Source organism: Corylus avellana, chromosome 5, assembly GCF_965113065.1.
Source record: "Corylus avellana chromosome 5, dhCorAvel1.hap1.2, whole genome shotgun sequence".
Taxonomy (NCBI): Eukaryota; Viridiplantae; Streptophyta; class Magnoliopsida; order Fagales; family Betulaceae; genus Corylus; species Corylus avellana.
Genome location: NC_142494.1, coordinates 21939182 through 22079398, shown reverse-complemented (window position 1 = coordinate 22079398; position 140217 = coordinate 21939182). Strand labels below are relative to the sequence as shown.

At 34.8% G+C, this 140217-nt stretch overlaps 16 protein-coding genes and 5 pseudogenes across 22 annotated transcripts; 9 read left to right on the top strand and 12 right to left on the bottom strand.

The window, feature by feature from the left end:
* Positions 1-6737: 6737 nt before the first annotated feature.
* Positions 6738-11194, bottom strand: LOC132182828 (12-oxophytodienoate reductase 2). Its single transcript, XM_059596178.2, has 5 exons — positions 10888-11194; positions 9905-10045; positions 9644-9774; positions 8915-9073; positions 6738-7525 (listed from the first exon to the last, which is right to left on the bottom strand). Exons 1-5 carry the CDS (start codon positions 10956-10958, stop codon positions 6933-6935), a joined length of 1095 nt encoding a protein of 364 aa, XP_059452161.2. The 5' UTR covers positions 10959-11194; the 3' UTR covers positions 6738-6932.
* A 3451-nt stretch (positions 11195-14645) lies between these two features.
* LOC148585930 (uncharacterized) lies at positions 14646-16043 on the top strand. Its single transcript, XM_088516833.1, has 3 exons — positions 14646-15185; positions 15456-15738; positions 15826-16043. Exons 1-3 carry the CDS (start codon positions 14646-14648, stop codon positions 16041-16043), a joined length of 1041 nt encoding a protein of 346 aa, XP_088372959.1.
* Positions 16044-26694: 10651 nt separating this feature from the next.
* Positions 26695-31449, top strand: LOC132182903 (uncharacterized; annotated as a pseudogene). The gene is made up of 4 exons (XR_015912073.1): positions 26695-27115; positions 28481-29094; positions 29465-29980; positions 31248-31449. The product of XR_015912073.1 is annotated as an uncharacterized LOC132182903 (transcript).
* Positions 31450-31861: 412 nt separating this feature from the next.
* Positions 31862-33903, bottom strand: LOC132182613 (12-oxophytodienoate reductase 1-like). Its single transcript, XM_088516273.1, has 5 exons — positions 33836-33903; positions 33180-33323; positions 32893-33023; positions 32564-32728; positions 31862-32454 (listed from the first exon to the last, which is right to left on the bottom strand). The coding sequence occupies exons 1-5, from the start codon at positions 33901-33903 to the stop codon at positions 31862-31864; spliced, it is 1101 nt and encodes a 366-aa protein (XP_088372399.1).
* A 2208-nt stretch (positions 33904-36111) lies between these two features.
* Positions 36112-38802, bottom strand: LOC132182804 (putative 12-oxophytodienoate reductase 11). Of its 2 annotated transcripts, XM_059596149.2 has the most exons (6): positions 38793-38802; positions 38039-38120; positions 37450-37590; positions 37080-37210; positions 36811-36975; positions 36112-36704 (listed from the first exon to the last, which is right to left on the bottom strand). In XM_059596149.2, the coding sequence occupies exons 1-6, from the start codon at positions 38800-38802 to the stop codon at positions 36112-36114; spliced, it is 1122 nt and encodes a 373-aa protein (XP_059452132.2). The 2 variants fall into 2 exon arrangements, with proteins under 2 accessions (XP_059452132.2, XP_088372417.1); XM_088516291.1 differs by lacking the exon at positions 38793-38802 and having other exon boundaries at positions 36811-36954; positions 38039-38109.
* A 1928-nt stretch (positions 38803-40730) lies between these two features.
* Positions 40731-46947, bottom strand: LOC132182803 (12-oxophytodienoate reductase 2-like). 2 transcript variants are annotated; one of them, XM_059596148.2, is made up of 6 exons: positions 46895-46947; positions 46594-46787; positions 45600-45740; positions 45339-45469; positions 44605-44763; positions 40731-41525 (listed from the first exon to the last, which is right to left on the bottom strand). In XM_059596148.2, the coding sequence occupies exons 2-6, from the start codon at positions 46662-46664 to the stop codon at positions 40933-40935; spliced, it is 1095 nt and encodes a 364-aa protein (XP_059452131.1). In that variant the 5' UTR covers positions 46665-46787; positions 46895-46947; the 3' UTR covers positions 40731-40932. The 2 variants fall into 2 exon arrangements, with proteins under 2 accessions (XP_059452131.1, XP_088372353.1); XM_088516227.1 differs by lacking the exon at positions 46895-46947 and having other exon boundaries at positions 46594-46816.
* Positions 46948-58569: 11622 nt separating this feature from the next.
* Positions 58570-63227, top strand: LOC132182562 (uncharacterized). Its single transcript, XM_059595845.2, has 4 exons — positions 58570-59091; positions 60461-61077; positions 61450-61965; positions 63025-63227. The coding sequence occupies exons 1-4, from the start codon at positions 58839-58841 to the stop codon at positions 63181-63183; spliced, it is 1545 nt and encodes a 514-aa protein (XP_059451828.2). The 5' UTR covers positions 58570-58838; the 3' UTR covers positions 63184-63227.
* Positions 63228-63605: 378 nt separating this feature from the next.
* Positions 63606-65615, bottom strand: LOC132182502 (12-oxophytodienoate reductase 1-like). The gene is made up of 5 exons (XM_088516279.1): positions 65533-65615; positions 64869-65012; positions 64580-64710; positions 64339-64503; positions 63606-64231 (listed from the first exon to the last, which is right to left on the bottom strand). Exons 1-5 carry the CDS (start codon positions 65598-65600, stop codon positions 63639-63641), a joined length of 1101 nt encoding a protein of 366 aa, XP_088372405.1. The 5' UTR covers positions 65601-65615; the 3' UTR covers positions 63606-63638.
* A 2553-nt stretch (positions 65616-68168) lies between these two features.
* On the bottom strand, positions 68169-70473 carry LOC132176287 (12-oxophytodienoate reductase 1-like; annotated as a pseudogene). The gene is made up of 5 exons (XR_015912072.1): positions 70241-70473; positions 69576-69716; positions 69206-69336; positions 68937-69101; positions 68169-68830 (listed from the first exon to the last, which is right to left on the bottom strand). The product of XR_015912072.1 is annotated as a 12-oxophytodienoate reductase 1-like (transcript).
* LOC132174559 (uncharacterized) lies at positions 70278-73376 on the top strand. Its single transcript, XM_059586196.2, has 2 exons — positions 70278-70337; positions 72762-73376. Exons 1-2 carry the CDS (start codon positions 70278-70280, stop codon positions 73374-73376), a joined length of 675 nt encoding a protein of 224 aa, XP_059442179.2.
* Positions 73377-73593: 217 nt separating this feature from the next.
* On the top strand, positions 73594-74919 carry LOC132174558 (uncharacterized; annotated as a pseudogene).
* A 4277-nt stretch (positions 74920-79196) lies between these two features.
* On the bottom strand, positions 79197-81003 carry LOC132182597 (putative 12-oxophytodienoate reductase 11). 2 transcript variants are annotated; one of them, XM_088516546.1, is made up of 5 exons: positions 80920-81003; positions 80395-80535; positions 80138-80268; positions 79897-80061; positions 79197-79789 (listed from the first exon to the last, which is right to left on the bottom strand). In XM_088516546.1, exons 1-5 carry the CDS (start codon positions 80991-80993, stop codon positions 79197-79199), a joined length of 1104 nt encoding a protein of 367 aa, XP_088372672.1. In that variant the 5' UTR covers positions 80994-81003. The 2 variants fall into 2 exon arrangements, with proteins under 2 accessions (XP_088372672.1, XP_088372673.1); XM_088516547.1 differs by having other exon boundaries at positions 79897-80040.
* Positions 81004-84660: 3657 nt separating this feature from the next.
* LOC148585929 (uncharacterized) lies at positions 84661-85152 on the top strand. The gene has a single exon (XM_088516832.1). It carries the CDS (start codon positions 84661-84663, stop codon positions 85150-85152), a length of 492 nt encoding a protein of 163 aa, XP_088372958.1.
* Positions 85153-87769: 2617 nt separating this feature from the next.
* Positions 87770-89577, bottom strand: LOC132182591 (putative 12-oxophytodienoate reductase 11). Of its 2 annotated transcripts, none has more exons than XM_059595880.2 (5): positions 89504-89577; positions 88968-89108; positions 88711-88841; positions 88470-88634; positions 87770-88362 (listed from the first exon to the last, which is right to left on the bottom strand). In XM_059595880.2, exons 1-5 carry the CDS (start codon positions 89575-89577, stop codon positions 87770-87772), a joined length of 1104 nt encoding a protein of 367 aa, XP_059451863.2. The 2 variants fall into 2 exon arrangements, with proteins under 2 accessions (XP_059451863.2, XP_088372675.1); XM_088516549.1 differs by having other exon boundaries at positions 88470-88613.
* Positions 89578-92266: 2689 nt separating this feature from the next.
* On the bottom strand, positions 92267-92829 carry LOC132183259 (12-oxophytodienoate reductase 1 pseudogene; annotated as a pseudogene).
* A 4539-nt stretch (positions 92830-97368) lies between these two features.
* LOC148585928 (12-oxophytodienoate reductase 2-like) lies at positions 97369-99149 on the bottom strand. The gene is made up of 5 exons (XM_088516286.1): positions 99064-99149; positions 98582-98722; positions 98313-98443; positions 98072-98236; positions 97369-97961 (listed from the first exon to the last, which is right to left on the bottom strand). Exons 1-5 carry the CDS (start codon positions 99132-99134, stop codon positions 97369-97371), a joined length of 1101 nt encoding a protein of 366 aa, XP_088372412.1. The 5' UTR covers positions 99135-99149.
* A 6605-nt stretch (positions 99150-105754) lies between these two features.
* Positions 105755-110018, bottom strand: LOC132180753 (12-oxophytodienoate reductase 2). Its single transcript, XM_059593685.2, has 5 exons — positions 109686-110018; positions 108859-108999; positions 108601-108731; positions 106945-107121; positions 105755-106595 (listed from the first exon to the last, which is right to left on the bottom strand). The coding sequence occupies exons 1-5, from the start codon at positions 109754-109756 to the stop codon at positions 106003-106005; spliced, it is 1113 nt and encodes a 370-aa protein (XP_059449668.1). The 5' UTR covers positions 109757-110018; the 3' UTR covers positions 105755-106002.
* Positions 110019-112968: 2950 nt separating this feature from the next.
* LOC148585927 (elongation factor 1-gamma-like) lies at positions 112969-117294 on the top strand. The gene is made up of 7 exons (XM_088517058.1): positions 112969-113118; positions 113951-114100; positions 114189-114249; positions 114336-114388; positions 114902-115003; positions 115128-115644; positions 116668-117294. Exons 1-7 carry the CDS (start codon positions 113110-113112, stop codon positions 117045-117047), a joined length of 1272 nt encoding a protein of 423 aa, XP_088373184.1. The 5' UTR covers positions 112969-113109; the 3' UTR covers positions 117048-117294.
* Positions 117295-117799: 505 nt separating this feature from the next.
* On the top strand, positions 117800-119163 carry LOC148585926 (uncharacterized). Its single transcript, XM_088517059.1, has 2 exons — positions 117800-118005; positions 118695-119163. The coding sequence occupies exons 1-2, from the start codon at positions 117930-117932 to the stop codon at positions 118934-118936; spliced, it is 318 nt and encodes a 105-aa protein (XP_088373185.1). The 5' UTR covers positions 117800-117929; the 3' UTR covers positions 118937-119163.
* Positions 119164-126412: 7249 nt separating this feature from the next.
* Positions 126413-135275, top strand: LOC132180283 (agamous-like MADS-box protein AGL11). The gene is made up of 8 exons (XM_088516274.1): positions 126413-126512; positions 127159-127368; positions 131862-131943; positions 132224-132285; positions 132743-132842; positions 134520-134561; positions 134679-134720; positions 135114-135275. The coding sequence occupies exons 2-8, from the start codon at positions 127187-127189 to the stop codon at positions 135273-135275; spliced, it is 672 nt and encodes a 223-aa protein (XP_088372400.1). The 5' UTR covers positions 126413-126512; positions 127159-127186.
* Positions 135276-136112: 837 nt separating this feature from the next.
* Positions 136113-137648, bottom strand: LOC132180244 (immune-associated nucleotide-binding protein 9-like; annotated as a pseudogene).
* Between the last annotated feature and the right edge of the window lie 2569 nt (positions 137649-140217).

Genomic DNA, 140217 nt, shown 5'->3' with positions numbered 1-140217 from the left:
AAGTAAGACGTACAGTGTTTTAAGGTTTTTATCTTAGGAGTTATCATATTGATGGGACCCAAACAGAAAGTAATTGTCTAATTGAAATGATTATCTTTAATTATGTTTATCTGGGAGAGAATGATCTTCTCTGGTTCGTTTGGACTGGAGGGGATCCGGCCAGTTCCTATATTACCAGAGATAATTTGTATTATCAAAGACATTATTGTCCCTGATAATATAGGAACTGGATCCCCTCTTATCCAAACAGACTGGAGAGGATCCATGTCCTATCCAGAGACCCTACAAAACGACATGACGTGAAATAGTTGCGGAGATGGTAGAAGATTACAACTCCAAAGTATTCCTCTTTATCATTCTATGGTTAACTAAAGTATTTGTTTTTTATTCGTTTTCTCATATAATTTATGTTAAAAAGTTTAAGTTGAAATTAAATATTTAATTATATTCTAACACCCTCTTTCAAGTGTGAAATTGGTCAAATAAAAAAAAAAATAATAATAATAATAATAATAATTAAAATAAGTGGTGATCAGGTGATTGAGACAAAGTTCAAACTCAAGACCTTTGATTATAATAAACGCTTATTATTATTTTTTTTCAAATTTATTTAAAAAAATGCTGTCCATCACTATATCAAAAAGGAAGTAAACGTGGGAGCAGTTAAAAAAAGAAAAGGAAGAAAAAGAAGAGTCTAGTCAGCATGCAGTTTGCATTTTCATGTGCAACCCATCGATTTAATTTGATCTTGGGAGCCAATGAGCTGCCCATGCTGGGTTGCTTTTTGGAACAACCTTTTCCTAATTTCTTGGCCTTCATGTGTAGCCATTAATTTGTATTTATATTTTAGGGTTTAGGCCTCTGAAGCTAATTAAGAACAAAATTCAAGCTTACTAATGACTTGCAGCTTTCTGAGCTTAATTAGTGCATTAAAAAAGCCCTGAAAGGTCAGGTGAGCCACCACCACTCTCCCATTTCTTCTTTCTTTTTGTTATTTTTTCCCACTTCTCTTCTCTCATCTTAACTTTGAAGGCAATTAGAATCTTGTCAAATCACTTATAGTACTCAACAAAAGTCCTAAAACATATCTTCTCTTTAATTAACATGTAAAGATGATAGGCTGCATGGACGAGCTAGGCTTAAACAGTTGCCACGTGGATATTCTCTATAGAGGATGCCACGTGGACTCAAGGTATAAAGCTTAATTAGATTCCATAATCTTTTGCCAAAATATAATTGAATACAGCTTGATCAGGGTAAAAGTTAACTTCATTGGCTTTGGAATATAAGAGCGTTTTCTTAATTAAATCAGTTTTTTATTTGTGTTGCTAAGCATACAATTTGGTGGTGGACACTACTGTTCTTAGTGGTGTCATTCATATGCAGTTGAACATCATAATTCATATATATGCGCATATATATATATATAAATGTTGGATATCAGGGGAAAATTATGAGGAATGCTTACAATCTCTTCTGCATGATACTCTTCCAGTCCCTTCTGAATGATATATTCTGGTGTGCCCTCTAGAGAACTTGACGGAAAAAGAGAAAAGAAAGATAAAGCAGATATAGTAGATCTCCCACATTCATGATCAGTTGCAGTACTGTGAAAGAATCATAGATTAAGATATATATAGGCAATAAATAAATATATGTTAGATCGAATATTTGACAATTTTATCTGGGAATTAATTGGTGTTTAATGAGGGGAATTAAAGGTATCCCCGTAAAGCACGCTCTAAGCCGTCCATGTAAATAGATCAGCGGCATTGTTGCACCTTAACAATCATTCTCTTAACGTGACACCGATTCCTTTGACTCAATTTCATGACCTTGACTCTAACCATTTCATTTGAAAATCAATTAGTGTCGGTAAAAGAAACCAAAGTCTTTTATATGAGTAAAGTGACATTGTTAAACAATATGTAGAAGCACTAGGCACCTGAATCCTGAAAAACGGGTTGTGTGTGATAGACAAGACATATATATAAAAGACAGCAAGTTGGTACACTACGGCCTTAATTTGTAATTAATCTAAGTGTACAGGCTGTTTTGTGAAGGAAATGTGATGGGAGAATATTAGACTAGGATTTATATGTTGAATGAACTGGTTCCTGATGTCGGCTTTGTTCAAATGATCATCAACTGTGGTGGGCACGGGCAGAAAATTTTAGAATAAGGGGCACAAAAAAAATTGAGAATACCTTTTATATATAAATGTGTAAAAAACTTGAGCATCACACACACACACACATATATATATATATATATAGAGAGAGAGAGAGAGAGAGAGACTACAAAGTTGAAGAAAATCAAAATAAATAATTTTAGTTATTTATTTTAAATAAATCTAACAAAAGTAAAGAGTGAAAATCATTGCACCAATTTTTGAGAGCATGGTACAAGGTGAGGTCAAGAGTTAATTAATTAGATTTAGGATCCTTGTTAATTTTTTTTTAAGAAAAAAAAGTAATAATAAAAAGGAAAAAGGAAAGAAAGAAAGCAATCGTATTGTATTATAATAAGCTAGCAAGCAAGTGACAAAGTCTCTGATGGCAAAGATGAATGGATCATATAATTAATTAATTAGAGATGGCATGATATGCAAGTAAATTGTTGTTTATGAGAGAGAGAATGCCTCATACACACCACTAGCAAAGCTTAATTCTAGTTTGCACTTTGCACCAACCTAGAACAATATATTTAAGCAGAAGATACATATTCTGATATTCAAGTACATATATCTATATATATATACATAGTCAATTCCAATTTATTGATATATATAGCATTCTTAGCAAATTGTTTTCCAGATTGGTAAAGTAGAACATAATTTCAATAATAAGAGAATTTTCTTTTTTTTCTTTTTATTCTCTTTTGATTCCTAGTTTGACAATTAAAAAAAGAAAAAGAAAAACCTTAGCTAGCTAGCTAGCTAGCTAGCTAATAATTCATCACTTCCTCTCTTAATTACATCTTGGCTTTCACAAAATCAAGGCTTAATTGGTCTTTCATGGCACCAACTATTGGGAATACAACATTTTGGTGATCCTGGCTACAGCAGCCCAGAGTATGCTTATCATGTTTATAATTAATCACTTGATTCGTTATTGATGACCCATTGAATTAGTAGCTAGCACCCACAAAAAATGAAGCCCCTTTAATGACCTTGACCAAGAAAAAACAGATGGCGCTTTGCTTTTCCCTCCATTTAGTCAAAAGCTTGGGAATGGGGGCACAAATGTGGCGCGTGGCATGATGTTGATGTTGATGGATGCAAAGTGCACACATTGAGAAAAAGGCCGGCAAAAGGCTTCCTTGACCATGAGCCTCATTTCAAATATAATGCCACTCCCCAATGATTTCATTTCAACTCTTATATATATATATATATATATATATATATATATATATTATGCATTGAAAACAGCTTCTCTTCTTTTCTCTTAAGATTATCCGTGCAATTTAAACAAGGTATTTGCACTAAGAATATGTTTAGAATTGCTTTTGAAAAATAAAGCTTTTAAATTAAAAAATGTTTCTTGGCAAAAGTTTTATTTTTAAACTTTTACTCAAAGTGCGTTTTGATCATTTTTTGATTTTTTTGGACTCTTAAAAGCGCTTTCAATTCCTTTTGCCAAACGTGTATTTTTTTTTTTAAACGAAATTTTTAAATGTTAAACGCACTTTTAGATCCTTTAAACGCACACCCAAACAAACCCTAAATGCATTGAAGAGTAATTATTACATATAAATCAAGAAAAGAAAATAATAGTGGAAGGCAGGGTTGTTCTGAAGATCACTTTCTTTGTGCTGATAAACATTAATCTAACTTTTATATATGCATATATATATTGTCCAATTGCAGCTTTTCTAATGGCCAAGATGCCCTAATTAATGCATGTCTCAGATTTTGTTAAGGATTTGCTAATTATTACAGAAATGCAACTATGCAAATCAAAGATGATCTTTACATTTTTCTCTCCCTCTTAATTTGTGGAGTTAATTAATATAGCAATAGCAAATGATGCGAAAGTATATATATATATATATATATATATATATATATAATAAAGAATTAATGTTAGAGAATATTCCCATAACTGTTCCCACATGTTCTTGTGGGAACAAACTATAAACCCAATATTGTTCTATCAAAGATTCGAAGAAGACACTGTTCACTGTAAAGTGGAGGGATGCATGCAACAACCTTGCTGTTGTCAAATCAAATATATATATAACATCCATTCCACAGTTCCACTACATCCTAGATACTCTTCCATCGAAATATGTGGAAGGAAAGAAAAGGCCTCCTTTTTTCTTTTTCTTTTTTAATTTTATTTTAAGCTAATGAACAAATGCACTTACTCCTAGAAATGCAACATACAGCATATTAAGTTATTAACCGAGACAATCACCTACCCTTTTGTACTTTTGTTTTTCCTCGCCTCTTCCGGCGGAATTCCAGTTTCTAATGAAAATCATTAACCTTGAAACAGTTGAGTGAGATGATATGACACATAATTAAGACAAAACTCAAACTGTACGTTCAATATAAAAGTACAGAATTTGATTGAAAAAATAAAAAAGAAACTAAAACCCTCGCAATTAATATATATAGCATGCAACTTGCATATAGCCCTTGAAGAATTACTCATAAAGTCGAGACAATATATAGGCATCGTACATCTAGCTTTGACAGTCTCAAGCCACCTTTGTCTCTCACGGACTTTTTGTTAATGCTAATTAAAGTGGATGATAGGCCTTCAAGACTTCAAGCTCTTGCATGCATAGGTGATTGCTGTGGACTGATCAAACCGATCGATTGTGTGAAGATGATGGAAACTAATGGCACCTCCAAATGAGAACAACAACAAAAAAGAAATAGAAAAAGAAAAAAACCCTTCAAATGAGCTCCTGCTTTTCTTTTTATCTTAATTACTAAACCCAAAAAAAAAAAAAAAAAAAAACAGCATCCAAATGAATGATATTTTCCGTCAGATCAGTCATTCATGAAAAGCATTGATCATGATTTTGGTATCCATATATATTTACGAGTGACTTTCTATACATATATGGTGTTATAGTAAGAATAATTCCAAAAAACAGAAAAAAAGAATAATTCAAGTACGAGAGTGGTGTTGATTTTGGTATCCATATTTACTACTTACAATGATGCATAATCAGGTCCAATTAATTATTATAATTTTTCTGTTGCTATTGGGTAAATACTAAATATAATTTATAACATGAACAGTACTCAGATTCCCAAATGGACAGAGAATACAGGAAAAATGAGAGCCAATCAAATATGAGAGATTCTCTAAGCTACTTTTAGGCTCTTGTGATAAATTAATTAATGAACTAATCAGCATATATATATCACACTCCGACAAAAACGATCGAGGGCATCCAATTAAATTAAATAAATAAAGCTTCCTCATTTTTATGCTTAATTATCATCCCTTGGTATCCCCTTATGCCTCTTCTTTTATTTCTAGGGCTAAGAAAAGAATTTTGTTTCGTAATTTATGTTGCTCAAAAGGGTTTTCATGCAATATGTGTACGGGTTAACTAACTCTAATTGAAGTTATGCTGGAATCCAAGTAGTATTCAGGATTAGAAACCTTAATGCTTTTTAGTACGATTGTGTATTCTCTTTGGATTATGATCACCCATATCCTTTCTCTATTGTGAATTATAGTTTTCTTAAGAGAGGGTTATTTTTGCCTATGAATAAAGCCCATGTTAATGAGCTTAATTATATATATATACCCTCATTGTACTCCAAAGCTAGTTTGAGGTTTCATAAGAAGTAGGGACCTATACAATATTCTAAGAAATATTAAATAGAGTTCTTGTAAATTTTGGGATATAAATAAGGAGACACCCAAAACTTAATTATGTGCACAAGATTTCACAATGCTATATGTGATCACTCAACGAACTGAGAATTTTGACCGCAGTAAAGGTCTCACTTATAAATGCATCAAAGTGATCTCCACTTCACATTTGAGTTTACGATCCTTATAAGATTTAGAATCAAGGTAAAAAAGAGTATTGGAGTTTCACATCATTCCTTTTAACAATGTACGTTTTAAAGGAATGACAACTCTAGTGGTTATTTCAGTGCAATGTATCCACAACCAACATACCAATCAAAAGTCACCACTTCACATGATTAAGATAGATCATCATTATTAATCTATTATTGGTTCCTGTTAGTGATTTTGATGTATATATTGGTTCCTGTTATGATTTTGCATCTTACTTCAAAAACTTCTCTGTTATTCCTCTAGGTTAAAATTGAGGTAAATGTATAAAATAAATATTATTGTAGTTTTACTTCTTGACAAGTCATGCTTTCAATAGACGCCTTTTCATCATAGAACCATTGGGTCATGCCAATTTATAGGAGAAGGTAGTGCTTAAGTAATTTTGCTGAGTCGAGTTTTCCCTGCCATCCATTGATTGCACATAAACATCATTCATAGGTTGGACATAGTTTTTCTCTAAACTACATTGAAAGGACTTTCTGTCACTTTTTTAATTGAATAGATACAATTTGAAGAAATTTTATTAAAAAAACATATACATCTTACATGGTATTAAAAAAAAATTATGTGTTTCTTACATGCTAAATGACATGTCATTTTTATAGATACTTCTTCCACCTCAGTTTGAGAGAAATCTTTATTGTATAATAATTTAACCAAGTGTTCTTGTGCTCAATATGTAATAGCCAAATGGCATTTCAAATTATTACTCAGGCATATCAGCTCCACCAAATGTGCAACTCTTGCGCTGTGAAGTTATTAAGAGTTTTTCTTGCTCTTGTACAATACAAGACAATACACACTAAAAATACATTGGATTTAAAAGAGGGGTAAATTTAGACAATTTAAATTCCCCTAGGCTCCTTTGCAAACCTATGCAGTGTCTTCAAGAAATGGATAATCAGTATAACCAATAACAGGATCAAATGTATAGAATGTTTCTTCGTTGTGCTTGTTGAGAGGAGCATTGAGCTCAAATCTCCTAGGCAAATCTGGATTGGCTAAAAACGGACGACCATAAACAACAAGATCTGCACGGTTTTCAGCGATAGCGTTGTTCCCATCTTCCCTGTTATAACCCCCAACAACAAGGAAAGTACCCCTAAACGCCTTTCTCATTGGCAGAAGACTATGTGGGGATTCAACTATTTCATCAACTGACTTCATTTTTGGCTCAACCATATGGCAATAAAGAATCCCATATTTGTTTAAAGACTCCGCCATGTAAAGTCCCAATGCTTTTGGATTAGAATCTCCAAATTCCATATAGTCTGCAAAAGGAGATAACTTTATTCCAACTTTGTCCGCTCCTATCTCATTAGCAACAGATTCGACTACTTCCAAAGCAAACCGACAACGATTTTCAAGAGATCCACCATATTGGTCTGTTCGATCATTCACTCCATCTTTCATAAACTGGTCAACCAGGTAACCATTAGCCCCATGGATCTCAACTCCATCAAAACCTATGTATAAGACAAAAACAATATTATTTTACACAACAAATAAGTAAAATGGTAAATCTCATGTTTGATATTAAAAAAACAAGAAAATTAAAAAACAATGGTGCAATAAACTCATTTCAATCATTTCATGTACCCATATACTCTTGTCTTGTTCATGTAACAGTAAGATTATGGACCTCGGACGACATAGGCAAATATTTTTTAAAACTAAGAGCATATTTAGTATGCAGAATGATTATTCTATTAGAAAAATGAATAACTATTATTGATAATGAGAAAATGTGGAATAGAATAACTCTTTTCATTAAACTAAGGACACATGATTAACTCATTGCAATTGATAAAAATTCATAAAATACCTAAAATTTATTTATAAACAAAAATAGTAATAATAAAAACAGAGTTAGATGAATATTAGCCTTTTCTCATCATCCTGAACCTTCAATAAAAAATACGAACAAAAATCAGATTTAGATGATTTTCACATATAATTTATTCAATTTTCTGTTTGGTTGCAGAGAAAGCGTAAGAGAAGAAATCAGAACACAAAATGAAAATTTTTTCCTTCAAATTTCTCCGTTTTTGCAGTAACCAAAGGGTCAGCTAATGGAAAAAGGTTTCGGATGAAAAAACAGAACCCACCCGTCTAAGATCAGATCTTTAAGATCAAAAGGGCGAAGAAGATAGTGCTGTATGAATACCGTCTCTGTTTTTTTTTTTTTTTTTTTTTTTTTTAATTTTTTTTTTATTATTATTATTTTAGGTGTAATAAAAAAAAAAAACGAAGGATTTCTTCTAGAAAACCAATTTTATTCTTCAAGGAGTAACTATTCCTCTCTTCTTCTTCTTTTTTTTTTTTTTTCTTTTTAATATAGAAATGGCTATTCCTCAATTTAAGGAATCATCATTCTCATAAAAAAGACTATTCCAAGGCCTAAGAGCCTATTTGAAATTGCATTTAAGAGGTTTAAAAGTGTTTTTAATACTCAAAAAGTCCGTTTGAAGAAAAAAGTATTCGAATAAAAAAATACTCGTTTGGTAAAAAAATTAAAAGCACTTTTAAAGGTATAAAAAACCTAAATATGACCAAAAAAATACTTTTGGCAAAAGCTATTTTTGACTTAAAAACTCTATTTATCAAACGAAATCCTAAACAAGGACCTAATGTACAACCAAACAGCCATTCCATTCTAAAGAGCTATTCCACCTAGTAAACTTGGAATTTTTCCTTGAGACGGAGCCTTAATAACAATAGGAGGTAGTATGATCTGTGAAACTAATTCAAAATGGTAGATTGGAGTGATCAGATAAAAATTTATCTTGCTAAAACTCAAGAGCAATTTTGACTGCTCACAAAATTCATATTTATTTTATGAAATGAAAACTTACCAGCTTCAATAGCATTCCTTGCGGCAACTCTAAAATCATTAACAATTTGAGGAATTTCATCTATCCTTAGCCGCCGCGGAGGAGTCGGCTGTGAGCCATCGATTGGGGTCATAGGCTTGTCTGTAGAAGAAATTGGAGCTTGCCCATTTGGCTGAAAATCTGCATACAACAATATGAAAGAAAAAGAAATATCCAAATTAAAATTAGTCTGAATTTTTTTATTGTAGACAATGTAGAGTGTCCATCGCATGCATTTGGAAAGAAATCATTAACCACCACTTAAAAAAATAGAAAAACAAGAATTTAGATCCGTTCTAATTAAGTACTTAGAACAGGATGTTTCCTCACAAAGCTCCCAGAAAAAGAAGATTTCCTTGAAGAACTAAATTTGCAACAAATACAAAAGTTCAAATTGTCAAGCCAATGCAGTAGTCCTCCTCGAAAAATATGTTCCATTTCAAATATGACACTAATTACGAACAGAGGGAGTAGGATTCTACAAACCAACACAAGGATATTCCAGCAGTCAATCAAAACTTCCATCTAATATGAATCCTTACTAAATATGTTCACATGCAATGCTTTCTTCTGGATCATCCTTAGCAATTAATAGTTTGGAGCCACAATTTGTAGCCCAAAGCCACTCATTTGCTTAATTATCATGAATTCTTTAATACTAATTTTTTGCCATGAATAGAAAAAAAAGGAGGTGTTTAGTCAAAGACAAACCTTGATTTGAAACCCTCCCCACATGCCAAATCTGACAAAAGAAGATTCCACCTTTGGCATGAACAGCATCTACGATGGGTTTCCATGCTTCAACTTGCTCTTTTGTCCATATACCAGGTGTATTAGGATACCTTTACAATATCAAAGAAACCTAAGAGTTCATCAAATTTTCAAGGCAAGAAAGGGAACACTCAAAATGGAGATTGTCTCTCAAGTGTGGAACATAGAAAGAACTTGCCAAACTACTATAATTAAACCTACCCCTGAGCAGTGTCAGAAACTCCAGTCGCTTCAGCTATTAAAAAACCGCCTTTAGAGGTTCTTTGAGAATAATATAAAATAGCATGAGGCTGAGGAACGTTGGCATAAGATCCCAATCTGGTCATTGGTGCCAAAACTACTCTAAAAATATAAAGCAAATGATAAATTAACTAAATCAAGCAAAAAATCTCTCTTCTGAAGAAAATAAAATTATCCAAATCACATATGTATTTTCCGTAGCAAGCTGGAGAAGAATAAACAAACAATTCATTTATGAAATGATTAAGGCAGAAATAAGGACAGCTTCACAATTTCAGCCGTGGACCACTCAATTATAAAAATTAGATGAGATTTGACAAATTGAAGAACAAACAAAAAATTAAGCATCACCTAATAGAATTGGGAACAAAAGTTTTTGTGTAATATAATGCTTTTTCCGTGTGAGTAATACAATAACTAACTCTCAGAGACACAGAAAGTAATTGATATAATCTACAGTAACTTTTTCTTCGGTTCGTTTATGATTAAAGGATAACCAGATTACAGTGTAAAACAGATAGATTTCAAAGAAATGCAGCATCGGAGTAGGGGAGAGGAAGCTAAAGATCCTCTAGGCCCTCTTTCTAATAAAGTACTGATTTACTTGTAAAAGGAAATAAATACAAAAGAAAGAGATTTTTCACAAACACCTTTCCTCTCACACTTATGAAACACATTGATCTTCATGTTATGACAAATCCACAGAGACACACACCAATCAAAAGAGCTCATACACTAGAACAGGTACAGTCATTATACCAACTGGGATTTTTCACGAACACCTGCTCCTTACAAAACCAAAGTAGACAGAATAATACCCATAACATGATTGCAACCAAAAAACGAGCAAAACCCATCACATATAATGATAATTCAGACCATTAGCACAAAAAAGAAAAAAAAAAAAAAAAAAAAAAAAAGAGAAGACTTTGCAAGGTGCACACCTATGAGACAGGTTGTACTTCCCCAGTTTGTAAGGAGTAAGCAGAGGAATTGTTGGAACTTCAGCTGCCATTTCTAAAATGATTCTATTCCTTTTCCTGTTCTTCTACTTTGCGCTCGTACTTTGCCTGCCAAGAGAAGTGGAACTGAAAAGCGCGCAATACCCAATTGGGTATTTATGCAAACGCAAAAGGATCTGCAAAAAGATGAAAAATTTTAACCAAGCCCCCCCCAAAATCCAATAAGAAAGCAGGATGAATCCAATTGACAATATCACGTCCTTTTCAAATCCTTTTCATTACATTGTTACCCGTCGGTGATGTCTGTAAGATGTATTATAATATTGAGAGAGAGAGAGAATTGTGAATCCATATAACACCAAAAATAAAGATGGAAAATTGACTTTTAACAACCTTATCACAAGAAGGAGTCATTTTCAAATGGCAAGTGCGCCTTCAATTTACAAAAAACAAGAAATATAATTAAGCCCTCGTCCCACAAAAATTGCATGGCTACCGCAACCACAAGGCCCAATCGTTCACACACAATTAGCTAAGCACCCAATATATCACAATCTAGCTATACCCCCAAAAAAAATTTGGTTTGAAATCATCCCTGATTATGTGTAATCACTAATCACGGCCATCGAAATTTTGATACCATTTATTACGGTAGGTTGCAATCCAACTGAATCCGCCACCATTTACTTCTTTTCATAAATGGCTTTGCCTAATAACATGACCTACATTCAACCGGTTCCATTCAACAGTGGATCCCACTCACAAAATTATTTATTTATTTTTTTGCCCCCTTTTGAAGCTCAAAATTTTTCTTTTGCACAATTATGAAAACGGAATTTGTCAAACTACTCTAGTCGCGATCACGGTAGGCCCCCGTTACGCCACACGGTAGAGTACCACAGTCCAACCCAACAAGTTGAAAAATCGATCGGAGCCTTCAAAATTTCTAACCCAGGGGTAGTGTGGGTATTTCGTTAAAAAAAAAAGAACAAAAGATCGGAAACGGAATCGACGTAATAAAATATAAATCTCTGATTAGCTTTTAATGATTAAAGGTCAATGGTATCCTGGTTAGAAGGGAGGGAAGGGGGCAATGGTTTCCAGGAGGTAGTTCAATCGGCTGGGACTACACATAATGAAGTGGAGGTTCAACTTCTCCTCTTGTGCCGACATATCAAAAAAAAAAAAAAAAAAAGGGGGAGGGAAGGGGGTAATGCAGTCATTTCATGTCCAATGTGGACAACCACAACCCACTCCAAATTCCAAAATTTAGCCGGACGGACAAAAAACAACTTGTTATCATGATCGTCTATATGTGCAGATGTTCAAAAATTTCTGCATTGCTTGTTTTATCTTTTTCTGTAAATAAACATGGTTTATTTATTTATTATGTATCTTTCTGTGCCACTTTTTATTATTACTGAGACAGAGCGGATTTGGCTTACATGCTGTTATTAAGATAACAGCATGTATACTGTAGTTTAATAAACGGTCAAGATTGAATTTTTCAAAATATCTCTTTATTTTCTCTTTCCTATTAAATGCTTCTAAAAATGAGTCAACTTTAAGATTCAATCTTAACCGTTGATTAAACTACAGCATACATGCTATTATTAAAATAACAGCATGTAAGCCAAATTCGAGACAGAGAGGCCCGGGTGAGGTGATTCCTCTTCCTCCCATCCAACTGTCTTAAAAAAAAAAAAGGGAAATAAGAAAAAAAAAAAAAAAAAAAAGGAAAAAAGAATGAAGATTCCATGTGTAAATAAAAAGAAAAGATTAATTAAAAAAAAAAAAAAAAGAAAAAAAAAAAGAGTACATTTTTTTTTTTTCTTGAGATTGACAAGCAGATCCCGACCATGTATTCAACGTTTAACCACCAGTAGTGACCGTTGACCCATAAAAATTGGGTTCTGTTGCTGAATAATTTTTTAAAAGCTAATTTTCTTGTCCTTATCGTTAATCACGACAGAATAAAAGCTAACAACTATTAGAATTATTAATTATATCAAATTTACAAGCCGTATATAAGATTTTCCGCTGACAAATTGAAACAGCCAAGAGTCAGACTTTTTTTTTTTTTTTTTTTTTAATTTTTTAAATTGAAGAAGAGAAATATTAAAAGAAAATTTAAATTTAAGGTATTAGCATTAAATTTGAGGTATTAGTATTAAATTTGAGGCATTAACACCAAATTTAGGATAATAAAATCAATTTTTGGTGATACTATCCCTAAAGGATTAACCTTCCACCCAGTGACGGAGAGAAAGTAGGGCGACCCAGGGGCGGGCGCCCTCGGTAAAAGAAAAAAAAAATTAAGTAATTTTACGTCTAAAGTTGGAAGACGCCCCTGGTAAAAAAATTTCAAAATCCTTACTACCCCTGCAAAATATTTTTACCACCTTAAAAAAAAAATCTCAAAGTCTCAACTCCTCAGCATAGTAAGGCAATACTTATACACTAAACAAAAGAAAAAAAAAATTAACCTTACCCTAAATCCCTAACCCCTCTTCCCGACTCCAACTTGTCCTGCACTCCTGCGGCTCAAGAGCGTTTCGTTTTCAGACTTACCGACCGTCGAAACTAATCACTAGCTTGGAGAAATCCAATTCCGTTGAAGTGTGGGGATTATTATTCCCTCCAAAATCAAACACAAAACCTCTGCTCTTGCACTGTAATAGGCTAATAGTCGTGGATTGTGCAGCACTCCCATTGAACTTGACTTGCTCAGCCGCACCATCGGCATTTTCACCTCCACGGTGCCACCCCCGGCTTTCTCCGACCCAACAAACACCGATTAGCGACAAATAACCAGTCCGGCAGTCCTGGCTGTGGCTGTCCAGATTTGAGAGACTAAGACCGAGAGTGGGAGAGTGACCGACTCTGTAGTCTTTGTGAGTATCTACTCTTAACAGTTGCTTAGCTTGCTTTACTGTTTGTAAATTGTGAATATATTCGGTTCCTAGGGGATATCAATATAATTGGTTGGTAGTGCTTAGAAAAGTGAAAAATAATGAAGAAAGTGGAAGAATATATTATTTTTTTAGCTTGTTTGTTGCTTGTTGCAGAGGATGTGCACAAAAGTCCAAGACCCACGGCCCCACAGCCTTCATTGTGCTTGTTCTTTGTACATGGTCATTAGTCAAATTTGTCATAACTCATAACTCATAACCAAGAATGGTCAAAGATTCAAAATCCTGCTTGTTTTTTTCTTTCCCCAATTCAAGAACTTTATTATTTATTTATTCATTTTGTAGATTGTAGTGCGGCGCTCCCATTATAGATGCATATTTCTTTTTTAATTGGGCAATTTGCAAACTCTAATATGATTGACCGAAATTTATGGAGCTTTTTAATTGTGATATATCTCTTATTTTCATCATTTTGTTTATCTTATTCTAATAAAAACAATATTGTTATTTTTTTTGTAAGGTGTGTTTTATATATTTTGGAATTTTGTCAAGCATCAACGAGTTTCAGAAGATTATTGCCAATCTCAGGTTTGCTCTTTTTATTAATTCATTTTAGGCTAATAGCTATCGGAATATGCTAATAATTTTATTATAATATCATTAGAGACTTAGAGTATGTTTCATTAGACATGAATTATTTAGTATGAGAATTAAAACTAATAGATAAATAATTTTTTAGGTTTCTGAAAATTCTTAGATTACATTATGAGCAAGCCAAAAACGATTGATGCATTTTTTAAGAAAAAAGATGCTGACTCAAATTCTACAATGTCTTCCTCAACATCCAATCCTCAAACTTTAGCTCCTGAGCAACGCCTTTCTAAGATGCCAAGAATTGAATCTCAAGTAGTTAAGTCATTTGACATTTCTACTCTACAACATGATCCAGGATTACGTCCTCAAATATGGGAATATCCTGTTAATCAACGGGATGAAATTGGATGTGCTTATCTTAAAGTTGGTCCGCATAGGTTCATTCATTCTAGTAGTTCTGGATATCCGTTTTCAGGAACTGAAAAAAACCGCCGAAGATTTCAATCATCTTGGTATAAGATGTTTGATTGGTTAGAATATTCTGATAACAAAGATGCTGCTTATTGTTTACCCTGCTTTCTTTTTGCTAAAAAGCCTACGGGGCGATTTGGAGGTTGTGCATTTACAATTGAAGGATTTCGTAATTGGAAGAAAGTCAATGATGGTACACATTGTTCTTTTTTGGCCTACATGGGAAATGGGCCATGTTCACCTCATAATAATGCTGTTAAGTGTTGTGATAATTTGAAGAATCAATCTCAACATATTGATAAGGTGATAGATAAGCAAACTTCGGAAGAAAAATTGAACAATCGATTGCGATTGAAGACTTCAATTGATTCTATTCGGTATTTGGCATATTAAGGATGTCCTTATAGAGGTCACGATGAAGGTCCCGATTCTAAAAATTGTGGCAATTTTCTTGAGTTGATAAAACTTGTGTCTAATTACAACGAGGATGTTGCCAAGGTTGTTTTAGAAAATGCTCCACAAAATGCAAAATATACTTCACATCATGTCCAAAAAGATATTTTACATGTTTAGGCAAAAAGGGTGCGAGATGCAATTCGTGAAGAAATTGGTGATTCAAAATTTTGTATTATTGTTGATGAGGCACGAGATGAGTCTAAAAGAGAACAAATGGCTATTGTTTTGAGATTTGTTAACAAAGATGGTTTTATACAAGAACGCTTCTTTGATATTGTCCAAGTTAAAGATACATCGGCATTGACTTTAAAGGATAAAATATCTGACGTTCTTTCTCAAAATTGTCTTGATATTCAAAGTATTTGTGGGCAAGGATATGATGGCGCTAGCAATATGCGTGGTGAATGGAAAGGATTATAGGCATTATTTCTCAATGAATGTTTTTGTGCATACTATGTTCATTGTTTTGCGCATCGATTACAATTAGCATTAGTTGCTGCATCTCGAGAGGTAATTGTTGTTCATGATTTCTTCTCAAATTTGAATTTCATTATCAATGTGGTTAGTGCTTCATGTAAACGTCATCGTGATTTGCAAGATGCTCAAGAAGAAGATATCGCACATTTGATAGCTATTGATGAACTTGAAACTGGAAAAGGGGCTAACCAAATTAGCACTTTGAAACGAGCTGGTGATTCTCGTTGAGGTTCTCATTTTTATTCTATTTGTAGCCTACTAAGGCTGTTTAATCCTGCTTGTTCAGTGCTTGAAAAGATTATAAATGAAGGATCTACTTACTCTCAACGTGGGGATGCCGGTGCTGCTTATGAAATGATTACATCATTCAAATTCATATTCAGTTTACATATGATGCGGGAAATTATGGGTACTACTGATTGTCTTTGTCAACATTAGCAACAAAAATCTCAAGATATCTTGAATGCTATGCAATTAGTTTCTAATACAAAAGCACTCCTCCAAAAATTGAGAAATGAAGATTGAGATAATTTTCTTGAGAAAGTAGTCTCTTTCTCCAAAAAATTTGAAATAGACATTTCAGATTTGGGTGCTCGTTATGTTAAAAAGCCAAGGTCGTCTTCAACGGGATAACATTACGGTGGAACATTATTATCATTTTGATGTATTCAATGCTATTATAGACTTTTAATTGCAAGAGCTTGATTGTAGATTTGGTGAAAGAGCAATGGAACTCTTGACACTTAGTTCAGGTTTGGATCCAAATGATGCTTATAAATCATTTAATATTGATGATATATGTAATCTTGCAGAGAAGTACTATTCTCTGGATTTTTCTGAGCAGGAAAAAATTATTTTGAGATTTCAATTGAAGCATTTTGAAGTTGATATGCTTAATCATCTGAAACTACAAAAATTGTCTTCCATTGCGGAATTATGTCGAGGATTGATAGAGGCCAGAAAATCAGATACATATTATCTTATTGATAGATTGATTCGTCTTGTTTTGACTCTTCCGGTGTCTACAGCAACTACTGAACGAGCATTTTCAGCAATGAAAATTGTTAAAACAAGACTTCGTAATAAAATGGAAAATGAGTTTCTTAGAGATAGTTTACTTGTCTACATTGAAAGGAAAATTGCTAAAAGCTTCGATTCAGATTTGATACTTGATGATTTTGTTGCTCTAAGGCCGCGTAGAATGCAATTTTAGGCCCTTTGTATTTTGTATTTTCCTTTACTTTTGTACTAGTGCTTACATGGTAACTGATATATCAATTTAGCATATATTTATGAAGTTGGATAAATATACTTTTTGTGATACATATATTGTGATATAATTTCTCTTCTTTTCTTTTTCCTTTTTGATTGTATTTACTATATTATAATAAAAATATAATATATAAAGAGAAAAAAAAATTATTTTATCATTATATTTTATTGACGCCCCCCGGTAGAATGAATTTCTGGATCCGCCACTGCTTCCACCCCTAAGTTTTAGTTTTGAATCCAAAAATAAGTTTTGAGATATTAGAAACTAAATATTAACTTATAGAAATTTAACTAACAAATTTTTTTTTTTTTTTTTTTCGAGATATGTCCGATGTTGGCAGCCGTATAGCAGGACTCATATAAACATATTCAAGTCTAGTCAACTTTATCACAAATATAAAAACACAAACTCAACGGATGAGAGGTTTTTTTAAAAAAATAAAAAGTGAAGAAGTGGTAGGGGATAAAGAAGTGTTTGTTGGGGTGGGGGCGGTGAGGAGGCGGGAGAGAGACGGGAGAAAGGAAGTGAGGATTCATCAAAGAGAACATGCCGAAAAATATAGATGCGTTTAGATGGAAGATGGAGACATTGATAGCTACGATGAGATGGACTGTAACCGAGAAAAACACATTCGGTGGATCGAAAATCTAGTTTGTTCCTATTGTAAGGCCGTAAGTGAGGCCAACAACCACATCCAAAGACGCGTAAGAAGGTATTGTTAGGTCGTAAGTTGAAAAGTTTTTGGAATGGTGATTCGTGGTTGAGGATGGAGGTGGGGAGCCGGTTAATGAGGTAACAGGTCGTTTGGAAAGCCTCGGCCCAATAATGAAGAAGAGCAGAAGAATGAGCTAGGAGAGTGAGGCCCATTTCAACGATGTGGCAGTGTTTGCATTCCATAGATCCATTTTGCTCATGAGTGTGGGGGCACGTGATGCGATGATGGATGCCGTGGGTGGTAAAGGAGTGGCGTAAATTTTGATATTCACCACCACCATCGGTTTGAATGGATTTTATTTTACGGTCAAAAAGGCGTTCAAGGTATGCCTGAAACTTGGGAAAAATGGTGAAAACGTCATATTTGCAATGAATTGGATAAAACCATGTAAATTTACAAAAATGATCAACGAAAATAACATGGTAGAATGCACTATTATTAGATAAAATAGGGGAAGGACCCTAAACATCAAAGAAAATTAATTCAAGGGAAACATTGGATTGATGGTGGGATAAAAAAAATGGAAGTTGATGAGTCTTGCCACGTCGACAGGCAGAGCAAACCGACAGCTTTTTATTTGACTCAACATGCAGATTAAAATGAGACATGACATGACGAAGTATGCGATCTACAGGACAACCGAGACGTGCGTGGCAATCCATAGAAGAGACACGTTCACTTGAGAAGGCTCTTGGAGATGCAACTGATGAAGAAGGAAACCAGTGGTACAATCCATTTTTACTCAGATTGCGGTGGAGGATTCTTCCGGACTTGCGATCCTTGACAAAAAAATAAGAAGGGTGAAATTTCAGAAAAATATTATTATCATAAGTAAACTTTTGAACAAATAATAAATTTTTCGTAATTTGAGGAACATGCAAAACATTGCATAAAATAAAATTAGAGGGAGAGAGTTTAGAAGCACCAATATTTTTGATGGCGAGGCAGGTACCATTGCCCACTTGGATTTGATGAGGGCCATCATACGACTCCAAATGAAGGTTCAAGTTATTGAGATCGGAGGTTATGTGATGAGTGGCACCGGTGTCAGGATACCAATTGATATCCAGAGAGTAAGATGAGAAGGCAGCATAAGCTGTAAGGCTTGGACCAGCAGATTGGTAGGTTTGATCAAACCGATGATAGCATGCTAGAGCCGTATGGCCCATTTTACCACAAACTTAACATGTGGGCCATGAACCCATGGTGGGGTTATTTTTGGGTGAGCCTAAAAGCCCACTGGAATTGCTGGAGCCAAATGCAGAGAATTGGAAATTTTGACCACACCCCCGTGATTGAAAATTGCTGTTGGAGCGGGAGAAGCCACTATGACCACCACGACCATGGTGGAGATGGGTCCTGCGGGCAGCGACATTGGCAGCAGGAAAGAGAGTCGGATTGACTGTGATGTTCAAGCCGTGTTTCATGAGCAAGCAAATGACCAAGCAGATCGTCCATGGTGAGGGGTTCAACTCGAATGGTTACAGAGGTCACTAGAGGGTCGTATTCTGGGCCCAGACTCGCGAGAAGATAGGTGGTGAATTCGTAGTCGTTGAGGGGTTGGCCGGCCATAGCTAGTGTGGCAACGGAATGCTTGAGGCGATGGAAGTAATCAACAATGGAAGAATTACCCTTTTTTGTAGTGGCCAGTCGATAGTTAAGAGTCATGGTGCTGGCTCTGGAGGCGGATGTGAATGTCCGTTCAACAGCATTCCAAAGCTCTTGGGCTGTGTGGCAACCAAGGGCTTGCGGCAGCAACTCGTCGGAGATGGTGGACATGAGCATACTCAAGATTAATTGGTCCTGGTGAACCATTGAATGGTTTTTGGATCGGTGGAGATGGTGATGGAACCGTTGGGGGAGGTGGAAGTGTATGGGTGAAGGGGTGTTTTGGTGCCATCAATAAATCCATAGAGATTGTGGCCTTGAAGGAATGGCTCAAGAAGACTACGCCAGACCAAGAAGCTGGTCCTAATGAGCTTTGTGACAGATTGGGCAAAGTGAGAAAGTGAAGCCGCATGGATATTTTGAGGTGGGGTAGGTGGGTTGTTGACAGGGGGGTTACTGTAATGCCCCGATATTTGAGTTAGCAAATATCAAAGTCGTGACACTGCAACTTTAGAAAATACAATTTTACAGCGGAGTATGTATATATATATATATATTTTCTTTTTCTTTTTCTATGACCTAGGAATAACTTACACAACACAATTGAGCTGCTTGAAATACCTCGAAGTGATATAAAATAAAAACATGGTTTTCATTACAACATATGTACACACTACGTGTACCAAATATATGCCATAGATGACACCTAAATTAATATAGTAATATTTATTAAGTTCACACACATCACCATACGTAATAAAAGCGATTAACATAAATGAGTCTTGCTCCATAGAGTAAGCATCAATCCTGCAGTAGATGGTTTATCAACCATCAAAACCAGTAAAAGGACCATCGTTCTCACTTTCTATTCCTGCATCAAGATCTATGTAAAGATGACATTATGATATTTACATAGGCAAACAAGTGAGTAATCTATTTTCCTAGAGATAAAGACTAAAAGGACTAGTTTGAACAAGTAAGATTAAAGACTAAAATATATAATAATGAATGAGTTGTGAATGCAGCGTAATGACAGATTAGTTTGTGTTTTATGATAATCTTTCTTCAAACCTCTTGTCATGAGCTCTCAGCCCGCTTACGTTCATTATGTCCCTCACACTTTAGAGGTTTACCTGATTGGTGTTGGCAACTACACCGCTCCAGCTTAGTTATATATTAGGCCTGTTGAATGGTTATATACCCCCATCCACTGAGATACCGACAGTTCCTAGCGGCAATCCACCTAGCTTATTCTTAAGGTGGCTATCTTATCAGCCCATTTTATTAGACACATTATGCAGCAATTGTATTGCAAAATTATATTCATAAGACAAAATAAGAATTCCTATAACAATAAAACAAAGCTAGTACTTAGTAAGTATATCCATACTTACTCTCCTTAGTATAGTATTCTGCTCTACTTCTGCATATAAATACATACATACAAACAATACTTAGTTCATTCTCCAATAATATCATTGTTTAAAGACCCTCATCTTTTTATATTTATTTATTATTCGTCACTTCATCTTTACTTACTCATTTTATTATATTAATCTAAGATAGTTACTTACAACTTGCTTCATGCCTGAATTCATTTTTGGTGACGAGGCTAATGGCCAGTATCACTAAATACAAACTAGTATTATAAATAATATATATAAAGCATGACTCATATTTCAGAGATGAGACCAATGGTCCGTACCTACCAAAGTATGAATCAAAATTTAAATGACAATAAAAGAAATGACTGAATTCATATTTCGGGGATGACCGTCAAAAATATGAATTAAAATTTAAATGACAATAAAAGAAATGACTAAATGTAAATACTGAATTCATATTCTGGGGATAACTGCCAAAAATATGAATTAAAATTTAAATGACAATGAAAGAAATGACTAAATGTAAATACTGAATTCATATTCCGGGGATGACCGCCAAAAAGATGAATTAAAATTTAAATGACAATAAAAGAAATGACTGAATGTAAAAAGCTGTAAAGTAAATAATATATAGATAATATCATAAGCCCTAAATTGATTTTGTCTACTAACTCATTATTATTAATTCACTTGTATCTATTACGCTATTTTACATTATACGCTTATTGAGTCTTTAAACAATTAAATGAGAACAAGTGATATAAACAATAAATCATGATATTTATACAAGAAACACTTACCCAATAATCCTTAGAAGTAAAACTCTACCAAATCTTCTCTAGGTAGCTAGTTTAGAAAAATAAGAACACTTGAACACTACAAGAAATATCTAAGCTATATGGTATTTGATTAGAACTAAAAAATAAAATGAAAAGAGGAACAAACAATTTTACTTGTTCTAAGATTGTAAAAACTCAAGTGAAAGTGACTTTAGCTAAGGCTCTATTTATACGAGAATGAATGGTTATGATTTATTTTTACACATTTGATATAAGGGTTGAGATGTATTTAACCAAAAGAATGAACCTAGTCCATATTTCATGCTCTATACCAATTAGTATTTTCGTCCAAAATGAGGGCGGTGTATCCCGATCCATTTTTCAATGTTCAAACGTACTCCGATTGACATGAAATTTTGAGAGTAGATAGAGGACTCCGAGACAAACATTTTATATTTTGGTTTGACTTCATCCGAGTTCGTTTGAGTCTATTTTTGGCTTGTACAAAGTTTCCAATTCAACTTAGGCTTTAATTATTTGCATTCCCACTTGGCTACTTGCCTCATTAAATTATTATTATTATGATATTTTCCATAACCGTCATTACTAGAAGACTTTAAGCTTTCAACAAAGGTGGCTAGCTTTGGTATCTTTCTTTAGCAGTTTTAATCTTATTTAGACAGTATGAAAATTAAGACACTGTTTCTCAGACTAAAAACTGAAAAGCTTCAAATTAATTTATGACTTCACTAAATGCCAATATAAATAATTTATTTACTAAATTGAGTTTAATTATGCCCATAAACATATTAGTGAAGCTAAATTTTTAGAATTGAAGTAATATACATACGAGGTCAAAGATCAATGTAATATACCTTTAACACTAAATAGTTATTTAATATCATTAATTCACATATCATTGTTCTAATTCATCGATTACATTTTTAATCTATTTAATATTATTTAAATAAGAGTTTTAAAACTTAGGTTGTTACAGTTACAGGGGTGACAGGGATGTTGGTAGTGGCATTTTCGGTGGTGTTTGTGTTTGAGGTTGAAGAAGCCATTTGAGGGTGTGGCTAGGGTGTTTGATAAAAGGATTTAAAGAGGCAGCAAAGCTAAGGACGACGTGAGTCGGTTTTCTTACTGCTCTGATACCATAAAGAATTGAGAATAAGGCTAAACTTGCTGCTTGTATATCTTATTCATTCAAAGGGTATTTATACAAGTGGTTTGAATATACAAAATAGAAAATAATAATACATATTTAAATATAGTTGATTTGTTCCCTTAGTGAGAGTAATAGTCGTTGGGTAGATGTGCAAGCCGTTTCTTGTGATTGAGTTTTCTTGTGGAGTTCGTTGCCTTGTTGAGTGGGTAGCCGTTACTGGAGTTTCTTTGTGTGGATTATTGCCTTGTGGAGTGGTATTGCATGGTTGACTTTGCAATGGTTCATTAAAAAACATATTGAAGAGTTCTTCTATATGAATCACTTCTTTCATAACTATGAGTGTACTTTTTGCAAGTTTATGAGCTGCTTCATTCGCTTCTCATCGAACATGAGAGACTCTCAACTGTATAAGAGAGTGCAGCACAATTCGAGGATCGTCTATTACTTGGCCATATATCATTGTATTTAAGATGGCTAAGTAAAATGGATCAAAGGACATGAATGATTAATAAAATTTTATTTCCACTTTAGTCTTATTTACTATAAACGAAATTCCTTTTATTTATTTATGTATTATTTTCTTTCTATGATGTGATTTTCGGAAGCCTCAATTGAAGCTAAGCTAAAGGATGACACCTTATTATTTTATTTTATTGGCTTTAAATTCCTACAACATATGCCTTTGGACCTTATTAGCTAAAGGATAGTAAAAAGGAAGTTTTTGATCTCTTGCTTGCTTGTTTGTTTGTTTTTGTTTTTTTCTCAAGAAAAAGATCAAAACGCCCATCAAACACATTTTCTTTCGCAGGTCTCTCCCTTGGAAACACCAAGTGTTTGGCAATGGAATGAAAAAAAGAGTGGAATGGTACTGTAGTAAATTTGATTGATATGAGAGAAAAAATTAAGAATGTTTTGTATAAAAAACTAAAAAAATTTGTTTTGTAGTGATTTTTTTATTTGAATAGCAATAAAAAGTGATTGATGTGATGTAAAAAGTAAAAATGTTGGGGTTGATTTTGAGAAAATTTTTTTTTGATTTTTGGATCCGGTCTGGTCCGGCTCTTTGCCAAACACAGCCTTAAACATCTTACTTTTTCTCAAATTCTCTCCATAGCAAGCCAATCATACTTTTACAGCATCACCTTCTCACTGCCATTAATTTTACCATTGTAAATAAATTAATGTTCATTCCTTTATCAAAATTCATTCATTATTACTATTTTATGTTCTGAGAGCCATGACCGAATGCATATATAAATTATGCACTACTTTAATGATCATATTGTTTTGTAATCGCCAAGCACATGTAGTGGTGAGCATGTTTAGGATTATGTTTGAGAAATAAAGCTTTTTAAGTTAAAAAGTATTTTTTTGGCAAAAATTTTATTTTTAAGTTTTTGTCAAAAATGCGTTTTGACAAATTTTAGAATAAAAAATTCAAAAAAAAACTTTTGAATTTTTTTACCAAATATGTCAACTTTTAGTTTGGCACAATCTCATTCAATCACATGTTGTTCAACGCATATCATATATGAAGTGATTGTAATATTTTGCTTTAAAGAAAATCATGTTGCTATAATGGTACTGTGATGTTTTGAAAGTTTATATTTTTGGTAAATAAGAGTTTTAACAAAATAATATTAGTAGTTAATCTTAACCTAAGTTTCAATAATCATAATTTTATGTAAAAGTAATTTTAAAAAGGGAAAAGTCCACATAACCCCCTCAAACTACCACCCAATTGACAATGTTCCCCCCAAACTTTTAATTGTGACAATGTCTCCCTCAAACTACCAAAAATTGTCAATGTTCCTCCCAATGACAAAACTACCCTTAATAAAATAAAAGCAAAAAATAATAAAACTTCTAGAAAAAACCTAAAACTAATTAAAAAAAAAAAATCCAAAGGGTAGAAAATTAAAAATTAAAAATTTTCGATTTTTTTTTTGGTTATAAAAATTTCGTTTTTTATTTTGTTTTATAAATTTTTTAAAATAAAAATTTCCGTTTTAAAAAAAATATTCGTTTTTTTTTTAAAAAAATATTCTTATAAAAAAATTAAAAAATTTCATTTAAAAATTAATTAATTTTTTTTAAAAAAAAATTGTTCTTTTGAAATTAAAATTTTTTGTTTTGTTTTTTTAATTTTTTTAATTTATAAGGGTATTTTTGTCTTATTAAGAAATATATAAGGGCATTTTGATCTTTTTGTTAGTCTTGGGGTGGACATTGACAATGTTTTGGTAGTTTAGGGGGGACATTGTCACAATTGAAAGTTTGGGGGGACATTGTCAATTGGATGGTAGTTTGAGGAGGTTACGTGGACTTTACTTTTTTAAAAATCAGATTATAAGACCAGAGGAATTAGGCCTAACTCGCGAGGCCAAAATTTTCACCTAGTAACTCACAAGACTCAACACAATGTTTTGAAGCAAGGATTAATAATTGTTGTGACTGTCGAAGATGTCGACACAACCAAAACAGGACGACATGGAGAGAGAAAATGGCAAAGGACTCTCATAGTATGATGAAAAGACGATAAATGTCCTGGACACCACTCAAACATTGGAGACTGTGGCAAGTCTACTAGTGGAGTCTGGAGACGTTGGTCAATGTTTGAGGAGAAGGGACTTGGAGTGAAAATATAGGTTTTCCATTTAATGAATTTGATGAGTATTACTTCCCTAAGTTTGATGAGAACCTAAGACCCAAGGGATTAGAGAGTTGGCTTATATAATTGGAGGAGACGCTTTGAGTTAGGAACATTATCCTTTGAACTAGGAGGACATTTTTATCTTTTCACTTTTTGAAGGGACAAAAATATTTTTTTACTATAACTAATTAAATATTCTTCAGTTCAAATATTGAACTAGAGAGAATTCTAATTCTTCGAGTTATGGACGGCATAGAGGAGCACACTGCCTACAAGTTCTCTTGAGAACCAATGAGATAGTTGTGTGGCAAAAGGGACTTGCTAGTTATGGAGTTGGGGAGCGAGAAGGCCATCACGTGGGCCCATTCGAAGAAGAATTCTGTAAGAAATATTTACCGAGCCCAAGAAAGAGGATGTTATCCCAAGAGTCAGCATACCATAAAGAAGGGGAGGCCTTTTTGATGTGGGTGTGGCAAGAAAACTGGGGTTCGGAGATGAGTTTGTGCCATCAATGCGGCAAGGTTGGCCACTTTATGTGAAACTGCAACCAACCAACCAACTAGAAACAAAACTAGTCTATACCTGGACGGAAATAATTGAGGAGCACAAGATAAGCGTTACGAGAATGTCCCCTTTCCCCTCTCCTTACATTGAGTAGAAAAAAAAGAGTTACGAGAATGAAGTTTTATATGGAACAGTTATTAATATTATAATATATGTAATGGTAGGATATTTTATTTATGTTAGAATATAACCCTTTTAGGTAAATGATTGTAATGGATGGTAATCAAATTATGTGTCCTATACTTACTAAAAAATACGGGCTTCTCAAATGTCACTCTATTAGATTGGTTTGTGTAAGTATGAAATAACTATAAACCAGTTTGTAGTTAATTTTTACTGATGAAAAATGTTATTTAGCATTATCCAAAATATTATTCTAACATTCTCAACTAACGTAATGTGCTCAATTCATTATTGATTTTATTTAATTAAGATTAATTTAAGAATAAATTGACTGTACTATGTCAGCTGAGACTGCTAAAAAAATATTGGAAGAATATTAAATAGCATAGCTCAGTATAATATATTCATTATCATAGTGTTTATAATTTTTGCCAGTTTGTTAGTATTTCATAGCAAATTAAAAGGGATTCATTAAGATTAGAAAAACATTAAGAGAAAAAAAAAAAAAAAAAAAAAACCGTAGCATTTCTCAAAAGCATGATCTAACGAAATTTCTGTTGTTGTCGTGTGGGGTTTACCCGCGCAACGTTGCTTCGGTAATTCCCCACGTCAACGTTACTTCAAAGCAATCTTTCTCTCCGTCTCTCTCACTCTCTCAATTTCCCATGGTGGACTGTACAAAACCAAACCCAATCCACTTCTTAAATCCCCCACCTCACGTGCACCCACGCGAGTGCACAACACGGAAGCTACCATTCCCTCCCATCAACCTCGTAGAAGGCCTCACACAGAACTCTGATTCTCGAATTCCCCTTCAACGCAGAAGGTCATGGGTTCTACATCCTCCTGGCCTAGCCCTCGCCTCAGAGAAGTACATGTCGGCCATAGGAGACCCCGGAATGAAGAACCCAAATGTGAGAGTTGGATTGGAAGCGTGGAACTTTTGCAACGAAGTTGGAGCGGAAGCTCCCAAAATGGGCAGCCCCAGGCTGGCTGATTGTGCTGACTTGTACTGCCCTTTGATCGTTGGTATGCCACTTTCTCAGCCCCACTGCTCATTCCTCTTCTTTAATATTTGTATATGTAGCTACTTAATTTAAATTTCACAATTAATGCTCATTTCATATTCCTGAATGTGTGTGGATGGAAACCCATGTAGCTAGTGGAGTAGTATGATCTGTGCCAAATTTTCTTTATGTGAACTTATGCTGATTTGCTGTTGTTGTTGATAGGTGTTTTATTTTATTTTATTTTATTTTTTATAAATTAGGATTGTTCGTTCCATCATATTTTGTACTTTCGGAAGACTTTCATGGCTTGTTTTGCCGATTGGAACTGTAATCAAGTTCTTGAATTGGTTTTGACTTCACCAGAACAAACTCCAGATATAATATGTGCATGCGAATTTGCTTAATTATATTTCTGATATACTGTACATGGTGAATGATTCACTAATCAGTACCAAATTTATTTGATTAGCCCGAATATTGGAATTACATGGATCTTCTTAGCTTTTACATCTCAGTTTTATCTCTAGTCTTTCTCTGCTAATTATTCTCAATCATTTCTAGTGTGGCTCCTGGGTTAGGAAATTTCTGTTGAGTGATGCTTGATGCCCAAATTCATTGCTGGTTTTGATTGTTTAAGGTGATAATGGAGTAAAATGCAACCAAACCAATCTTACTTTGAATTAAGTTTGAATGAAGAAATAAAGGGTATAAATTGCACTTTATTTCCATAAACTACCACTCATTTGCACTTACAGCTCAAAACTACGAATCAATGCAATTGAACCTATAAATTATCAAAATGTTTTGAGTCGCCCCAAGTCAAATTTAACTGTTATTTTAGATAGAAAATGTCATACATGTGTAGCACACGTGTCTAAGTTATTTTGAAGTTATTAATTTATCCTCAACTTGAAAATTTAGAAGAAAAAAATTAATGCAATGAGTAGCAGATACGGATGGTCGCGCGGCCATCCCCATCTATGGCCCATAAATCATTGACCTACTTTATAGTTTGTATAAACTTCTTAATATTGATGTTTCCGTGATTCTTCTCACTGTTTATGCATCTAAAATTCCCATCACTTCCCGCTACCTTAAGTGTCCTTTCTCCATGGTTTTATTTCAAGGAAGGTACATGGCCTAGCTTCTATGGATCTGTAAAATTCACATTATCTTGCCTTGCTTATTTTATAGTTTTTAAATTCCTTTAATCTGTCTAGTTTTTTCCCATATGTTTTTATCAAATGAACTCTTTAAAGATACTATATCTAATTTAGCTAAATTAGGGCCGCAGTGAGTGAGCTGATATATAATTGAATGTAATCATCTACTTTTATTCTTTACATCTTCACAGTCCTTTTCAGTTTCATTTTTCAATAATCAGATTCCTTGGGCTGCACCGCAAAGTGTGAAGTACATCACAAAGTGAATGAGTCAGATAACAGCTTGGGGGCTGGTAATGAGTTTCCTGTAACGGGATTCAAGTCATACACAGACCCTGACCTGTTTGCTGTGGAAAAGGAACTGTATCTTGGTTCTCTATGTGAGGTGCAGGATTCCTCAAATCCATGGCACTTCTGGATGATTATGCTCAAGAGTGGTAACTTTGACAAGAACACTACTCTTTGTCCCGAGAATGGCAACAATGTCAGTAAAATCATAACAGGCAGGAATTTTCTGTGTTTTGGTGAAGGATGTATGAATCAGCCACTTGTATACCATAATTACTCTACATTGGTTTCTTCTGAGGATCAAACAGTGTCTTTAGCAGGAGGGTTTTATGGAACATATGACCTTGATGCTGATTTGAGCAAAGGTACAGGGAAGAACTCCTACTTCTCCGTCTCATGGAAGAAGAATTTGAGCACATGAAGTTGGATTTTCTCGCAACGATTAACATCTTCAAAGTATCCTTGGCTCATGTTGTATCTACGTGCAGATGCAACAGAAGGATTCAATGGCGGTTATCACTATGCTAGTCGTGGAATCATAAGAAAGGTTTCTTCCTTGGCTCTACTTCTTGCTAGAAATATAAATTTGTTGTCCGAACACATTCTACACATGAATGCTCACTGATCACACTGCCCTTGACAGAAATTAGAATGGTGTTTGAGTTGAATTTTTTTTTGAGTATTTTGTATTTATGTACCTCAATGTTACACCAAGTATTTATGAAATTAGAGAATAAATTCATGCAATCGAGATCCCTCTCTTATACTCAACGAAGCCCTAATCCAATTAATTGGGGTTGCAAAGATGCTCTCTTTTTTGTAGATCAAAATTTCCAGTCTGGTTTAGTTTTAGTTTTTAGAAGTTCGTCTTATTTTTGTGGTTCATGAGTTTTGTCTTTTGAGATTTGTTTTGCCAGCTTCCGGAATCTCCCCACTTTAAGGTCAAGTTGACACTTGACGTTATACAAGGAGGAGGAGCCAACAGTCAATTTTATCTCCTTGACATAGGAAGCTGTTGGAAGAACAATGCAGAACCCTGTGATGGTAATGTTCTGACAGATGTGACAAGATACAGTGAAATGATAATAAATCCAGCAACTACAAGCTGGTGCCGCCCAGATAATCTGGTCTCCTGCCCGCCTTATCATGTTAGTCCTACTGGCAAGAAAATATATAGAAATGAGACGTCTCAGTTTCCCTATTCTGCATATCATCTCTACTGCAGCCCAGGAAATGCCAAATATCGGGAGGAACCGTATGATATCTGTGACCGATATAGCAATCCACAGGCACAGGAACTGGTGCAAATTCTTCCACATCCTGAATGGGCTGTACATGGCTATCCCGAAAAGAAAGGAGATGGGTGGATTGGAGACCCTAGGACTTGGGTGCTTGATGTGGGGGCTCTCTCTAGTCGGTTATACTTCTACCAGGTAATCATGTTGTTTCTATTGACTTTTGCCATTACTAATTTTGTTATATAATCCTGATTGAAAACACCAAAAAAAAAAGAAAAAAGAAAAAAGAATGTTACACAAAAGTTGATGCATAAAGTTTGCCCACATGTTTAGTTCATGCTTGTAGTTAAAAACTGATGTTTGTGTGCTATGCATCCACACAAGCGCTCAAAACTTTTTATCATCTATTTTGCAGAGACAATTTGACTAATTTTAATTCCTTGCAACTAATGGTAGTTTGTATTAGTTATCTTTGAAGTGAGAGTCCTTGAAGGCCTTGTTGAGAGTTCAAAGTTTTCCATTCTTCCTCTATCTCTCCTATCTGTTCTTCTCTTTGTTTCTTATGCTTAATTTCTACACTACTGTGTAAACTTGTCATCAATAATTAAACTGTCCTTGGACCCCATACACATCCTTTAAAGTTTAAATACTACCACTTTCTCCAAAAATCTTAACCCTATCTGTGTACAGCTTTCAAACATCAGATTGTCTATTATAGGTTTGCATTGGGTTGATCTTGACCTTCTCCCGGCATCCTGAACCCAAGCAGTAATTCTAGGATTTTACATTTTCCTTTTAATGTAAAAGAAGAAAAAAAAAGAAAAAGAAAAAGAAAAAGAAAAAAGGTATTTCAGATGACTTTCAGAATCTGAAATCCGTTAATTTTTATATGACTTGTCACCTGAATTTCTAAAACTAGTTATATTCTGAATTGTTTTGGGGTCACTGATTTCGAATTCTGTTTTGGCAATCTTATCTTTAATTTTTATGATTGGAAACGATCTTATACCATCTTTGTTGGCCATGTTAGCCCGTAAGCAAAATGAGTTTACTTGCTTAATTATTGGAATTGAGCTTGGCTGGCAGTATAGACAAATTTGAAACATTTTTATGACTAGAAAATTCATTTTTACCTTACTGTATTGGTTGGAATGATAAAGTATTAGTGATATGCTATAGCCCATACTTAACAAAGAATAATTGTAATTTCTCTTCAAAAACAAATTATTTAGACTTGTAAAATGTTACTTATCTTCACAATACTATTGCTCTTGAGTTTTGTCACTATACTTCAAGGTGGACCGTATAAGTTATATGGCACTAATGGGAGCCATATTACACTTATTTTGCACAGTATTAAACCATCACTTATCTTAAAAGTTTAAACTAATAGAAATACTTAAAAGTTTAAACTAATAGAAATAGATGAATTTAATCATTTAATTAATACATTAATATGCAGGATCCAGGGACAAAACCAGCATTGCGTGTATGGTCTTCACTTAATGTTGGCACAAAAATATATGTTAGCCCCGCAGGGGGACTGCAGAATGGACTGTTAGTGATTTTGATGTATTGGTTCCTGAACATGTTACTACCAGTTGTGATGGTTTTTATTGATCTGCAATATTCAATTATAAAGAACAGAGCTTACTTTATGATGTCATTTTTCTATCATAATTTTAAAAACTTCTCTGTTACTCATCTGGGTTAAAACTGAGGTAAATATATAAAATGCATGCTATTGTAGATTTACTTCTTGACAATTCATGGTTTCAATAGATGCCTTTTCATCAGAGAGCCATTGGATCATGCCAGTTTGTAGTAGAGACGGTGGTGCGGTTGCCAACTTGCCAAGAAAGAGAGAGAAGAAGTTGGGAAGAGAAAGGGAGAGAAGAGGCAAGAAGAGAAAGAGAGAATTACTTTTATAATTTAGGGTAACGTCCATTTGTTAAATTGCCTAAAATACTCAAGGACAATCACCTATTTATTGAATTACAAAAAAACAATATCATTAGCACTTAAAAAAATTAAATAAAACATAAAATGAAATTCTAAAAATCCCATAAATTTTCATCATGAAGTGTCTTCAAGAAATGGATAATCAGTGTAACCAACAACAGGATCAGATGTGTAGAATGTATCTCTATTGTACTTGTTGAGAGGCGCATTGAGCTCAAATCTCTTAGGCAAATCTGGATTGGCTAAAAATAAACGACCATAAACAACAAGATCTGTATGGTTTTCAGCAATGGCATTGTTCCCATCTTCCCTTTCATAACCTCCAGCAACAAGGAAAGTACCCTTAAAAGCCTTTCTCATTGGCAAAAGGCTGTATGGGGATTCACTTTTTTCTCCAGTCATCTTCCATCTTGGCTCAACCATGTGGCAATAAAGAATACCATATTTGTTTAAGGACTCTGCCATATAAAGCCCCAATGCTTTTGGATTAGAGTCTTTAGATTCATTATAGTCCGCAAAAGGAGATAATCTTATTCCAACTTTGTCAGCACCTATCTCATTAGCAACAGCTTCGACTACTTCCAAAGCAAATCGACAACGATTCTCAACTGATCCACCATATTGGTCTGTTCGATCATTCACTCCATCTTTCAAAAATTGGTCAATTAAGAAACCATGAGCCCCGTGGATCTCAATTCCATCAAAACCTATGTATAAAGATAAAAAAAATTATTATTTTACAAAGCGAATAAGTATAATGTTAAAGATCATGCTTGATAATTAAAAATGAGAAAAGCTTATGAAATAAAAACTCGCCAGCTTCAATAGCATTCCTTGCGGCAATTCTAAAATCATTGACAATTTGAGGAATTTCATCTGTCCTTAGCCGCCGTGGAGGAGTGAAATGTGCACCATCAATTCCCTCAACGGTCAAAGGCTTGTCGGTAGAAGAAATTGGAGCTTGCCCATTTGGCTGAAAATCTGTAGACAACAATATGAAAGATAATGAAAATTCCTAACTAAATTAGTCTCAATTTTTTATTGTAGAGCATCCATCGCAAGTTTTTGCCATTGAAATTTAAAAGCATATATCTTAGAAAACATTCAACTCTCTCCATTCACAACAAAATAGTCAAAAGACAAACCTTGATTTGAAACCCTCCCCGCATGCCAAATCTGACAAAAGAAGACTCCACCTTTGGCATGGACAGCATCTACGATGGGTTTCCATGCTTCAACTTGCTCTTTTGTCCATATACCAGGTTCATTAGGATGCCTTTACAATATCAAAGATACCTAACAATCATAAAGTCTTCGAAGCAAGATTGGCTAAAATTTATTTGAACAGGTGGGTCTCATTCATACTCTTTCACAATTTTATTTTTATTTTTTTAAAAAAAAAAACTTGCCAAACTTGTATAGTTAAAATTACCCCAGAGCGGTACTATCAGAAATTGCAGTTGCTTCCGCTATTAAAAGACCACCTTTAGAAGTTCTCTGAGAATAATATAAGATAGCATGTGGCTGAGGAACATTACCATAAGATCTCAATCTGGCTAGTGGTGCCAATACTACTCTGAAAATAGAAAGTAAATGATAAATTAACTAAGCCAAGGAAGACATTTTTTATTCCGAAGAAAATAAAACTATCTGAATCACATATTGGAAGAATAAACAAACAATCCACCTATGAAATAATTATGGCAGAAATAGGGGGACAGCTTCATTTTTTCAGCCGTGGACTGCTCATATATATATAAAAAATGAGGTTTGGTTTAGCATATATCACATTTCAACTCTTCTGGTATTCAAATCGACCTTATGATTAATCTATAATAAGATATCATTGGTTCAATCCTAGTAGAGTCAAAACAATTTGTTTTTAATTATAAATTTAAAACCTTTTTTTTTTTTTTTGTGGAGGGCAAACACACCCACCCCCCCCCCCCCCCCAATTTATATCATATACGCCTTGAAATGATAGTTTTGGGAGAAAACAAAAATATTTTATCTACAAGAAAAAAAAATTATAATAATTAAAAAAAAAAAAAAAAAAAAAAAAAAAAAAAAAAGGTGGAAGGTGCAAACCTATGACATAGATTGAAGTTCCCCATTTTGTAAGGAGAAAGAAGAGGAATGGTGGGAGCTTGAGCCATTTTCACTGGTTCTTTTCTGTTTTCTTTCACTAGTTTTGTGTTTGTAGTTTTGCTTAATTGGGGAATGAAAACAATGCAACACCCAATTGAGTATTTATACTTTTGGGAGGGTGAATCCAATTTGACTAGAACACCATATTTGTTGTGAATGATGTCTGTTATGACGTTTCATTTGTTGTAGGTGATGTCTGTTATGACGCCTCAACATAAAAATAACGTCTGCCATGACGTTTGGAGTACGATACCCCCAGTGTTATAAACCGTTTTAACCAATGGAAAAGTCATCATCATGTGACTAGCACGTGATCACTTATTAGAGCTTTCTTTCCCAAAATTCCCTTCTGGTTTATCCGTGATTCCTCCCTTCTTGCTTCTTCTCCGCCACAGAGACGTGCTGCCCAGACATTTGAAGACGACGATGAGTTGACACGAGAATAGTGTCTGTTGAAAAAGCTTAAGAAGGGGGCTATCGATGAAAGTGAATTTGCTAGGTTGAAGTGCATAATTTATAAGTTGTGATTCCTCAGATTCAGATCTGGACATGGTAACACTCATGGGTCATGATGTTGGGTTGTTTTCATTTCTTTCTTGCAAGAGATCGTAGGAGGGCCCTCTCTGGCTGTGTCCGTACTTTTTTCGCCCTTTTCCAAGCATCTACGTGTCCGTACACTTTCCGTTTGGTTTCTTCCCAGGAATGGGAATCGGAACCTATTGGATCTTGTAATCTGTAATATAATGGGTTTCTGCTCTGGGATTTACAACTTCTATAAAAATACCTGCTAGCAATTCTCCCGGGTCTACAGTAGTGTTACTGAATAACAATGATAAAGTGAAACTCAGTGAATTATTGGACTCAGAATCCGTGAAAAAGTACTGAATTCGTAGATTTCATGAACTGTGAACCCACTTAGCGAATCAAGAAGAAATTCAAAAGCTTAAGGTTTGCGCATCATAAATCATTGCCGCAAAAAAAATAATGGTGTTTCAGAAGACTTTCAGAATCTGAAATCCGTTAATTTTTATACACTTGTCACCTGAATTTCTAAAAATACTTATATACTGATTTGTCTTGGGGTCACTGATTTCAAATTCTGTTTTGGCAATCTTCTTATCTTTAATTTTTATGATTGGAAACGATCTTATACCATCTTTGTTGGCCATGTTAGACCATAAGCAAAATGAGTATACTTGCTTAATTACTGGAATTGAGCTTGCCTGGCAGTATAGACAAATTTGAAACAATTTTATGAGTAGAAAATTCATTTTTGCCGTACTGTATTCGTTGGAATGATAAAGTATTAATGATATGGTATAGCCCATACTTAAAAAGGAATAATTGTAATTTCTCTTCAAAAACAAATTATTTAGATTTGTAAGATGTTACCTATCTTCACAAATACTATTGCTCGAGTTTTGTCACTATACTTCAAGGTGGACCTTATAAGTTATATGGCACTAATGGGAGCCATATTACAATTATCTTGCGCACTATTAAACCACCACTTATTTTAAAATTTTAAATTAATAGAAATAGATGAATTTAATCATTTAATCAATACATTAATATGCAGAATCCAAGTGGGACAAAACCAGCATGGCGTGTGTGGTCTTCACTTAATGTTGGTACAAAAATATATGTTAGCTCTGCTGGGGTGACTGCAGAATGGACTGTTAGTGATTTTGATGTATTGGTTCCTAAACATGTTGCTACCAGTTGTGATGGTTTTTATTGATCCGCAATATTCAATTATAAAGGAAAGAACTTTATTTATGATGTCATTTTTCTATCATACTTTAAAAACTTCTCTGTTACTCCCCTGGGTTAAAACTGAGGTAAATGTATAAAATACATATTATTGTAGATTTACTTCTTGACAATTCATGGTTTCAATAGATGCCTTTTCATCATAGAGCCATTAGATCATGCCAGTTTGTAGTAGAGAACGTGGTGCGGTTGCCAAGAAAGAGAAAGAAAGAGAAGAAGTTGGGAAGAGAAAGGGAGAGAAGAGGCAAGAAGAGAAAGAGAGAATTACTTCGTTATAATTTTATTCCATCAAAATCTCCCTTCATTGTAGTATAAGAATGCATAAATAAGCTTATAGACTACACTTTAGGGCAACGCCCATTTATTAAATTGCATACCATTGACTCTTAAAATTAAATAATTATAACTCTTATAAACTAATATTTGGAGTTTTTCTTTTTGCATCATGCAATGCCTTCAAGAAATGGAAAGTCGGTGTAACCAACAACAGGATCAGAGATGTAGAATGTATCTCTATTGTACTTGTTGAGATGAGCATTGAGCTCAAATCTTTTGGGCAAATTTGGATTGGCTAAAAACAGATGACCATAACCAATAAGATTTGTACGGTTTTCAGCAATGGCATTGTTTCCATCTTCCCTGTTATAACCCCCAGCAACAATGAAAGTACCGGTAAACGCCTTTCTCATTGGCAAAAGACTGTATGAGGATTCAATTTTTTCTTCAACTGTTTTCATTCTCGGCTCAACCACGTGGCAATAAAGAATCCCATATTTGTTTAAGGACTCTGCCATGTAAAGCCCCAATGCTTTTGGATTGGAGTCTCTGGATTCCTTATAGTCTATAAAAGGAGATAGCCTTATTCTAACTTTGTCTACTCCTATCTCATTAACAACAGCTTCGACTACTTCCGAAGCAAATCGACAACAATTTTCAACTGATCCCCCATATCGATCTGTTTGATCATTCACTCCATCTTTCAGAAACTGGTCAATTAAGAAACCATGAGCCCCATGGATCTCAATTCCATCAAAACCTATGTATAAAGATGCAAAATATTATTTTACAAAGCGAATAAGTATAATGTTAAAGATCATTCTTGATATAAAAAAACAAGAAAAGCTTATGAAATAAAAACTTACCAGCTTCAATAGCATTCCTTGCTGCAATTCTAAAATCATTGACAATTTGAGGAATTTCATCTGTCCTTAGCCGCCGTGGAGGACTGAACTGTGCACCATCAACTCCCTTAATGGTCAATGGCTTGTCAGTGGAAGAAACTGGAGCTTGCCCATTTGGCTGAAAATCTGTAGACAACAATATGATAGACAAAGAAAAATCCTAATTAAAATTAGTCTTAAATTTTTTTGGATCATGAAGGCATAACAAAGAGCATAAGTACAAAACAAACCTCGATTTGAAGCCCTTCCCACATGCCAAAGCTGACAAAAGAAGATTCCACCTTTGGCATGAACAGCATCAACGACGGGTTTCCATACTTGAACTTGCTCTTTTGTCCATATTCCGGGTGCATAACGATGTCTTTACAATAACAAAGAAACATAACAATCATTAAGTTTTCTAGGCAAAATAGGGGATGAGGATAATTGTAATTAGTTGTCTACAATATTGTTGGCAATTTGAGTAGTTAATCCGAGAGAGTGTAAATAAGACCTATTTGACGAAGTGGGTCTCATTTATGCTCTACTATACAATAAGCAACTAATTGTTGTGAATCCCAATTAAAATAGAACTTGCGAAATTATTGTAGTTAAAATTACCCTTGAGCGATTTCAGAAACTTCAGTCACCTCAGCTATTAAGAGACCACCTTTATAGGTTCTCTGAGAATAATATAAGACAACATGCGGCTGAGGACCATCGCCATGAAATCTCATTCTGGTTAGTGGTGCCAAAACCACTCTGAAAATAGAAAATACATGATAAATTAACTCAATCAAGAAAAAAATCTTTCCATACTGAAGAAAATAAAATTATCTAAATCACATATATATTTCCCATAGCAAACAATCCATTTATGAAATGATTATGGCATAAACAAAGACAGCTTCATTTTTTCAGCCATAGATCTTCCCATAGCAAGTTTTGGTTTAGCATGGACATCAAAAGTGATGTGGCATGACATTTCAACTCTTCTAGTATTCAAATCGGGCTCAGTCTTAATCTATAATAAGGTACTATTGGTTCAATTTTAGGAGAGCCGGCCTCTATTAAAATTATTTCAGAGGCTAAAGTGTATTAAAATAAACATTTAAAAAAAAAAAAAAGTGATATTGAAATGATAGTTTTAGGAGGAAAAAATATATTTTATCTAAAAAAAAAAAAAAAATAGAAATTGGAAGGTGCAAACCTATGGCATAGATTGAAGTTCCCCATTTTGTAAGGAGTAAGAAGAGGAATGGTGGGAGCTTGAAGAGCCATTTTCAATGATTCTTTTCGGTTTTCTTCCACAGCTTGTGTGTTTGTAGTTTGCTTGGTGAATTAATAAAAAAATGCAAGACCCAATTGGGTATTTATACATTGAATCGCAAAAAGAGGAAAAGTAAGGAAAGGAGGGTGAATCCAACATATTTGTCGCCTCATTTGTTGTTGCTCATGTCTATTACGACGACTCATTTGTTGTTGGTTATGTCTGTTATGACGCCTCAACATAAAAAGAACATGTCCGCCATGACGTTTGGAGCGTGCATGATAGACCATCCTCCACGGCTCCACAGAATTAATGTTTAACGACCGGTATTTCATGTTTGGACGGAGTGTTCATCGTCTAACATGGTTTAAATTGCCATCCTTTTATATATATAAATGTACTCTTGGTAAAACTTTCAAACCATTTATCTCCCCCAACAATTAGTAAAGCCCTCGGTTGGCTTCTGTTGCTACTGATATGATTGTCTTGGTTTGACGTGTTTGACTCGACTCCCGGTAAAAAAAAGTGTCATTTTTTTTGGATTACACGTGACATTCTTGTGTGAGAGTGAGTTTGGTCAATGTGAAAGAGACTTATAAGTGATGGAAGATTTGTTGTGTATGCACTTGTGAGGCTTTGATGAGAACACTGAGAAAATATAAAGAAAAGTAGTGGTTAATATACAAAAGTGAACCTAAGCCCATTAACTTAGTCTTTTGGGCTAGAGTGATATTTAAATATGTATATTAATGTACTTTTAGTAAAACTCTCAAACTATTTATCTCCCCCAACAAAAATATTTCAACTTTTCCTCTATTTTTGTCTTACTCTGTGTCCCATACTAAAAAGCTATGAGAATTTCTTGTGCTTTATAAGGGTTTGTCTTTCTTTTATTCTAGAATGACTTTTAGGTAGACACATGCTAGCTGTGTCACCATTGGCCACGCGCGCGTTGGATTGACACACTTAGCACTCACGCATCATTGCACACATTCTATTCTAACAAACATATTTTTTTTATTCAAATTTTTACATCAATAACTATTTTCAACATTCATATTTTTTAACAGTCAAAAAATGCAATTTTAATATTTTTCTCATCTTTTTTCCATCTCATTTTACAAATTCAATATATCAACAATTAGATCTGTAAACTTATGTGGACCCCACAAAAAAACCAATGATAGATTTATCCATTCACTATGAAGATGATTAAAAAAAAAATGAATTTTATCATTTCTTTATTTTTAAGCAGTTAGGAAGTAATTTCAACAATAATAAACTGCTTATGTAATTCTATATAGAAAAGAACATTCAGAAAATTGATACATACTTTATTTATTTATTTATTTTTATCTTTTCTCTCTTGTTTTTCTCTACTACTGTTAGAGAATTTCTTATTTACAGTAGTATTCAGAATTTGCAATCTGCACACTACATCCGGTCAGTATTGTATCTTAATAACAAAATTGATGTATTTCCATTTGCAAAACTTATCATATAAGTGGAAGGAAATATTTGTCTAAGAGACAAACTCATATTCACCTTATTGACCAAGAATTTAGTCATTTCATACAAATTTGACTTTCCTTCTAATACAACTTTATGAAATCCCAACTCCGTACAAAAAAACAACAGCCGCCAAGCACAAATAGTTGCATAACCTCTCCATCATGGCCTCTTAACAATTTACTATGCATTGTAATTGTCTATTTAAAGACATCAAGCTCATTAATAAAAAGGATCAAAAAATTAATCCCAAACCTTGAGTTTGAAAAGAGTTTTTTAGGTTTCTTCAAAATCTAAAAGGTCTAGGTTCCCTTTGAATCTAAGATTTAGGTTCCCTCAGAACTTATAATCTATCCCCGTTACGTATTTACGTAACATTTGGTATTAGAGCCGCAATCTAAAATACCTCTATTATTATACTCCTAACATTAGTCTTGGGGTTTCGCATTATTCCTTTTAACAATGTAGGTTTTAAAGGAATGACAACTCTAGTGGTTATTTTCAGTGCAATGTATCCATAACCAACATATCAATCAATAGTCACCACTTTACATGATCAAGATAGATCATTATTAATCTATTATTGATTCCTGTTAGTGATTTTCATGTATATATTGGTTCCTGTTATGATTTTGCATCTTACTTCAAAAACTTCTCTGCTATTCCTCTGGGTTAAAACTGAGGTAAATGTATAAAATAAATATTATTGTAGTTTTACTTCTTGACAAGTCTTGGTTTCAATAGATGCCTTTTCATCATAGAACCATTGGGTCATGCCAATTTATAGGAGAAGGTAGTGCTTAAGTAATTTTGCTGAGTCCAGTTTTCCCTGCCATCCATTGATTGCACACAAACATCATTCATAGGTTGGACATTGTTTTTCTCTAAACTACATTGAAAGAACCTTCTCTAATATTATTTATAATTAAGAATGATATGTGTCACTTTTTTAATTAAATAGATACAATTTGAAGAAATTTTATTAAAAAAACATGAACATCTTACATGGTATTAAAAAAAATTATGTTACATGCTAAATGACATGTCAATTTTATAGATACTTCTTCCACCTCAATTTGAAAGAAATCTTTATTGTATAATAATTTAACCAAGTGTTCTTGTACTCAATATGTAATGGCCAAATGGCATTTCAAATTATTACTCAGGCATATCAGCTCCACCAAATGTGCAACTCTTGCGCTGTGAAGTTATTAAGAGTTTTTCTTGCTCTTGTACAATACAAGAGAATACACACTAAAAATACATTGGATTTAAAAGAGGAGTAAATTTAGACAATTTAAATTCCCATAGGCTCCTTTGCAAACCTATGCAGTGTCTTCAAGAAATGGATAATCAGTATAACCAATAACAGGATCAAATGTGTAGAATGTTTCTCTGTTGTGCTTGTTGAGCGGAGCATTGAGCTCAAATCTCCTAGGCAAATCTGGATTGGCTAAAAACGGACGACCATAAACAACAAGATCTGCACGGTTTTCAGCGATAGCGTTGTTCCCATCTTCCCTGTTATAACCCCCAACAACAAGGAAAGTACCCCTAAATGCCTTTCTCATTGGCAGAAGACTATGTGGGGATTCAACTATTTCATCAACTGACTTCATTCTTGGCTCAACCATATGGCAATAAAGAATCCCATATTTGTTTAAAGACTCCGCCATGTAAAGTCCCAATGCTTTTGGATTAGAGTCTCCAGATTCCATATAGTCTGCAAAAGGAGATAGCCTTATTCCAACTCTGTCCGCTCCTATCTCATTAGCAACAGATTCGACTACTTCCAAAGCAAACCGGCAACGATTTTCAAGAGATCCACCATATTGGTCTGTTCGATCATTCACTCCATCTTTCATAAATTGGTCAACGAGGTAACCATGAGCCCCATGGATCTCAACTCCATCAAAACCTATATATAAGACAAAAACAATATTATTTTACACAACAAATAAGTAAAATGGTAAATCTCCTGTCTGATATTAAAAAACAATGGTGCAATAAACTCATTTCAATCATTTCATGTACCCATATACTCTTATCTTGTTCATGTAACAGTAAGATTATGGACCTCGGACAACATAGGCAAATATTTTTTAAAACTAAGAGCATATTTAGCATGCAGAATGATTATTCTAATAGAAAAATGAAAAACTATTAACGAGAATGAGAAAATGTGGAATAGAATAACTCTTTTCATTAAACTAAGGACACATGATTCACTCATTGCAATTGATAAAAATTCCTAAAATATCTAAAATTTATTTATAAACAAAAATAGTAAAAATAAAAACAGAGTTAGATGATTTTATCATCATCCTGAACCTTAATCCAGATACATATTAGCCTTTTCTCATCATCCTGAACCTTCAATAAAAAATACGGACAAAAATCAGATTTAGATGATTTTCGCATATAATTTATTCAATTTTCTGTTTGGTTGCAGAGAAAGCGTAAGAGAAGAAATCAGAACACAAAATGAAAATTTTTTCCTTCAAATTTCTCCGTTTTTGCAGTAACCAAAGGGTAGGCTAATGGAAAAAGGTTTCGGATGAAAAAACAGAACCCACCCGTCTAAGATCAGATCTTTAAAGATCAAAAGGGCGAAGATGATAGTGCTGTATGAATACCGTCTCTGTTTTTTAATTTTTAATTTTTAATTTTATTTTTTTAAAAAATTTTTTTTAATTTTTTAAATTATTATTATTATTTTAGGTTTAATGAAAAAAAAGAAAGAAAAGGATTTCTTCTAGAAAACCAATTTTATTCCACAAGGAGTAACTATTCCTCTTTTTTTTTTTTTTTTTTTTTTTTTTTTTTTTTTTTAATAAAGAAATGGCTATTCCTCAATTTAAGGAATCATCATCCTCATAAAAAAGACTATTCCAAGGCCTAGGGCCTGTTTGAGATTGCATTTAAAGGGTTTAAAAAGACTTTTAACACTCAAAAAGTCCGTTTAAAAAAAAAGGTATTCGAGAAAATAAAAAATAATCGTTTGGTAAAAAAATTAAAAGCACTTTTAAAGGTATAAAAAATCTAAAAATGATCATAAAAATACTTTTGGCAAAAGCTTAAAAATAAAGTTTTTGTCTAAAAGCTCTTTTTGACTTAAAAATTCTATTTGTCAAACGAAATCCCAAACAAGCACCTAGTGTACAACCAAACAGCCATTCCATTCTAAAGAGCTATTCCACCTACTATACCAAACTTGGAATTTTTCCTCGTCTTTTCTCATTGTCTTTCTTTTGTATTTTTTAAAGAGCTATTCCACCTACCAAACTTGGAATTTTTCCTCAAGACTTTTCTCATTTTTTTTTAAATTTTTAAATTTTTTTTTTTTTATTAAAAAAAAAGAAAATTCTTTGCACAAGTAAAGTAATGACATTGTTAACGTGGAGGCTATTAAGGATATAAATCCTTTAGAATAAATGTTGTATTTCATAAATCAAAGATTTAGATAATATTTATTAATCTTGATTTAAGGGATATTTTTGTATTTCCTAATTTTAAGGTTATTCAAATATACTCTAACATAGGCCAACATAGTATCTATTTTTCATTTTCTATAAAGAAAGTAGTAAATTTGTAATTTTATTTTTTCAAAAGAAAAGCTTACTTACCGTTTACTTCGACTTAAAATGATTTCCAGAAAATGATTTCCGTATTTTACGGCGTTTATTTCGACGTAAAATAGTGGTCAACGAAAAATATTTTCCTTTTAATCGAAAATTCTTCTTTAATTTTCGGAAAATGGTTTATGGTTTTGAAAACCGTAAAACATTTTCCGGCTATGAGCATCTCATTCTTAAATCGAAGGACCTTGCCAAAACCCGCCCAAAACCTCGCTGAGACTTCACCGGGACCCGTTCGGGACCTAATCGGGACTCGCTCGGGAGCCGCGCAGGACCTCGGCGGGACCAGCTCGGGACTTGCCCGGGTCCTGATCGGGACCCTCCCGGGACTTGACCGGGACCTGCCCAGGACCCTCCCGGGACATGCCCGAGACTTGACCGGGATCCGCCCGAGATCTGCTCGGGACCCCGGCGAAACCAGTTCGGGACCCGCCCGGGACTTGCCCTGGACCCCGTCGGGACCTAACCGGGACTTGCCCGGGACCCCGGCGGGACTTGCCAGGAACCCGCTCGGGACCTAATCGGAACTTGACCAGGACCCGGCAAGACCTGACTTGGACCCGCTCGGGACTTGCCCGGGACCCCGGCGAGACCTGGACGGGACTTGATCGGGACCTGACTGAGACTTGCATGGGACCTAACCGGGACTTGACCGGGACCTGATCCGGACCTGCCCGAGACTTGCCCGGAACCCGCTCGGGACCTAACCGGGACCCGCCTGGAACCCTCTCGGGACTTGCTCGGTTGGGTCCCGGTCAAGTCCCAGGCAGGTCCCGAGGAAGTCCTGAGCAGGTCCTGGTTAAGTCCCGACGGGTCCCGGGTAGGTTCCGGTCAAGTCCCGACGGGGTTCCGGATAAGTCCCGGGAGGGTCTAGGCAAGTCTCGGGCGGGTCCCGGTCAAGTCACTGGTAGGTTCTGGGCGGGTCTTGGTCAAGTCTCGGGCAGGTCCCGGGCGGGTCCCGGGCAAGTCCCTGCTAGCTCCCGGGCAAGTCCCAGGCGGGTCCTGGTCAAGTCCTGGGTGGGTTCCAGCGGGGTCCCGGGCAGGTCCCTGTGGGGTCTCGAACATGTCCCGTGTAGGTCCCGACGGGGACCTTATTGAAAAAATATATATATATGAAAAGATATTTAAAAAAAGTTATTTTCCATGTGCAAGGTAAACGCCGTAAAATATTTTCAACAAAAAATATTTTCAGAGAAAATGGTTTTCTTGAAAATATTTTACGAAGGAAACCATTTTACTTGTGAAACTAATTCAAAATGGTAGATTGGAGTGATCAGATAAAAATTTATCGCGCTAAAACCCAAGAGCAATTTTGACTGCTCACAAAATTCATATTTATTTTATGAAATGAAAACTTACCAGCTTCAATAGCATTCATTGCGGCAACTCTAAAATCATTGACAATTTGAGGAATTTCATCTGTCCTTAGCCGCCGCGGAGGAGTCGGCTGTGAGCCATCGAATGGGGTCATAGGCTTGTCTGTAGAAGAAATTGGAGCTTGCCTATTTGGCTGAAAATCTGCATACAACAATATGAAAGAAAAAGAAATATCCAAATTAAAATTAGTCTGAATTTTTTTATTGTAGACAATGTAGAGTGTCCATCGCATGCATTTGGAAAGAAATCATTAACCACCACTTAAAGAAATAGAAAAACAAGAATTTAGATCCGTTCTAATTAAGTACTTAGAACAGGATGTTTCCTCACAAAGCTCCCAGAAAAAGAAGATTTCCTTGAAGAACTAAATTTGCAACAAATACAAAAGTTCAAATTGTCAAGCCAATGCAGTAGTCCTCCTCGAAAAATATGTTCCATTTCAAATATGACACTAATTACGACCTGAGGGAGTAGGATTCTACAAACCAACACAAGGATGTTCCAGCAGTCAATCAAAACTTCCATCTAATATGAATCCTTACTAAATATGTTCACATGCAATGCTTTCTTCTCTTCTGGATCATCGTTAGCAATTAATAGTTTGGAGCCACAATTTGTAGCCCAAAGCCACTCATTTGCTTAATTATCATGAATTCTTTAATACTAATTTTTTGCCATGAATAGAAAAAAAAGGAGGTGTTTAGTCAAAGACAAACCTTGATTTGAAACCCTCCCCACATGCCAAATCTGACAAAAGAAGATTCCACCTTTGGCATGAACAGCATCTACGATGGGTTTCCATGCTTCAACTTGCTCTTTTGTCCATATACCAGGTGTATTAGGATACCTTTACAATATCAAAGAAACCTAAGAGTTCATCAAATTTTCAAGGCAAGAAAGGGAACACTCAAAATGGAGATTGTCTCTCAAGTGTGGAACATAGAAAGAACTTGCCAAACTACTATAATTAAACCTACCCCTGAGCAGTGTCAGAAACTCCAGTCGCTTCAGCTATTAGAAAACCGCCTTTAGAGGTTCTCTGAGAATAATATAAAATAGCATGAGGCTGAGGAACGTTGCCATAAGATCCCAATCTGGTCATTGGTGCCAAAACTACTCTGAAAATATAAAGCAAATGATAAATTAACTAAATCAACCAAAAAATCTTTCTCTTCCGAAGAAAATAAAATTATCCAAATCACATATGTATTTCCCGTAGCAAGCTGGAGAAGAATAAACAAACAATTCATTTATGAAATGATTAAGGCAGAAATAAGGACAGCCTCACAATTTCAGCCGTGGACCACTCAATTATAAAAATTAGATGAGATTTGACAAATTGAAGAACAAACAAAAAATTAAGCATCACCTAATAGAATTGGGAAGAAAAGTTTGTGTGTAATATAATTCTTTTTCCGTGTGAGTAATACAATAACTAACTGTCAGAGACACAGAAAGTAATTGATATAATCTACAGTAACTTTTTCTTCGGTTAGTTTATGATTAAAGGATAACCAGATTACAGTGTAAAACAGATAGATTTCAAAGAAATGCAGCATCGGAGTAGGGGAGAGGAAGCTAAAGATCCTCTAGGCCCTCTTTCTAATAAAGTACTGATTTACTTGTAAAAGGAAATAAATACAAAAGAAAGAGATTTTTCACAAACACCTTTCCTCTCACACTTATGAAACACATTGATCTTCATGTTATGACAAATCCACAGAGACACACACCAATCAAAAGAGCTCATACACTAGAACAGATACAGTCATTATACCAACTGGGATTTTTCACGAACACCTGTTCCTTACAAAACCAAAGTAGACAGAATAATACCCATAACATGATTGCAACCAAAAAACGAACAAAACCCATCACATATAATGATAATTCAGACCATTACCACAAAAAAAGAAAAAAAAAAAAAAAAAAAAAAAAAAGAGAAGACTTTGCAAGGTGCACAGTGCACACCTATGAGACAGGTTGAACTTCCCCAGTTTGTAAGGAGTAAGCAGAGGAATTGTTGGAACTTCAGCTGCCATTTCTAAAATGATTCTATTCCTTTTCCTGTTCTTCTACTTTGCGCTCGTACTTTGCCTTCCAAGAGAAGTGGAACTGAAAAGCGCGCAATACCCAATTGGGTATTTATGCAAACGCAAAAGGATCTGCAAAACGTTGAAAAATTTTAACCAAGCCCCCCCCCAAAATCCAATAAGAAAGCAGGATGAATCCAATTGACAATATCACGTCCTTTTCAAATCCTTTTCATTACCTTGTTACCCGTCGGTGATGTCTGTGAGATGTATGCAATGAGGCTTGGGGGTTGGTAGCCGAGGATGGACCTGTTCGATGGACCACCCACCATATATACAACGTTGAACCGCCAGTATTGACCGTTGACCCATAAAAATTAGGTTCTGTTGCTGAATAATTTTTTAAAAGCTAATTTTCTTGTCCTTATCGTTAATCACGACAGAATAAAAGCTAACAACTATTAGAATTATTAATTATATCAAATTTACAAGCTGAATATAAACAGAATAGAGATATCCGGCTGCCAAATTGAGGCAGCAGACTTTTTTTTTAAATTTATTTTTAAATTGAAGAAGAGAAATATTAAAAGAAAATCTAAATTTAAAGTATTAGCACTAAATTTGAGGTATTAGTACTAAATTTGAGGCATTAGCACCAAATTTAGAATAATAGAATCTCTTTTAGGTGATACCATCCCTAAAGGATTAACCTTCTATCCCTAGGTTTTAATTTTGAATCCAAAAATAAATTTTAAAGCATTAAAAACTAAATATTAACTTATAAAAATTTAACTAACAAAAAAAAAAAAAAAAACTTACTATTATTTTTTAATATATGTCTGATGCTTGGCGGCCGCAAAGCAGGACTCATGTAAACATATTCAAGTCTAATCAACTTTATCACAAATATAAAAACACAAACTCAAGGGATGAGAGGTTTTTTAAATAAATAAAAAATAAAAGTGTTCTAAAATAATATAAAAGTAAACTATTTTGTGCTGTTTTATATTTAAATTATTTGTTAATATTTTTGTTCTTAGCTTGTTTAGCTTATTCAAATAGTTAACTTCTTTTGTGATTTATAAAAGTGAAATGTCGTCCTTTTTTTTTTTTTTTTAACTATTCAATCATTACATATATTATTGGTGAATACTTTAAACAATATGTTCCATCATTACAATGTCTAAAGAATTGAGAATAAGGTTAAACTTGCCCCTTGTGTATCGTATTCATTTATAGGGTATTTATACTAGTGGTTTGAATATACAAAATGGAAAATAATAATCCATATTTAAATGTAGTTGATTTGTTCCCTTAGTGAGAGTAATAGCCGTTAGGTAGATGTGCTAGCCATTTCCTGTGATTGAGTTTCCTTGTGGAGTTTGTTGCCTTGTTGAGTAGGTAGCCGTTACTGGAGTTTCCTTGTGTGGATTATTGCCTTGTGGAGTGGTGTTGCATGGATGACTCTGCAATGGTTCATTACGCCCCCGCAAGCGAAAAGGTGGGTACATAACGATGAGCTTGGTGCACATGAGAGAGAAGTTACAAAAGGCAATAGGTTTGGTGAAGATGTCAGCTAGATTGTCTTTGGTGGAGATGAAGTGGACAATCAGAGTTTTGGATGCGATCCTATCACGGACGAAGTGGAAATCAATTTCGATATGCTTGGTGCAGGCATGGAAGGCAGGATTGGCTGTCAAATAGGTTGTGCCAATGTTGTCACACCATAGAGTAGGTGGAGTGGGAAGAGAAATGCAGAGATCACGAATGAGAGATTGAAGCAAGATAAGTTCAGCTGCAGTGATGGCAAGGGTGCAGTATTCAGATTCTGTGCTAGAGCATGTGACAATTCGTTGTTTACGAGAGGACCAAGAGATGAGGTTGGGGCTAAGAAAAATGCAAAATCCCCCGGTTGATTTTCTGTCATCTGGACAACCGATCCAATCAGCTTCAGAGAAGGCTTGGAGGTGGCGAGATGGAGAGCGGCGAATGAGTAAACCGTAAGAGATGGTAGACTTGAGGTAGTGCAAGATACGCTTGGCAGCTTGAAGATGGAGGGAGGTGGACCAGTGCATAAATTGAGAGACCTTGTTGACGGTAAAGAAGATGTTGAGGCGAGTGAGAGAGAGATACTGGAGGCCTCCGACAAGACTGTGATAAGCGGAGGGGTCATTAAGTGGATCACTAGAGAAGAGGGAAAGCGAGTGAGCGGTGGGCATTGGAGTCTTGATCGGCTTAGCATCAAACATGTTGCTTTTGAGCAGGAGATCAAGGATGTAACGTTGTTGGGAGAGAATGAGTGCTTCGGATGTAGGGATAGTTTCCATGCCGAGAAAGAAATGAAGAGGAACTAAGTCCTTGATTGCAAATTCTGCTTGGAGAGACTGGAGAAGAGTTGTTGTCCCGTGAGGGAGTGAGCTGGTAATGAGGATATCATCCACGTAGATAAGGACATAAGTGATGTGTTGACGTGTGTGACGAATGAACAAAGAGGAGTCGGAACGAGAACTGACAAAACCAAGCTCAAGAAGACGGTCACTGAGATGAGAGTACCAAGCACGAGGGGCTTGTTTTAAGCCATACAAGGCCTTGTGTAACTTGTAGATATGGTTGGGAAATTAAGGATGGAGAAAACCGGGTAGGCTGAGCCATGTAGACATCTTCTGAGAGCCAACCATGTAAAAATGCATTCCGAACATCAATATGGCGAACGGGCCATCCAGAAGAGATGGCAAGGGACAAGACAAGACGAATTATAGTAGGTTTGACGCTGGACTGTAAGTGTCACCGAAGTCAACTCCAAGCTGTTGATGAAATCCTTTAGCAACAAGACGAGCTTTGTAGTAGTCGATGGTGCCATCAGCTTTTCGTTTGAGACGAAAAACCCATTTACAGCCAACTATGTTCATGTCGAAGGTAGCAGGGACAAGGGTCCAAGTGCCATTGTTGAGGAATGCATCATATTCAGTGTTCATGGCAACACACCAGGCAAGATGTTGGGCAGCTGTTGAGTACGATGTGGGTTCAACTTCGTCGGAACATGCAGCAGTGAGAAGAGCCTTGGGAAGTGGATAACGGATGAGCCCTTGGGGGAGCGTCTTGGGCTTGAAGATGTTATTTCTGGAGCGAGTCTGCATGGCATGTCTGGGAGGAGGTGGATCCTTGTTGGTAGGGACCGTGAGTTCAACCTGTGGAGAAGAAAAAGAAATAGTGTTAGTTGGCGAAGATGCTAAAGATTGAGTGGAGGAAGATGGCACAATCAGTTGATCATTGGGGATTTCCGTGGTAGCAAGCACTGCGTTGGGAGTAGGGGGCGTGGGGAGGGGTTTAGTGGTAAGGGATAAAGAAGTGTTTGTTGGGGTGGGGGCGGTGAAGAGGCGGGAGAAGGGAAATGAGGATTCATCAAAGAGAACATGCCGAGAGATATAGATGCGTTTAGATGGAAGATGGAGACATTGATAGCCACGATGAGATGGACTGTAGCCGAGAAAAACAAATTCGGTGGATCAAAAATCTAGTTTGTGCCTATTGTAAGGCCGTAAATGAGGCCAACAAGCACATCCAAAGACGCGTAAGAAGGTATAGTTAGGTTGTCAGTTGAAAAGTTTTTGGAAAGGTGATTCGTGGTTGAGGACGGGGGTGGGGAGTCGGTTAATGAGGTAATAGGCCGTTTGGAAAGCCTCGGACCAATAATGAAGAGGAGCGGAAGAATGGGCTAGGAGAGTGAGGCCCATTTCAACGATGTGCCGGTATTTGCGTTCCACAGATCCATTTTGTTCATGAGTGTGGGGGCACGTGATGCGGTGATGGATGCTGTGGATGGTAAAGAAATGGCGTAACTTTTGATATTCACCACCACCATCGGTTTGAATGGATTTTATTTTACGATCAAAAAGGCGTTCAACGTATGCCTAAAACTTGGGAAAAATGGTGAAAACATCAGATTTGCAATGAATTGGATAAAACCATGTAAATTTACTAAAATGATCAATGAAAATAACATAGTAGCGTGCACTATTATTAGATAAAATAGGGGAGGGACCCCAAACATCAGAGAAAATTAATTCAAGGGGAACATTGGATTGATGGTGGGATAAAGAAAACGGAAGTTGATGACTCTTGCCACATCGACAAGCATAGCAAACCGACAGCTTTTTATTGGACTCAACATGAAGATTAAAATGAGACATGACATGACGAAGTATGCGATCTACAGGATGACCGAGACGCGCGTGCCAATCCATAGAAGAGACACGTTCACTTGAGAAGGCTCTTGGAGGTGCAACTTATGAAGAAGGAAACCAGTGGTACAATCCATTTTTACTCAGACTGCGGTGGAGGATTCTTCCGGACTTGCGATCCTTGACAAAAAAATAAGAATGGTGAAATTCCAGAAAAACATTATTATCATAAGTAAACTTTTGAACAGATAATAAAATTTTCATAATTTGAGGAAGATGCAAAACATTGCATAAAATAAAATTAGAGGGAGAGAGTTTAGAAGCGCCAATATTTTTGATGGCGAGGCAGGTACCATTGCCCACTTGGATTTGATCAGGGCCATCATACGACTCCAAATGAAGGTTCAAGTTATTGAGATCGGAGGTTATGTGGTGAGTGGCACCGATGTCAGTAGACCAATTGATATCCAAAGAGTAGGATGAGGAGGCAGAAATAAGCTGAAAGGCTTGGACCAGCAGATTGGTAGGCTTGATCGAACCGATGATAGCATGCTAGAGCCATATGGCCCATTTTACCACAAACTTGACATGTGGGCCATGAACCCATGGTGGGGTTATTTTTGGGTGAGCCTAAAAGCCCACTGGAATTGCTAGAACTAGATGCAGAGAATTGGGAATTTTGACCATTCCCCTGTGATTGAAAATTTCTGTTGGAGCGAGAGAAGCCACGATGACCACCACGACCATGGTGGAGATGGGTGCTGCAGGCAGCGACATTGGCAGCAGGAAAGAGAGTCAGATTGACTGTGATGTTCAAGCCGTGTTTCATGAGCAAGTAAATGAGCAAGCAAATTGTCTATGATGAGGGATTCAACTCGAGTGGTTACAGAGGTCACCAGAGGGTCGTATTGTGGGCCCAGACCCGCGAGAAGATAGGTGGTGAATTCATAGTCATTGAGGGGTTGGTCGGCGGTAGCTAGTGTGGTAACGGTATGCTTGAGACGATGGAAGTAATCAACAATGGAAGAACTGCCCTTTTTTGCAGTGGCCAGTTGATAGTGAAGAGTCATGGTGCTGGCTCTGGAGGCGGATGTGAATGTCCGTTCAACAGCATTTCAAAGCTCTTGGGCTGTGCGGCAACCAAGGGCTTGCGGCAGCAACTCGTCGGAGATGGTGGACATGAGCATACTCAGGATTAATTGGTCCTGGTGAAACCATTGAATGGTTTCTGGATCGATGGAGATGGTGATTTAACCGTCGAGGGAGGTGGAAGTGTATGGGTGAGGGGTGTTTTGGTGCAATCAACAAATCCATAGAGGTTGTGGCTTTGGAGGAATGTCTCAAGGAGACCATGCAAGACCAAGAAGCTGGTCCTAGTAAGCTTTGGGATAGATTGGGCAAGGTGAGAAAGTGATGCCGTAGGGATATTTTGAGGTGGGGCAGGTGGGTTGTTGATAGGGGGGTTACAGGGGTGACAGGGATGTTGGTAGTGAGATTTTCGGTAGTGTTTGTGTTTGAGGTTGAAGAAGCCATTTGAGGGTGCGGCTAGGGTGTTTGATAAAAGGATTCAAAGAGGCAGCGAAGCTAAAGACAACATGAGTCGTTTTCTTACTACTTTGATACCATAAAGAATTGAGAATAAGGTTAAACTTGCTGCTTGTGTATCTTATTCATTCATAGGGTATTTATACAAGTGGCTTGAATATACAAAATGGAAAATAATAATATATATTAAATGTAGTTGATTTGTTCCCCTAGTGAGAGTAATAGTCGTTGGGTAGATGTGCTAGCCGTTTCTTGTGATTGAGTTTCCTTTGGAGTTTGTTGCCTTGTTGAGTGGGTAGCTGTTACTGGAGTTTCTTTGTGTGGATTATTGCCTTGTGGAGTGGTGTTGCATGGTTGACTCTGCAATGGTTCATTAAAAAACATATTGAAGAGGTCTTCTATATGAATCACTTCTTTCATAACTATGAGTGTACTTTTTGCAAGCTTATGAACTGCTTTATTCGCTTCTCATCGAACATGAGAGACTCTCCACTGTATAAGAGATTGCAGCACAATTCGAGCATTGTCTATTACTTGGCCATATATCATTATATTTAAGATGGCTAAGTAAAATGGATCAAAGAACATGAATGATTAATAAAATTTTATTTCCACTTTAGTCTTATTTACTATAAACGAAATTCCTTTTATTTATTTATGTATTATTTTATTTCTATGATGTGATTTTCGGAAGCCTCAATTGAAGCTAAGCTAAAGGATGACACCTTATTATTTTATTTTATTGGCTTTAAATTCCTACAACATATACCTTTGGACCTTATTAGCTAAAGGATAGTAAAAAGGAAGTTTTTGATCTCTTTCTTTCTTGTTTGTTTGTTTTTTTTTTTTTCTCAAGAAAAAGATCAAAATGACCATCAAACACATTTTCTTTCGCAGGTCTCCCCCTTGGAAACACTAAGTGTTTGGCAATGGAATGAAAAAAGAGAGTGGAATGGTATTGTAGTAGATTTGATTGATATGAAAGAAAAAAGTCAGAACGTTTTGTATTAAAAAGTGAAAAAATTCGTTTTGTAGTGATTTTTTTATTTGAATAGTAATAAAAAGTGATTGATGTGATGTAACAAGTAAAAATGTTAGAGTTGATTTTGAAATTTTTTTTTTTGAGTTTTTGGGTCCGGTCTGGTCTGGCTCTGTGCCAAACACAGCCTTAGCTTCTTATTTTTTCTCAAACTCTCTCCATAGCAAGCCAATCAGACTTTTACAGCATCACCTTCTCACTGCCATTAATTTTACCATTGTAAATACATTAATGTTCATTCCTTTATCAAAATTCATTCATTATTACTATTTTATGTTCTGAGAGTCATGACCGAATGCATATATAAATTATGCACTACTTTAATGATCATATTGTTTTGTAATGGCCAAGCACATGCAGTGGTGAGCATGTTTAGGATTATGCTTGAGAAATAAAACTTTTTAAGTTAAAAAGTATTTTTTTTTTTGGCAAAAACTTTATTTTTAAGTTTTTATCAAAAATACGTTTTGACAAATTTCGAATAAAAAATTCAAAAAAATACTTTTGAATTTTTTTACCAAACATGTCAACTTTTAGTTTGGCACAATCTCATTCAATCACATGTTGTTCAACGCATATCCTATATGAAGTGATTGTAATATTTTGCTTTAAAGAAAATCATGTTGCTATAATGGTACTGTGATGTTTTGAAAGTTTATATTTTTGGTAAATATGAGTTTTAACAAAATAATATTAGTTGTTAATCTTAACCTAAGTTTCAATAATCATAATTTTATGTAAAAGTAATTTTAAAAATCAAATTAAGACCATAGGAATTAGGCCAGGACAGTAACTCGCGAGGCCAAAATTTTCACCTAGTAACTCACAAGACTCGACACAATGTTTTGAAGCAAGGATTAATGATTGTTGTGACTGTCGAAGATGTCGACACAACCAAAACAGGACGACATGGAGAGAGAAAATGGCAAAGAACTCCCATAGTATGATGAAAAGACGAGAAATGTCATGGACACCACTCAAATATTGGAGACTGTGGCAAGTCTACTGATGGAGTTTGGAGACATTGGTCAATGTTTGAGGAGAAGGGACTTGGAGTGAAAATATAGGTTTTCCATTTAATGAATTTGATGAGTATTACTTCCCTACGTTTGATGAGAACCTAAGACCCAAGGGATTAGAGAGTTGGCTTATATAATTGGAGGAGATGCTTCGAGTTAAGAACATGATCCTTTGAACTGGGAGGGTATTTTTATCTTTTTACTTTTTAAAGGAATAAAAATATTTTTTCACTATAACTAACTCAATATTCTTCAGTTCAAATGTTGAACTAGAGAGAATCCTAATTCTTCGAGTTATGGACGGCATAGAGCAGCACGCTCTTGAGAACCAAGGAGATAGTTGTGTGCAAAAGGGACTTGCTAGTTATGGAGTTGGGGAGCGAGGAGGCCATCACGTGAAACCATTCTTACAGAAGAATTCTGTAAGAAATATTTACCGAGCCCAAGAAAGAGGATGTTATCCCAAGAGTTACCATAAAGAAGGGGAGGCCCTTGTGATGTGGGTGTGGCAAGAAAAATGGGGGTCGGAGATGAATTTGTGCTATCAATGCGGCAAGGTTGGCCACTTTATGTGAAACTGCAACCAACCAACCAACTAGAAACAAAACTAGTCTATACCTGGACGGAAATAATTGAGGAGCACAAGATAAGTGTTACGAGAATGTCCCCTTTCCCCTCTCCTTACATTGAGTAGAAAAAAAAAAAGTGTTACGAGAATGAAGTTTTATATAGAACAGTTATTAATATTATAATGGGTTAAATACTCTAAACCTCCCAGGGGTTTTCCAACTTTATTTTTTTTTCTTGGGGTTTCATTTTTATCACAGGAGGTCCATGTGGTTTTGATAATAGATTAAGTTAGTCCTCCGTCAGTTGACTGTTAGTTGACTTAACAGAATGCTACGTGGACCAATCACATGTTGACACGTGGCACTTACTTAATTTTTTTTTAAAATTAAAAAAAAGGTATTTTCTAAAAAGAATTAAAAAAAATAAAAAAAGAAAAAAGATTGGGGCCACTCCCTTCTGGCCAAGGGGGTGGCTCGGCCACCCCCATCTGGCCGAATGAGGGTGGCTGAAACCACCCCCAGTACCCACTGGGGGTGGCTCGGTCACCCCCATGGAGCCTTGGGGGTAGGGCTGGCAAAACGGGTAAACGGGTAGACCCGATTACGACCCGTTAAGACCCGCGACCCGATTACCCTAAACACGAACACGACCCGTTTAACTAAACGGGTTAGCGGGTCTAACACGATTATAACACGAAAAATATCCGGGTAATCCGACACGACCCGCTTAACCCGTTTAAAATTACCGGGTCATATCGGGTAGACACGATCCAACACGACCCGACACGACCCGTGTCTAAATAGGTCACCCGACCCGGCACGGCCTGACCCGTTTAAAAAAAACTTGATGAAAAATGGAAAAAATAATGTAATATTAATAATAAATTAATAATATACCAAATTACCAATGTCATTGGCCTCTGATGAGAGAGAGAGAGAGAGCCGAGAGGGAGAGAGAGTGGCGTTGGCCCGCTGGGGGGCTGCTGCCAGCCTGCGAAGCTGCGACAGAGGGAGAGAGAGAGCTGAGAGGGGGACTGGAAGAGAGAGGCGCTGGGAGAGAGAGCCGAGAGGGAGAGAGAGAGAGGCACTGGGGGGTACTGCCTGGTGCGGCGGTGCTGGCTGCCTGCGATTCTGCGCAGTTGCGATAGAGGGAGAGAGAGAGCCGCGAGGGAGAGGGAGGCGCTGGGGCCTGGGGGGGCTGCTGCCTAGCCTGCTTGGTGCCTGCGAAGCTCCGAATCTGCGATAGAGGGAGAGAGAGAGCCGAGAGGGAGAGAGAGGCGCTGGGGAGGGGGGGGTTTGCTGCAGCTCTAATTTGTCGTGTTTAGACATTTTGATTTTAGGTTTCACTTATTCAGTTATTTTAAGTTTTAACCGGGTTGGGTTACTTATGTTTGGGGTTTTTTTTAAAAAAAAAAAATTTAAATAAGTTAACGGGTCTGGCGGGTCACCCGAGACCCGTCTGACCCGCCAGACCCGTTAACTTAAACGTGTCAGGCGGGTCGACCCGCGGACCCGCCGGGTTGACCCGCCAGACACGAATTTAGCCGGGTCTTAATCGGGTAGACCCGATTAAGACCCGAACCCGATAAGCCAAAACCCAATACCTGCTAACTTCGTGTCGGGTTCGCGTGTCGTGTCAAAATTGCCGGCCCTACTTGGGGGTGGCCGAAACCACCCCCAATGGTGGTTGGGGGTGGTTTCGGCTAGGGCTGGGCAAAAACCCGCCCAACCCGAAGACCCGCCCCGCCCCGTGCGGGTTCAGTGTATATTTTCGCGGGTTCGGGTTGAAAACATCAAACTCGGTCGGGGCGGGGCGGGTTTCGGGTTTACTAAAAAAATTTATGCGGGTACCCGCCCCGCCCCGCTCCTAAAACACCCAAAAAAACAAATTTTGGAAACCCTAGACACTTAACTCCGTATCCCATTCACTCATTCAGGATTCAGCCTCTCTTTCTCCCTTTCGGCGACTTCACGGTGGTTCACCCAAGCTACCCAGACTTGAGACTTGATTAAATCATACGCATGCATGTCCCACTCCCCCTCTCTTTAAATCTTTGCAGTACTGAGTGGGCTCTTCTGCAACTCTGCACTATTTTATATATATATATTGTTTTTCTTCCTATTTCCTTTCTAGTCACCTCTTCTTTTCTGTTCCCACCTCTCGATCTGCCATTGGATCGGACCCATCTCACTGAGTCACTCTCGAATCTCGCCTCTCGATCTCAGATCAGAAGGGTTCTCTCTCTCTCTCTCTTTTCTGTTTGGTACTTGGGAAAGATGAAATTATATGAAGAAAGAATTGTTTATATTTTTTTCTTTTCTTTCTTTTTGGTCAGAGTAAATGGGGTTAGAACTTAGATTTTCAAGAATCTGCTATATGTATTTCAGTATTTCTATCATATTTTTAGTACTTCTCTGTGCTAGAAAACTCTGATATGAGCTGTGAAATAAGTTCTGCAAACTTGCAAAGGTCTGATTATGCTGGGTTTCTCTCCCTCTCTCTTTTCTGTTTGGTACTTGGGAAAAGATGAAATTATACGAAGAAAGAATTGATTACAAAAATGCCATGTGAATAAACCCAACCCGACCCGTAAACCCGCAAGACCCGCAGTTATTAAACCCGCACCGCAAATACCCGACCCGCGCGGATCTTGGTCATTGGGCTCGGGTGGCGGGTTGAAAAAATCCAAACCCGCAAGTTGCGGGTCGGGTGGAAAAAAAAAAAGCCCATTCCCCGCCCCGCCCCGACCCGTGCCCAGCCCTAGTTTCGGCCACCCCCTAGGCACCATGGGGGTGGCCCAGCCACCCCCGGTACCCACTGGGGGCGGTTTCGGCCACCCCCTTAGCACCAACATGTGATTGGTCCACGTGGCCGTTAAGTCAACTAACGGTCAACTGACGGAGGACTAATTTGGTCTATTATTAAAACCACAGGGACCTTCTGTGATAAAAATGAAACCCCAAGGAAAAAAAATAAAGTTGGGAAATCTCAGGGGGGTTTGGAGTATTTAACCCTATTATAATATATGTAATGGTAGGATATTTTATTTACGTTAGAATATAACGCTTTTAGAGAAACGATTGTAATTGATGGTAATCAAATTATGTGTCCTATACTTATTAAAAAAATATGTGTTTTTCAATGTCACTCTATTAGATTGGTTTGTATGAGTATGAAATAGCTACAAATTAATTTATAGCTAATTTTAACTCATATGAGAAATGTTATTTAGCATTATCCGAAGTATTATTCTAACATTCTCAACTAACGTAATGTGCTCAATTCATCATTGATTTTATTTAGTTAAGATTAATTTAAGAATAAATTGACTGTACTATGTCAGCTGAGACTGCTAAAAAAATATTGGAAGAATATTAAATAGCATAGCTCAGTATAATATATTCATTGTCATAGTGTTTATAATTTTTGTCCGTTTGTTAGTATTTCATAGCAAATTAAAAGGGATTCATTAAGATTAGAAAAACATTAAGAGAACCAAAAAAACAAAAGAAAAAACCGTAGCATTTCTCGAAAGCATGATCCAACGAAATTTTTGATGTTGTCGTGTGGGGTTTACCAGCGCAACGTTGCTTCGGTAATTCCCCACGTCAACTTTACTTCAAAGCAATCTTTCTCTCCGTCTCTCTCACTCTCTCAATTTCCCATGGTGGACTGTACAAAACCAAACCCAATCCACTTCTTAAACCCCCCACCTCACGTGCACCCACGGCGAGTGTACTACACGGAAGCTCCCATTCCCTCCCATCAACCTCGTAGAAGGCCTCACACAGAACTCTGATTCTCGAATTCCCCTTCAACGCAGAAGGTCATGGGTTCTACATCCTCCTGGCCTGGCTGGCCACCTCTTTCTAAAATACTATTTCTTTTGAATTTAGGTTATCATTTAGCCCACGCCTCAGAGAAGTACATATCAGCCATAGGAGACCCCGGAATGAAGAACCCAAATGTGAGAGTTGGATTGGAAGCGTGGAACTTTTGCAACGAAGTTGGAGCGGAAGCTCCCAAAATGGGCAGCCCCAGGCTGGCTGATTGTGCTGACTTGTACTGCCCTTTGATCGTTGGTATGCCACTTTCTCAGCCCCACTGCTCATTCCTCTTCTTTAATATTTGTATATGTAGCCACTTAATTTAAATTTCACAATTAATGCTCATTTCATATTCCTGAATTTGTGTGTATGGAAACCCATGTAGCTAGTGGAGTAGTATGATCTGTGCCAAATTTTCTTTATGTGAACTTATGCTGATTTGCTGTTGTTGTTGTTGTTGTTTTTTTTTTTTAAAAAAAAAAAAAAAATTAGGATTGTTCGTTCCATCATATTTTGTACTTTCGGAAGACTTTCATGGCTTGTTTTGCCGATTGGAACTGTAATCAAGGTTCTTGAATTGGTTTTGACTTCACCAGAACAAACTCCAGATATAATATGTGCATGCGAATTTGCTTAATTATATTTCTGATATACTGTACATGGTGAATGATTCACTAATCAGTACCAAATTTATTTAATTGGCCCGAATATTGGAATTACAGGGATCTTCTTAGTTTTTACATCTCAATTTTATCCCTAGTCTTTCTCTGCTAATTATTCTCAATCATTTCTAGTGTGGCTCCTGGGTTAGGAAATTTCTGTTGAGTGATGCTTGATGCCCAAATTCATTGCTGGTTTTGATTGTTTAAGTTGATAATGGAGTAAAATGCAACCAAACCAATCTTACTTTGAATTAAGTTTGAATGAAGAAATATAGGGTATAAATTGCACTTTATTTCCATAAACTACCACTCATTTGCACTTACAGCTCAAAACTACGAATCAATGCAATCGGACCTATAAATTATCAAAATGTTTTGAGTCGCCCCAAGTCAAATTTAGCTGTTATTTTAGATAGAAAATGTCATACATGTGTAGCACACGTGTCTAAGTTATTTTGAAGTTATTAATTTATCCTCAACTTGAAAATTTAGAAGAAAAAAATTAATGCAATGAGTAGCAGATACGGATGGTCGCGTGGCCATCCCCATCTATGGCCCATAAATCATTGACCTACTTTATAGTTTGTATAAACTTCTTAATATTGATGTTTCCGTGATTCTTCTCACTGTTTATGCATCTAAAATTCCCATCACTTCCCGCTACCTTAAGTGTCCTTTCTCCATGGTTTTATTTCAAGGAAGGTACATGGCCTAGCTTCTATAGATCTGTAAAATCCACATTATCTTGCCTTCGGTAATGCTTATTTTATAGTTTTTAAATTCCTTTAATCTGTCTAGTTTTTTCCCATATGTTTTTATCAAATGAACTCTTTAAAGATACTATATCTAATTTAGCTAAATTAGGGCCGCAGTGAGTGAGCTGATATATAATTGAATGTAATCATCTACTTTTATTCTTTACATCTTCACAGTCCTTTTGAGTTTCATTTTTCAATAATCAGATTCCTTGGGCTGCACTGCAAAGTGTGAAGTACATCACAAAGTGAATGAGTCAGATAACAGCTTGGGGGCTGGTAATGAGTTTCCTGTAACGGGATTCAAGTCATACACAGACCCTGACCTGTTTGCTGTGGAAAAGGAACTGTATCTTGGTTCTCTGTGTGAGGTGCAGGATTCCTCAAATCCATGGCACTTCTGGATGATTATGCTCAAGAATGGTAACTTTGACAAGAACACTACTCTTTGTCCTGAGAATGGCAACAATGTCAGTAAAATCATAACAAGCAGGAATTTTCCGTGTTTCGGTGAAGGATGTATGAATCAGCCACTTGTATACCATAATTACTCTACATTAGTTTCTTCTGAGGATCAAACAGTGTCTTTAGCAGGAGGGTTTTATGGAACATATGACCTTGATGCTGATTTGAGCAAAGGTACAGGGAAGAACTCCTACTTCTCTGTCTCATGGAAGAAGAATTTGAGCACAGGAAGTTGGATTTTCTCGCAACGATTAACAACATCTTTAAAGTATCCTTGGCTCATGTTGTATCTACGTGCAGATGCAACAGAAGGATTTAATGGTGGTTATCACTATAGTAGTCGTGGAATCATAAAAAAGGTTTCTTCCTTGGCTTTACTTCTTGCTAGAAATATAAATTTGTTGTCCGAACACATTCTACACATGAATGCTCACTGATCACACTGCCCTTGACAGAAATTAGGATGGTGTTTGAGTTGAAATTTTTTGAGTTTTTTGTATTTATGTACCTCAATGTTATACAAAGTATTTATGAAATTAGAGAATAAATTCATACAATCTAGTTCCCTCTCTTATACTCAACAAAGCCCTAATCCAATTAATTGGGGTTGCCTAGATGCTCTCTCTTTTTTGTAGATCAAAATTTCCATAGTCTGGCTTAGTTTTATTTTTTACAAGTTCGTCATATTTTTGTGGTTTATGAGTTTTGTCTTTTGAGATTTGTTTTGCCAGCTTCCGGAATCTCCCAACTTTAAGGTCAAGTTGACACTTGATGTTAAACAAGGAGGAGGAGCGAACAGTCAATTTTATCTCCTTGACATAGGAAGCTGTTGGAAGAACAATGGAGACCCCTGTGATGGTAATGTTCTGACAGATGTGACAAGATACAGCGAAATGATAATAAATCCAGCAACTACAAGCTGGTGCCGCCCAGATAATCTGGTCTCCTGCCCGCCTTATCATGTTAGTCCTACTGGCGAGAAAATATATAGAAATGAGACATCTCGGTTTCCCTATTCTGCATATCATCTCTACTGCAGCCCAGGAAATGCCAAATATCGGGAGGAACCGTATGATATCTGTGACCCATATAGCAATCCACAGGCACAGGAACTGGTGCAAATTCTTCCACATCCTGAATGGGCTGTACATGGCTATCCCAAAAAGAAAGGAGATGGGTGGATTGGAGACCCTAGGACTTGGGTGCTTGATGTGGGGGCTCTCTCTAGTCGGTTATATTTCTACCAGGTAATCATGTTGTTTCTATTGACTTTTGCCATTACTAATTTTGTTATATAATCCTGATTGAAAACACCGAAAAAAATAAAAAAAATGTTACACAAAAGTTGATGCATAAAGTTTGCCCACATGTTTAGTTCATGCTTGTAGTTAAAAACTGATGTTTGTGTGCTATGCATCCACACAAGCGCTCAAAACTTTTTATCATCTATTTTGCATAGGCTTTTTATTTCTTATGCTTAATTTCTACACTACTGTGTAAACTTGTCATCAATAATTAAACTGGACCCCATTCACATCCTTTAAATGCTACCACTTTCTCCAAAAATCTTAACCCTATCTGTGTACAGCTTTCAAACATCAGATTGTCTATTATAGGTTTGCATTGGGTTGATCTAGACCTTCTCCCGGCATCCTGAGCAGTAATTCTAGGATTTTACCTTTTCCTTTTAATATTAAAAAAAAAAAAAAAAAGGTGTTTCAGAAGACTTTCAGAATCTGAAATCCGTTAATTTTTATATGACTTGTCACCTGAATTGTCTAAAAATAGTTATATTCTAATTTGTCATGGGGTCACTGATTTCAAATTCTGTTTTGGCAATCTTATCTTTAATTTTTATGATTGGAAACCATCTTATACCATCTTTGTTGGCCATGTTAGTCCATAAGCAAAATGAGTTTACTTGCTTAATTACTGGAATTGAGCTTGCCTGGCAGTATAGACAAATTTGAAACATTTTTATGAGTAGAAACTTCATTTTTACCTTACTGTATTGGTTGGAATGATAAAGTATTAATGATATGGTACAGCCCATACTTAAAAAGGAATAATTGTAATTTCTCTTCAAAAACAAATTATTTAGATTTGTTAAATGTTACTTATCTTTACAAATACTATTGCTCTTGAGTTTTGTCACTATACTTCAAGGTGGACCTTATAAGTTATATGACACTAATGGGAGCCATATTACACTTATTTTGTGCAGTATTAAACCACCACTTATTTTAAAAGCTTAAACTAATAGAAATAGATGAATTTAATCATTTAATTAATACATTAATATGCAGGATCCAGGGACAAAACCAGCACAGCGTGTATGGTCTTCACTTAATGTTGGCACAGAAATATATGTTAGCCCTGCAGGGGTGACTGCAGAATGGACTGTTAGTGATTTTGATGTATTGGTTCCTGAACATGTTACTACCAGTTGTGATGGTTTTTATTGATCTGCAATATTCAATTATAAAGAACAGAGCTTACTTTATGATGTCATTTTTCTATTATACTTTTAAAAACTTCTCAGTTACTCATCTGGGTTAAAACTGAGGTAAATGTATAAAACGCATACTATTGTAGATTTACTTCTTGACAATTCATGGTTTCAATAGATGCCTTTTCATCAGAGAGCCGTTGGATCATGCCAGTTTGTAGTAGAGAAGGTGGTGCGATTGCCAAGAAAGAGAGAGAAAGAGAGAAGAAGTTGGGAAGAGAAAGGGAGAGAAGAGGCAAGAAGAGATAGAGAGAATTACTTTTATAATTTAGGGTAACGCCCATTTGTTGAATTGCCTAAAATACTCGAGGACAATCACCTATTTATTGAATTACAAAAAATAATACCATTAGCACTTTAAAAAATTAAATAAAACATAAAATTAAATTCTAAAAATCCCATAAATTTTCATCATGAAGTGTCTTCAAGAAATGGATAATCAGTGTAACCAACAACAGGATCAGAGGTGTAGAATGTATCTCTATTGTACTTGTTGAGAGGCGCATTGAGCTCAAATCTCTTAGGCAAATCTGGATTGGCTAAAAATAGACGACCATAAACAACAAGATCTGTATGGTTTTTAGCAATGGCATTGTTCCCATCTTCCCTTTCATAACCTCCAGCAACAAGGAAAGTACCCTTAAAAGCCTTTCTCATTGGCAAAAGGTTGTATGGGGATTCACTTTTTTCTCCAGTTATCTTCATTCTTGGCTCAACCATGTGGCAATAAAGAATCTCATATTTGTTTAAGGACTCTGCCATGTAAAGCCCCAATACTTTTGGATTAGAGTCTCCAGATTCCATATAGTCCGCAAAAGGAGATAACCTTATTCCAACTTTGTCTGCACCTATCTCATTAGCAACAGCTTCGACTACTTCCAAAGCAAATCGACAACGATTCTCAACTGATCCACCATATTGGTCTGTTCGATCATTCACTCCATCTTTCAAAAACTGGTCAATTAAGAAACCATGAGCCCCATGGATCTCAATTCCATCAAAACCTATGTATAAAGATAAAAAATTATTATTTTACAAAGCGAATAAGTATAATGTTAAAGATCATGCTTGATATTAAAAAACAAGAAAAGCTTAAGAAATGAAAACTCACCAGCTTCAATAGCATTCTTTGCGGCAATTCTAAAATCATTGACAATTTGAGGAATTTCATCTGTCCTTAGCCGCCGTGGAGGAGTGAAATGTGCACCATCAAGTCCCTCAACGGTCAAAGGCTTGTCAGTAGAAGAAATTGGAGCTTGCCCATTTGGCTGAAAATCTGTAGACAAACAATATGAAAATCTTAGAAAACATTAAATTCTCTCCATGCACAGCAAAATAGTCAAATGACAAACCTTTATTTGAAACCCTCCCTGCATGCCAAAGTTGACAAAAGAAGACTCCACCTTTGGCGTGGACAGCATCCACGATGGGTTTCCATGCTTCAACTTGCTCTTTTGTCCATATACCGGATGCATTAGGATACCTTTACAACATCAAAGAAACCTAACAATCATAAAGTCTTCTAAGCAAGACTGACTGGCTAAAATTTATTTGAACAGGTGACTCTCATTCATGCTCTTTCACAATTTTTTTTTTTTTTAAAAAAAGAAAAACTTGACAAACTAGTATAGTTAAAATTACCCCAGAGCAGTACTATCAGAAATTGCAGTTGCTTCCGCTATTAAAAGACCACCTTTAGAAGTTCTTTGAGAATAATATAAGATAGCATGTGGCTGAGGAACATTACCATAAGATCTCGATCTGCCCAGTGGTGCCAATACTACTCTGAAAATAAAAAGTAAATGATAAATTAACAAAATCAAGGAAGAAATCTTTCTATACCAAAGAAAATAAAACTATCAGAATCACATATAGGAAGAATAAACAAACAATCCACCTATGAAATGATTATGGCAGAAATAGGGAGACAACTTCATTTTTTCAGCCGTGGACTGCTCATATATATATAAAAAATGAGGTTTGGTTTAGCATATATCACATTTCAACTCTTCTGGTATTCAAACCGAGCTTATGATTAATCTATAATAAGATACCATTGGTTCAATTCTAGTAGAGTAAAAACAATTTGTTTTTAATTATAAATTTAAAACCTTTTTTTTTTTTTGTGTGGAGAGCACCCCCCATTTATATCATATACGCCTAAATTGTAATAAGTTGAAGTTACTAATTACAAGTGAGATTGAAATGATAGTTTTGGGAGAAAACAAATATATTTTATCTACAAGAAAAAAAAATATAATAATTAAAAAAAAAAAGAAAAAAAAAAAAAATGGAAGGTGCAAACCTATGGCATAGATTGAAGTTCCCCATTTTGTAAGGAGAAAGAAGAGGAATGGTGGGAGCTTGAGCCATTTTCACTGATTCTTTTCTGTTTTCTTTCACTAGTTTTGTGTTCGTAGTTTGCTTAATGGGGAATGAAAACAATGCAACACCCAATTGAGTATTTATACTTTTGGGAGGGTGAGTCCAATTTGACAAAAACACCACATTTGTTGTGAATGATGTCAGTTATGACGTTTCATTTGTTGTAGGTGATGTCTGGTATGACGCCTCAACATAAAAATAACGTCTGCCATGACGTTTGGAGTACGATACCCCCAGTGTTATTGACCATTGACCGAGTTATCTTTTACGATTTTATAAATTTTTAAAATATTATTTATGAGAAAATTACACTTTATCTTTAAGTTTGAGGCGATCTTTAATTTGATGTTTAAAGTTTCCATCTTTATAATATAATTTACAAAGTTTAATATTTTTGCAATTTGACCGTTTGGTTAGTTAAACCGTTTTAACTGATGGAAAAGTCATCATGTGACTGGCACGTGATCACTTAGTCGAACTTTCTTTCCCAAAATTTCCCTTCTGGCTTTTCCGTGATTCCTCCCTTCTTGCTTCTTCTCCACCACAGAGACGTGCTGCCCAGACATTTGAAGACGACGATGAATTGGCACGAGAATAGTGTCTGTTGAAAAAGCTTAAGAAGGGGGCTATCGATGAAAGTGAATTTGCTAGGTTAACAGGAACTGATTACTTACTTTGAAGTGCATAATTTATAAGTTGTGATTCCTCAGATTCAGATCTGGACATAGTAACACTCATCGGTCATGATGTTGGGTTGTTTTCATTTCTTTCTTGCAAGAGATCGTAGGAGGGCCCTCTCTGGCTGTGTCCGTACTTTTTTCTCCCTTTTTCAAGCATCTACGTGTCCGTACACTTTCCGTTTGGTTTCTTCCCAGGAATGGGAATCGGAACCTATTGGATCTTGTAATCTGTAATATAATGGGTTTCTGCTCTGGGATTTACAACTTCTATAAAAATACCTGCTTGCAATTCTCCCGGGTCTACAGTGTTACTGAATAAACCCAAGATAAAGTGAAACTCAGTGAATTATTGGACTCAGAATCCGTGAAAAGGTACTGAATTCGTAGATTTCATGAACTGTGAACCCACTTAGCGAATCAAGAAGAAATTCAAAAGCTAAAGGTTTGTGCATCATAAATCGGGAAAATTACAGTTTATCTTCTAAAGTTAACAGCGTTTTTCAATTCAAACACCAAAGTTTTAATTTTTGCAATCTACCTTACAAAGTTCCATTTTTTTTCAATTCGACCAATATTATCCCAAAATTTCTATATTGCCCATAATTTTTTATTTTTTATGAACAAATAAATAAATTTGGGGCTACAAAAATGGCCAGATGGTCAAAGGGATGGTTACGGCCACCCTAAATTTTTTTTAAAATTTTTTTTAAAAAATAAAAAAATAAAAATTATGGGCAATATGAAAAGTTTTGGATACAATTAGTCAAATTGCAAAAATTTGGAACTTTGGGGGGTGGATTGCAAAAATTAAAACTTTGGTATTCAAATTGAAAAACACTGACAACTTTGAGGGGGTAAACTATAATTTTCCCTGTCTTTAATTATTATGATTGGAAACGATCTTATACCATCTTTGTTGGCCATGTTAGTCCATAAGCAAAATCAGTTTACTTGCATAATTACTGGAATTGAGCTCGCCTGACAGTATAGACAAATTTGAAACATTCATGTGAGTAGAAAATTCATTTTTACCTTACTGTATTGGTTGGAATGATAAAGTGTTAGTGATATGCTATAGCCCATACTTAAAAAGAATAATTGTAATTTCTTTTCAAAAACAAATTATCTTCACAAATACTATTGCTCTTGAGTTTTGTCACTATACCTCAAGGTGGACCTTATAAGTTATATGGCATTAATGGAGCCATATTACACTTATTTTGCGCAGTATTAAACCACCACTTATCTTAAAAATTTAAACTTATAGAAATAAATAAATTTAATCATTTAATCAAATACGTTAATATGCAGGATCCAGGGACAAAACCAGCACGGCGTGTATGGTCTTCACTTAATGTTGGCACAGAAATATATGTTAGCCCTGCAGGGCTGACTGGAGAATGGACTGTTAGTGATTTTGATGTATTGGTTCCTGAACATGTTACTACCAGTTGTGATGGTTTTTAGTGATCTGCAATATTCAATTATAAAGAACAGAGCTTTATTTATGATGTCATTTTTCTATCAAACTTTTAAAACTTCTCTGTTACTCCTTTGGGTTAAAACTGAGGTAAATGTATAAAATGCATATTATTGTAGATTTACTTCTTGACAATTCATGGTTTCAATGGATGACTTTTCATCAGAGAGCCACTGGATCATGCCACTTTGTAGTAGAGAAGGTGGTGCGGTTGCCAAGAAAGAGAGAAAGAGAGAAGAAGTTGGGAAGAGAAAGGGAGAGAAGAGGCAAGAAGAGAGAGAGAATTACTTTGTTATAATTTTATTCCATCAAAATCTCCCTTCATTGTAGTATAAGAATGCATAAAATATACTAATAGACTAAACTTTAGGGCAATGCCCATTTATTAAATTGCATACCATTGACTCTTAAAATTAAATAATAATAACCCTTATAAACTAATATTTGGAGTTTTTCCTTTTACATCATGCAGTGTCTTCAAAAAATGGATAGTCGATGTAACCAACAATAGGATCAGAGATGTAGAATGTATCTCTATTGTACTTGTTGAGATGAGCATTAAGCTCAAATCTTTTAGGCAAATCTGAATTGGCTAAAAACAGAAGACCATAACCAACAAGATTTGCAGGGTTTTCAGCAATGGCATTGTTTCCATCTTTCCTGTCATAACCCCCCAGCAACAATGAAAGTACCTGTAAACGCATTCCTCATTGGCAAAAGACTGTGTGGGGATTCGATTTTTTCTTCAACTGTTTTCATTCTTGGCTCAACCACGTGGCAATAAAGAATCTCATATTTGTTTAAGGACTCTGCCATGTAAAGCCCCAATGCTTTTGGATTGGAGTCTCTGGATTCCATATAGTCTATAAAAGGAGATAGCCTTATTCCAACTTTGTCTGCTCCTATCTCATTAACAACAGCTTCGACCACTTCCAAAGCAAATCAACAACGATTTTCAACTGATCCACCATATTGGTCTGTTCGATCATTCACTCCATCTTTCAAAAACTGGTCAATTAAGAAACCATGAGCCCCATGGATCTCAATTCCATCATAACCTATGTATAAAGATACAAAATATTATTTTACAAAGCGAATAAGTATAATGTTAAAGATCATTCTTGATATAAAAAAGCAAGAAAAGCTTACGAAATAAAAACTTACCAGCTTCAATAGCATTCCTTGCTGCAGTTCTAAAATTATTGACAATTTGAGGAATTTCATCTATCCTTAGCCGCCGTGGAGGACTGAATTGTGCACCATCAACTCCCTTAATGGTCAATGGCTTGTCAGTGGAAGAAACTGGAGCTTGCCCATTTGGCTAAAAATCTGTAGACAACAATATGATAGACAAAGAAAAATCCTAATTAAAATTAGTCTTAATTTTTTTTGGATCATGAAGGCATAACCAAGAGCATAGGTACAAAACAAACCTCGATTTGAAGCCCTTCCCACATGCCAAAGCTGACAAAAGAAGATTCCACCTTTGGCATGAACAGCATCAACGATGGGTTTCCATACTTGAACTTGCTCTTTTGTCCATATTCCGGGTGCATGAGGATGCCTTTACAATAACAAAGAAACATAACAATCATTAAGTTTTCTAGGCAAAATAGGGGATGAGGATAATTGTAATTAGTTGTCTACATTATTGTTGGCAATTTGAGTAGTTAATCCGAGAGAGTGTAAATAAGACCTATTTGACGAAATGGGTCTCATTTATGCTCTACTATACAATAAGCAGCTAATTGCTGTGAATCCCAATTAAAAAAGAACTTATGAAATTATTGTAGTTAAAATTACCCTTGAGCGGTTTTAGAAATTCCAGTCGCCTCAGCTATTAAGAGACCATCTTTGGAGGTTCTCTGAAAATAATATAAGACAACATGCGGCTGAGGACCATCGTCATGAAATCTCATTCTGGTTAGTGGTGCCAAAACTACTCTGAAAATAGAAAATACATGATAAATTAACTCAATCAAGGAAAAAATCTTTCTATACTAAGAAAATAAAACTATCTAAATCACATATATGTTTCCCATAGCAAACAATCCATTTATGAAATGATTATGGCAGAAACAAGGACATCTTCATTTTTTCAGCCATAGACTTCCCATAGCAAGTTTGGTTTAGCATGGATCTCAAAAGTGATGTGGCATGGCATTTCAATTCTTCTAGTATTCAAACCGAGCTCAGTCTTAGAGCATGTTTGGCTCTGCGGTTGCAGAGCCAAAACGAGCGTTTGAGGCTTAAGAAGCCCGTTTCAGGAAAAAAGAGACAGTTTGGTAAAATATTGCCCCAGTGCTTTTGAGAATGGAAACGCTCAAAATCACATTTTGGCCGAAGCTCGAAAATGAGGCTTCGGTGCAACGGACTTCTGGAACGAAAGGCGAGCCGCACTTTGCACTCAATGAAATTTATGAACCGACAAAAATACTCATACCAATTTCAACAATTGACAACCATACCCATATATAAGCATCACGTTGAACCAAAGGTATTATTATGCTGCAGTTGAGAGCTGCTACAGGGAGAGAGGATCAAGCAGAGGTTCATCTCGTTATGGTGAGTGCGTTTGATTTTTGATTATTTTCATCTCTTTTGTTCCAATCTTGATATATATAAAAGAAGTTTGCAAGATGTAAATTGAAAGAGCTCAACATACGAGAGAGACCTGCAGAGAAATATATTAGAACAAATAAAGCAGAGAAGAAAAAATAAAGAAGATAAAAAAGATGGCTTTGGAGTCGCAAGATGTAAGATGAAAGAACCAAGACCTTCATAGAAGAGCATTAGAAAAGATAAAGAAAAAAAAAAAAAAGAAAAAAAAAAGAGACCTGCAAAGAAGAAAAAAAACAGAGGATAAAGGGAGAAGAAGATAAAGAAGGTGGCTTTAAGTGTTAAAGGTTGCTGGGATGAAAGCACTAGAAGAGTGCTAGATTGTTCTAGTGGTATTCTTGCCTAGGAACTAGTGCCGAATTTGTCATTTTTTTCATTCAACTTTTTTTTTTTGTTTAATTGTGTAAAAAACCTAATACGACACCAAACGACACCTATTTTGAATGTATAGGTGTTTCACACAATTTATGCGGAAATAGATCTGACCTAACAATTAATAAACAACCAAAAATATATGTAACAATAAACAATAAACAACACAGATATTTTGATTACGAAGAGGAAACCAATTAGAGAACTCTCTAATTGTAAAACCTCTACGGGGCAGCCAAACCCAGGAAATCAACTAACTCAGTAAAAGAATAAAGGATTACAAGATGTTCACACTTACAAAACCTTTGCAATTGACACGATCTTGTATAAGACAAGCGACCCACTTGCCTTCTACCGCAGTAGCCCTTTCCAGAGACAGCTGGCACAATCCTTCTACGTGATCTCCCTTCACCGGAACTCCGATTGACTTCGCTTCAACAATCAACAAGTAAACACAAACGATCACTCTAAGAGAGAGAACAGACTCTACCCTCTTAGCACACAAAAGTGAATTCTAGATGCAGAAATTCGTGCCTCTCTCTTCCTATAGAGGTGTATTTATAATAGCCCCATCATCCCAAGACCTAGGAAAGAGTTTATATTCATTTAAAACTGTTACAGGTACGCGGCGTCGGGACGGGAACATGTGCCGTCCGGACGGGACAACAAAACACAGCCAGAAAGTGTTTTTAACACATGGCCGTCTGCAATCTCGTCCGGACGAGATTGCACACGAGCCATTCCGCCCAGCTTCGTAGTCTTCTCTTTATCGCCCGTTTTGACCCAGTAAACATTGGAATTAGCTAAACCTTGTGAAACATGACTTTGTAGATCCTTGAGTTAGCTTTCCAACGCCTCAAAGATTGCTCCAATCAGAGGCTTGAAACTCAAGATATGACCTTTTTAGTAAAAGTCGTCCGGACAGGATTCAGACGAGACTGCAGACGAGGCTCTCGGGAATTCTTGTTTATCGAACTCGTCCGGACGGGGTTCAGACGAGACTGCAGACGAGGCTCTCGGGAATTCCTATTTATCGAGCTCGTCCGGACGGGATTGCAAACGAGATTGCAGACGAGGCTCTCGAGGAAAATAGAATTCTTCGAGCATCCGAACGGCACTTCTTCTCGTCCGAACGGTAATTGAATGGATGATGAATCTTGGCACTTTTGGTCACCATTTTGCTTACCGAATTAAGCCAACAAGAACTTACAAATTGTTTCTAGAATATACTTGTTTTTCTTTCTTACTTTACATTTTTTTTTTTTTAACTGTAAATTTTTATACTATTGTTGACTCTTTTGATTTATACTTTTTTAATTGAGTTCTCCAAAAAGTAATATTAGTTAATAATAATAGTCACTTGTTTTGAGATAATATTGCTTATTGGTACCCTTTTGTTTGTGGACATGCATGTTTTTCATGTCAATATGTTAATTTTAATTTTTTTTTTTTTTGCATTTTATCAAAGCTAGCACTTTAAACATATTATTAATTTTTAATAATGTTTAACATACTTTTTCATTTATAATTTTATCAGCTTATTTATTGTGTAACAAACATGAGTAAAAAAGGTCAAAGCAACGTTGTTGCTGCTACTGCAGATACTCAAATAAAGAAAGTAGTTTGGACTGAAAATTGTTAGAAGATTATCTTGACATATGTATTACTGAGATTCATGCTGGTAACTGCACAAGGACACATTTCAATAAGATAGGATGGAAAAATGTGATAGATAAATTTAATGAAAAAACTGGAAAACAATATTGCTATAAACAACTAAAGAACAAGTGGGATAGTTTGAAAAAAGAGTGGAACATTTGGAAGAGATTGATAGGCAAGGAAACTGGCCTTGGATGGGATCCGGTGAAAAAGACAATTGATGCACCCGATGATTGGTGGGAAAAAAAATTGCAGGTATTATATTTGTACTTGTTTGTTTTTTGTTTAAATGATTTGCACAAATGTTTATTATTGATTTTTACATAAACCTAAATACAGAAAGTTCCAGAAGCAACCAAGTTTCGCACGACAGATTTGGCTTATGCTATGAAGGTGGAGATATTGTTTAGAGATATAACTGCCACTGGGGAGGGATCTTGGGCACCATCCATAGGGTTGGTTCCTAATGATATTGGTTTCATAGATAGTGCAGAAGTAATGCTTAATGAATATGACAATGTTGTAGAAGGTTTAGATGTTTTGGATGATGAACCAAATCTCAATACACATGGCATTGATGATATTCCTGCTGATTTAGATACGCGGGATAAAGGAAATAAGAAGTTTGGTCTTGCGGTTCAATGTAAGAAAAGAAAGAAAGGAGTTGAAATTGTTAGTCAACATTTGAGTCGTATTTGTGATGTAATAGAAAGTAAGAATACAATGACATCTAAGAGCTACTATAAGCCTGGATGTAATATTGAAGAAGTCATGGATGTTGTTCGGGGGATTGCTGAAAGAGAAAATGACATTGATATCCTTAAGTTTGCAGCAGAGGTATTTCTTAAGAGATCACATAGAAAGATGTTTGTGACTATTAAAGAGCCATGGTTGCAGATTGACTTTATCAAGCGAATGGGAAATAGAGAAATTAACCATCGTAGCATGGATTAATGTTGTTATTTTTTAATGTTGTTTTGTTATGAACTATTTGAAAAGCTGTAAGGATTTATTTTAGTGTTATTTTTTTATTTTTTTATGTGTTGATTTGTGTACTAAGGTGAGTATATTATAATATTTCATAACTATGTTTGGATGATGTTTTTCTTATTTTTATGGGTGCTTATATATTTATTTTGTGTTTATTTCTTTATTTGTTTTCCTCACAGACATGGACAATAGTGATTATAGCACTCAAGATGATACAAGTGATAGTGATTATGGTGAAGAGGAAAATGAAAATGAAAATGACGTTTTTATTCTAGCAGCTGCAGCAGTAGAATTTGTTGAGAACTATTATATACCATATATTGCAAAGGAACCTTGTAGGACCTCTTCTCAAATAGGTTATAAGTGGGTCATGGAGATTGTACAAGGTAATCCTGATAGATGCAAACAAAATTTCAGAATGGAAATACACGTATTCCTTTACTTGTGTAAAGAGTTGAAAGAAAAATATCATTTAAGAGGTATTAGGAAATTAACTGTTGAAGAGTTGGTAGCTATGTTTTTGATTACTTTAGGTCATGGGTTTGGGAATAGGATAATGCAAGAAAGGTTTCAACATTCAGGAGAAACAGTTAGTAGACATTTTTCTCATGTTTTAATGGCTGTTCCAAGAATGACGATTGACATTATTAATCCTATTGATGAGGAGTTTAGGGATGTTCCAAGAAAAATTCGTGATGATGAAAGGTATTGGCCATACTTCAAAGATTGTATTGGAGCCATTGATGGAACCCATGTGCCAGTTAAAATTTCTCTATCAAACCAAATACCATATATTGGTCGAAAAGGGACTCCTACTCAGAATGTTATGGCTGTTTGTGATTTTCATATGTGTTTTACCTTTGTTTAGGCTGGATGGGAAGGTACTGCACATGATACACGCATTTTTTTGGAAGCTATTCGAAAGGAAGGATTGCGATTTCCACACCCACCTAGAGGTTTGTATTTAATAAAAATAACAATTATGAATTATACATGAAAAAAAAAAAAAAAAATTATGATTGTTTTTCGTATATTTTTTGTAGGAAAGTATTACTTGGTAGACGCAGGATATCCTCATATGAAGGGATACATGGGGCCATACAAAGGAGAACGGTATCATTTACCAGACTTTCGTCGCGGAAGCCAACCGAGGGGTATGCATGAAATTTTTAATCATGCACATTCATCACTTAGATGCACTATTGAACGAACATTTGGAGTTTGGAAAAATAAGTGGAAGTTATTGCATTGCATGCCAAGTTTTCCTTATGATAAACAAGTGAAAATCGTCGTGGCATCTACAGCTCTTCATAACTTCATTAGGAAGCATGCAATAAAGAATGATGAGTTCCAACCATATGATAATGATGAGGATTTACTACCTACTGACAGTATAGGCGATGGCGAAGCACAAGATGAGTCAAGCATACAACAATCAGAGACATCATATGAAAATTCTATGAACATTGAGCGTGATCATATTGCTAATCTACTTATGACCCGTTAATGTTATATTTTTATTTTTATTTATTTTATTTTATTTTTATAAACTACTTAAAATGTTGTATGGATTTCCTTGAATGTTTTTCTTTTTTATGTGTTAAATACTTTTAAGTGTTGTGGTGTTAAAAAGTGTGTTAAATAATTCAAATAATTTTTTTTTTTAAAAAAAAAAAAGAATATGTTGACGTTTGTCACGTTTTATTACATAAACCATTACAAAAATAATTTTTACTTGTGAAAGCTAACATTAACCATTTTTATATAAAAAGGTTGGTATAAAATGGCAAAAAATAAAAAAATAAAATAATCATTACCAACCTTAGGCCTTTATTGAAAAACATGTAATGATTTTATGTAAAATGACATATATTTGGTGTCACATAATGATTTTTTTTTCCGGCCTATATTAAAAGAAAAAAAAAATCATTACATGTCCTTTAGTGTCATTTTTTCAACTAAAAGCACTTTTTTTGTTTTGTTACCAAACATTAGTAACATAAAAAAGCACTTAAGACATGCGGTTACCAAACATGTAAACAACTTTTCAGTAATAGCACTTCTGACAAAAGCTCACAGGCAAAAGCACTATATTCAACAGCTCTATTTTTCACCGCAATCCCAAACAGGCTCTTAATCTATAATAAGATACTATTGGTTCAATTTTAGGAAAGCCGGCCTGCATTAAAATTATTTCAGAGGCTAAAGTGTATTAAAATAAACATTTAAAAAAAAAAAGTGATATTGAAATGATAGTTTTAGGAGGAAAAAATATATTTTATCTAAAAAAAAAAATAAAAGAGAAATTGGAAGGTGCAATGCAAACCTATGGCATAGATTGAAGTTCCCCATTTTGTAAGGAGTAAGAAGAGGAATGGTGGGAGCTTGAAGAGCCATTTTCAATGATTCTTTTCTGTTTTCTTCCACAGCTTGTGTGTTTGTAGTTTGCTTGGGGAATTTATAAAAAAGTGCAAGACCCAATTGGGTATTTATACATTGAATCGCAAACAGAGGAAAAGTAAGGAAAGGAGGGTGAATCCAATTTGACAACATATTTGTCGCCTCATTTGTTGTAGCTCATGTCTATTACGACGACTCATTTGTTGTTGGTGATGTCTGTTATGGCGCCTCAACATAAAAAGAACATGTCCGCCATGACGTTTGGAGCATGCATGAATCATGATAACCATCCTCCACGGCTCCACAGAATTAATGTTTAACCACCGGCATTGACCATTGACCTCTCGTGTTTGGACGGAGTGTTCATCTTCTAACATGGTTTAAATTGCCATCCTTGTAAACTGTTCATAATAACTCTAGCATCTTCAATCAACTTGTTAGAAAAATATTTTATGAAAATTAAAGTTTCCCTCGAATTTAAAATTGGTGTGTATATACTTGTAAGCTTGTGTACTACATTGAGATAATATAAAGAAAAATAGCGGTTAATATATATAAGTGGACCCAAGCCTATTAGCTTAATTAAGTTTTTAGCTTACAAGTGAGGAAAGATTTGTTGTGTATACATGCACTTGTGAGGCTTTGATGGGAACATTGAGAAAATATAAAAAAAAAAAAATAATGGTTAATATACATAAGTGGACCTAAGCCCATTCACTTAATCTTTTGAGCTAGAATGATGTTTAAATATATATATTAATATACTTTTGGTAAAACTCTCAAACCATTTATCTCGCCCAACAAAAATATTTCAACTTTCCCTCTATTTTTCTCTTACTCTTTGTCCCACATTAAAAAGCTATGAGAATTTTTTGTGCTTTACACGGGTTTCTCTTTCCTTATTCTATGACTTTTGGGTAAATACATGCTAGTGGTGTCACCTAGTGAGTAGCACTGGCCATGGCCGCGTTGCATTGGCGCACTTAGCAATTACGCACGTCGCACACGTTCTGTTCTAACAAACATATATATATATTTATTTGAATTTTTACATCAATAACTATTTTTCAACAGTCAAAAAATGTCATTTCAGTCATATTTTTAGGATGAATGATTCACGTCAATATTTTTTCAATATTTTTTCAATTTCATCCTACAAATTCAATATAATATCGGAATAGGATCCTCTCAATTTCAGTTGAAATGGAGAGTATCCATTTATTATAAAATGAGGGGTAATATTGTCTTAACATTAAAGTTGAAGGACAAAATTTACAATATTACCCCTCATTTTACACTAAATGGATACTCTCAATTTTAACTGAAATGGAGAGGATCATATTCCATATATCAACTATTAGATTTGTAGATTCATGTGGACTCCACAAAAAATTAATGGTGGATTTATCCATTCAGTACGAAGATGATTAAAAAAAATAAAGAATTTTATCACTTCTTTATTTTTAAACAGTCAGGAATTTCCATTTCAACAATAATAATCTGCTTCTGTAATTCTATATAAAAAAGAACATTCAGAAAATTGATACATACTTTTTATTTTATTTTATTTTATCTTTTCTCTCTTGTTCTTCTTCTCTACTGCTATTACAGAATTTCTTGTTCACAATAGTATTACACTACATCCGGTCTGTATTGAATCTTAATGACAAAATTGATGTATTTCCATTTGCAAAACTTATCATATAAGTGGAAGGAAATACCAAGAATTTAGTCATTTCATACAAATTTGACTTTCCTTCTGATACAACTTTATGAAATCCCAACTCTGTACAAAAAAACAACAGCCGCCAAGCACAAATAGTTGCCAAACCTCTCCATGATGATCATGACCTCTTAACAAGTATGCTGATTCCCATCTTTTTGTTCTACTAATTGTCCACATGTAATATTTCTCTCCTAAGTTTGTTGACGTGTTAATAAATTGTAGGTAGATAAAGTTTATTTTCCTATGTGCTTAGTTAACTTTAGTAAATAATTTAAACATCTTTTTAATTTTGGCCAACAAGCGTGTAATTTAGAATTTTGCAGATGGCTAATTCTGATATATGTAAATGCATCTTTAAAAACCAAAATTCAACATGTACGACAGTCTGGTGCTCGGTCAGGGTCCTTTGATCAGGAAAGGTTCCTACTACAGGCTCAGTTCTTTGTTGTGACGATATGATGAGTCTATAGAGTCTTTCAAGACAAGCCAACATGCGCCGCTTATGTTTTAAGAAATGTGGTAGTGGTCCAAAGGGTAAACTTGTTCCATACGAAAATAAAGTTGATGAAAACGGAAGGAAAGCTTTGATTAATTTATAAGTCTATATTGATTTAATTTGCAAGTCTCCCATGATTTACAGTTATGCTTACAGTTCATTTATTGCCATTTCAAAAGAATTATTCTGCATGAATTATTATGACTTGCAATACAGAAATTCTTCAAGTTAACGCCTTTTAACATCTGATTGTCACATGTTTTGTATTTAAAAATGCAAAACATGTTTTATGTTGTCAGTAAGATGATCTGGTATGTATTCTGTTTACCCCCAATGTTTTGGTTGGAATGATTTACTTCCAATGGAAAGCCAAGTGGGCCATTTTTTTTTTTTAAAAAAAAAAAAAAAAAAAAATCTTGAATCTTGCTAAGGATTTTCATTAACTTCAAGTTCTTGTGTGCTTATCAAGATTAATTGTAACTTCTCTTCAGAAACAAATTATTTAGATATGTAAAAAGCTGCTTATCTAGCAAAAAGCATCCTGGATTAACTAAAGTTATTCTCGTTGAATTGCATAAACGTGCCAGGTGTTTTGACAATTACAGGAAAAAAGACTGACCTCTAATTTAAATAATTCTGGCATGTTTCATGGATGCTTTTTTTTTTTTTCCCAAACATCTCTGTTACTTCTCTTGGTTAAAACTGAGGCAAGTGTATAGAATACATACACAACTGTAGTTTTACTTCTTGACAAGCCATGGTTTCAATTGATGCCTTTTCATTAGAGAGCCATTGGGTCATGCCAGTTTATAGGATAATGTGGTGCTTAAATATGTAGAGAAGAAGCTGGGAATCCAAAGAGAGAGAAGATATGAGAAAGAAAGAGAAAGAGGAGAGAGAAAATCACTTTCTCATAAATTTATTCTACCAAAAACTTATTTCATTGAAGTATGAGACACTTAAATCTACTATCAAACTAAACCCTACGGCAATGCGCCATTTATTTACTTACCTAACATAATTTAGGGGAACACTCATTTAGTAAATTGCCTAAAATACTCTATGGCAATCACCTATTTATTGAATTACAAAAACCATTAACAATGAAAATAAAATAAAACATAAAATTAAATTCTAATAATCCGACAAAGTTCCTTTTGCATCATGAAGTGTCTTCAAGAAATGGATAATCAGTGTAACCAACAATAGGATCCGAGATGTAAAATGTATCTCTATTGTATTTGTTGAGAGGAGCATTGAGCTCAAATCTCTTAGGCAAATCTGGATTGGATATAAACAAGCGACCATAAACAACAAGATCTCCATGATTTTTAGCAATGGCATTGTTCCCATCTTCTCTTTCATAACCCCCAGCAACAAGGAAAGTACCTCTAAAAGCCTTTCTCATTGGTAGAAGACTGTGTGGGGATTCACTTTTTTCAAAAGCATTCCTCATTCTTGGCTCAACCATGTGGCAATAAAGAATCTCATATTTGTTTAAAGACTCTGCCATGTAAAGCCCCAATGCTTTTGGATTTGAGTCTCTAGATTCCATAAAGTCTGCAAAAGGAGATAGCCTTATTCCAACTTTGTCTGCTCCTATCTCATTAGTAATAGCTTTCACTATTTCTAGAGCAAATCGACAACGATTCTCAAGGGATCCACCATATTGGTCAGTTCGATCATTTACTTCATCTTTCATAAACTGGTCAATTAGATAGCCATGAGCCCCGTGGATCTCAACCCCATCAAAACCTATGTATCAGACAAAAACAACATAAATTTACAAAGTGAATAAGTATAATGTTAAATATCATGTTTGATATTAAAAAACAAGAAAAGCTTATGAAATGAAAACTCACCAGCTTCAATAGCATTCCTTGCTGCAATCCTAAAATCTTTGACAATTTGAGGAATTTCATCTGTCCTTAGCCGCCGTGGAGGAGTGGAATGTGCACCATCAAATCCCTCAACGGTCAAAGGCTTGTCAGTAGAAGAAATTGGAGCTTGCCCATTTGGCTGAAAATCTGTAGACAAACAATATGAAAATCTTAGAAAACTTTCAATTCTTTCCATTCACAACAAAATAGTGAAAAGACAAACCTTGATTTGAAACCCTCCCCACATGCCAAAGCTGACAAAAGAAGACTCCACCTTTGGCATGAACAGCATCCACGATGGGTTTCCATGCTTCAACTTGCTCTTTTGTCCATATACCAGGTGTATTAGGATACCTTTACGTACACCATCAAAGAAACCTCATTAAGTTTTCAAGAAAAATTATTTGAGCAGGTGAGTCCTATTGATGCTCTCACAATTTCAAAAATACTTGCCAAGCTATTATATATAGTTAAAATTACCCCTGAGCAGTATCAGAAACTCCAGTTGCTTCAGATATTAAAAGACCGCCTTTTGAGGTTCTCTGAGAATAATATAAAATAGCATTCGGCTGAGGAACATTGCCATAAGATCTCATTCTGGTAAGTGGTGCCAAAACTACTCTGAAAATCGAAAGTACTTGATAAATTAACTCAATCAAGGAAGAAATCTTTCTATATATACCAAAGAAAATAAAACTATCTGAATCGCATATAGATTTCAACTCTTCTAGCGTGGACAACAAAAGTGATGGGGCATGATATTTCAACTCTTCTAGTATTTAAACCGAGCTTAGGCTTAATCTATAAATAAGATACTATTTGGTTCAATTTTAGCATTTTTTTGAGAGCCGGCCTGCATTAAAATTATTTCAAAGGCTAAAGTGTATAAAAAAATAAGTTGTAATAAGTTTTGGGAGGAAACAAATATTTTTTATCTAAAAGGAAAAAAAATTATAGTTAAATAAAAAAAGAAAAAAAAAAAAACAGAAATTGGAAGGTGCAAACCTATGGCATAGATTGAAGTTCCCCATTTTGTAAGGAGTAAGAAGAGGAATGGGGGTGGGAGCTTGAAGAGCCATTTTCAATGATTCTTTTCTGTTTTGTGTTTGTAGTTTGCAAAAAATGCAAAAGTCCCAATTGAGTATTTATACATTATAAGGAGGGTGAATTCAATTCGACAACACCACGAGTCCACGACTTTTATTTCAGGTGATGTCTATTATGACGCCTCATTTGTTGTTGGTGATGTCTGTTATGACGCCTCAACAGAAACATAACGCGTCTGCCATGACGTTTGGAGTACGAACTGTACGATAGACCACAACGTTTCACCGCCAGTGTTATTGACCATTGACGGAGTTATCTTTTACGATTTTTAGAATTTTTAAAATATTAATTTATCATATTGTATTTAAGAAGAGAAAATTTTGATATAAAGAGCTTGCTTGCTTATTCATTTCTTTAATTTTTTTTTTAAAAAAAAATAAAATATAATAAGTCAATCAAATAGCTTTCTTTCGTTACGGTCTACCAGAAAAAAACAAATTATTAAGCAAATACAATATCATGAATATAATCTAGAAATTTCTCAATTTAAGCTTATTCTCTAATTTCATGTAATGCTTCTTTCGCAAGTTTACAAGTCACTTCATTTGCTTTTCTTCTAACATGGGCTAACTTACTACCCTTGTAAATTAACTTTGCAAACAAACTGCAAGCGTTCTATTAAGTCTGACTGAATTATAATTTGATTCAGCCATACTAAAATATTAATGAAAATCAAGATAATGTACACTAATCAATCATGAAGAGTCCCGTTACGAGATTCATGATCCAAGAACAAAAGCAACAAGGTGTATACGGTCTTCGAATAAGAGCATCTCCAGTAAGGGTGGCTATTTATCCACACAAAATACCACTTTTTCTATTTTAACTATTAGTTTTTCATAACACATTCCAGCAGAATATCTATTTTAACTCTCAAATTTAATTAAATATTATTTTTTTAGTATTATTTTTATCATAGAGAAAGAAAGGGAGTGAGAGAGAAAGGTGAAAGGGATGAGAGAGAAATGATTAAAAATTTTTGTAGTTGTGAACTGTGAATAGGTTCTTTTGCCTATTTAGTACTATAGCAAAATAGATCAAAAAAATTAAAGAGCCTATTCTGTTGAAGAGAAAAAAAGTATAAAAATAGTCAAATTTGGCTATTAAGGTGAATTTAACTACTCTTTTGGAAATGTTCCAATGTTGACACAAGAATATATGTTAGCCGCATATAAGTGACTGCAAAATGGACTGTAAGTGTTTGTAATTTTGATGTATACAATGATTTCTGAAGAAGTTACTAGCTAGCACTTTTGATAGCTTTTATTGATCTTTTTTCAGTAAGTTCAAAGAATAAATAGAAGTGGTTAAATGCAATTTTGGTACATGTTGTTAGGCCCAAAATCAAATAGACCCTTCGGTTTCAACTGGTACATGTAATTATTGAAAATACATATATGGTACTTTTGTCCATGTTCCATCCAAATATTTAATGGATCTCCACATCAGCACGCTTAAAATGGTGACATATGTCCCAAATGCCACATATTGATGCCAAATCAGCAGATTGGATAACGGTTACATTATATCATAGGTGGTACCTATGCTTTTGCCACGTATGATGCAAAAACTAATAAAATAATGAGAACTAAAATAAATTTTTTGTTTTATTTTTTAAAAAATGGTAGAAAATTGGGGGTAACGGGCCACTATCATTTTAGCTAGAGAGCCACCCCCATTGGCCAGCAAGGGGGAGGCTGAACCACCCCAGCCACCCCATTTGGGAGTTTTATCAAAAGTGTATTAATATACATTTTTAAACATCACTCTAGCCCAAAAGACTAAGTTAATAGGCTTTGATGGGAACATTGAAAAAATATAAAGAAAAATAATGGTTAATATACATAAGTGAACCTAAGCTCATTAACTTAGTCTTTTGGGCTAGAGTGATGTTTAAATATGTATATTAATACACTTTTGATAAAACTCTCAAACCATTTATCTCCTCCAACAAAAATATTTCAACTTTCCCTCTATTTTTGTCTTACTCTTTGTCCCACATTAAAAAGCTATGAAACTGGAGAATTACCCGGAGTTCCAACCTCCAAGAAGGGCCCTCGGTTAAGCCATCTCTTCTTTGCTGACGACAGTCTCTTATTTTGCAAGGCGTCTCCATTGCATTGGAATCGATTGACAAGTATTCTTAAGACATATGAGATGGCGTCGGGGCAGCGATTAAATCAAGCTAAAACGTCCATCTTTTTTAGCCGCAATACTCCCACAGAGACTCAGATGGAGATTTTATGCCTATCAGAAATCCCAGCCACACAAAGATATGACAAATATCTTGGTTTGCCAGCCCTTGTTGGAAAATCTCGAAAACAAGCATTCAAGAGTGTCAAGGATAGAGTTTGGAGGAGGCTTAGCGATTGGAAGCTGAAGTTTCTGTCTCAAGCAGGGAAAGAGATCCTCCTGAAAGCAGTCATTCAAGCAATCCCTACATATAGCATGAGCATCTTCCTTATTCCGAAAGGATTATGCGTAGAAATTAATTCTATGATGCAGAAGTTTTGGTGGGGACATCAAGAGAATGAAGCACGTATACATTGGGTGAGATGGGGGCATTTGGGACTACCGAAGAATCGGGGTGGATTGGGTTTCAGAGATTTAGTATGTTTCAACAAGGCCCTTCTTGCTAAGCAATGTTGGCGTTTGTTAAAATCACCAGAGAGCCTGACAGCAAAAATTTTAAAGGCAAAATATTTTTCTACATCCTCTTTCATGGAGGCAAAATTGGGCTCAAAACCTTTTTTTGCGTGGAGAAGTATTCATGGGGCGAGGGACATTCTTGAGACCGGATTGATTTGGCGAGTAGGAAATGGACAGTCGATAAAGATATGGGGTGACTCTTGGGTCCCAATTCCATCAACATTTAAAATCCATTCTCCTCCAAAGGTGTTGAATCAGAACAGCAAAGTACAAGAACTAATTGATCGGGAAAGGGGAGAGTGGGATCAGGGCCTCTTAAACAGTATCTTTACAGCTGAGGAGGTAGCAGCTATTAACTCTATACAAGTCAGCCCAATGCAGCAACCAGATGTTCTAATTTGGCGGGGTACAAGTTTGGGAACCTTTTCAGTTAGAAGTGCTTATCATCTAGCAAAGGAGATGGAGATGAAAAAATGTCCAGAAGGTTCAACAAAACGGGAGGACAGCTTGTTGTGGAAACCACTGTGGAAATTAGCCATCCCTAATGCAGCAAAAAACTTTTTCTGGAGAGCCTGCCAGAATATTCTGCCAACCAAGGACAATTTACTTAGGCGAAAGGTGGTGAATGAACCATTGTGCCCCATCTGTGAGCAAGAACCAGAGACAGTGCTACATGCTCTATGGAATTGTGAGGGTGCAAGAGATATATGGGGCTGCAGTAAACGGGTACTCCAAAAGATGACCACGGAGGGTGATAACTTCATGCAGATTGCAGAATATATTTTTTCAAAATGTGACCTGGACGTGTTTACTCTGTTTGTATGCTTATCATGCCAGGTTTGGTTTCGACGAAATAAATGGGTTCATGAAGGAGTTTTCGTGGACCCCAACGTTATTCTCCAAAAAACAGAAGAGGAAATGCTGACTTTTGCCCAACTACAATAGAAGGACCCAGGCGTCAAGGAAGGCTCTGCTCGACTGAAAAAGTGGATGGCCCCTACCCAAGGTTGGCACAAAACGAATTGGGATGTGGCCATTGATAAACTAAATGAAAGGGTCGGGATTGGAGTTGTAATTAGAGATGAGAAAGGGAGAGTGATAGCTGCTATGTCTAAACAGCGAATGGGTATACTGGAGCCAGCAATGGGGGAAGCATATGCCGCCTATCATGCAGTGTGTTTATGCCGGGAAGTGGGAGTCCAAAATCTAATTTTGGAAGGAGACGCGAAACAAATTGTGGATGCGATTAATTCAAATACGGGCACAGGGAGCAGTTTTGGGCATCTAATTGAAGATACTAGACATGTACTACTCGCTATACCAAGATGGAATTGTGTATTTGTTCATCGCGAAGTCAATGAGGCGGCTCATAGGATGGCAAGAGCGGCAACCACTGATGTCAGTGATAGGATTTGGAGGGATACCACTCTTAATTGTATTAGTGATATTATTTTGATGGAGCAATTAGCTCTATCTCGATGATTGTTTGTTGGAGTTTTCTACTCCATCTTACGATTTATTATCAATGAAATTCAACAGTTCAGTTTTCAAAAAAAAAAAAAGCTATGAGAATTTTTTGTGCTTTACAAGGGTTTGTCTTTCTTTTATTCTATGACTTTTGGGTAGATTCATGCTAGTGGTGTCACCTAGTGAGTAGCATTGGCCATGGCCGCGTTGCATTGGCGCACTTAGCAATTACGCAAGTCGCACACGATCTGTTCTAACAAACATATATATTTTTTTATTTTAATTTTTACATCAATAGCTATTTTTCAACGGTCAAAAAATGTCATTTCAACAGTCATATTTTTAAGAGGAATGATTCACGTCAATATTTTCTCAATCTTTTTTCCATTTCATCCTACAAAGTCAATATAATATCATAATAGGATTCTCTCCATTTCAGTTGAAATGGAAATGGAGAGTATCCATTTATTATAAAATGAGGGGTAATATTGTATTAACATTAAAGTTGAAGGACAAAATTTACAATATTACCCCTCATTTTACACTAAATGGATACTCTCCATTTTAACTGAAATGGAGAGGGTCCTATTCCATATATCAACCATTAGATTTGTAGACTCGTGTGAACTCCACAAAAAATTAATAGTGGATTCATCCATTCAGTACGAAGATGATTAAAAAAAAAAAAAGAATTTTATCACTTCTTTATTTTTAAACAGTCAGGAATTTCCATTTCAACAATAATAATCTGCTTCTGTAATTCAATATAAAAAAGAACATTCAGAAAATTGATACATACTTTTTATTTTATTTTATTTTATCTTTTCTCTCTTGTTCTTCTTCTCTACTGCTATTACAGAATTTCTTGTTCACAATAGTATTACACTACATCCGGTCTGTATTGAATCTTAATGACAAAATTGATGTATTTCCATTTGCAAAACTTATCATATAAGTGGAAGGAAATACCAAGAATTTAGTCATTTCATACAAATTTGACTTTCCTTCTGATACAACTTTATGAAATCCCAACTCTGTACAAAAAACACAACAGCCGCCAAGCACAAATAGTTGCCAAACCTCTCCATGATCATGACCTCGTAACAAGTATGCTGATTCCCATCTTTTTGTTCTACTAATTGTCCACATGTAATATTTCTCTCCTAAGTTTGTTGACGTGTTAATAAATTGTAGGTAGATAAAGTTTATTTTCCTATGTGCTTAGTTAACTTTAGTAAATAATTTAAACATCTTTTTAATTTTGGCCAACAAGCGTGTAATTTAGAATTTTGCAGATGGCTAATTCTGATATATGTAAATGCATCTTTAAAAACCAAAATTCAACATGTACGACAGTCTGGTGCTCGGTCAGGGTCCTTTGATCAGGAAAGGTTCCCACTACACGCTCAGTTCTTTGTTGTAACGATATGATGAGTCTATAGAGTCCTTCAAGACAAGCCAACATGCGCCGCTTATGTTTTAAGAAATGTGGTAGTGGTCCAAAGGGTAAACTTGTTCCATACGAAAATAAAGTTGATGAAAACGGAAGGAAAGCTTTGATTAATTTATAAGCCTATATTGATTTAATTTGCAAGTCTCCCATGATTTACAGTTATGCTTACAGTTCATTTATTGCCATTTCAAAAGAATTATTCTGCATGAATTATTATGACTTGCAATACAGAAATTCTTCAAGTTAACGCCTTTTAACATCTGATTGTCACATGTTTTGTATTTAAAAATACAAAACATGTTTTATGTTGTCAGTAAGATGATCTGGTATGTATTCTGTTTACCCCCAATGTTTTGGTTGGAATGATTTACTTCCAATGGAAAGCCAAGTGGGCCATTTTTTTATTTAAATAAAAAAAAAAAAAAAAAATCTTGAATCTTGCTAAGGATTTTCATTAACTTCAAGTTCTTGTGTGCTTATCAAGATTAATTGTAACTTCTCTTCAGAAACAAATTATTTAGATATGTAAAAAGCTGCTTATCTAGCAAAAAGCATCCTGGATTAACTAAAGTTATACTCGTTGAATTGCATAAACGTGCCAGGTGTTTTGACAATTACAGGAAAGAAGACTGACCTCTAATTTAAATAATTCTGGCATGTTTCATGGATGCTTATTTTTTTTTTTTCCCAAACATCTCTGTTACTTCTCTTGGTTAAAACTGAGGTAAATGTATAGAATACATACACAATTGTAGTTTTACTTCTTGACAAGCCATGGTTTCAATTGATGCCTTTTCATTAGAGAGCCATTGGGTCATGCCAGTTTATAGGATAATGTGGTGCTTAAATATGTAGAGAAGAAGCTGGGAATCCAAAGAGAGAGAAGATATGAGAAAGAAAGAGAAAGAGGAGAGAGAAAATCACTTTCTCATAAATTTATTCTACCAAAAACTTATTTCATTGAAGTATGAGACACTTAAATCTACTATCAAACTAAACCCTACGGCAATGCGCCATTTATTTACTTACCTAACATAATTTAGGGGAACACTCATTTAGTAAATTGCCTAAAATACTCTATGGCAATCACCTATTTATTGAATTACAAAAACCATTAACAATGAAAATAAAATAAAACATAAAATTAAATTCTAATAATCCGACAAAGTTCCTTTTGCATCATGAAGTGTCTTCAAGAAATGGATAATCAGTGTAACCAACAATAGGATCCGAGATGTAAAATGTATCTCTATTGTATTTGTTGAGAGGAGCATTGAGCTCAAATCTCTTAAGCAAATCTGGATTGGATATAAACAAGCGACCATAAACAACAAGATCTCCATGATTTTTAGCAATGGCATTGTTCCCATCTTCTCTTTCATAACCCCCAGCAACAAGGAAAGTACCTCTAAAAGCCTTTCTCATTGGTAGAAGACTGTGTGGGGATTCACTTTTTTCAAAAGCATTCTTCATTCTTGGCTCAACCATGTGGCAATAAAGAATCTCATATTTGTTTAAAGACTCTGCCATGTAAAGCCCCAATGCTTTTGGATTTGAGTCTCTAGATTCCATAAAGTCTGCAAAAGGAGATAGCCTTATTCCAACTTTGTCTGCTCCTATCTCATTAGTAATAGCTTTCACTATTTCTAGAGCAAATCGACAACGATTCTCAAGGGATCCACCATATTGGTCAGTTCGATCATTTACTTCATCTTTCATAAACTGGTCAATTAGATAGCCATGAGCCCCGTGGATCTCAACTCCGTCAAAACCTATGTATCAGACAAAAACAACATAAATTTATAAAGTGAATAAGTATAATGTTAAATATCATGTTTGATATTAAAAAACAAGAAAAGCTTATGAAATGAAAACTCACCAGCTTCAATAGCATTCCTTGCTGCAATTCTAAAATCATTGACAATTTGAGGAATTTCATCTGTCCTTAGCCGCCGTGGAGGAGTGGAATGTGCACCATCAAATCCCTCAACGGTCAAAGGCTTGTCAGTAGAAGAAATTGGAGCTTGCCCATTTGGCTGAAAATCTGTAGACAAACAATATGAAAATCTTAGAAAACATTCAATTCTTTCCATTCACAGCAAAATAGTGAAAAGACAAACCTTGATTTGAAACCCTCCCCACATGCCAAAGCTGACAAAAGAAGACTCCACCTTTGGCATGAACAGCATCCACGATGGGTTTCCATGCTTCAACTTGCTCTTTTGTCCATATACCAGGTGTATTAGGATACCTTTACGTACACCATCAAAGAAACCTCATTAAGTTTTCAAGAAAAATTATTTGAGCAGGTGAGTCCTATTGATGCTCTCACAATTTCAAAAATACTTGCCAAGCTATTATATATAGTTAAAATTACCCTTGAGCAGTATCAGAAACTCCAGTTGCTTCAGATATTAAAAGACCGCCTTTTGAGGTTCTCTGAGAATAATATAAAATAGCATTCGGCTGAGGAACATTGCCATAAGATCTCATTCTGGTAAGTGGTGCCAAAACTACTCTGAAAATCGAAAGTACTTGATAAATTAACTCAATCAAGGAAGAAATCTTTCTATATATACCAAAGAAAATAAAACTATCTGAATCGCATATAGATTTCAACTCTTCTAGCGTGGACAACAAAAGTGATGGGGCATGATATTTCAACTCTTCTAGTATTTAAACCGAGCTTAGGCTTAATCTATAAATAAGATACTATTTTGTTCAATTTTAGCATTTTTTTGAGAGCCGGCCTGCATTAAAATTATTTCAAAGGCTAAAGTGTATAAAAAAATAAGTTGTAATAAGTTTTGGGAGGAAACAAATATTTTTTATCTAAAAGGAAAAAAAATTATAGTTAAATAAAAAAGGAAAAAAAAAAAAAAAAAAAAAAAACAGAAATTGGAAGGTGCAAACCTATGGCATAGATTGAAGTTCCCCATTTTGTAAGGAGTAAGAAGAGGAATGGGGGTGGGAGCTTGAAGAGCCATTTTCAATGATTCTTTTCTGTTTTGTGTTTGTAGTTTGCAAAAAATGCAAGTCCCAATTGAGTATTTATACATTATATGGAGGGTGAATTCAATTCGACAACACCACGAGTCCACGACTTTTATTTCAGGTGATGTCTATTATGACGCCTCATTTGTTGTTGGTGATGTCTGTTATGACGCCTCAACAGAAACATAACGCGTCTGCCATGACGTTTGGAGTATGAACTGTACGATAGACCACAACGTTTCACCGCCAGTGTTATTGACCATTGACGGAGTTATCTTTTACGATTTTTAGAATTTTTAAAATATTAATTTATCATATTGTATTTAAGAAGAGAAAATTTTGATATAAAGAGCTTGCTTGCTTATTCATTTCTTTAATTTTTTTTTTTTAAAAAAATAAAATATAATAAGTCAATCAAATAGCTTTCTTTCGTTACGGTCTACCAGAAAAAAACAAATTATTAAGCAAATACAATATCATGAATATAATCTAGAAATTTCTCAATTTAAGCTTATTCTCTAATTTCGTGTAATGCTTCTTTCGCAAGTTTACAAGTCACTTCATTTGCTTTTCTTCTAACACGGGCTAACTTGCTACCCTTGTAAATTAACTTTGCAAACAAACTGCAAGCGTTCTATTAAGTCTGACTGAATTATAATTTGATTCAGCCATACTAAAATATTAATGAAAATCAAGATAATGTACACTAATCAATCATGAAGAGTCCCGTTACGAGATTCATGATCCAAGAACAAAAGCAACAAGGTGTATACAGTCTTCGAATAAGAGCATCTCCAGTAAGGGTGGCTATTTATCCACACAAAATACCACTTTTTCTATTTTAACTATTAGTTTTTCACAACCCATTCCAGCAGAATATCTATTTTAACTCTTAAATCTAATTAAATATTATTTTTTTAGTATTATTTTTATCATAGAGAAAGAAAGGGAGTGAGAGAGAAAGGTGAAAGGGATGAGAGAGAAATGATTAAAAATTTTTGTAGTTGTGAACTGTGAATAGGTTCTTTTGCCTATTTAGTACTATAGCAAAATAGATCAAAAAAGTTAAAGAGCCTATTCTGTTGAAGAGAAAAAAAGTATAAAAATAGTCAAATTTGGCTATTAAGGTGAATTTAACCACTCTTTTGGAAATGTTCCAATGTTGACACAAGAATATATGTTAGCCGCATAGAAGTGACTGCAAAATGGACTGTAAGTGTTTGTAATTTTGATGTATACAATGATTTCTGAAGAAGTTACTAGCTAGCACTTTTGATAGCTTTTATTGATCTTTTTTCAGTAAGTTCACTTTTCATTTCCTAAAGAATAAATAGAAGGGGTTAAATGCAATTTTAGTACATGTAGTTAGGCTCAAAATCAAATAGACCCTTCGATTTCAGCAGGTACCTGTGATTATTGAAAGTACAAATATGGTACTTTCGTCCATGTTCTATCCAAATATTTAATGGATCTCCACATCAGCACGCTTAAAATGGTGACATATGTCCCGAATGCCACATATTGATGCCAAATCAGTAGATTGGATAACGTGACATTATATCATAGGTGATACTTATGCTTTTGCCACGTATGAGGCAAAAACTAATAAAATAATGAGAACTAAAATAAATTTTTTGTTTTATTTATTTTAAAAATGGTAGAAAATTGGGGGTGGCCGGCCACTCCCATTTTAGCTAGGGAGCCACCCCCAATGGCCAGCAAGGGGGAGGCTGAACCGCACCCCAGCCACCCCATTTGGGTGTCCGGTTGCCCCCAATTTTTTACCCTTTTTGTTTCATATATATATATTTTAGTTACCATTATTTTATTATTTTTCCAGCATAGGTACTACCTATGATATAATACTACGTCATCCCATCTTCTGGTTTGGCATTAATATCTGGCATTCGCAACAGGTGTCATCATTTTACGCCTGCTGAAGGTGAAAATCTATTAAATATTTGGACAGAAATACCAAATGTGTAGTTTCAATAATCATAGGTACCACCTAGGACACTTTTTAAAAACGAAAGGTCTTTTTTGATAGTGGGCCTAACCACATGTATCAAAATTGCATTTAACCCTAAATAAAAGCCTTTCTCTACTTTTTCTGCTTATCACATCAGCAACGGATTCAACAAAAACACTCACACAAATGATCAAGGTCATTTCTTTAATATCTTTTGTCTTCGATCTAATATAATCCTCATGACCTTGTTAGTTCCCCCTTCAAATATAAAGAACAGAGCTTGTTTTACGATGTCATTTTCTGTCGTACTTTAAAAACTTCTCGATTACACCTCTTGGTTAAAACTGAGGTAAATGTATAGAATACATACACTATTGTAGTTTTACTTCTTGACAAGCCATGGTTTTAATTGATGCCTTTTCATTAGAGAGCCATTGGGTCGTGCCAGTCTATAGGAGAATATGGTGCTTAAATAGAGAAGAATCTGGGAAGCCAAAGAGAGAGAAAATAATTTTCTCATAATTTTATTCTATCAAAATCTTACTTCATTGAAGTATGAGACACTTAAATAGACCAACAGAACAACACTCATTTATTAAATTGCCTAAAATACTATATAACAATCACGTATTTATTGAATTACCAAAAAAAAAAAAACCATTAACACTTCAAATTAAATTCTACATAATCTCGTAAATTTCTGGCCTTTTGCATCATGAATTGTCTTCAAGAAATGGATAATCAGTGTAACCAACAACCGGATCAAAGATATAGAATGTTTTTCTATTGTACTTGTTGAGAGGAGCATTGAGTTTAAATCTCTTTGGCAAATCTGGATTGGCTAAAAACAGACGACCATAAGCAACAAAATCTGCATGGTTTTCAGCAATGTCATTGTTCCCATCTTCTCTTTCATAGCCTCCCGCAACAAGAAAAGTACCCCTAATAAAGCCTTTCTCATTGGCAGAAGACTATGTGTGGATTCACTTTTTTCTCCAACTGTCTTCATTCTTGGCTCAACCATTTGGCAATAAAGAATACCATATTTGTTTAAGGACTCTACCATATAAAGCCCCAATGCTTTTGGATTAGAGTCTTCAGATTCCATATAGTTTGCAAAGGGAGATAACCTTATTCCAACTTTGTCTGCTCCTATCTCATTAGCAACAGCTTTAGCTACTTCCAAAACAAATCGATAACGATTTTCAAGGGATCCACCATATTGGTCTATTCGATCATTCACCCCATCTTTCATAAATTGGTCAATTAGGTAACCATGGGCCGAAACCGAGACTCTTATGACTTTGGCTGAAATTTGGACATATTATGACTAGTATCGGCTACAATGGCTGAAATCTGATAAAGAAGATGCTTCAACGATTTTAGTTATAGGCTTTTTTTTAGGGAAAATATAAAAAAACTCTCAAAACTACTAGTCGTTTGCAATATAGCCCCCCAATATTCAAAAGGTATTAAATTAGCCCCCAAACTACCAAAATGTATAAAAAATGCCACTTATTTTTTTTGAGGAAATTTAGATATAAACTCTTTAAGTCAACGCCTTCATTAAAAACTCCCTAGGTATTTTTTTTTCGAAAATTTAATCCCTAGGTCAATCGAAACTATAAGAAACTCCATACCGTTATAAATTTTTTACTACTCGTTAGGGCCACTCAAAACTCCCCGTTTTACTTGATTAAAATATTAATTTTTTTATTAAATTAATTTTAAAAGTTTTTTAAAAAAAATTAAAAAAAAAAAAAAATTGAAGGGTGACCAGGGCCTATGGGGTGGTTTGCGAGTTGCGGCCACCCCTAGGTGGTTTGAAGGCCACCCCAAGCCACCCCTAGGGTGGCTCGGACCACCCCTTGGGTGGTTTAGGGTGGCTCGCGGCCACCCCTTTCCACCCATGGGGTGGCCCGCCCATAGGTGGAGGGGTGGCCTGCGAGCCACCCCAAACCCCCGATGGGGTGGTTGCGAGCCACCCCATGGGTGGTTAGGGGTTGCCGCGAGCCACCCCAAACCACCCCAAGGGTGGCTCGCAACCACCCTCAGGTGGTTTGGGGTTGCCGCAGGCTACCCCAAGCCACACCTCAAGCCACCCCTTGGGTGGTTTGGGGTGGCCGCGAGGGTTTGGGGTGGCCTGCAACCCACCCCTCCACCCATGGAGTGGCTCGCGGCCACCCCATGGGTGGAAAGGGGTGGCCGCGAGCCACCCTAAACCACCCAAGGGGTGGCTCCAGGGGAGGGGCAAACCACCCCTGGGGTGGCTTATGGCCACCCCATAGGGGTTGGGGGGTGGCCAGGGGTGGCACTGCCACCCCTAGCCACCCTTCAATTTTTTATTTATTTATTTTTTTTAGATTTAACTTTTAAAATTAATTTAATAAAAAATTAATATTTTAATCAGGTAAAACAGGGAGTTTTGAGTGGCCCTAACGGGTGTTAAAAATTTTTAACGGTAGGGAGTTTCTTGTATTTTCGATTGACCCAATGACTAAATTTTCAAAAAAAAATACATAGAGAGTTTTTAATGAAGGCACGTTGACCTAAGGAGTTTATATCTAAATTCTCTTTTTTTTATATTTCTATAATACCCCTATTCTTTTAACAAATAAAATAATTGTAAAAAAAAACAAATAAAATAATAGGGGTGTGATAGGAATATAAAAAATAAGTGGCATTTTTTATACATTTTGGTCGTTTGGAGCTACTTTAATACCTTTTAAACATTGGGAGTTATATTGCAAACGACTGGTAGTTTGTGAAGCTTTTTAAAAAATTTCCCTTTATTTTAGTTATTCAAAATATAACTTTTTCTATTTTAACTACTAAATTTTCACTACAAATTCCAGCGGATTAACTATTTCTCAGTCTACTTTCTTTAAATATATATATTTTTTTCAATCCTCTCTCTCACGAGGACAAAAAGGTCACAACCCGCATCGTTGATTAGTTGGCCATGTGAGGCGAAAACTGGAATGGGTACTGTTTTGGGCTTGAGAAAGTGATTCTTGTACTAGATTTGATTTAATAGTACTGGGTTTGATTATGAGCTTCTTCACGTTTTGTCCAAATTTTAAACTGGTTCCTCTAACAAGTTTCTATCTATTTTATATGTCTCATTTAACACGTATGCCAAGGTCTATTTCAGAATCAAAGTTTACAGTTTTTCTTCTAATGCTATAAATCTAGAAGATTATAATGGCGAAGAATATGGTTTTGTTTATGGAATTGGGACTCTTTTTTTGTTTCTATTTTTTATTTTATTTTTATTTATTTATTTTTATGGATGACTTAGCTCTTAATAATACGACGTTGATAATAAGTGTTGATATGAACGCTAGCATGTCCATTGAAACGTATGGAAAAGTGATAGAGATACCTATTTAATCTGGGCAAAACTTAATTAAGGACCATATTCTTGAAATTAGAAACATAATGACTAAATTCAAATTAGATAAAAACCTAGGGGCTAAATATGATTTTTTATGTTGATCCCCATCATGCCCTCTAACAATTATGTTGATCCCCATCTTTTTGTTCTACTTGCCCATATGGAGAAATGCTACACATTCCAAATTTTATTTTCAAAAATTAGTTTCCAAATGATGTGTCACCATCCCATGAATTGGTGACACACTTCCCAAAATAATAAATCTCATAAGATGGTGACACATCATTTGGGAACTAACTTCTGCGAGAAAAATTTGGGATATGTAGCACTCCTCGTCCACATGTAATATTTCTCACCTAAGTTTGTTCACATGTTAATAGACTATAGGTAGTTATTTTCCTAAGTGCTTAGTTGAGTTTTGTAAATAATTTAAATATCTTTTTATTTTTGGCCAACAAGTGTAAGAGAGAATTTTGTAGATGCATGGCTAATTAAGATGTAAATACATGTTTTAAAACCAAAATTCAACATGTATGCTTGTCAATTTAACTAAATGACATGCTAATTTAACAAAGTGTTCCTGTGCTCAAGAATAATTGCTTGTAATAGCCAAATGTTATTTCAAATTATGAGCATTCAAGCACACGCAGAGTAGTAGCAACAAATGTGCAACTCTTGCGTTGTGGAGTTATTAAGAATTATTCTTACACTTCTACAATACAATAGAATACCACTAGAAATAACATTGTATTTAAAAGAGGGGTAAATTTAAATAATGTAGATTCCCCTAAGCTTCTTTGCAAACCTATGCATTGTCTTCAAGAAATGGGTAATCGGTGTAACCACTATTGGAAATGCTATTAAGGTGAATTTAACTACTCTTTTGGAAATGCTCTAATGTTGGCACAAGAATATATGTTAGCCACAGAGAAGTGACTGCAAAATGGATTGTTAGTGTTAGTAATTTTGATGTATACACTGGTTCCTGAAGAAGTTACTAGCTAGCACTTGTGATAGCTTTTATTGATCTTTTATCAGTAAGTTCACTTTTCATTTCCTAAAGAATAAATAGAACGGGTTAAATGCAATTTTGGTACGTGTAGTTTGGCCCAAAATCAAATAGACCCCTCGGTTTCAACTGGTACCTGTGATTATTGAAAATACACACATGGTACTTTCGTTCATGTTCCATCCAAATATTTAACAGATCTCCATGTCAGCACGCTTAAAATGGTGACATTTGTCCTGAATGCCACATATTGATGCCAAATCAGCAAATTAGGTAATGTGACATTATATCATAGGTGGTACCTATGCTTTTGGTGCCACGTATAATGCAAAAACTAATAAAATAATGAGAACTAAAATAATTTTTTTAAAAAAAATGGTAGAAATTTGGGGGTGGCCAGCCGCTACCATTTTACCTAGGGGGTGGCTTCCAATGGCCAACAAGGGGGAGGCTGAACCACCCTAGCCACCCCATTTGGGTGTCCGGTTGCCCCCAATTTTTTACCCTTTTTTTTTTTTTTTTGTAATATATACATCAGTTACCCTTATTTTATTATTTTTCCAGCATAGGTACTACCTATGATATAATACTACGTCATCCAATCTTCTGGTTTGGCATTAATATCTAGCATTCGCAACATGTGTCATCATGTTACGCATGCTGAGGTGGAGATCCGTTAAATATTTAGACGGAAATACGAAATGTGTAGTTTCAATAATCATAGGTACCACCTGGGACACTTTTTAAAAATGAAAGGTCTGTTTGATATTGGGCCTAACTACATGTATCAAAATTGCATTTAACCCTAAATAAAAACCATTCTTACTTTTTCTGCTTATCACATCAGCAACGGGTTCGACAAAAACACTCACACAAATGATCCAGGTCATTTCTTTAATATCTTTTGTCTTCGATCTAATATAATCCTCATGACCTTGTTAGTTCCCCCTTCAAATATCAAGAACAAAGCTTGTTTTATGATGTCATTTTCTGTCGTACTTTAAAAACTTCTCGGTTACACCTCTTGGGTAAAACTGAGGTAAATGTATAGAATACATACACTATTGTAGTTTTACTTCTTGACAAGCCACGGTTTTAATTGATGCCTTTTCATTAGAGAGCCATTGGGTCGTGCCAGTCTATAGGAGAATATGGTGCTTAAATAGAGGAGAAGCTGGGAAACCAAAGAGAGAGAAGGAGAGAAAATCATTTTCTCATAATTTTATTCTATCAAAATCTTATTTCATTGAAGTATGAGACACTTAAATAGACTAAAAGAACAACACTCATTTATTAAATTGCCTAAAATACTATATAACAATCACCTATTTATTGAATTACCCAAAAAAAAAACCATTAACACTTCAAATTAAATTCTACATAATCTCGTAAATTTCTGGCTTTTTGCATCATGAATTGTCTTCAAGAAATGGATAATCAGTGTAACCAACAACCGGATCAGAGATATAGAATGTTTCTCTATTGTACTTGTTGAGAGGAGCATTCAGCTTAAATCTCTTTGGCAAATCTGGATTGGCTAAAAACAGACGACCATAAACAACAAGATCTGCATGGTTTTCAGCAATGGCATTGTTCCCGTCTTCCCTTTCATAACCTCCCGCAACAAGAAAAGTACCCCTAAAAGCCTTTCTCATTGGCAAAAGACTATGTGGGGACTCACTTTTTTCTCCAACTGTCTTCATTCTTGGCTCAACCATGTGGCAATAAAGAATACCATATTTGTTTAAGGACTCTGCCATATAAAGCCCTAATGCTTTTGGATTAGAGTCTTCAGATTCCATATAGTCTGCAAAAGGAGATAACCTTATTCCAACTTTGTCTGCTCCTATCTCATTAGCAACAGCTTCAACTACTTCCAAAGCAAATCGACAACGATTTTCAAGGGATCCACCACATTGGTCTATTCGATCATTCACCCCATCTTTCATAAATTGGTCAATTAGGTAACCATGGGCCCCATGGATCTCAATTCCATCAAAACCTAGGTATAAAGATAAAAATTATTATTTTACAAAGCGAATAGGTATAATGTTAAAGATCATGCTTGCTTGATATTAAAAAACAAGAAGAGCTTATGAAATGAAAACTCACCAGCTTCAATAGCATTCTTTGCTGCAATTCTAAAATCATTGGCAATTTGAGCAATTTCATCTGTCGTTAGCCGCCGTGGAGGAGTGAAATGTGCACCATCAAGTCCCTCAACGGTCAAAGGCTTGTCAGTAGAAGAAATTGGAGCTTGCCCATTTGGCTGAAAATCTGTAGACAAACAATATGAAAATCTTAGAAAACATTAAATTCTCTCCATGCACAGCAAAATAGTCAAATGACAAACCTTGATTTGAAACCCTCCCTGCATGCCAAAGTTGACAAAAGAAGACTCCACCTTTGGCGTGGACAGCATCCACGATGGGTTTCCATGCTTCAACTTGCTCTTTTGTCCATATACCGGATGCATTAGGATACCTTTACAACATCAAAGAAACCTAACAATCATAAAGTCTTGAAAGCAAGATTGACTAAAATTTATTTGAGCAAGTGAGTCTCATTTATGCTCTTTCACAATTTTAAAAAAATTTGCCAAACTATAATAGTTAAAATTACCCCAAAGCGGTGTCAGAAACTCCAGTTGCTTCAGCTATTAAAAAACCACCTTTAGAAGTTCTCTGAGAATAATATAAGATAGCATGTGGCTGAGGAATATTACCATAAAATCTCATTCTGGCTAGTGGTGCCAATACTACTCTGAAAATAAAAAGTAAATGATAAATTAACTAAGCCAAGAAAGACATTTTTTTTATTCCGAAGAAAATAAAATTATCTCGAATCACATATATATTACCCATAGCAAGTTTGGGAAGAATAAACAAATAATCCATTTATGAAATGATTATGGCAGAAATAAGGACAGCTTCATTTTTTCAGCTGTGGACTATATATATTAAATGTGGAGAGGCCTCCCATTTATAGTATATATGTCTAAATTGTAATAAGTTGAAGTGAATAATTACAAGTGAGATTGAAATGATAGTTTTAGGAGGAAAAAAAAATTATTTTATCAAAAAAAGAATTTGGAAGGTGCAAACCTATGGCATAGATTGAAGTTCCCCATTTTATATGGAGTAAGAAGAGGATTAATGGTGGGAGCTTGAGCCATTTTTATTGATTCTTTTCTGTTTTCTTCCACGGCTTGTGTGTTTTGTAGTTTGGTTGGGGAATAAAAAATTGCCAGACCCAATTGGGTATTTATACATGTACACATTGAATAGGAAAAAGAGGAAAAGTAAGGAGGTTATATTCCGATTTTCAAACATATTTGTCGTTGGTGATGTCTATTATGACGTCTAAGAAAAAAAAAACGTCTGCCATGACGTTTGTAGTAAGATTGACCATCCTCCGCACTACGATTATCTGCCAGTTTTGCTGACTAATGACAGGAGTTAGACATCGCCCTTTCAAAATTGTAATTGAGATAATGTCTTCTAAGATTAACAAAAAGATAAAAATATCTTTATATAGATTTCTTAATAAGACAAAAATATCGTATAAATTAGAAAAAATTAATTAATTAATTTTTTTGAAAAACGAAAATTTTAATTTAAAAAAAAAAAAAAAAAAAAAAAACGATTTTTTTAAAAAAAAAAAATTTTTACAAACGAGATTTTTTTATAAAAAAAAAAATATGAATTTTTTTTTTAAAAAAAACAGAACTTTTTAATTTTTAAATTTGGTCACCACTTGGATTTTTTATATATTTTTTTAGTTTTAATTTTTTTTCTAGAAGTTTTAATATTTCTTGTTTTTATTTACTAAGGGTAGTTTCGTCATTGGGGGGAATATTGACAATTTTTTATAGTTTGGGGGCGCATAGTCAATTAGGTGGTAGTTTGAGGGGAGTATGTTGACTTTTTCCAATTTTATTCTTTGCTTATTCATATCTTTAACTTAAAAAAAAAAAACCAAAAAAAACCAAAAAAACCAAAAAAATCAAAAACAGAAAAACAAAAATAAAACAAAAATCAAATAGCTTTCTTTCGTTATGACCTTAATTGGAACGGCTGTTATGGCCAGAGCTTAGACTTCGATATGTCTTTTTGGCCGGAATCGAGACTCCGATGACTTTGGCCGAAATTTGGACATATTATGGCTAGTATCGGCTATAATGGCTGAAATCTGATAAAGAAGATGCTTCAACGATTTTAGTTATAGTTTTTTTTAGGGAAAATATAAAAAAACACCCCAAACTACTAGTTGTTTGTAATATAGCCCCCCAATATTCAAAAGGTATTAAATTAACCCCCAAATTAAACTACCAAAATGTATAAAAAATGCCACTTATTTTTTTTTTATATTCTTATAATACCCCTATTCTTTTAACAAATAAAATAATTGTTAAAAAAAACCAAACAAAAGAATAGGGGTATTATAGGAATATAAAAAATAAGTGGCATTTCTTATACATTTTGGTAGTTTGGGGGCTACTTTAATACATTTTAAACATTGGGGGTTATATTGCAAACAACTGGTAGGTTGGTAGGCTTTTTAAAATTTTTCCTTTTTGATAAGCGCCGAATGTTGCACATTCAAGCCCCTTAATTTACATATGATAATTCCTTAACATTGTTATTTGTTTGATTTTGTTTTATTTTTGTGTTTCAGGTCTTATTTGATAAACCATTGAAAATTGGACTTAAAAGGGCAAAAAGCTGGGCATTCTGGATCTAAGATGAAGCGCAGCTATTCCTGAGCTCGAGCGCACCTGCACTCGAGCATCTGCGGCCAAGGATCGTGCGCATAACAGCTAGGCTCGAGCGAACTCGGGCGTGTATTGCACGGCAGCAATCCTTTTCCAGCGTGGACTTGGTTTTCAGTCTCCCAATTGGACTGGGAGACTGACCTCCGGTTTTCTAAGGGTTTCTAGGGTTTTTAGGGTTTTTCTAATCCCTATAAATAGGACTCTAAACATTATAAACAGACACACCGCTTTTTAGAGTAAAAATTCAGTAAAATTGTCTGTGGATCTTAGAAGATCATGAACGGCTAAACCTATTGTGAGGTATTGATGTAACCCTTTCCAAGCACAATGGTTTGATTGTATTTAATTTCTAGTTTTTTCAATTTATGCATGTTGATTGTATAACCTTGAGGATTGCTATATTTGATTTTTGTTCTTCATATTAAATGCAATTGTTCTTAAATTCTAATTCAATATTAGTAAAATTCTTATCTTGTCTTATAAATTATTTTACTATTATTGAACTTAAATTATTCTTATTTTCTGTGATTATAAGAATGATGGTTATACAATGGTTCTTAATTGACATGCAATCAATAGGGCTAGATAGACCATACCTAGGAAAGACGGATCGTACTACACCATAGTTTAATGTAATTTAGGTAGACGATCCGTGCCAACTAAATATGGGTTATGCTCTTCCATTGATTGTATGAAATTATTTTCATGTGTTTTCTAGTTTAAATTATAACATGCATAGAATGAATTGCTAGAATTAAATATGGTTAACCATTGATGTGCGGATAGTGGTGAAGTCAATATCCTACTCTCTTTTTGTGAAAAATACCAAACAAAAGAATAGGGGTATTATAGGAATATAAAAAAATAAATGGCATTTTTTATTCATTTTAGTAGTTTGGAGGCTACTTTAGTACCTTTTAAACATTGTGGGTTATATTGCAAACAACTAGTAGTTTGTGGAACTTTTTTATATTTTTCCCTTTATTTTAGCTACTCAAAATTTAATTTTTTTTATTTTAGCTACTAAATTTTCACTACAAATTCCAACGGATTAACTATTTCTCTGTCTACTTTCTTTAAATATATATATATTTTTCAATCCTCTCTCTCACGACGACAAAAAGGTCACAACCCACATTATTGATCAGTTGGCCATGTGGGGCGAAAATTGGCATGGGTACTGTTTTGCGCTTGAGAACAACCCGCATTATTGATCAGTTGGCCATGTGCGGCGAAAATTGGCATGGGTATTGTTTTGCGCTTGAGAAAGTGATTCTTGTACTGGATTTGATTTAATAGTACTGGGTTTGATTATGAGCTTCTTCACGTTTTGTCCAAATTTTAAACTGGTTCCTCTAACAATTTTTTATATGTTTAATATGTCTCAATTTACGTACCCCAAGGTCTATCTCAACGTCAAAATTAACAGTTTTTCTTCTAATGCTATAAATTTAGAAGATTGGAATGGTGACGAATATGGTTTTGTTCAAGGAATTGGGCCTCTTGTTTTGTTTCTATTATTATTATTATTATTATTTATTTTTTTTTTTTTTAAGGTTGGCTTAGCTCTTAATGATACGACATTGGTATTAAGTGTTGATATGAACGTTGGTGTGTCCATTGAAAGGATCCTCTCCATTTCAAAATCCCTCCATTTCTTTCATTTAGTGCATTTTGAAGGGTAGTGTTGTCCAAAAATTTTAATAATGGCAGTGCATTAAATGCAATACCCTTCAAAATGCACTAAATGGAGGAAATGGAGGGATTTTGAAATGAAGAGGATCCTATTCCGTCCATTGAAACGTACAGAAAAATGATAGAGAGACATATTTGAAATCTGTGCAAAACTTAATTAAGGACCATATTCTTGAAATTAGAACATAATGACTAAATTCACATTAAATAAAAACTTAGGAGCTAAATATGATTTTTTATGTTGATCCCCATCATGACCTCCAACAATTATGTTGATCCCCATCTTTTTATTCTACTTGTCCACATGTAATATTTCTCACCTAAGTTTGTTCACGTGTTTATTCTTTTTTGGGTGTTTGTACAGAATAATTTTTTAAAGTTTTTGAAAATTTTAAAGGAAAAGTACATTTTACTCCCCCTAAAATTTGGGGCAATTTTTAATTCGACCACCAATGTTTTAATTTTTGTAATGTATCCCCTCAAACTTGTAAATTTTTTTCAATTCGACCAATTTTATCCAAAAATTTTCATATTACCCCTAATTTATTTTTTTATTTTTTATAAAAAAAAATTTAAAAAAAATATTCGGGGTGGCCGTAGCCACCCCTTTGGCCATATAGCCATTTTTACAACCCCCAAATTTTCTTTTTTTTTTTCTTTTTTTTTTTAAAAAAATAAAAAAGTAAAAAAATTAGGGACAATATGGGAAATTTTGGATGAAATTGGTCGAATTAAAAAAAAAAATTCAAGTTTGGGGGGTGCATTGCAAAAATTGAAACATTGGTGGTCGAATTGAAAATCGCCCCAAACTTTGAGGGGGTAAAGTGTAATTTTCCCAATTTTTAATTTAACAAGGCAAGGAGAAGAGGGCTCGATTTTTTTTAGTGAACTCAACTTTCTTTTTCTTTTTCTTTTTTTGATTGTGAATATGAAAAAAAAAAAAAAAAAGTTGAGATTATAATTGGACGGTGATTAAAAAATTTAAAGATATATTATAAAAATATATATATAATTAAAAAAATATTAAAATATTAAAAAACAAAATTTAAAATTTAATATATATATATATATATATATATATATATATATATATATATATATTAGGGGTAGTTTTGAACCACTCCTAGGGGTGCCGGACCACCACCAAGGAGTGGATCAGCCACCCCAGGTGTTTAGGGGTGGCTGAGCCACCACTAGGGGGTGGATCAACCACCCTTGAAACTGATGGGGGTAGCCGAGCCACCCCCAACAACAATTTTGGGGTTGCCCAAAAACTGCTTGGGGATGGCCGAGCCACCCCATACTCTTAGTGATGGTTCGGCCACCCCTAACTATTTATATATTTTAAAAATGTTTATTTATAATTCTTATTAGTTAAGTTGAAAATTTTTGAGTTAAGTTGAAATTTTTTTAGTTGAGTTGAATTGAGATTAAAAAGTTGCCAAACGTGAATTTAGAAAAGAATTGACTTGAGTTGGTAAAAATATGTTTCCCAAATAAGGGTGCGTTTGGGAGTGTGTTTTTAAAAAAATAATCTGCAATTTTAAACCAAATCGCAACTTTAGGGTGTTTGGGATTACGATTTTAAAAACACAAATTTTAAAATCGCAAAAAAATCTGCGATTTTCATAAGCTGATTATAGGGTGTTTATTTGAAAAAGTGCAAATTTAAAACAAAATCACGATTTCTATTAAAAAGATATTTGGCGCAATAGTTACTTTTTTTAGAACAGGAATGAAAAAAATACCAAAAATACCCACTTAAAATATATTAAAACCCTTCTTTTCTCTTTTTTTTTTTTTTTTTTCTTTCATCCTCTCTGTCTTGTTCATCCTTATTGGTAATTTGGTCATGAAACCGCAATTATATGCTAATGTTATCCAAACACTCAATTGATAAAAAAAGTACTTTTTAGTATATTTTACCAAACACCTGTACAATTTTAAAAAGTAGCGATTTTAAAAACGTAATTTTTAAAAACGCAATTTTTAAAATCGCACTTATTAAAGTCGTATAACTCTATGAGATTTCGGTGGTAAATGATGACCAAATGAGGGCTAGAGTTTTAGGATGGTAAAAAAAAAGAATTTATGATAATATCAAGACAAAAAAATATTAGTGATATACTAAATATTTTTTTATACATAAATTAGATTATATTTTCACTTTACCTATGACTATAAATATGATTATGTGATTCAAGTAATGCTGAGGTGACTCCACTATACATGTAATAGGCGACATTAGTCCCTTGGTGACCGACTCTTTTTCTTTTCTTTTTAAGATATTGTTATGGTTTGTTAAAGCAGTTTTTCGTATGGCTGGACCAAAAAGAAGAAGTCATTAAGGAATGGAAACACTCTAATACTTAAGTTAGCATGTTTATTTGGAGTGAAATAAATTGATAAGGCAGGATTTTGGGGAGGCTAAGAGTGGGATATGTGTGATGTTTGATCAAGTTGAGAGATCTTGGTGGATGCAATTGTTATCCTATGGTTTTTTTTCAAGTGAGTAATTATAGAAGTCGCTTTTATATCACTTTTGTGTCCCTAAAAAAATCAGGTGGCTTTTAAAATTACAATTTGATCAAAATCTATTAATCAATCACAAGCCTAATAGTGATTTTAAGACCCATATCATCATTAGAGGGACACAAAAGTGACTTCTAGTATTACTCGAGAGGGACTCATGGAAGGTTTTATCCCCAACATAATTATACAAGAAATGTTAGACTCTGATAGTTTTGCTATGATTTTTTTTTTTTTTTTTTAATGATACTTTCTAGGTTTGATCGTGAGCATTTGTAAAATTTGTATACAAAATTGGAATAATGTTAAATTTTGTAAACAACATTTTATCAATCAAAACTTGTTATCCAATTTCATGTAGAGCTTCTTTGCAAGTCTGCGAACTGCATTCGTTTGCTCATCTTCTAACATGATTAACTTGCCACCCTTCTAAATTATTCAGAATAACTCTGGCATCTTTAATCAACTGATTGTACCAACTCAAAATTTTCCTTTTATTTTCAATCACTGTACAACTTGAAGAGTATCTCCTTCTAATACAACCTTCTGCAACCCCACCCCCTGCAAAGAACAACAACGGCCAAAGCTTTCTCTTGAAAGTTTGCTGACGTGTCAATAGTTTATAGGTAGATAATGTTTATTGTCCAAATTGCTTACTTAAGTTTAGTAAACAGTTTAAATATGTTTCTATTTTTGGCCAACAAGTGTAATTTAGAATTTTGCAGATGGCCCATTAAGATGTAAATAGATCTTTTAAGACCAAAATTCAACATGTATGCTTGTCAATTTAACTAAATGACCTGAAATATAATAATTTTAACAAAGTGTTCCCATGCTCAAGAATCATTACTTGTAATAGCCAAATGCATTTCAAATTATGAGTAATTAGGCACACAGGTAGATCAGCACCAACAAATGTGCAATTCTTACGCTGTGGAATTATTAAGAATTGTCCTTGCACTTGTACAATATTACAATATAATAACTTGACTTAAATGAGAGGCAATTTTGGACAATTTAAATTTCCCAATGCTCCTTCACAAACCTAAGCAGTGTCTTCAAGAAAAGGATAATCGGTGTAACCAATAACAGGATCAGAGATGTAGAATGTTTCTCTATTGTACTTGTTGAGAGGAGCATTGAGCTTAAATCTTTTAGGCAAATCTGGATTGGCTAAAAATATACGACCATAAACAACAAGATCGGCACGGTTTTCAGCAATGGCATTGTTCCCATCTTCCTTGTCATAACCCCCAGCAACCAAAAAAGTACCCTTAAAAGCCTTTCTCATTGGCACTAGATTGTGTGGGCATTCACTAATTTCTCCTACGGTTTTCATCCTTGGCTCAACCATGTGACAGTAGAGAATCCCATATTTGTTTAAGGACTCTGCCATATAAAGGCCCAATGCTTTTGGATTAGAGTCTCCAGATTCCATATAATTTGCAAAAGGAGATAGCCTTATTCCAACTTTGTCTGCTCCTATCTCGTTTGCAACAGCTTCGACAACTTCTAGAGCAAATCGACAACGATTTTCAAGAGATCCACCATATTGGTCTGTTCGATCATTCACTTCATCTTTCATAAATTGGTCAATTAGGTAACCATGAGCTCCATGGATCTCAATTCCATCAAAACCTATGTATAAAGACAAAAAAATATTATTTTACAAAGCCAATAAGTATAACCTTCAAGATCATGTTTGACATTAAAAAACAAGAAACTAGACAATGGTGTAATAAACTCATTTCTCCAAAATAAAACTCATATGTTTTCTGTTGCAATGGCTCTCAAAATTGATTAATATGGTAAAAACTATCATCACAGTTTTTCTCCCCACACCCCCCGACCCCTTTTTTAGATGACATAAACTTATATAAAAGCCACATTAGATTTGACTGATAAAATATGTTTTATCTTGCTTAAACCCAAGAGCAATTTTTACTTCTTACAAAATTCATATTTATTTCATGAAATGAAAACTTACCAGCTTCAATAGCATTCCTTGCGGCAAGTCTAAAATCATTGACAATTTGAGGAATTTCATCTGTCCTTAGCCGCCTTGGAGGAGTGAACTGTGCAACATCAATTCCATTAGCTCGAGTTTGAGGGGTTAAAGGCTTGTCAGTAGAAGAAATTGGAGCTTGCCCATTTGGCTGAAAACCTGTAGACAACAATATGAAAGAAAAAGAAATATCTGAATCAAAATTAGTCTGAATTTTTCATTGTAGAGTGTCCATTGCATGCATTTGGAAAGAAATCATTAACCAACACTTTAAAAAAAACAAAAAAAAAAAAACAAAAAAAAGAGAGAAGAATTTAGATCCGTTCTAAGTACTTAGAACAGGATGTTTCCTCACAAAGCTCCCATAAAAAGAAGATTTCCACTAGCAGAAGAACTAAATATCAGAGACCCTTGTATCACTTTGAAACCCACAAAAATTGAAAAAATTCACTTCTTTTAGATCATGAAAGCATAACAGCTACATTATTGATGGGAATTCCATAAATATTAGCCTCCAAAGCGCAAAAGTACAAGATCTTAGAGCTGGCTAACACGCCAAAAAGTGGTGGTTGGCTGCGGCCAACTGGTTACCACTAAAGTTAGGACACAAAAGGATGATTTGACATAGCAAAGATAGAGCAAGAGGTGGCTGCCTATCAGCAATAATTACTACAAGAGTATTTAAATACAAAAGAACACCTCACTTAAAGAACGATGCTTTTGAAAAATTGACATGCTAGAACTATATTATATAAAACTGCTTTTTCACTGAAATGACTACATCAGAAGCGATATTTTGGACCAACTATAGTCTATAGTGATTCAATTTTGTTAAAGCAAGTGGTGTCACCTAATTGATATATCTCATATATTTAAAGACACTCAATAAAATTGACATATGAGAGTTAGAAGACAACATGCCCCTCCCGTTGAGGCAATGATCCCCCTAGGATCAATTGTGGGAAAGACCCACCTCTAACTCTCCTTTTTTCCTCTCTGCTGCATTGAATAGGAAGAAAAAAAATCCATTCAAACTACAAAGGACAATGCAAAAAAAATAACAACAGCAATGGTAGATTTTTTTTTTTCTTTTCAAAAAAAGGATTATTGCTTCAAAAATCCACTTGAGTCCTTTTACTCTCTCACTGCTCACCACTTTTGCTAATTTCGTATACAAAAATTACGTTTGTACCCACCCATATGAAAAGTTTAAAATAAAAGGGCAAATTTCACGAAATACAAAAGTTCAAATTTTCAAGCCAATTACTGCTCCTTGAAAAATATGTTACATTTCAAATATGACACTCATTACGAACTGAGGGGGTAGGAGTACTCTACAAACTAACACAAGGATATTTCAACTGTCAATCAAAACTTCCATCTAATATGAATATCTACTAAATATGTTCACATGCAATGCTTCCTTCTCGATCAACCTTAGCAATTAATAGTTTGGAGCCACAATTTGTAGCCCAAAGCCACTCACTTGCTTATCATGAATTCTTTAATACCAAGTTTTGTCATTCAAACCATCTTAGAAAACATTCAACTCTCTCTCCATTCATAACAAAAGTTCAGTCGCGAACCAATTCAACGTTAGAAGAGAAGAAATAAAGGAGGTGTTAGTCAAAGACAAACCTTCATTTGAAACCCTCCCCACATGCCAAATCTGACAAAAGAAGATTCCACCTTTGGCATGAACAGCATCAACGATGGGTTTCCATGCTTCAACTTGCTCTTTTGTCCATATACCAGGTGTATCAGGATACCTTTACAATATCAAAGAAACCATAGAAGTCATAAAATTTTCAAGGCAAGAAAGGGAACCCCAAAATGGAGATTGTCCCAAGTGTGAAACATAGAAAGAACTTGCCAAACTACTATAGTTAAAATTACCCTTGAGCAGTGTCAGAAACTCCAGTAGCTTCAGCTATTAGAAGACCGCCTTTGGAGGTTCTTTGAGAATAATATAAGATAGCATGAGGCTGAGGAACATTGCCATAAGATCTCTGTCTGGTCAATGGTGCCAAAACTACCCTGAAAATAGAAAGCAAATAATAAATTAACTAAATCAACCAAGAAATCTCTCTATACTGAAGAAAATAAACTTATCTTAATCACATATATATTTCCCGTAGCAAGCTTGAGAAGAATAAACAAACAATTCATTGTTGAAATGATAATGTCAGAAACAATTCATTCACAATTTCATCCGTGGGCCACTCAATTACAATAAATTAGACGAGGTTTGACAAATTGAGGAAGGAAAAAAAGTCAGCATCATCTAATAGATTTTATGTGTAATATAATGTTTTCTCCTTGTGAGTTGTGAGTAATACAGACAGAAAGTAATTGATATGATCCACAATAACTTTTTCTTTGAGCTCGTTCATGATTAAAGGATAACCAGATTGCAGGTTAAAACAGATAGATTTCAAAGAAATGCAGCATCCGAGTGGGGGAGAGGAAGCTAAGGATCCTCAATGTCCTCTTTCTAATAAAAGTACTGATTTACTTGTAAAAGGAAATAAATAAAAAAGAAAGAGATTTTCACAAACGCCTTTCTTTTGGTAATTATACCAACTGGGATTTTTCACGAACAAAATAATAATGATTGCAACCAAAAAAGGAACAAAACCCATCACATATAATGATCATTCAGATCGTAGAAACAAGCAAAAAAAAAAAGAATTAAGTAGAAGAAAACTTTGCAAGGGGCACACCTGTGGGATAGATTGAACTTCCCCAATTTGTAAGGAGTAAGAAGAGGAATTGTTGGAAGTTCAGCTGCCATTTCTAAATGAATCTATTCGTTTTCCTGTTCTTCAACTTGTGCGCTTGTACTTTGCCTTCCAAGACAGGTGGAAATGAAAAGTGCGCAATACCCAATTGGATATTTATACAAGCGCAAAGGGTTGCAAAAACATGAAAAATAAAATCAATTGGACAATAACGCATAATAATAAATGCTTTTCCTGACCTTTTTACTGTCGGTGATGTCTGCCATGACGTTTCGGGGTGGGTAGCTGCGGATGGCGCCGTCCGATGGATCAGCCTCCATCACAAACTTTAAGACGCCAGCATTGACCGCTGGACCAATAATAGTTGGGCTCTGCTGCTTTTATAATTTTATAGAAATAGTATAATTTTAAATTAAGACAGTTTGTTAAAACATAAAATGTTTTATCCTTAAAAATTATTTTTAGCGAAATTAATTTTTCATAAAAAATACTATTTTTTCAGCTTTGGCTCGTATGAAAAATTAGCGACAACAAACAATGGTCACCGGCCAAAAAGGGTTGGTGAACCCCGATGGCAGCGATCGATAATGACTTTTAACGAGTTCCAATTGTCGACAGTAAATTTCATTGAACGAAACTACAAAAGAGTGCGTCCAAAAAATATATATCTGAAGCTATTTTCTACTATAAAGTTGAGCTTGCTTTGCTTATTCATGTAATCAATGGGCGGAATCAAGCCTCATAATGTTTCTTAAATGTTATTAAAATATCTTTATAATATATATATATATTTTCCACACGTCTAAAATCTTATATTCTGCGTACCCCTCAAAATATAGTAAACTTCTTTTGTCATTTGCACAAGTGAAATTTTTTTTAACTTCTTTTTTTTATTTGTACAATATATTGAAATGTCTTTGTTAAACTATTATTGGAATAAATATAATTTGTACCGAATTAAAACAAAAAAGAACAGAGAAAATATGAGAGGAAGAAATGGCAAAAAAGAGAATAAAAATAAAAATAAAATACGTGTAGCAATTCTTATTACAAAATCCAACCACGTGGACATTCAATGTACCACTACTTTTGCGAGGCATAAATAAAATTGAACAGCTTGTACGAAAAAAAAAAAAAAAAAAAACTGTCGCTTTCATGGAGCCCCTCATTGCTATGAATTTGGACGTAAGGTGTGTAGAGATTCATGAAAAAACGAAATAGACGTAACAAGATCTAGAGTTAGGTTTTAGGATCTAAATAGGTGTTTAATTAAATCAACAAATCCAAGGGAATGGTCACAAGTATAAAGTATTGATTGCAAGAATATTGCAGCATTAGATAATTAATACTCAATACCAGTTTGAACATGTGATGATAGATATGATCCATTGCAACGCATAAATTTAAGATTGTCCAACAATAATCAATACCAAAATTGGTACAACAATTTCTTAGTACCAATATTTTGCACATGCAAGAAAGAAAAAAAAAAAAAAAATTGTGAGAATTAGAGCCTCTCGAGGGTGCTGGCAGGAGATAGCTCCAATATTTTAAGTTAGTAGTGTATGAGAGCATTTACGGCCTTCTCACAGAACTTACTAATCAAAATAGCTATAAAAAAAAAAATTAGCTCTGTTTGTTTCAACATAAAATGTTTTCCTAAAAAATGATTTTTTAGAAAATATTTTTCGGTGTTTGGCGCGTAAAGAAAATCACAATATAAATTACGAAAATGTCCCGACCAAGTTCCAGTGGTTACTGGCCGGGTTCAGCAAGTCCCAACTCGGTCCAAGTAGAGTCCCAACTAGGTCCCGACGAAAAGGGCGAAACCATTTTTTCCTCGTTTATGAAAGAGAAGTTGAGCCCTTGTGGGACAAAGAGATATACGTTTGGAGATGGACTTTAGACAGAAGAGAGTTAACCGTGGGTGTCTATTATTGTATTTAAAAAACATGTGTCTTTTTCTTAGCGAGCTAGCCTATTTACCTGATGCCCCTAACTCTTTGGATGCTTTTTCCTTTCCCTTCATCTCCGCCTCTTCCCCCTCCTTTGGTCCCCTTTTTTTGCTATAGGCTTTTGGATTGGCCATTCTTTGTCCAATCTATTGTCCTTGCCAAACCCACGCCGTTGCTCGCCCCTCAACCTGTCCTCTTCGGCTTCGTCCTGGTTCTTCGCGCTCCAGCCATTTTCCCTCGGCAACCTTCCTCCCCAACGTGGTTTCTGTTTTGGGTTTCTTGTTTTATTTTCTTGTATTCTCTCATTTTTCTTGTTTTTTGCTAGAGTTTGTATTTGTATTTGTTTGTTTATTTTTTATTTATTTATTTATTTTGCCTGTTTTTACTTCTTTTGTTTCTTCTTGTTAATTAGGTATTGTTTGTGGGTGATACTCATGGGGTTTCACTCAAACGTTCCCCTTCATTTGAGTGTGCTGCCGATCTCCTCTGTACCTGCTCTACCACCCACCGTCCTCTATTGGGCCTTTTTTCACACCACCCACCGCAATGAGCTTCCAACGCCCCCTTTTGTTTTCGGTTTCCGGCGAGCACGCGATCGGCTCTTCTTTTCGGCTGCTGTCATCCTCTTAGTGTGTTTTTTTTTTTTTTTGTTAGTTATTTTCTATACTTTTCATTTTTTGTTCTTTCCATCTTGTGTTTGTTTCCCTGTATCAGTTTTGTTTTTGCTTGTAATAATGCTCAGTCCCCTCTCTCGATTTGCCTGCCTGATACCTTAAGGGTAGTTGATTTGGTCCAGACCCTTTGGGTTATGGATGTGAACGTTATCCTGGCTTTTGAGTCGAGAAAAATGAATTTTGGCTTGGGGTTCTCTGCCCTCAATGCCGAGGAATAAGAGCTACTTATACATTAGTTTGAGTCTATTTGGTGTATATCTACTGTTTAATTGGAAAATTAGTCATAGGTTAGTGGATTTTGTTTGAGTCTAGAATATAATACGTCATCGTTGACGCTTGTAACCTCGTACTTTCGATTATGGTTGCTTCAGAGCTTTACTCTGTGTTTTGTGAGCTTTATGCTCGTTTATCATTGAATGAGATTGAACTGTTTAAAAAAAAAAAAAAAAAAAATTCTGTCCGTTTTATAATATCCCTTTTCGTTTGGGTCAGCCCAAGAAGTCTTATAGTAAATCACTAGGCATTCCATTCGCAAATGGGCCGATGAAATTTGCGTACAAGCCCATGGATATCTCAGAGAATATACGACCCGAATCCGCATCTTTGAAAACCTTTTCGGTTTTTGTTTTTGGTGTGTAGAGTTGTAAACCCTAGACTGGATCCCTCACCAATCACCGCCCCTATATTTCCCTCCACGCAAACCTAAACCTCTCTTTCCCTCTCTCTCCCTCTCTCTCGTATCACATCTGAAAGAGTGCAAAGGATCTCTGCTAAGCCATGGCTCTGGTAAGTTCTCAAGCGTCTCTCTCTCATCTATATCCCTCTTTTTTGTTAAACAAATTTCTATTTTAGTTTACACTTTGTTGTCATTTAGATATGCATGGGTTATTATTATACGATTTAGTCTTTGCTGAATTCGTTTCAATTGGGCTATTTTTTTTTCTTCTAAATTTCTTTCATTTTTGGGTTTTGTGTTCTCTGTTGGTTTGCTTAGAAAAGGAAAGAAATGAAAGAGACTTCGTCAGCTGATGTTTCAACTCAATCTCAAGATTTAAATATTGGGTCTTCTTACTTTTGCTTTTCCTTCCTAACTAGTCCTGTATATATTTTCCGGCACTGTGTGTAGAGACAATAAGTTTGGACGACAATGTGGGAATTTAGGATGACAAGTTTGAGATTGTATTCGTTTCAAATCCTTGGATTTGAATGTGCTTAGTGCCCTTCTACGTAGAAATAGATTTTTAGGTTCAGTTCAATGTTTTTTGTTTTCTTTTGGAAATACGAAGGATTAAATCTAGTATTCTCTGGTTGCCACACATTAGGTTCTTTTCTATTGATAGACAACTTGTAATAAAATGGCTTCTCTTCAAAGAACTAAATGTACAGCCAAATGTGGATTTTCTCTCTCTAATTGCTCTTCAATGGAAAGTGAAAATTGTTGGGAACCTGAATCAAGCTGATGGACATGTGCCATTTATTAAGAACCCCTAGTTTTAGATTCATAGGGACGACTCTCATTTAAGTATTTGTTGTGAGTGTAGATTATAATCATCATCATCATCATCATAAACGTAGGTGATTGATGTAAATACATGAGACTGATGTTTATCATCTTTAGGTTCTGCATGCAGGGAACAAAAACAAGAATGCTTACAAGGCACTTATTGCTGCGGAGTACAGTGGAGTCAATATTGAATTGGTGAAGAATTTTGAGATGGGGGTTTCAAACAAAACTCCAGAGTTTCAGAAGATGAACCCTATTGGAAAGGTGGGCTCCTTCAGTAGCAGAAAATTCCTTTCATCTGCAGTATGTTTCTTATGTCTGGGTTTTCTAAAAATGGTTTCTTCTTGTGCAGGTTCCTGTGCTGGAGACACCCGATGGTCCTGTATTTGAGAGTAACGCCATTGCTCGCTATGGTGAGGCTATCTTTTAAACTACCTTTATAATATTTTGAAGGTTTTGGTAAGATTGGAATTTTATAATCATTTATTACTTGCTGCAGTTACGCGCTTGAAGGCCGATAATCCTCTCTTTGGTTCTTCATTGATTGAATGTGTAAGTGAATACGATTTGCTGCCTGAGGATATTAAAAGAGTTATTTGTTACTTTCTATCTATGTCCTCAAGTCCATATTTTGCATATGCTGATTCAGCTTTAATTTGAAATTCCACCTTTTTAGGTTTAAAAATTTTTGTGGTTGCTCTAGTTTAGTTTTTCTCAACTTGGAGTCAATATGGTATGCTGCAAATCTTAAAAAGATTGATAAAATTAATTGTTTTAATCTCACAATACTGTTTGGTTAACCTTAAAATTGAATTTTTTTTTAAGTGAAAAGTCAGTATTATCATAATCAGATGGCATGATTAGTTATCCAAATAAAAAATATTTTTTTGTTTGTTTGTAAAGTCCAAACCAAGTGGATTTGGATTTGCATTCTCTAATTCTAATAATAGGCACTGATTCCACGCAACTAAATTTTACCAGTACTATTGCTAGAGTTCTCATAATGCTACTATGCTTGTTAATTTTATCATGCTTATGTTGAGATGGAGTCACTCTTTTTGGCAGGCCCATATTGAACAGTGGATTGATTTTGCATCACTGGAAATTGATGCCAATATTTTGCGCTGGTTCATACCACGAGCTGGTTTTGCAGTGTACCTTCCACCGGTTAGTCAAGTCCCGCTTTTATCTAGTCTGTTCTTTTATATGTAACTACTACTTTGTATATCTGAAATTAGTGGAAATTATTGGGTTATAATTCCTTTTATAATTTTCTCTTATCTGCATGAAGGCCGAAGAAGCTGCAATTGCTGGGTTGAAGAGAGCGCTAGATGCCTTGAATACTCATCTTGCTTCCAACACTTACCTTGTCGGACATTCTGTGACACTGGCTGATATCATTATGATCTGTAACTTGGTTCTGGGGTTTAACCGTATCTTGACTAAGAGTTTTACCTCTGAGTTCCCTCATGTAGAGAGATACTTCTGGACCATGGTTAATCAGCCAAATTTCCGAAAGATAGTGGGTGAAGTGAAGCAAACTGAATCCGTTCCACCTGTTCAGTCTGCAAAGAAGCCTTCACAGCCAAAAGAACCTGCTAAACCTAAGTCAAAAGATGAACCAAAGAAAGAGGTCAAGAAAGAATCAGCACCATCTAGAGCAGAAGAGGCTGTTGAGGAGGAAGAGGCACCCAAGCCCAAAGCAAAGAATCCTCTTGATCTTTTGCCTCCTAGCAAGATGATTCTGGATGAATGGAAAAGGCTTTACTCAAACACAAAGACTAACTTCCGTGAGGTTGCAATTAAAGGTATTTCCCTTATAAGCTCCCCCCCACAAAAAAGTACATTTGAATGGATTCATTCCCATGCTTTAATTTGTGGATGTGGTTAATTCTGTTAATAATTGTGATGCATGAAGGCTGTCTGGTAAATAATTCATGGATTAATTGCTGTGAAACTGTTGGGTGGGTTCCAATATCTCACTTACCTTTATGCTAGCTGGTGTAAAAAGTACTTAAATGCATCTTCTGAAATGCAGTTCAAATTTTCTGCATTGTTTAATGCCCAATTTTGCAATATATTTTGTCTAGATTGTGTTAATTAGAAATTTATTATTTTTGTATGTCTAGGTTTGAACTGCAAAATTGTGCATTAAACAATTAGAAATGCTGTACTTACTCCCATTTCTTTACATAATTTTTTCATACCCATAGGTGGCTTTTAAAATCACTATTTGATCAAAATCCAATAAAGATCCATCTCATATCCATTGGTAGTTTTAAAAGCCAAATGTAGGTGTGAAAAAATTGTGTAAAGAAGTGGGAGCAAGCATAGTATTATTTTTAAACAATTATATATATTAACCAGACAAATCCCAACTTTTAGCAAGTATAGACATGTATGTAAATGAGAGTCTGGGTATGGTATGTATATGTTGGTCAGATTTGGGATTTGTTTGGTTAAAGTTCTAAGTTGGACTTGCAGTCGTTGATTGATACTAGTGAATATATTGGGTTTGATTTAATTCTGATCTACTGGAGAAATACCACGTGTATATCACCGTATTAGTTGAATTTGCATTATATTCGGTGTATAAAGATAAATGTAATGACTCATGAGTAGTGCCTTGACCAAACCTTGTGGCTGTCTGGGCTCTAGCCCTGCTACTGTTTCATCAATATATTTTTCTCTAATTAAATTTTCAGAAAATATAATTATACCATTATTCTTGATCCAAAGTTGCGTTCCACGTCATCATTGTCTTTCTGTTTGTGTCTACTGTCTTCTTGTGGTACTTGTTTCTTCATCTTTGCTTTGCTTCCTTTTGCCAGGGTTTTGGGACATGTATGATCCCGAGGGCTACTCCCTTTGGTTCTGCGATTACAAATATAACGACGAGAATACAGTCTCCTATGTAACTTTGAACAAGGTGGGTGGTTTCCTGCAGCGTATGGATTTGGCTCGCAAGTATGCATTTGGGAAGATGTTGGTTATTGGGTCAGAGGCACCATTCAAGGTAAAGGGGCTGTGGCTCTTCCGTGGACAAGAAGTTCCTCAGTTCGTTATTAACGAGTGTTATGATATGGAGCTGTACGAATGGAACAAGGTTGACATTAATGATGAAGCTCAGAAGGAGCGTGTAAACCAGATGATTGAAGATTCTGAGCCTTTCGAGGGGGAGGCTTTGTTGGATGCCAAGTGCTTCAAGTGATAAGGATATATATACACATATATTCCTGACAAGTAGTAATGTTTACTGGGTTCCCTCTTTGAAGATCCTAAATTTTTGGTTTACTATTTTTTTTTTTTTTTTTTTTGTTCCAAACAAATTGGTAATTTTCTATTAATCTATTTGTAGTTGTTTAATGACGTTGGTATCATCCTATGTATTTGGTCCCATGGAAATGTTGTGGGATATCTCTAGACTTTTAATTAATTAACACTTGATTTTTGTGTTAGCATATGTTGTAATAAGCTTAAAAAATCTCATTTTCATATTATGATCTAAAAAGGCAATTTTACGAAAATTTGAATAAAAAGTGCTTTTTTAAAAAAAAAAAAAAAAAAAAAAAAACTTTTTTCTTTTTAAATATAGCCAAAATAATAAACACCAGAAAATCGGTTTTTAATTGAAATAAAATAATCTGTACCTAATTAAAGTTGGTGGTCTGTCGGACTGTCGGTAGTTACTAACTTGAAACATATTCCTTTTTTTTTGGTCTTAACAAATGGGGTCCCAAAATAAAAAGATATTGCATTAGAAAGAAAAAAAGAAAAAAAAGAAAACCAGAAATGCGTAGTAATTTTTGAGATTAGATTTGATGTAATATTTAAGAGTCAAGACTATAAAGAGTATTCTGAACAAACGGTGCTGAAGGTGTGAAGCATAGTGCATGGTAGATGCGCATGATAGCCAGATCAAGTTATTTGACCATTTTGACGTGGTCAGGTCATTGGTTCTGTAATCTGTTTGGTGAGGACGCGCTTCTATTTTTCGGAAGACTCTTCCTTATTATTATTATTTTACTTTATTTTTCAATTTCCATAGAGAGGGAGGCGCGGAGAGAGAGAGAGAGAGAGGGAGCGAGAAGACATGATTGGAATTGGAAGCCCAAGATCTCTGCGATTCTCGTTTCTGTTTTGCTTTATCCATCTGCAATTACTTACAGGTCTCTCTCTCTCTCTCTATATATATGTGTGTGTGTGTGTGTGTGTGTGTGTGTGTGGATTTGGGGGTGAGTGATAATTATTGTTAAGGCAATTTTTAAAATTCAAAAATTGTGCAAAACATTCTGCTGTTTCTTATGTTGTTCTGGATAGAATATCTCAGCTCAAGCTTTGCCAAGCAGTATTTCTAGCTTCAGTTGAATTACGGTATAGATTTTGAGAAATTTTGTCCTTGAACTTGGAGGGAAACACCTACATGATAAGGATTTTGTTAGAATTGTTTGTAATTTGGAATTATTGTTAGAATTGTTGAAAATGATTTAAAAATTTGGAAAATTTGTGATAATGCTCGACTAAAGAATTGAAATTTCTAGGTTTTTCTTCATTTCGCTCCCTGTACTATGTAATTAGCGTGTTGCAGTTGTATTCCTTGCTTCTCTGGGCAAAGGTTTAGATGAAATTTGCTTCTATGGGCAAGATTCAAAAATTTAGATTTTGTTTTTCTCTGTTTCTTTGCAACCAAATATGTAACTGCACAATTTAGATACAATCTACCTAGTGAATCCGACTTTTTTAGTTTTATGGGCTTCTGCTTCTCTACAATTACATGGACTTGCATGAAAGAAATTGGGATCCGAAAATTGTTGTTGTTTTGCCGATACATAGTCTAAAAATTTGTGTGTATCTGAAGGCTTGGCAAGTGAACCATCAAATTCAGAAAAGGAAAATAAAGCTGCGAGTCATGGTACTTCAAGTGGGTCTGTAGGGGTCAAGGTAGCCATTGTATGCCTCGGTGTGGTGGCGGTTTTGGGTTTCTGTGTGCTTTTATTCAAGATATGGCAAAAGAAGAAGAGAGAAGAGCAGCATGCCCGTCTCCTTAAGCTGTTTGAAGATGACGATGAGCTCGAGGTTGAACTTGGTATTCGGGATTGAGATCCTTGTTCATTTGTGTATTGGCTGTATTTTGTCTATCATAATATTGTTTTCGCTTCTCTGTTAGTATAGGTCATTTGAAACTATATAATTGCAATTTTTCTGCTTTGAATCTTTATTGTATAATGGTTTGTAGATCTTATATTCTTTGTGCTTATAGGTGATCTAATTCAAGGGATTGTTGGTTTTCCCAAGAAATGAGTATGTCTCTCACTTAGATTTTCTTATGACTTTGGCTTTACGATTCTAATAGCTCCCTCTCATTCTTTCCCCGAGCCTTCCCCTTAATTTTGTGTTCATACATTGTCTTTTAATATGTTCTCATTTCCTGTCACTAATGCATCTTATTGTGAAACAATAATGAAAGTTGCATTTTACTCCATGATATGAAAGCTCCATCGTGTTCCACTTCTACTAATTTAGTAACTAGAAATGCACTACCACTATCTAGTAAGAATAAAAACCTGAATTGCAATTAGACAAGCAGGGAAAAATTAGTTGTTGAAAACACTGGGCAATTATAAACACCTTCAAAATTTATATCCCAAACTATGGATAATGACACCCCTTTCCACTACATAGTTAACTTTTCCAGATAAAATTTTTGGCAATTCTAACCTAGGGTCACTTCCCTGCCAAGCTTTTGGAAACATCACAAATAATGATGATTTATAAGCAATTTGAGAGGGAAATGGTATAATCTGTCATGTGATTAAGAGTATTTAAGACTCTCGTAATGATTCTGATAATTATCAGAATCATTATCTTTGGGGACATTCGATTCATATTGATCCTTGTTTTCAGCATGCTGGATGCATGATTCTTTCATGAACTTGCCTTTTGAAGCACAATTTTGATTGTCTACAAAATTATAAGTGTAAGTAGTAGAAGTAAAGGAAATAGCACCTAAAGCTGTAATTGTGGTTCCCGTGGCTGTTTGAAGAATCTTATGGGATACTCTCATGTCAAACCTGCAAAAGCAACAGAAAAATATTTTGGCCATAATATTATCCTTGCCAAAAACTAATGGCATGGGAAAGTCGAAATATTTACCATTTTTCTTATCTTATCTTTGGTTGTTTAAAGGATTCAGAGATTAGAGAGGTTCTTCCCACAGAATTAGGGAGGTTTATGAAGGAGACAAGCACCTCTGGAATTGTGTTAACCATCATGTTGAAGGAAAGTGTTTTCAACTTGCTTCGAATTACAGAAGCACATCTTTTGTGAAGTGACCATAGGAAGTGTTAGACGGATAAGTTGCTATTTGAGACTAATAGGATATAAAATTAGTGCATTTGTCAAATCTGATGTTTGAGAACTAGATGATAGGAACTTGTCTAAGATGGTTTGGCATGTATTATGAAGAAATTGGATTTGTGGATCAACTTGAAATAAAAGGAAGACCAAAAGTAACATGATACTCTGATTACATGGAATAAAAGAATGTTGATTGCAGTGGTTAATTTTGAGGAGCAGCAGTTATTTTGACGGGCAACTTAATATCAATTTCAACTTAAGGGAATTTCTTTCTCTTAGCAGTGGTGTTATCGGTGGAACCCTTTTACTTCTGTAGTTTAAAATTCCCACATCAGGTTATAGGTTCTCTCTCTTTGTTTTCTCTGTTTGAAAACAAGTAATAGGGTCTTTTTTTCTTACTGAAAAAAGAAGAAGAAAAAGACAGAGACAAACAAGAAAAGATAAATTTCTCAAAATAAAATGCATATTTTGTGTGTTAAATATATTAAATTGGTTTAATGAGTGATAGTGATGTCAATAATTCACCATCTCATTTTGGAAGTTTAGAACTCACACAATGAGCTATATGGTCTGTCTTGTTTTCATCCAACTGGTTGATACTACAGGAAAGAAGTACTGCGTATTTTACTATATGTGATTAAACACATAAAACTTTTTGAAGTATTGTGTTCAAGGCCGGTTGAAGGCCTTTCAAATGATTGTTTTTACAACACTCCTGCAAGATGTAAAATGTCTCTGCATGTTTTTGGAAGCCTGCAATTCAGATCTATATTACTCATCTTTTAAGAGATTATTGAAATTATTGACTGACCATTAAATAGGAGTGTTGATATTGATGGTGAATATAGGACTTATTCTTCAAGACATATCTCATCACAGCATGAAGCCACAGTGGTCTCCTCTCACAGATTGTGTAAAGATCAACTCAAAACTAAGTAGATGCATGGAAATTGGGCCATTCTGATGGAGAAATTTTTAAATAAGAGTTAAGAGCCAACATGGCAATTCAAAACCCTAAAGTAAAGCCAAACACATCAAATTGGTCAGATATTGAATCAAACCAAGCCAACATGGAAGTATATCTTTCCTTGCCCTAGCAGTGGCAAGGGTGGTTTCAGCACTAGTAGCTGAGGAATCGAAGCAATGAGCTTCACATCGGGTTAAGTCGGGAGATATATTCACAATTGATTTTGGATGGTCATGATCATAATAAGACGGTTTGATCTGGACCATAGGATGCTTCTAACGTAGATCCAAAGTTGGATTTAGGTGGCTGTTAGTAAAGTCAATTGTAAAATTAAATTGGGTTTGATCTAATGAATGAGATTAAGTAATCGTTATTGAAAATTACAATCTAACGGTTATAATTAAATAATTGTTAATTATAATTTTAATCTAACGGTTAAGATTACGTGTATGAATATTTGATGGTCAGATTTTAATGGCTGTTAGATTAGCAGTTATTGATCGTTAAATTAGCAGTTTATTACTGTCAATTGCGAATTGCCATGTTTGTTAGTGAGTAGACATTAAAATTCTTGTTTTAACAGTACAAGTAATTCTCTACATACTAGTTTTTAGTTCACAGCACGTTCTCTTTTTATCTGTCTCTCTCAAAACTTTTTGTATTTTTAAAATTTGAGTCTCTCAATCTTGCTAGAATAGAAACTTTAAGGGTGTTCTAATTTGGTTTCATTTTGTGCAAAACTCAACCAAATTACAGAGGATTTCTAGACTCCATTGCATACCAATTGGTTAAAATTGGTGGGGACATATAATTTATTGAAAAAAGTGACTCATGAGTAACATACCTTACCAGCATTTTCTAACAATCTGCCCATTGAGAACCATCTGGATATTGAATCATCTATTTTACATTCAACATAAGATCATTAGAGATTGATTCTATTCAACATAGATATTAGCTACTACAATTGTCTTGCATGTCTAGCTTGAATAAATCAAACATACTTAATGGTCCTGTTTCACAATAAAACAAGACAGAAATGGTGTCAAATAAGCCATCACATGATAAGTTCCCCTGGCCCTCTAATGCACGTCCTAATCTGTGAGCCATATTTTTGTATTTTCTAGATTTGAATTAGTCCGCCTCTGTATCGCTACTAATGGAAGTGTACGTATCCCATTAATTAAAAACATAATAATTAACATTAAAGCGAATTAACTATGATATTGCTATGATTTGATTTCAAATGGGGATATTATCAAATTAAGCTGCCTCCAAGAAATTATTCACTACTAATGTGGCCAATGGGGAAGCCCAAACTCCTGCTGATTGTGGGGTTAATTCAGTACTTAATTATCATTGAAGGCGGTGCTATTTAATTACAATACTCTTGCTATCCAACAGCCTAATTTATTTTCTTTTTGGAATTTCTCTAGTATTATTTCGGATTTTAATTTTCACTTCTTTTCCTTTCTTCGTTGGAAAGGCTTGAAAGTTACTAGGAGTATTAACTTTAATGATAAGTGAGCATATAACTTGAAAGTTATATCGGGAGCATATATATATATGCTAGCTAGTTAGGTCTAAAAACGATGAGGCATATATAATTAACAAAGCAAAGTTGATCAGAGTCACCGCGTTATGACCACCCACAAGGGCTTCTATTTATAGAAGAAGATTGGAAATGAAGAAAACCGTCTTATTATGGAAATATACGCCATTTTCGGCAAAGTTTCAAATCACTGAAAAGTAATTTGGAATATTGCAGAAATATGCAGATGGCTTCCTGGCAAGATCAAAGAAATTGTGTGGTCCTAACATGATAATGACGGGGAAACCACAACTATGAAAAGTGCTGCAACCAAGCAATGCCTATTTTGCACGAAACCAAAAAGCTTGATTATTGCATATGGCATCATGAATGGATCCATTGAATTAATTAACAAACGTCTATGTTTGCTCATAATTTGCATTGTCAATTTGATTAGTAGTGTTGACTGTTGAGCAATTTTGGGACAGATAATAAAAATAAAAAAATGCAAAGATTTAGGCGTATGTATTTTTGCAAATTCTATTAAATTTATGAGGTGGGCATTGGTTCAGTAGGGGCATTTTCGCCTATCGAACCATAGAAGTCGGTTAATTTGTAATTACATATTAGTTTAAAGCATATGTTTTATAAATGAAAAGAAAAAGTAAATCTATGAAACATGGAACAAAAGGACAACCAGTTGTCGATCGGTAGGTGGTAAACGGTTAATCTGTCTACCCCTAGTTAAATCCTGACCAATGTCTTAATCTTTTCAATTTTTTATTTTTTTTATTTTTATAAAAAAATGGTATTGTGAAAATTTTGACAAGATTTAACGAAAAATCCTAAGAGAAGGTGGACGTACGTTGCAAAAAAAATTGAAAAATTCAATATCCTAAATTGAGAGTTTTTGAATATTAGATGGTAATATCAAAATGCGTGAAAATTTATGGAAGTTTTGTGAAGTTTCTCCATAAATATATGTTCTCAAATCAATCCTTGTTATTTTCATGTAATAATAACATCACAAAAAAAGTAAAATAAAATAAAAGGAAAGAAAAAATAGACAAGAAAAGATCAATTGATCATGAAATTAAAGCACACTTGTACGTACACAGTGTGACTAAACAATATTTAACATCATGATTCACGTCCAAGTCTAATGGTTAACCTGCAATCTAATAATTATTCACTTATGATTACTTGCTGAAAACCCTAATTAGAATGTATCAAACAAAATCCAACCATTAATTATTTGAGATGGGATTTGTAGGCTAGCTATTGATCAATGTGTACGTGTCCCTTTCACTAGGAGAAACAGAGAGAGACAAGAATGGGAGTGGCAGAGGCAAATTGGGAAAGATGATTGCTACTTCCATTTGTTAAAGAAAGGTTTCTTCACGTGGGTGACAAGTCTCAACTTCAATGCAAACATTTTTTTATTACTCTTTAATTTAATATTGGTATACTACTACCAGGATGAGAAAAGGATACCCTTTTGAAACTTATGCAAAAATAAATAAATAAAAAGATTGTGAGAGGATTAGAGAGAAGTTGCTTCACCAATCCAGCCTAAGCGAATGCCAATCATAATTAGTTGTTTGCAAGTCACATGACAAGACTCCTTTGGGTTGGTCAATTTGTGCTCAGATTTTAGTGAATTACTTGTTTTAACAATGCGTTTTAATTTAAAGACATATATGTTGTAACGACCAAGAAAAAATTGTTAATCATATCAGTGCTATTACTCTAAAAGAACTAATTAATTTTAATGAGATTAACAACAAGAGTAATGTTATAGGCCACCTTTTCATCCAAATGAAATGCAGTACATAGTAGTTTCTGATCTGTTTATACTAAAGAACAAAAATGCATTTCATCCCGATAAAATCGGGATCAAAAGGTGATATATATATATATATATATATATATATATATATATATATATATATATAACATTACTTTAACATTAGTGATGATGTACATGAATGTTTAACAGATCAGAGCTCAGCAGGTATGCTAACATTAGGTCTTTCTCTTTAATTTGACAATTAAGCATTGCAATTCAGCTTCAGCTTTAATTAATGCATGTGTTTAGTAGTCTAAGTTAATTAATAATGCATTATTTGTGGGTTTGGTGGGTGGGTCAGGAGTACTTTATTATGTTACTATTTTTCTAACCGCCGCCTCTTGATAAGTAGATTTTTGTCACTAATAATCCCTAAGTTTGAGAAGTTACTTATCCTTTGAGCCTTGAGGTTAGATAAACATAATCATTTTGAGAATAATTTTTATAAAGACTTGATACAAATTAAGTCTTTTATGCCTTCTATTAAGTCTCACAATAAGTTAATCATGTCATAATTTACATACAGACATGGTCAAATAAAAGAATTGTGTTGTTGTGGCATGACTTGAATTACTCGAGTCAATACATTTTCACGGGTCGTCTCCGCTAGTAGATGTATGCTTATTAAGCCGAACTACATCTTTGTGTCGTGTATAATTAATCACAAGTCTTGGGATATATTTCCTAACATGTCTCGCATAGCCTGATTAATGCTATCAAAATAACTTAGTAAGAAGTTTGATAAATAGCGATAGGATATATCGTCCGATTTGGGGAAAACAAAAAATCTATGGTCCAATCGATTTGGGGAGAAATGATATATTTAATTGGGTTTAATCTTGTTTTTAATATTTCACTTTGGATAAAATCTTGTTTCGTAATTTTTTTAACATTTCTAGCATTTTACTTCAAATACCACAAGTACCACCTGTAATATAGTGACACGTTATAAGATGCGTTGAGTTTGCTTAAATATATGGCGTCTAAGACAGATATCGTGTTTTAAAGACCATTGACGTAAATTTTTGTTAAAATAATGGACAAAACTTGGACGGAAGGGTCAAGTCAATATTTTGATTTACAACAGGTACCACCTATAATACTTTTTGAAACCGATGTAGGCGTTTGATATGACCCTTACTACACAAATACCAATAAAGCATTTAACCCTTTATTTTTCAACAAGACTTTTCCATCACAAATTCAGATAATTAATCACGCATCTACCTAGCTACTATTTAGAATGTAATATAACCAGGCTTGAAGCCCTAATTCATACGTTTGAAAAGGGGGAATGGGGTTGACATGTACGTAGTCTATAACTTTTAACTAACACCCTCAATTAGCATAAGAAGATTAATTAGGTTAATTAGGGTTTATGTCTCTAAACCACACAAATTATTTTCTCTCTTTGATATATATATATAGTGCAGACATATGTGGACAGCAACAAACCCTAATCTAATGGCGCAGATAATTTTTGTTTCCCTCACATTGTCAGATCAGTCTCTCACACACCATCAGATATCTCATATGCCTGAAGCCACATCAAATTAAAAGATCGAATATATATATATATAAGATAGATTGTAGAAGGGCATATTAGTCACTTTCTTAATTACAACAAATCACCAATATGAAATGAGAAAAAAGCATTGCTCTATTCGGTGCGAATTTTGCACCTGCAAAGCTGCTTCGTTTTACTTAAAACTACGACGTCTTGTATGCGCATCTGGCAAACAACCATTCCCCACGTCCTTTTCTTTCTTTAATTACTGTCCTCTCTCTCTCTCTCTCTCTCTCTCTCTCTCTTTTCCATTACTTCAAAAATATAAATAATAAATAAAATAAAAAAGAAAGAGCTATAAATAGGCAGGAGAAGTGGCAGTAGCTAGGCTGTGGAGTTTGATTTCTTTGGGATTAGAAAACTTTCCGAAAGCTGAAGTTAGCCGGAGGGTGCCAAAGCCTGCAGGTCTGTGTGATGAGTGTGAGGGCTTGCTTTGCGCGCTTCTTCCTTTAAGCATATTTTTCTTCATATGAAAATAGAATTAATTAATCTTTTTTTTTTCTTTATTAATTACTTGATCAAGATCATGCACCTTTCGCCATTTATACCATGTTCTATTCATTACCCATTTCCAAATTTGCTTCTTCATTTTCTCTTTTACTTACACTTTTAATTGGTTTCTACAAGTGTTCATCAAGTTGTTTACTTCAATTTAATTTTCTTTGTTTGTGTTTTGAATTTTTTTTTTTTTTTGTTCATAAAGATTACTTTTAATCTTCGGTACTAGTACTCAACGTATTAATCCATTACTTTCTCTTTTTTTGTCTGGCCCGGGCCATTTTTGTTCTTGAATCTAGTTGTTTTTCCTTTTTCTCTCTTCTAAATTATTTTTTTTCATTCTTTCTTTCTCAAATTTTGTAGAATCTGTGGAAATTATATATTCACATGACAAGATCAGAACTATATGATCTTGTGTAATATTAATTTTTGTATACCAGCTAGAACAAGTTATATATATATATAATAAAAAAAAATTTCAAAGGAAAAAGAACATCCTTAATTACATGATGATCTGGCTTTCTGAGGTGCTAACTATAAGGCCTGTGATCAGATTGTGCAGTTGTTTCAAGAATCACAAGATGGGTAGAGGAAAAATTGAAATCAAGAGGATCGAGAACACAACAAACCGCCAAGTCACCTTCTGCAAGCGGAGAAATGGACTCTTGAAGAAAGCTTATGAATTATCAGTCCTCTGTGATGTAGAAGTTGCACTTATCGTCTTCTCCAGCCGAGGACGCCTTTATGAGTACTCAAACAACAAGTAAATTATTTACCTTTCCTTTTTTATTTTTTTTCATTATTGCTTGTGATCATATATATATATATATCTCTCTCTCTCTGCACTTCGGGTGAAATATAGCTAAAAAATAATTCTAAGTTTTTCTTTGGATTTCCTATTCCATTCATTCATTCATATAATACACACACTAATTTAAGTAGATCTTTCCAGATTTCATATTTATTGGGATCTGTGAGTTAAAAAATACATAAAATCTAAGTTTTTTACTTTTTCTTTTTCTGAGCTAAAAAGAGACAGTGAGGTAGGGCAGAACATATCCTCTATGTAATTATCCAGTACTTACGTTAACTGTCTGTCAATTTTGGTTTGTCTGATGAAGAGGAATCAGAGGCTGTTTAATTATATCTTAGTTAGCTAAAAGATTATTACTGTGCAATCTGTCATATTGATATGACCTTTTCCTTTACTAATTAAATCCGACAGGAAATCATACATTAATATAAGTTGACTCTGACTTTCATTAGCTTACAGAAATTTTTTCCAGCCAAATTTGTTTTTGATTAAAATGCTGAGCCTTTTTGGGAGAGGATGGGGGAATGCCAATGCTTTGTGCAAAGTATAGTTCTTGCTGCTTCCTAAAAAACACTTTGCAAGGGCTATTTTTTCCTTCATCCTCCCCCCACCTCCCACCAACCCCAATTTTTTTATTTTTTATTTTTTTTAAGTTCTATATTTATGGTTCTCAAAACTAATTTCTTATGAAGTCCTTTATATATATATATATATTGTTTTCTATGAAGTGGCCCAAACTAATTTTTGACTTCTCAGACAATTCCTTTTGAATTTTGATTTTTTCAAACAAAAAATTCTAGGTCCGCCCTTAATCAAACCCTCTCATGTCAATGTTTTGGAACTCCTTTATCTTTTCAATCATATTCCCAATTTTTTTAAGAGCTAGGTTTACAATATTGTGATCCTATTAATATAATTGTCTTTCCTTCTCTTTAAGTTCTTCAATCATTTTTTATTCCCAAGAGGTAGTTTTACAATAGGAACACCTCATTAATTATTTTAGTTTGTAACTTAATTTTGGTCTAATCCTCAAAGTATCACCCGATTAATCTCTCAACATGTCATATCAATTGTGCAAAATCTTAGAGTTGTTATGGTAACATTAATCTAGCATTACAGATAAAATATACTCATCAAAATGGATCAGAGTGATCTAACACAAAAACCAATGAGTTTCGCTAACAAAACATGGAGAAAGACTATATATATATACACAGTGAGGGTTGCTTGATAGATAGGGCAGAGCTGCAAGAAGAAAAGGCAATAAATTACCAGATGCAGCTCTGGTATAATAGCACTTTTGCACCAAAATTGGTTTGGTTAACCAGCAGTAAGGACAAGCAATCTAGAAACCCTGTTGGGTGTCTTTTTACACTTGTTTGATTTCACATATGACTGTTGTAATCTATGAGAATCTAGCAGCTTTGTAATAAAAAGGGTGGCCTGCAGAAGTTTCTGATCCTTTCCTCTTCCATTGTTTGTACATCTCAGATTTTTATGGTCTTCTACTTCCACTATTAGCTTTCAAATCTTCCCATCTTTTCTTTTATTTATTGAATGACAGCCAATAGCCTGGAATTTATCCTTTTGTTGGGTATTCTTCACTATGCAAGGTGTTCAAGTTTCAATGAGTTTTGTCGCTGTCTTTCTCTTCAACTACTCGTGCTATATATCTGATCTTCTGATGCAAAAAAGTGAAACATTTTAAGTTCTAGGGTTTTTTCATTTTTCAACGGTTGGCGCGTGGAAGCAAGCCCTTTAGGGTTTACCACTACTTTTTCTCTATATATTAAGTGAATTGACACAATTGTCGCTGTAGCATGGTTCTTCAAGTCTTTTTATGCCTCTTTGGTTTCTTGACTGACGAGTCTCCATCTCAACATCAAATCACTTTCTAAACATTAATGCTACAAGTTTCTTATGTTTTATTTTTGTGTTCCTTTTAAGGATAATGCGATTTTTAAAATTACTATTAAGCTTGTAATAAATTATTATTGAATTTTAATCAAATAATAATTTTAAAAAATACCTTATTTTTTGAGGGACACAAGAAGATCGAACTTCTATTGGCCTCCGATAAAATTCAAATTATATGAGTGATTGTTTCTTCACACAGAAATTGTGAGAGAAACAAGCTTAATTAAACACCGATAATTAAGACGTTGCTTAAATGAAATTATGTAGGCTATAAGACAAATAATCATAGTTTGCTCAATCTTTTCCCCAACAAATAATGAAAACAATTAGAAACCAAAATAATAATAATCATATATAATAATAAGAGACTTCAGTACAAAAGAATGAAAAACAAACTCACACAGTTCATTGATAGGACTGGCCTAGCTAGTTGCAAGAAAAGAAGCAAGTAAAGGGAGTCAGCTTTGAAAGCTCTCTTGCACCATATAGGGCATTCTGCATGCATGCATTACCTTTCCTTTTTAGTGTTACCATATGTAATTATGAATCTTTAGTCTATTAGCATAGAATACAGAAAAGGGCTGCTTCTGATCGATGCTCCTTCTTTCCAGGATCTGAGTTTCTTTCCACATCTTTTACCGATTCTTGCTGTAAAATGCTCTCCGATATATATATATATATATTTTTCCCCCTTTAGTTAAAAGAATGCAAGACATATCTTTTATTTGTTTTGCCTCATCCATGAAAGATTTGAAGACTTTAAACAGTGTTTGGACCTTTTACCCTTCAAATGAAAGAAGACGTACAAAGTCAAAATTTTATGTTCCCTGTGATTATACGAGGATTGAAAGCGCATGCCTTCTTCCACGCACAAAACGTCAGCATAATCTGTTTTCTATCAATCTTCAGGTCACATCATGCCACCTACGAATATCGCCTCCTTTTCGGGTTGAAAATAGTTAAAGGGTTTTTTTTTTTTTTTTTTTTTTTTTTTTTTTTAATGAATAAGAATTCATTAAAATAAATAAACAGGTACAAAAGGAGGACAGCCATGCAAGTCCCCTACATCAACGTTGCGGATAGCTAGAAATTAACCCAAACAACCTTATCCATAACAACTAATTATATTGAATCGAAACCAAAAAAAAAAAAAAAAATGAAGCTAATTATATTAGACAAACCTCTAGTCTAATCAGCCATCTATGAAAGATTCTTGAATGCTCCTAGCTAGGCTCCTATTCCCAAAGAAAATATTTGGGAAAACATTTTCAATACTCCTAGAATTTCTTCTTAATACTCTCGTACTACTTTCAATTCCCTACATAAATAGGGAATATATTGAAAGTAAATATTAGCATAGCAATAAGGCTCAGGGTGGGTTACTGTTGGCATGGATGCTACCTATTGCCTCCCAACATAGCCAAATGCTCATATTTTAGTTGTAGGGAGCCCGGGCTTAACCGGATAGAATTTAATTATTTAATTAATATTATAATACTTTTAATTTACGAGTAGACTTAAACTTTTTATTAATAAACTAGTGAGGCTCAATATGTAAAATATTCAATTGAAATAAGAGGTGAATTACGAAAGCAACATTCTAACTCGGGACTTTTTGTCTAATATCATGTTGAACTTTCACTTATCTCAAAATTAAACTTTAAGTTGATAGAAAATTATGAATTTAATTATTTAATTAATATTCTACTAGCTAGATCGTATAACTAAAGATCATTTGATTGAACTAGACGACCTTATATCACTCCATCTTGAGACCCTGAGGGCAAACCCCAAGCAGTACTTTTGATTGAGAAAGCACCATTGAAAGACTGTCCATAAGACTACCTTCTACTCTAATTTTGTCATTGATGAGGTTTCTAAGACTTAACATCCTACCCCAAGCCCATGAATAATCTTCAGCTCCTTTCAACTCCTAAAAGTTTCATTGTCTTGTTAAATAATATGTAGTGTTTGTCTCACATAAGTTATGTATGTATATGTCTGTATTATAGCTAGGCCTGTATATATAGGCCCCTTATGTACTGTATTCAGTGTAATTCAATATACAACCTTATTCATCATCTCTTTCATCTCTCAACTCTCCCATCATTTATTTTACCAAGTCATCTTCTACCTTTTTGTACCTCCAAAAGAAAAAGTAAGTGAAGACGGCCTAAGAGTACTTAACCGAAGCTTTGATACCTAATGACACAAGTTGAATAAGAGGAAGGAAAAAGGATAGAACAATAATCCATAACAAAGAGAAAGAGAAGGAAGAGGGGATATACTCTAACAAACTTTTATTATCAAAGAAAACAATAATAATGAGGTGAATGTTCTGAGCAATCTTTGGAAAATAAAGTTCAGGGACTTAATTATGTGACATGACGCTAAATATTTACTTCCATCTTTGGAAAGAAAGAAAAGAAAAGGCAAATAGAAAAAAAAAAAAAAATGTACAAAGAAAATGAAGTATATATCAATATATGCTTATGAATTTTCATTTGCTTGTGGCATATATGCAGCATAAAAACTACTATAGAGAGGTACAAGAAGGCATGCTCGGACGGTTCAGGTACAAGCTCTATGGCTGAAATAAATGCTGAGGTATGCTATTTCTCCTTTTTTTTTCCTTTCCTGTATCTCTTCTATATATGAAGCCATTGCTATACCTTCATGATATGTCAAATTGATATTAATTATTCAGTTTTTGGATGCCTTTTGTAGCATCAGTACATACATATATATCAACAAGTATGTGTGAGATATATATACATGCAGTTCTAGTGAACAATTTTATCTTCTTGTTTGGCATGTTTATACAAAGCACAGAAGCTAACAAATGCTTCTTTCTTCCTGACTAATTTTTGTTATTGAATGAATGTAGTATTATCAACAAGAATCAGCGAAGCTGCGGCAACAAATACAAATTCTGCAGAATTCTAACAGGTGATCTCATTATTCTTTGCATGTTTTTATTGAAACAAGAGTTACAATAACTCAGAGAATTAAGGTGGTTTGACTGATGGCCTACATCCACACATCAAAGCATTTTCATGGCTACATTTTTTATTGATATTTTTTATTGTGTACAATACTCTTATTTATAGAGAAAGTATGAACGTTACAAATCTTTTCTATTTTTACATTAACAATAATAAAGTTAATTTATCATTTGTAACTCTTGTTTCTTAAGTTCTTGTAACTCTTAACTTTTGAGTTCTTTGTCTCTTGAGTTATTGTAACTCTTGTCTCAATAATTTCTACATGCAAATGGCAAAAGAATCATCAAAAACATTTATTAACTCTATGACATGAATTAAAAGGCTTTGAGAGAGGGACAATATACTGAGATATAAAAGTTGAGTAATTGAAGGTATACTTTTCTTCTTTAATTTGGTTGTAGGCACTTAATGGGTGATGCCTTGACTTCTCTGAGTATCAAGGATCTAAAGCAGCTGGAGAACAGGCTTGAACGAGGCATCGCCAGAATTAGGTCAAAGAAGGTAAAAAGTGATAGACATCCAAAGCAAAAGTAAAGAAAATGGTAACTTACGTGCATTTCACAACTAGCAGGAAGACTAGGTTCAATCAGATTGACAATATTTCACAACTTTTTCAACTGTTTGTGACAAAAAGCAAACTAGCTACCACCCAACATGCATCTAAACCTTTTATTTTTCTTTCAACATCCCTATATATTTTTATGGGGAATACATATTTGCAAGTTCATTTCTATACATACATACATGCATACGAACACATATGTTACTTTGTGATATATATATATATATATATATATATATATATATATATATATATATATATATATATATCTCAAAAAATTAAGTCTCACGATGTGTTGCATGAGTACTAAATTTCAGATTGATTTATTTCTTACTAAGTGAGACTAAACTAATATATAAGTGACTCTAAGCATGCAGATCATGTAACTAGCTAGCACTTCTCTAAGTCATGACAAAACAAGGAAATGCTAAGAAAAAAGGCTAGTTCAATTACAAATTAAGCTATTAATTAATGACAACAATTGGTGCAACCTATAATTCAAGGGAGAATGTGACTGGACATTTCATAAATTTCTTTGTTTGAAAAGAAGGATTTCTAAAAGCAAATTCACCATCAAAAGTAAGATATATACATACACATGCCCCAACTATAACTTATAACCTACCAAACACGATTAGTGTAGCCATGTGCCTTCACTGTAATAATTGGTAATCATGCATAAGCTTTTCTAGCAATGATGATTGCTGTGCAATGAACTATAATTACCGTAAATAACAAAAACTTCAACATTGAAGGGGACTCTCTTATAGTCATTACAGCACTTCAACGTCCAACCATCATTTAAGATTGGCATATTGAAAAAGTGATAGTAGAATCATTATCCCTTCTTCCTCCCTCTTCCAAGTGTGAGGCAAAGAAAATTAACAGAAATGCAAACTTCTGCGCCCATCATGTGGCTTATTGGGCCGCGGCAAGAGTTCACTCGGGCTGCATTCCCGCTTTCTTCCCTTCCTATCCTCCTCCTCCTGCTACTTGTAGTGGTTTAGAACCACCTTCTGTTTTCTTTCCCCTTGAGGGGCTGTAATGTTCTCTTCCTTTTAATGCAATATATGTTTGTTACATAATATATATATATATATATATATATAATAAATAAAACACTAGTCTTTGTGTACCAACTGCATGTTAATCACATGGTTGATCTACCACAATTAATATTAATTTATGATGTTTTCTTTTGTTGAGATGTACGTATTGTATCTTTCAAAAATGAGAAATACAATTTCACTTTCTTCTAGCATACTCAGGTGACATGGCATGCTCAATCCACCCTTACATCAATCTTAATTAAAAATAGTACTTAAAAAAAAAAAAAATAGTTGATTAAACATGCCACGTCAGTTGAGTATATATGCCGAGAGAGATCGAATGCAAAATAGCAATAATAGTATATGAAGACGCCCTGTCTTTCCTTAATTAAATGCGTAAAACTTAAATGTAAATGTGTATATATGTGGCAAGCTCAAGTTTTTCCTCTTTCTCCAAAACTCATGAAGGTTTGATACGGTTTTGTATAGAATTGCTAGCTTGTCTGATTTTGCTTTTTTCTCTCTTGTTATGTTGGCGATCTGATTCTATTACTTGTCACTCAACAGCATGAAATGTTGCTGACTGATATTGAGTGCTTGCAGAAAAGGGTAATTCCTATTTTCCTCTCTTTACTCATCTCTTTAGTACTCTATATATATATACATGCATGCAGCCCATCCGGATGAATTTTTTATAGGAATCATAATGTCCTAAATTTTCTGTAGGAGGTAGAATTGGAAGAAGAAAATGTTTGTCTGCGAGCAAAGGTATAATATTGTCCATGTAACTTTTCAGCCTACATTTTTCAAAATTCTAGCTGATTTGGTGCAATGCATGCTTAGGTTGGTCAAACCCTATTCAACATTAGATGAGTAAATGGTCTGTCTTACCCATTACAAGTTATCACGAACACCACATTGACTTCCATAATCCTTCTAAGGGGTCTTTGACATAACAACAACAATGAGGAAATAGAATTAACTTGTAAATTAAGGAGAGAATGGAAAGAAAGGAAAGGAAAAACATAGGCAAGAAGTTCTCGGACTTTGTTGTATTTTCACACACACAAACGTCACACTTTTTGCTGGCAATGCTACTTAATTAGACCACAATATTCATGCAAAAACATTTCAATTTATTAATTTCCTTCCACACTTCAGATAGCAGAAATTGAAAGGCTCCAGGAAACAAACTTGAATATTTCTGGACCAGAGCTGAATGCAATCCACGCATTATCACGAAATTTCTTCAGTCCAATCATGGTCGCGGGGGACACACCCTACTCCTCACAGCCTGACCAGAAGATACTTCGTCTTGGGTAAAGTTTTTACTTCCTTTTATTTAATTTTTTTTTTAATTAGCTTAACTAGACCATAGACTAATCAGTACCTACCAACTTATTTCTTATTACATTCAATAATATCAGTGGAAAACCATGTGAATATGCAGGTAAATTGTTGGAGGACAAAACTACGTGTGGTGTTTTAAAATCGTACCTAAATAAACATGCCATAGTCAGCTATGTCATTAATGTTATTTTGTACTGTGTTACATTGGGGTAGCGTCCATCAATTTGCTATAAGGTCATTTTGATTATTTGGCACTATTCTCTAGCTACCAGGATTTAATATATATGAATAGATATAAATTTGCTTTTCTTAAAGAGTGTGATATGAATCAGTATTTACTGTTAAGAAATTGTACTTGAAAAGCATCAAAGGGTTGTAATAATTAAGCAGAAGCCACAGAGTACCATACTCGGAGTGAAGGGCCCCAAAAGGCTCCTATCAGAGTCTTATATATTATCTTACATATCTAAAAGCTTACGTGACAGTCTTCCAATCTACCACATGTAAGAAACCGAAAGATGAAGGGTGATGAAATGAATTACTCGCCCCATCTTTGTCATTAATTGTGATTGAAACCCAGTTGAAAATCAAGTAAATAAAGAGATAAAACAGTACTAGCTAGACACTATTGTTTAATCATTTGTTTGAATTGACCAACAGTGCATAGCTAGAAGAGGTTCATGTCCATAAATATATATGATGTAATACAAAGCAGAAATTTTAAACCATTAAATGGAATTAATGCTTTATAAATTCCTCAAAATTACTCCAAAGATCGAACATTGTCTTCATATCGATCGTTTAACTACCTCATAAAATGGCACACTGATTACCACCGTTACGAACCTCCCCTTCTGCTTTTTCAAGTTTCTCTCTGAGACGACGAATTTCATCATTAGACTTCTTTTCATTTAAAAGAGCCAGCTTTTCAACCTTCAATCTTGCAGCTTTCTCTTCTGCCAATTGTTGTTCGAGCCTTTCAGTTAACTCTATGAGCTTCAACTCAATCTACATAACAAAAATTATCAGTTACTAGGATTAAGTAAAATCCAAATACACATGATTTCCATGACAAATATTATTTCCTTCCATGCTCATGCAGACATGCGGATAAAAAAATAAGAATAAATATAGAAATCTGTCGACAACGTACAATACGCAAACACAAAAGCAGGTGACAAATAAATGTGAAAAGCATAAAAATAATTAAAGATACCCTTTCTGTAATTCGTTTGAGCTGCTCCTCATACAAACGTTCCATCTGATCATTGAACTCCAATATTTGTTGATTAGAATGATCTTTCTTTGAATCAAAACGTTCTTGTTCACTGCGGAGTTTGATTTCCAGCTCCTGTCGATTGATTTAAGCTGATATATATCACGAGAATTTCATAGAAGGATAACGAAATTTAGAGAAATAAATAACAAAAACAATCACCTTCCATTCAGCAAATAATTCATCGGTATATGGTCGTCCACCATTCTGTGATATCACCATATCTACAAAGGAGATAAGCTTCTCAACTTGTTCAACCCTCTTGCTTTCATCCTTAGTTTTGTTATCGAAAAGCACAATTCGATTTTTACACAAGTCGATGATTTCCTACAATATTTTTCTTAGAATTGATTAGAAGAGATTAAAAATACCAACATGTTCAGCTAAACTAATATACGTATTTGAGCACAAAAAATCTATTTTTCTAACGCTAAAAGGAGTAAAGCAAAGTTATTAGCAACTCTATGAACAACCTTTAAAGGCTTGGGCACCCTGCAGCACCCAAATAATCTTCAAATGTCGTCTCATCATTATCTTCAAATTCATCACCTCCGGTGAAGACTACAATAATGTAGTCCAGAATTCTGCTTCCAATATTGTCTGCAAGCTACGAAATGCAACTACCTCTTCTTCTGAAAAGCGGGTCCTAACTGAAAAAACTACCAGAACTGCATGGATCCCGTCCTTGGCCATCTTAATACATCTTCCAATTTCTGTGACAATAAATTCTGATCCAGCTGAAGTATCGAACAGCCCTGAAATCACTCCAAACATGTCAACAAGAATGGAAATCAAACAAAAGCTTGGATAATAAGTAATAACATTATATAGAAATATACCAGGAGTGTCGATAACATTGATAATCTTCCCATCTCTCAATACAGTTCTCTGCAGTTCGCAATTTCCCGTGACACCAGAGGAACTTTTCTTCGAATTGAAAGCCTTCTTGTCTCCAAGAATGGTGTTCCCTTCGCACCATTCCCAGTACGTCTAAATAAAACAAGTGTACGGACCACATTTGATGGAGAATTTATCAGCTCCCGATCATCGTCCATCGTACTTCCACCCATCATGAAAAATCACACGATCTGCAATATCACCAGCGAATATTTATATATAATTCTATTTGTAATTAATTTAATTTTAATTTTAATTTATGTATTAAAAGATATCACTTTCATCAACGGATCAACCTCTCCATGCATCCTGTGCGCGCCTTTTCTTAGGAAGATCAACGGCTGCAATCTTCTCGGGATAAATGTGCCAGCGCCTTTTTCAATGGCTGCGATCTTTTTGGGATAAGAATGAAATAAATTAAGAAGATCAAAGGCCTCTGCCTCTTCAGCTTATGTTTTTTAATTTATAATGCTGTCGACTGTTGAGATTCTCGAGTGGGGTGCTTTGTCACACGCACAACTATTTTTTTAAAAAAAAAAATCAATGGCTGCGATCTTTTCTGGCAAAGATGACATAAATTAAGATCGAAGATGGACGGCCTTGGCCCCGTCTTTTCCTAACTAAATGCGCAAAATTAATCTACATTGTTATTTATATGATTTACAATTAGTTTTAGTATTATTAAAATGAACTCAAATATAGTCAAATTTCATTCACTAATTTAATAGATTATAATTACAGTCAAATTTCGTACACTAATTTAATAGATTACACTAGTGTGATACTTACTTAAATAGTGTACATGTGTTACAATTTTATTAGATATAATGTTTCACGCTATCTGAATCTATTAAGTCCATTGACGTCCCCAAGAGGTAGTTCAATCGGCTGGGACTACGCTTTATGAAGTGGAGGTCACTAGTTCGAATCCCCTTCCCCCTCTTATGCGGACATATCAAAAAAATAAAAATAAAAGTCCATTAACAGAATTTGCCTCAAGGATTAAATTGTTTTTTTGGTTTACTTCAAAAATAACTGAGTTCATTTTTATATTACATGAAGATTATTGCAAATTAGATAAACTACCTGGACTAATTTTACAATTTTTCCTAAACATAAATGTAAATGCGTATATACATATATGTTTGTATTTTACCTCTTTCTCTAAAACTGAATTTTGAAACCAGTTTGTATGGAATGGCCAGCTTGCCTGATTTTAATTTTCCACTCTTTTTAGTCTAATTCCATCTCTTGCAGCCTTGCAATCTGATTCCTACTTTGCTCTCTCTTTGGTACAAAATATATCGCCCTATTTATGCAGGTAAATTGTTGGCTAGCAAATCTAAACGTGGTCCTAATGTAATACCTAAATAAAGATATATGTCGTTCTTAAGAGATAACTCAACCAACTGAAATCACGTCTCATAAAGTAAAAGTTACTAATTCAAACCTTATTTTCCATTTTTCTTTCTTTTGTGCAAACACAGTAGTCGGAGGGAAGGGATCCAAAAGGAACAACCAGTACTATTGCTATAAATGATAGCCCATTTCTCAAAAACTATGTGACGTGGTCTCCCAATCTCCATGAAAAAGATGGAAGACCATGCCAAATAAACTTCGAAAAGATAGAGGTGACGAATGGAATTACTCGCTATATTACATCTTTGTCCTCAGTTGCAACAGAATCCCGCTCGAAAATAAAGTAAAAAAAGACATAAAATACTATCTTGTTAAGTCATTAATTGTCTAATGGACCAAACGTGCATAGCTTGGAGAGTTTCAGCATGCAAGGTTGAAAAGTCAATAGAACTTGTCTATATATTTAAAATTAGAGATAATTAACATTTGTCTGGAAAGCAATTTCCCTAGAAACTCCACTTAAACAGAAAAACAAAAGGGGAGGAGGGGGGAAGGAAAAGATTATATGTACTCCACAGCACATTGTCTTCATAAACCCTCATAAAATGGCACACTGATTCCCATTATGCCTACCAAGCTCCCCCACTGTTTTAGATAGTTGCTCTCTAAGCTTACGGATTTCATCATTAGATTTCTCTTGATTTAAACGTGCTTGCTCTTCGGCCTTCAGTCTCACTGCTTTCTCCTCTGCCAACTGTTCTTCAAGCCTATTCATTGCCTCTTTGAACTTCAACTCAATCTGCAAAACAATACATCATCAATAACTAGGATTAACTCAAGTAAATCCCTTCTGCAGAATTTGTTGTGTTACTAACAAACAAACAATAGAAACACTCTAGCAGGAACAAGCTATGTTGATACCAAATATATCCCAAAGCCCGAATCAAAAGGCCCACTTCGAAGGAAGGGCCTATGGCTTGCCCAGATTGTTGGGCTCTAAGACCCAAAGCCCAAAAAGTCCAAATACAGTCACTCGATTGTATCAGATCTACAATTGAATGTGCAGTTATCTCAACAAGTTGCATTCAGAACCACGTGCCCCAATAATCAAGGATATGATCACTCATCTAACAACTCAATCTGGGAATTACAACCCAAATTATAGAATAACCAACTGAACATCTCCCAAAGGAGTCTAGGTATCTAAAATCCTATCCATATGAATCACTGATGCTATCTCAAGGGATAATCTACAGTTTCAAACATTCCCACAAATCAAGGGGGTCAAGTGGGAGTTTCACTAGAATCCACCTACCTACAGCCTCTATAAAAGGAGGAGCCACCTATGGCATATATACGTACAACTCTTAATTTTATTATTCT

Excerpts from the sequence above, each read along its gene's own strand:
- LOC132182828 (XM_059596178.2), bottom strand. The coding sequence starts at position 10,958 with ATGGCAGCTGAAGTTCCAACAATTCCTCTGCTTACTCCTTACAAACTG. Across the intron at positions 10,046-10,887 it reads AAGTACAACCTGTCTCATAG|AGTAGTTTTGGCACCAATGA; the intron begins GTGTGCACCTTG and ends TTATATTTTTAG. Across the intron at positions 9,074-9,643 it reads GGGGAGGGTTTCAAATCAAG|ATTTTCAGCCAAATGGGCAA; the intron begins GTTTGTCTTTGA and ends TGTTGTATGCAG.
- LOC148585930 (XM_088516833.1), top strand. The coding sequence starts at position 14,646 with ATGTCTTCCTCAACATCCAATCCTCAAACTTTAGCTCCTGAGCAACGC. Across the intron at positions 15,186-15,455 it reads AATCTCAACATATTGATAAG|GCAAAAAGGGTGCGAGATGC; the intron begins GTGATAGATAAG and ends TTACATGTTTAG. Across the intron at positions 15,739-15,825 it reads TGGCGCTAGCAATATGCGTG|CATTAGTTGCTGCATCTCGA; the intron begins GTGAATGGAAAG and ends GATTACAATTAG.
- LOC132182613 (XM_088516273.1), bottom strand. The coding sequence starts at position 33,903 with ATGGCTCAAGCTCCCACCATTCCTCTTCTTTCTCCTTACAAAATGGGG. Across the intron at positions 33,024-33,179 it reads TCTGATAGTACCGCTCTGGG|GCATCCTAATGAACCTGGTA; the intron begins GTAATTTTAACT and ends GATATTGTAAAG. Across the intron at positions 32,455-32,563 it reads AAGGAATGCTATTGAAGCTG|GTTTTGATGGAATTGAGATC; the intron begins GCGAGTTTTTAT and ends CTTTATACATAG.
- LOC132182804 (XM_059596149.2), bottom strand. Across the intron at positions 37,211-37,449 it reads GTTTCTGAAATCGCTCAAGG|ACATCGTTATGCACCCGGAA; the intron begins GTAATTTTAACT and ends GTTATTGTAAAG. Across the intron at positions 36,976-37,079 it reads GGGAAGGGCTTCAAATCGAG|ATTTTCAGCCAAATGGGCAA; the intron begins GTTTGTTTTGTA and ends TGTTGTCTACAG.
- LOC132182803 (XM_059596148.2), bottom strand. The coding sequence starts at position 46,664 with ATGGCAGCTGAAGTTCCAACAATTCCTCTGCTTACTCCTTACAAACTG. Across the intron at positions 44,764-45,338 it reads GGGGAGGGTTTCAAATCAAG|ATTTTCAGCCAAATAGGCAA; the intron begins GTTTGTCTTTGA and ends TGTTGTATGCAG. Across the intron at positions 41,526-44,604 it reads AATGAATGCTATTGAAGCTG|GTTTTGATGGAGTTGAGATC; the intron begins GTAAGTTTTCAT and ends TCTTATATATAG.
- LOC132182562 (XM_059595845.2), top strand. The coding sequence starts at position 58,839 with ATGGGTTCTACATCCTCCTGGCCTGGCTGGCCACCTCTTTCTAAAATA. Across the intron at positions 61,078-61,449 it reads GTCGTGGAATCATAAAAAAG|CTTCCGGAATCTCCCAACTT; the intron begins GTTTCTTCCTTG and ends TTGTTTTGCCAG. Across the intron at positions 61,966-63,024 it reads GTCGGTTATATTTCTACCAG|GATCCAGGGACAAAACCAGC; the intron begins GTAATCATGTTG and ends ATTAATATGCAG.
- LOC132182502 (XM_088516279.1), bottom strand. The coding sequence starts at position 65,600 with ATGGCTCAAGCTCCCACCATTCCTCTTCTTTCTCCTTACAAAATGGGG. Across the intron at positions 64,504-64,579 it reads AGGGAGGGTTTCAAATAAAG|ATTTTCAGCCAAATGGGCAA; the intron begins GTTTGTCATTTG and ends GTTTGTCTACAG. Across the intron at positions 64,232-64,338 it reads AAAGAATGCTATTGAAGCTG|GTTTTGATGGAATTGAGATC; the intron begins GTGAGTTTTCAT and ends CTTTATACATAG.
- LOC132174559 (XM_059586196.2), top strand. The coding sequence starts at position 70,278 with ATGCTGCAGTTGAGAGCTGCTACAGGGAGAGAGGATCAAGCAGAGGTT. Across the intron at positions 70,338-72,761 it reads CAGAGGTTCATCTCGTTATG|AAAGTTCCAGAAGCAACCAA; the intron begins GTGAGTGCGTTT and ends ACCTAAATACAG.
- LOC132182597 (XM_088516546.1), bottom strand. The coding sequence starts at position 80,993 with ATGGCTCTTCAAGCTCCCACCCCCATTCCTCTTCTTACTCCTTACAAA. Across the intron at positions 80,536-80,919 it reads AACTTCAATCTATGCCATAG|AGTAGTTTTGGCACCACTTA; the intron begins GTTTGCACCTTC and ends TTCGATTTTCAG. Across the intron at positions 80,062-80,137 it reads GGGGAGGGTTTCAAATCAAG|ATTTTCAGCCAAATGGGCAA; the intron begins GTTTGTCTTTTC and ends GTTTGTCTACAG.
- LOC148585929 (XM_088516832.1), top strand. The coding sequence starts at position 84,661 with ATGGCCCCTACCCAAGGTTGGCACAAAACGAATTGGGATGTGGCCATT.
- LOC132182591 (XM_059595880.2), bottom strand. The coding sequence starts at position 89,577 with ATGGCTCTTCAAGCTCCCACCCCCATTCCTCTTCTTACTCCTTACAAA. Across the intron at positions 89,109-89,503 it reads AACTTCAATCTATGCCATAG|AGTAGTTTTGGCACCACTTA; the intron begins GTTTGCACCTTC and ends TTCGATTTTCAG. Across the intron at positions 88,635-88,710 it reads GGGGAGGGTTTCAAATCAAG|ATTTTCAGCCAAATGGGCAA; the intron begins GTTTGTCTTTTC and ends GTTTGTCTACAG.
- LOC148585928 (XM_088516286.1), bottom strand. The coding sequence starts at position 99,134 with ATGGCTCAAGCTCCCACCATTAATCCTCTTCTTACTCCATATAAAATG. Across the intron at positions 98,723-99,063 it reads AACTTCAATCTATGCCATAG|AGTAGTATTGGCACCACTAG; the intron begins GTTTGCACCTTC and ends TTTTATTTTCAG. Across the intron at positions 98,237-98,312 it reads AGGGAGGGTTTCAAATCAAG|ATTTTCAGCCAAATGGGCAA; the intron begins GTTTGTCATTTG and ends GTTTGTCTACAG.
- LOC132180753 (XM_059593685.2), bottom strand. The coding sequence starts at position 109,756 with ATGGCAGCTGAACTTCCAACAATTCCTCTTCTTACTCCTTACAAATTG. Across the intron at positions 107,122-108,600 it reads GGGGAGGGTTTCAAATGAAG|GTTTTCAGCCAAATGGGCAA; the intron begins GTTTGTCTTTGA and ends TGTTGTCTACAG. Across the intron at positions 106,596-106,944 it reads AAGGAATGCTATTGAAGCTG|GTTTTGATGGAATTGAGATC; the intron begins GTAAGTTTTCAT and ends CTTTATACATAG.
- LOC148585927 (XM_088517058.1), top strand. Across the intron at positions 114,250-114,335 it reads TAACGCCATTGCTCGCTATG|TTACGCGCTTGAAGGCCGAT; the intron begins GTGAGGCTATCT and ends TACTTGCTGCAG. Across the intron at positions 115,645-116,667 it reads CCGTGAGGTTGCAATTAAAG|GGTTTTGGGACATGTATGAT; the intron begins GTATTTCCCTTA and ends TCCTTTTGCCAG.
- LOC148585926 (XM_088517059.1), top strand. The coding sequence starts at position 117,930 with ATGATTGGAATTGGAAGCCCAAGATCTCTGCGATTCTCGTTTCTGTTT. Across the intron at positions 118,006-118,694 it reads CCATCTGCAATTACTTACAG|GCTTGGCAAGTGAACCATCA; the intron begins GTCTCTCTCTCT and ends GTGTATCTGAAG.
- LOC132180283 (XM_088516274.1), top strand. The coding sequence starts at position 127,187 with ATGGGTAGAGGAAAAATTGAAATCAAGAGGATCGAGAACACAACAAAC. Across the intron at positions 132,286-132,742 it reads ATTCTGCAGAATTCTAACAG|GCACTTAATGGGTGATGCCT; the intron begins GTGATCTCATTA and ends ATTTGGTTGTAG. Across the intron at positions 132,843-134,519 it reads CCAGAATTAGGTCAAAGAAG|CATGAAATGTTGCTGACTGA; the intron begins GTAAAAAGTGAT and ends GTCACTCAACAG.